The sequence below is a fragment of the Polyodon spathula genome, chromosome 3 (genome assembly GCF_017654505.1).
Source record: "Polyodon spathula isolate WHYD16114869_AA chromosome 3, ASM1765450v1, whole genome shotgun sequence".
NCBI classification, from domain to species: domain Eukaryota; kingdom Metazoa; phylum Chordata; class Actinopteri; order Acipenseriformes; family Polyodontidae; genus Polyodon; species Polyodon spathula.
In genome coordinates, this window is record NC_054536.1 from 30,639,320 (window position 1) to 30,764,588 (window position 125,269).

The 125,269-nt window shown below is 40.3% G+C and overlaps 1 protein-coding gene across 5 annotated transcripts; it reads left to right on the forward strand.

Moving 5' to 3' along the window:
- Nucleotides 1-32,923: 32,923 nt before the first annotated feature.
- LOC121312967 (histone-lysine N-methyltransferase SETD2-like) lies at nucleotides 32,924-116,652 on the forward strand. 5 transcript variants are annotated; one of them, XM_041245003.1, is made up of 24 exons: nucleotides 32,926-33,619; nucleotides 47,816-48,072; nucleotides 49,522-49,666; nucleotides 64,700-64,721; nucleotides 76,309-81,275; nucleotides 82,350-82,481; nucleotides 83,411-83,539; nucleotides 84,000-84,123; nucleotides 84,492-84,569; nucleotides 88,138-88,235; nucleotides 88,478-88,604; nucleotides 93,201-93,335; nucleotides 94,818-94,946; nucleotides 97,302-98,285; nucleotides 98,744-98,792; nucleotides 99,138-99,351; nucleotides 100,993-101,680; nucleotides 102,360-102,485; nucleotides 104,512-104,648; nucleotides 105,681-105,792; nucleotides 106,336-106,389; nucleotides 111,245-111,325; nucleotides 114,272-114,373; nucleotides 114,612-116,652. In XM_041245003.1, the coding sequence occupies exons 3-24, from the start codon at nucleotides 49,638-49,640 to the stop codon at nucleotides 114,771-114,773; spliced, it is 8,679 nt and encodes a 2,892-aa protein (XP_041100937.1). In that variant the 5' UTR covers nucleotides 32,926-33,619; nucleotides 47,816-48,072; nucleotides 49,522-49,637; the 3' UTR covers nucleotides 114,774-116,652. The 5 variants fall into 5 exon arrangements, with proteins under 5 accessions (XP_041100940.1, XP_041100937.1, XP_041100936.1 ...); XM_041245002.1 differs by lacking the exon at nucleotides 47,816-48,072; XM_041245001.1 differs by lacking the exons at nucleotides 47,816-48,072; nucleotides 49,522-49,666.
- Nucleotides 116,653-125,269: the final 8,617 nt, after the last annotated feature.

Below are 125,269 nucleotides of genomic sequence, written 5' to 3' on the forward strand. Positions count from 1 at the left end.
TGTTTCTAAGTCATGCACGCTCATTTTACCATAAAAAGTACACCAGAACTGGATCATGAATTCATTTAAGAGGAACTCTTTGTACATGAATCAAAGTTAATGTATTTTTTTTTTTACTTTCCCCAGAAAACATTATTTTTTTTATGAAGAAACAGAAATAAAATTGAAATGTTAAAAAAGTATTTCTTTATTACAGTAAAGAAACTACATTGCACTGAGACAGATATATGAAAATTCATTCAATCAGTCATTTTCATTTTTGAGAAGGAACATGGTATTCCAAAAAAAGGACGTCTCATTTGCTTATGTAATATCCATCAATATATCGCCATGTGTAGGGGTTTATCAGACCTTCTGGGTTAAGAGAGCAGTGCCCTTCAACAACTTCAAATAAATCTTATCGTATTAGTCAGCATTTTTCTTATCTGTTATTGATAGTTTATACTGTAGGCCAGGGCTACTCAACCCTGGTCCTGGAGGGTCCTACCTGGTTTTTGTTCTAACTATACACTAAATTGATTAATTGGGCCAATTAAGCTTCTAATAAGCACTTAATTGATACAATTAAGTAATTTAGGGTACAGTTGGAACAAAAACCAGGAGGGACAGCGGCCCTCCAGGACCAGGGCTGAGTAGCCGTGCTGTAGGCTGTAGATACTGTTTAAACAACTGGACTATGCAAATATAATGGGGAAAATTAAATACATTGTTCAAGAGTAACGATACATCTAGTGAGAGATTACAGACATTCTTGAGTGAAGTACAAGTAACGTGTAACAATGTGCCCCTCAGCCATTTACTGTATAGTCCTTCCCACTTGGAAACATGCACACTGGCCATAAAAGGGTTAACTGCAAGAGTGATAGAATGACACAAGTTAATTGTATCAATTTGTGTGACCTACTTAATGTCTAGAGTGATACTTTGTTGTTGTTGATAGGTCTAACAGTCCATAGGCATTCCTGATATTGATAGAATGCCACAGGTTAATGTGAAGTACTTAAAAATAGATGGTGATTAAGTAGATTCAAGAAAATGCACAGAGTCATTTTCTTCAATCAGTTGCCAGGTTTATTGAAATATGCAGGGAGTCTGGTCCCAGGTACAGGACAAGCAGAATACTCAAAATTACAATGTTTGCGTGACATTAAATACCCTTCTGTATAGATGGTCCACCTCCCCTTTCTCTTACACTTAACCAATGGTCAAGGTACAACACTTTATTCTGTTAATTTAGTGTGTGTGTGTGTGTGTGTGTGTGTCTATGTATGTGTGTGTGTGTGTGTAGTCTAATGTGACAACCTCTGAACTCAGTGCATTCTTCACACTCCTGGAGACAAAAGGTCCATACATCTGCCTTTTGCGACCCCCTTTGATCCCAGTGGCATTATCGCTTTTGATCTCTCTGAAGTCTAGAGCCTGTTCCCTTCTAGTCCACAGCATTGTTATCTCATTAGCTTGCAGTCATTGTTGGGCAGTTTGTAGACGCATCGTCTCTATCAGTGGTTAGCAGTACATGCAATTTGAACCAAACAGTCTGCTATCTGCAATATTAGTCTCTTTTCAGAAAAGAACACCAGTATAGCTCTGCCAGTCCACATGCGTAGCAAACCGCTAATCAATTCTCAATCCATGTTTTCCAACAAAATGTATCAGCCTGTGCCATCTAATAACTGTCTAGATCAGGGGTCTGCAATCCTTGTCCTGGGGGGCTGGTGTCCATCCTGGTTTTTGTTCCAGCTTCCAATAAGCACTTAATTGGTCCAATGAAATAATTTAGGGTACAGTTGGAACAAAGACCAGGAGGGACATCGGCCCTCCACGACCAGGATTGGAGACCCCTCCTAGCAGGTTCATTGCTCAATATCACCAGATTTATATTGTGCCCTTTTTAATTCAAACACAGAATGAATCCCCTCTAGTGTGTCTTGCTAATACTGCATTTGTTATGTGCTTCTCCAGGCAGAATGTATTTATTTTATGAAACAAGCAGTGTGTAGTGTAGTGACTACATCTTCCTTACAGTGAGTGTAAAACGAAAAGTTTTGTTCAAAGAATGTATAGCTAGAAACATGTTTCAGCTCGTTTTATCATCGTCAGACATCTGTGATGTAATTAAGAAATTGAGATGGTTTAACAATGTTATGTTACAGCTTTAAAGGCAGGTAGAGAGTAAGCCTGCACTGTAAAAAATGTCTGTAAATTCAACAGTAAAATTATGGTAAACAGTGAAGGTAAATTGCCTTCTCTTATAAAATGACAATTTACCTTATATTTAACAGAAAATTACCTTCATACTAAAAACAAGAAAAGATGTTTATTTTTACAGAACGTTTCCTTAAAAAAAACTAAAAACGGGTATCCCCTGAAGCTGTAAGTAGGGGGAGGGACAAGCCTCGAGGAGGAGAATGCGTGAAGACTTGACTGAAATGGTTGCTGTGAGGTGTGAAGCAGTAAAATAACCGAAAAGTGAGTCTGAAGAGCAGAGAGCGAGAGTGCGTGTGAAGAAAGAGGATAACAGTGAGTGAGGGAGTGAGACAAAGACCGTCAAGTGAGGAAACAGGAAACTTGTTATTTTGGTGTAAATGCCGGGCCCAAACGGATTAGCTGATTCTAGCAATTTGCTAACAATAAACTGGTCAAATTTGGAATCCCATCTGGTCTCCCATAGTCTTGTTTCACTAAAAGACGTAAAGACTGTTCTAATAGTAAATATTTCATTTTTAAGGGTTAGTTAATATAACTTGAATATTATTATTATATTTAGGGTTGCTGCTTTTCTGTGTTTTTCTCTGACGATAGTAACATTGGTTTAATGTACGTGTTTTGCTGCGTGCAGAACGAAGAATGAATGGAGGACACACTGTATTACAATCACTATTCAAAATTGTATTAACGTGAGACTAGTCACTTATTAAAATGTTAAAACGAGAGCGCAACATTTTAGAGCGCAACATTCTCGTTTTAGAGTTCTCCATTCTGCATTTAATGAGAAAGTAAAGACGCGGACAATTTACAAGCCATTTCGTTGTTTCACCCTGTAAATTAAAGTGATTTTACTATTGTTATTACAATATAGGGGAGACCTGGGTTGCTTGTCACAGTGCTCATAGCTATGAAACTACATGGCGCAGGCAGGTGATACTAACACTGAAATGTGTGTTCTATTGTCTGGAATTCAACCATCTTGCAATATGAGGTCAATTCCATCTAACATAAAGGTTAGCACATATTTCATTTTTTTTCATACCCAAAGTAAAAAATGCATATCTTGTATTTTTTGTTATAACTCTTAGTAGTATTGGAGTTTGTTTGAACTGGTGGCCATGTTAAATAGAACCAGATACTGGCTATCTTTTGGTGTAAAAACAAAACCAGTAGGTTCTCCCAGTAGTACTGAGAGAATTCAACTATCATGGAATGTCTGGTTGGGGCAGGTTGTCACATAGTTTTGGGGGTTGGTTGTCAGAAGAAGTCTTATATTTTTCTTTCTACTTTTTTTACACCAAAATGTGGGATATGTCACCATGTAATGCTTATTTAAATTATTTACTGTTTGTCCTCTGGTTCTGTGGAGGCGGTGGTATTATTTTGTAGCATGGGTCAACATTTCAAGTATGTACAGGTCTGTATTTTTTATGTTCACATAAAAAGTAAAAATACAACTTTTTTCTGTCATTGTACACAGTAGAAACGTTACGCTATTATAGTATGGGGCAGGTTGTCACAGGTGACCGGCGCATTTTCAACCATCTGAATATCATATTTGGAATAAAATGCTGGAATAAAAACATCAATTTGTACATGAAGAGTTATTCGTCAATCTAATGAGGAACAGAACCTTGAGATTGAGGAAAATAATAAAAGAGTAAAAAGTGTGACAACCAACCTCGGTCTCCCCTACGTTTTGTATGACGGTCTGGTGTGACTAGTAATCTGCGATCATAATATATCTGCTTACATGTGTTGAAATGCAGTTAACTGTTTAAAGGCACTTTTACGTTACTGTAATAAATTTATTGCTAGTTATTTTTGCCAATATAAAATGTAGATAAGGTGGCCTAAGGCAAACTGACACACTGCAGTCTCACATATATATATAGACAGTGTCGTGGAAACGGCCAGAACAAAACCTAACCGAACATCTACCGTTCAGCCCAAAATGAGTGTGTGTGTGCGTGCTGCTCTTACTCCGATTCTGATTCAACTTGTTGTGTTAATCATCTTGTGTCAGTGATGGCAGAGATTTCATGTTAACAAAAAAACAAAACAAACAAAAAAAAAAGCAGCGTTTTGCTTAAACAGCCCAAACATAGACAACCTGTCTAGCATCATTTTCTCCTGCAAACTTAAAAACATCCCGATTTTGAGGAGAAACCCCAGTTTGCAGCACTGCAGCTGATAGCCGACTGGCCAGACGGAAGGATCTCACGGGCCGAACCACAGCTTTACATGGAAAAAGGTGTATTGAGGTAAAAATTTGTATTTCTGCCCTCTTTCACCTGGTCTGGTTGGACTTGCAAATGTTATCATTCCACAGAGTGATCAAAACTACTGTAATGTATTATTTGGACAAGTGTATTTAAGTATTGATTCTAATGTATGATACATTACGTATAGCATCTTTCAATGTGTATTTAATAAAACAAAAAAATCTGTATATTCCATAGGTTATTGTATACATTTAGTTGTATTAAAAAGAAAGGCACATATTTATAAACTATGTACTGTAGGTTAGGCCTATGTTTCTAATGTTCTTTTTTTTAAAGTATTGATATTAGTGTGGATGATATTAACATGTTGTTCACAAATATCTTAATTAAAAGTGTTAATTTTTGGAAGCAACAGCCATACATGTCAACGGTCCCTATATGGTCGGGATAGTCCCAATTTCCTAGCAGATGTCCCGCGTCCCGATATTTATCCATAGAAAAAAATTCATTTATTCTGCACAGTAGAGTTAGTGAAGAACACACGCTGTGCTCTTCGTGCAGCTGACACATTTCTGATCACTAACTTATACAAAGGTAAGAACGCTTCCTTATGTCTATTTTTACTGTCATAAGAACGTAAGAAAGTTTACAAACGGGAGGAGGTATTTCGGCCCATCTTGCTCGTTTGGTTGTTAGTAGCTTATTGATCCCAGAACCTCATCAAACAGCTTCTTGAAGGATCCCAGGGTGTCAGTTTAATGATGGCCACGTGGTGTTGAGTTGGTGGGAAACGTATTATTCGATAATGAGTGTTTTTTGGTGTTCCTAAGTTATTACTTCATATCTGTTTTGTACAAGTAACATCCCTATAGTTCCAAATTAACATCTTAAATTTAACTGTATTAATATTGACTGTAACTTTAAAGTATAGGCGCAGTGCAAATAATTGCAGGTGCAAAATTCAGATTGCATTGCTGCCATGCAATTATTTCGCACTGCGTCCTATGTAAGCTTAAGAACAATGCAAATTACTCAACACACACAAATAATGATCCACAGTTATGATAATGAGGGTCATCAATCTATTTAGTGGCCGCACTTGCAGAATTAGAAGCACGGAGAGCAGTAGTAGCTGTATGCGTAAAATACAAACCAAGAAAAATGTCAGACGAAGGGCAGCAAAGTCCTCTTGGTGCATGGAAAAGAAAAGAAAAGTTTTCTGAGGAGCTGAGAGTCCCTATGGCTGTCACTCAGCATGAAACTGAGTTGTTTGGAAAAGCTTCAGCCAACATCAGTTATGCTAGTATCCTTAGGAAATTATATGTGTTGTCCTGCCCTTTTTAGCATGACATCCAAGCATTTGCCTAGCACTCTGGAAAAAGTGAATTGGGCTATCCTTCCAGACATTCCAACTGTGGTCTCAAAGGAACCAGAGGCTAAGTAGTGCAGAGAACACAGCACTCTCACATGTGCAGGGATAGCGGTCCCTAGATTGACGCTGGGGTCTAGCTCATCCCTCAATTCAGCTATGAGGTCAAGGATGAGACGATAACCCCACATATAGCTGCAGTGAATTTTGGGCTAAATCGAGCAGTTAGATGAATGCAGTCTCACAGATATAGACAGTGTCGTCGAAACGGCATGAATTTGAATGACATGTAAAAGAGGGCCAGTGTAAGTCTGCTCGACCTGTGAAACAAGGAATATTCTTGTCATTTTTAGTGGGTTGCACACAAGTGTAGCAAGAATAGTTGCAATGAAAGAGATGCTACAGTATAGGGTTAATCCGTGCCAATCCAGAAAGTAGCTTTATGTTTTATTCTGAAGATCTGAATGTTACTTTGTTAGCATTTTTACTTGCAGAAAATTCTGAATCCAGGCTGTCTCATAATTCAGCCATCACTTAACTGTGATTGTCAATTTTAGGTGTGAAATATTTTTAAGCAAGGGGGATCATTTTGATGTGTGGTGCACATGGTAAATGGGGTGTGGCCATCCAATTTAACAGAGAACATCCTAATTCATAGAATATATGATACTGCCTATGATGCCTGATCATATGGGACACTCTGTATAAACAGTATTTGTTCTTTTTTCTTTTTACAGGTTTTTCCTGTACAGCTGTATTATCATTTATGAGTCTCATCTATCTAAAAATGTGAAATTCCAGTCCCACTAAAAATGACATTATAAATTACATATGAGAAAGGACTGTGAATGTGTGATTTAATGAGTTAATACATTGTGTATAGGATCTTTTCAATGTGCAGTTTTAGCAGTCAGGACTGTTTTGAGCTGCTTTGAGCTTGTCTGGACAATTGTAACTGCTGGGTCGAACTGCTTTCCTCATTCCATTCAAATCATAGGGCCTTCAACTGTCAACCTCACCCACTTTTGTCTATATAAAATAGCGTAGGTAACAACGGCAAAGTTTTAAAGTCGTATTGTCACATGATTTGAATGGAATGAGGAAAGCAGTTCGACTCAGCAGTTACGATTGTCCAGACAAGCTCAAAGCAGCTCAAAACAGTCCTGACTGCTAAAACTGCACATTGAAAAGATCCTATACACAATGTATTAACTCATTAAATCACGCATTCACAGTGACTTTCCAGACAAGCTCAAAGCCAGCCAAACACCAATTTAAGATATTAACTTACTCTTTAATTGTTTCAGAGCTTACAGTATTGTAATGTATATTTAGGAAACAAAGAAACCAACCTCAATTATGAACCAAAATACAGAACAACAGATTTCAAAAAGGAAATCAACAGCAATAAGGTCGAGTCACACTCCCTTTTCAAGTGATGCATCAGCCCCTCCTGGGTTGTAATGATTAGTTTGAAAGCCTGTTGCATCACACTCAAACTGGTTTGTTTGTCACGCTTGCAGATAAGCAGTATTAGAAAGCAGCATTAGGGATTTGCAGGCTGGACTTTGTAGCTACTGCTGACAGCTGCTATCCTGGTTTCAAACCCTGTGCTGATACATTATATTAGGTGTACGGCCATTCACCAAAAAGGACCGTATTTGTGGAGCTTAATGTACCCACCCTACACACACCCACGTCATACATCATGTGAGAACTTATTTTATGTATGCTTTAGATGAGGTTTGATGTGGAGCATTCAAGTGGTACCATAAGCCTGTAGACGAGGTTTAACAATGTTACCCAAAATGAGAAAGTGTCATTTTTTTTGCACAGTTCCAGAAATACTGCAACATGACTATGACTACAGTTGTTACTGTTTAAGATAATTTCAACACCGCAATGTGGTGCTTACAGGTCAAGGCTACCAAATGACAATGTACTAAATGTTTTTTATTGGTTTTGAAAGGGCAAGTATTTATTTTCAGAAATGATGAAACTGTTTAGCATGTGGCAAAAATGGCAATTAGCAGCATTTTGCAGTATACTAACACAAAAGGTTTTCGCACAAGATATTCTTAATGGTCAAAGTATTTCACAAGTGATTACAATAGTTTACTTCGTTTCCAATTGAAATGTGCTGACCAGATCAGTCTCACACTGAAGGTTGTGCACTAGTAGCAGTAGATTGTGTGCCCATACTGCAGTGGGTACTGCATAGTGGATAAATTAAAATGTATGCTTCTCCATTTCTAAGCTTTTGTACATACAATTAAATCTAGTCTGCCTGTAGATGGTTTTCATTTGTAAGCCTATACATGCAGTACTAGCCTTTGAAATATTCTACAAACTAACTTTTTAATTCAGTGATACTCAGAGGTGATGTGTGGGGGTGGCAAGGGGGGGCACATGCCCCCCCTAGTTTTTCAGCAATTTTATTTCCATAGTGTCAACAGCAAGTTTAACATTTGTGTCAGGGTTCAAAACAGGTGGGTGCCTCAAAACATTCACAACATAGCGTAGGGGTACCTTTGACCCTTCATCTCACAAAGTTAATGAATCTGGCAGCGGTGCGGGGCACTCCGGCAGCAGAAATGCTGCTAGTGGCAACACGGGCAGCAGTGCAGGACAATAAAGCTGTGGCAATGCTGGTAGTGTCAATGTTGGCAGTGGAAATGCTGGCAGCGATGCAGGGCACTCCAGCTGCTGCAACGCTGTCAGCGGCTGTACTGCCAGGAGTGCGGCACACTCCAGCAGTGGTGGCAGCGCAGGGGGCTCCGGTAGATGCAACGCTGGTAGTGGCTGACAGCAGCGCCGGGTACTCCAGCAGGGGCAATGCTGGCAGCAGCAACCGTGGCGCAAGGCACTCCAGCCGTGGCAACCCTGGCAGTGAGAACGCTGGTAGCAGTGCAGCTAGAGACAGCTTCCCCTTCTTCGGCGCTGAAGACAGCTTCCCTGCTCACCTTTGGGAACGACTACCCCTCCCTTTCTTCATTACTTGGGCCGGCAGCTGTTCCTCATCCTCCTCTGGTAGGGGGCAGTTGAGCATGAAGTGGCCCCACCCCGCAGATGAGGCACCAGCTTGAGGCCTCGAGAGCACTAAGGTTGGTTTCCCAGCTGCCCTCCTCCTCTGGCACTCTGGCAAGCAGCCCTTCCTTAGCTCAGCTCCAGGACTGGCAGCTCATTTCCATTTTTCACAGGTGGCAACTTCACTTCACCCTGTAAGGGGCAGCACCTGGTATAGTGCCCAGGTTCTCCACAGGTGAGGCACCATGGAAGCACTTCCTTTAGGCTCTTTTTGGCAGGTGGTGGGGGTTAGATGTTTTCCTGGAAGAGCCATTCCTCCACCGTGCTCATCCGATAGTAGGCCTCCATCTAGAGGGGATCTTCATATGGGCACATGTCCCACAGGTGCCCAAACTCCCCACAAGCTCCGCACCATGGAGCCCCTTCCTTTAACCGCCACTGCCTCTCCTCCATGCTTTCCTTTTCCATTTATTTTTTTTTCTTCAAACTGCAGTCCTGCTCTGAGGATCTAGGGGCGCTAGCCTGCATGTTACTCTAAGTTTGACAGGGTAGTGTCATGGCCCAGAATGTTACTGGCAGGGAGAGAGACTCAGAACACAGAAGCTGCAGTTTAAGCACTTTTGTGCATGTTTAATTAACAGATTCAAGTGATGGCTGGAAACAAATTCCACACATTCGATGAATTGGCTGCTGAGTACTTACGGCAGGTCCTAAAAAGGATTTGACAAAGCTAATTCTGTAAGTCTTTGACAGATATGGCAACAGCAACTCTGTGAAAACTGCAGAAAGGCAGTGCCAGACAGGATCTAAGGTTGGATGCAAGCAATACTGGATGATTGGTCGATGCCCAGTGCTTCCATGGAAAAAGTTATTAAACATGGCATCCAACATGCAGTCACTTGCAAAATTCCTCTGTGAATATATAGTTCAAAATGCACCTGGAGTGTAGGAGCACACCCAACTCAAACACTCCTTGCTTGAGGCTTTTCCAATGGTGAAGTAGCAAAGTCCGTCACCTGTAGAAGTGTTGAAGAAGCCCAAGACTTGTACAGTACTCACGAGGAAGCGGACACAAGTATGCTTCTGCATGCCGTATGTGCCAATATGGCTTTTTGGTCTGTTGCAGTGTTACCAGGTCTGTGGTTTTCTTGCGGCATTGGGCTACTTCAAAAACACAGCCACGGGAAATATTAAGGAGTCGCGGGTCGATAATGTAATTAGATTAGTGGTATAACTTTAAAAGATTTAACTGTTTTCATGTTTGCAATATTGTTTGGGATACAACGCCAGCGTTAGTATTTCAATAAAGGTTAATCACACGGTTAAATTGGTTGCTGGTCTGGTATGAATGTTGATTTGTCCCTTCGGGGTTACCATACGCATTTGTTGATAGTGACATGTGGATGAGCTGTACTGGGGCTTGTAGTTTTTATCAAATTTATACCAGGTATCTTTTCTTACGAAAGCTTTTAATTTTTTTTTTGTTTTTTGTGCATAGATCTACATGTTAATAATAAGCTCGCTTTCAGTTAAAACAAATAATTGGGCTATTTTTTGGCTTTTTTTTACATGACTTTGGGCTATAAACTCCTGAGATTTATGTTGCAGTTTAAACCCAGGGTATCTGCTGTTAGGTAATGACCATTCTATGCAGAACCCAACTGACTTAGAATTTCAGAAGGTTTATAGTACAGTAAAGTATGAGTTCTATTTAATTGAATATCCAATTCAAGATGGTTCCAGACATTTTGGTGCAAAATAAACAGACAGATTATTATGGCAGACACAGCTGAACAGCAGTCATATTTTGTCACAATTTATCAGACTTTGTTTTTAATGCATGTACCATTAAATTGCTGCGTAGAAAAGAGGCCTTGGTTCCTTGGTATGCACAGTAACCATTGGTTACCATTCTCTGTGTAAAGAAGTGTCTCCTACCATCTGTCCCAAGTCTTTATCAGAAAACAAGCATTATTGACTCTCCAGCTGGTTTTAATGCATTGTAAGCTAACGTGATTTTTTTTCACTGAATTTCAGTTTAGATTGGTTCGCCTCACAGTAACACAGCAACACCCTACTGGTCAATGGCCAGCCAAAGCTATGGAGAGAGCAGTCAGGCTCAGCTCCTACCTTGCTGTGTAAAAGAGTGTCGCCGTGTATTAAAGAAGCACTGTAAATGAGGGTGGTTGTGACAGGGTTAATTGGAGTAGCTCTCCCTTTGTTAGGTGTGCCGGGCTTGCTCAGGTTTGTTATTAATAAACTACCAACAGTCAGCGCTGCAGGCAGGAGTGGGGTGTGGCAATAGGGAGCGGCAGGCAGAAGAATGTACAGTTATGTACAGATGTACAAAAACAGACATTTTTGGGTTACCATTTGTTAACATGGTCTAATGTCAGCTTCAAAATTACACACTACAGCTTACAACTGCAACTGAAATGTTTTACACAAAGTAATCTATCATCGTGTTCATCTTTAACCAGACACTATTGACTAACCAGCTTGTTCAGTTGTGTAATAGTCTGCTGTAGATACACAACTTCCTACCTGCACTTCACAGTTCCACGTTTTTTATAACTTAATCTGTAACTGCAAACTAGAAAGCAAACAGCACTAAAACAAAGCCTGCCTTTCATTTGCTTTTTATTTAGAATATCACAACCTTCCTACCTATGCCTACAGTGGATAGGCAAGATGAAGAGAGAGGCTAACTTCCTCTTACTTAGTTGAAAATAGCTTAAAACATAATCATAAAATAGAAAGCCTTCATTATAAATAGGGCCCTACCCATTTCACAGCCGTGAAAAACGCAACACGGACCGTGAAATTCATTCTGCACGGTAAAATCTGGTCTGTTTTGTGTTCTTTTACCCTGCAGTAAAATCCAATGAAGTTATATGTACCTGTAAACGATTTGTGCTACTCCGCACACTTTGGGTTCTTTTCAGCACGGGTGATTGACCAACACACACAGGATCTTGGTTTCAAATGTGTGATTGTGCTTTTTTTTTTTTTAAACACAAAATAAAACAAACAAAAACAAAACACAAGTCCCTGGCTATACACTTTTCAGGAACTTAACTAACACAGGACAGCTAAGCTGTTTATCTGTTGCAATAACACAAAACCACACAGGTTTACACATAACAATAACAAAGAGGCTTACACAGTACCTTTTTTTTGTTATATGCACGGATAACACACACCATCTACCTGCTCTCCTTAAATACTCTGCACCTGGTTCTAATTTACAATCGTGGCCAGGTGCAGGTGATAATTAACAATAGAAAACAATTACGCTGGCAGGGGAATTATCTTTTTCAGTGTAGTCTGGGTTTTGGTGCTGGCTAGTAGCGATAGTTCCCAGTTTGTGTTAGCTGTCTAACAGTGACAAAAGACACAATCAAACAAAACACAAAAGACTGCTGATAATTAATTACTTCCATTTCCTAAACAGGTTCTTTCGGAAACCACAACGAAGCAACAGAACTAGTTCACTTCCCCTAAATACCCTCAGTCACACCCTTTTTTGGTGGCGTGGCCAATCACTTATCCTCCAATCCGTGACCGACACATTGCCTACCACATTGAGGCGATGACTTCCTGGATGGTCAGCTTCCGACTAACCCTGGAATGAATTGCCAAGCCATCCAGTACGGGGCACACTGTTTCTGTTAAACAGCTCCCTCACTGGTCAGGATGGAGATTGTTGACTTGGATTAATTCGCTCTCTGTCACAATGGTCCAGTGGTTAAAGAAAAGGTTTAGAACAAGGATGTTTCTGGCTTTAAATCCCAGCTCAGCCACTTAACTTCCTTGTGCTCTGTCTTTAGGATGAGGTGTGAAACCAAGGTCATATTTTAAGTGATCATATGTCACAGGGTGGCTTGAGTGGTGACGTCAGACCTGGAAGAACACAGGACACAGACAGGACTGGTGAAAAATGTGCTGATGTTCAGTTTATTGTAAAATAAAAAGGTTGCTCTCAAACGGAAAAGACTGACACAAAACGTTGTGGTGGCCAAAACAAAGATAGACGAAACAACAAACAAGTACCATGCTGAACTCTTTCAGCACAAATAGCAATTGTTAATTATTTTTTTCCTAACTCTCTACCATTCTTTGTGCCCTGAACACTTGGTACATCTGCGTGTGAACTAATTGCTTCCATCCTAATACCCAGTTTAATCTGCACGTGGAGTGATTGTGTAATCCTGTGCCTAAATAAAAATATACATTTTAAATCACCTATGCTACATAACCCACACTCCGTGAACCAATACATACACACCACATACAACATATATCACAAAATACACACAGTGATTGCTGTTGTTTTGCTCAGTCTCTGTAAGTTGCCTTGGATAAAGGTGTCTGCTAAATAAATTAATATTATTATATACTGTTAATATAGTTGTTCATTATGAATATGTTTAATCAGGGAACTTGTTTTCATGTCTTCTACAATAAAATCCTTTTTACCTTTTACCCAACTCCCCAAGTTATGCTTAAAGTTAAACTGAGTATAATTAGCTTGCTGCTGACCATTTTACAAGATTGTAATACTGTACCTCTAGTTAGGTGTGTTAGTGCTATGGCTCTGGTGCCTCACAAACCTAGCGTAATGACTATCTTAGTATCATGCAGTCTAAGTTTGTGTTTGTTTGTTTTAAATAGTTCAGTTAGATTGGAGCAGTGTGTTTAACATGCACTTCGCTACTGCAATATATCAGTAGGTGACATATTTTGTATTATAGTTTACATTTCCTGCTCTACTTGGTTGTTCTTGTTTTTGTTTTTCTTTGCAATTTATCATTGTTTCTAGTATGTTGATAATGCACACTTTATGACTTCTTTTTTCAACGTTTATTCCTACACGTTCCTGTGTCGTTAAAATAATCCTATAGATGTGGAGACAGTAGCTAACATGTGGCCTTCTATCTGTTGATGGTGAAATCTCGGTGATCACGTTGTAGGGGAGATCACAAGTTGTCCATTCATACCTTGACTTTGTTTGTAGCCTAATCCATTGAAGAGTAATCGATGTGCGTATGTAAACAAGACACATATTTGCAAGCGAGAGCGCAGCATTATGCACAGAGGATCAAGGTTTCTTACCATTTTCTGATCGTTTTTCAATTTGTAAAATTTATAAAATCGAACAAAATGGTGAGCAGTGTTCCAAAGCATAAGAAGTCGATTCAGTCGTTTTGAAGTTTTGGAGGAGATGGATAATAGAGAAAGTGACGGCAAAAATGATCAACTTTCTGGATTGGAGAGCGCTGATTCAGTGTCTGTGAAGCAGCATTTGAAGATGGATTGGATCCTCTTTAGCATTTGTAAGTATAATGGATCCACACTACATTTATTATTATTATTATTATTATTATTATTATTATTATTATTATTATTAATTTTCAATATGCATTTTTACCTTAAATGTTATTAGAAAATGCAACCATTTGACTCTCAAGGGGCACATAGAAATAACTTTTTTTTTTAACAATTTTTATTGCATAGTAAAGAGCAACACCATGTCTCATCTGTGCTGTGCTGCTGTATACGGTCCCTGATCTTTACGATGCAATACAAGTTGCAAGAAGTAATTGTTGCTTCCCGGCCGTCTTTATTATTTTCTCATTGATGTTCATTGATTTAGATTATTGCATGAGAGTGTTTAGCAAACTGTTTTATATTTCCATGATTACAAGGAGTGATGTTACTCACCTAGAAACAGTGTAGGTTTCTTAGCCTTTCAAAATAAGTTGTCTGCCTGCCCCAACAATCACTCACTCAGTTCCTTTGTTTGCCACATGTCAATCAAAGTAAAGATGAAAGGAACTGGGGTGTTTTCAGTCTGGCAGCCTGATTTAGAACAGCCAAGGTGTCTGCAATCTCATTATTATTATTATTATTATTATTATTATTATTATTATTATTATTATTATTATTATTGTAGACATTTAGCAGACGCCTTTATCCAATAATCAACATATGTTCACCTGTCAGCAGTGCTTGAATGAGTGTAACCACTTTTTTTTGAAAAAAAAAAAAAATCTCCTCATTATTTTGCTTCTTGACATTTATATACTTTCAAACAAGTGAGTAACAAAAATACAGTCAGGTACTGAAAATTCAGAGCTACAAAAAAATCTCAGTAGCACAAACACACAGTTATGTGACAGCAATGTGCCTGGCTGTTGTGGCATATGAACTGAGAGTATTTGTTATGCATACTCATCATGGACACATTTTGGGCACCCCAGAGCTCTCCAAAAAGGCCACCTTTTGAATGAAATATTGGACAAATAAGTAAAAAAGAGGATTACAAAATCGAATTCATGTGGCAATGTATACCTCCCAACCATTTTCCACATGCTTACCTATTTGAGGTGCCCAATTAAAAGCGGCCACGTCACACTCCATGGCAGCGGGGCATGACCTGGCCATATGTCCTGGTTGGTGGCACCTAAAACAAATCAGGGGGACAGAGGGAACAGGGGTTAAGAATCTGTCCCGCTGCTGGTATGGGTTTCTGCCATTATGTTGAGGCGGTAAAGGATGGCCTGTTTAACCAGGTCGTAGTTGGCGGCATTGAGGTCACTCATAGCCTGGTAGGCTGCCTGAGCTCCCGCAATCAGGCAGGGTCCCAGCTGGCTCGCCCAGAACTCCCTCGGCCAAGCCGCAATGGTAGCCAGCCGTTCGAATGCCACCAAGTACGCCTCCGGGTAGTCCTCCGCCGACATCTTTATCGCCCAGGCCTTCGGTGCCGACATAACTGGTGTTGCGGTACGAGCTGGCACTGTGGACATTGCCAGCCTTACCCGCTCAGTGAGCCCAGTATAGCGCTCCTCCCTCCTTCTCTCCTCTACGACCCATCTGTGTCCCAGAGCCTCCAGCAGCTCCTCCAGTGTGTTGCGTTGCATCCCGTGTTCTGACACCACGTGTGGCAATTTGGCCAGTAATTTTGAACAGGTGTAGAAGAGATGTAGTGCAAACAAAATCACAAACAATCGTAATCCGGTAGGAAAGGGGTTTTAATTGTAATCCGGGTCTGGCGACCAAATAATAAATCCCGGCAATACACAACGATGTGTATTGCACGGAGAAAATAACAGGGGTCCCAAACAATAATCACGGAACGTATCTGCCCCACAATAATACGGCACACGGTCACCAGTCCTGGGTGTGTGTGGTCGTGCTCGCGGTCGGTGATAAACAATGTTATTTCATGACTGTATTGGTGCAGTGATGATCTGGATTGTGCTGGCCGAAGGAGACAGCTCCGGATACGTGTTAGCTGTCTGGTGGTTCAGTAAACACAGACAGTTACTAACAGACAATACAAACAAACACAACACTCACAAATATTCTTTTACGTTCTTTTTTTAGTTCTCCGGCAGTCACTACCACAGCTGTCTCAGTCCTTCCAGGTTAAAGCGCAAACCCAAGCGCAGGAAAAGATTAGCATTTCTCTAGCCCCTTTTATGCTACCCTGAATGATCCCTTGGTAAATGATTTCAGCTGTGTCTATAACGTGCAGTTGCTACCTCATTTACCTTCCGGGTCAATACGTTCCTGCAACAGAGTCTCGCTTCCACCCAGGCTGACCGACTTCCTGACCTCGGAAACGAACTGTCAGGACAGCCCTTCCAGATACTTTTCCTTTTGCTATTTAGCACTCTCACAGGTCGAGAGGGAGATTTACAACCAGAACTCATTGTATTTCTGTCACAGTCACACATGAGGTTAGGCAGCTTGCATGCAGTAGAAAGGGAGGTGCCAGAGAGCGAATTCCAGTTTATGTTTGAGCGGGCTTCTGATAGTGAACAGTATATTGTGTATGCAGAGAAACAGGAGGTGCGGCAGGTTATAGGTAATTCTATGGTGTTGCCCCCAGAACTGGCAGGACTTGAGTTCCCAGGGCTTAATTTTGCTCAGGTGCAACAAGTTAAGGAGTTGTTGGGGAAGCATGCTGAGGTTTTCGTCAAAGATGATAGTAAGTTAGGGTGTACCGATATAATTATACCCGGTACATTCCAGGGACAACATAGCAAATTCTATGACAATATAGCCATGGAGCATCGAGTGGATTGCACCAAAGTTATGAGCCAGAAGTGAAGGTACATCTTGTGTTGGAGATGGTGACTCCAGCTCTACAATTTCCAAAGCCGTTGGCTAGAAGGGTCCAAGGGAATGTGCATGACTGAATACTATGTGACTTGACATGGAGGCTGGTATGAGTGTAAGGGTGGATACGGTAGTTTCACTTCCACTATATTCCAAGGAGAGTTTAGCTTCATTACAGCTTGTGGATCCTGTAATAGGAAGGTTTCTGTTTTATAGGTTTGTGGGATGTATGCCGAGGTGGAACAGTGGTGCAAGCAGTGTGATAGGTGCACTCTGGCCAAGCCGACCCAACAGCACGTAAAACTTTTATGGGAAGTTTGTTAGCTGCTAAACCACTGGAGGTGTTATCCATGAACTTTACACTATTGGAACCGTCCAGTGAAGGTAGGGAGAACATTTTAGTTATCACTGATGTATTCTCCCAACTTTACCATTGCAGTACCAGTGAGGGATTAGAAGGTGGCAACCATGGCTAAAGGACTGGTTAAGGACTGGTTTTGCAGATATGCATGTCAGAATGGATTCATTCTGACCAGAGTCATAGTTTTGAGGGGGACCTCATTCGTTGTTTGTGCCAGATGTACAACTTACAGATGAGTCGGACGACCACCATCCTCAGGGCAATGATTCAACCTGACTTTGCATGACCTATTGAGCACGCTGCCAAGAGAAAAGAAAGGTAAAGGCAGAGAATTTATCAGAAGTTCTGTTCGCCTATAATACTACAGAGCACCAGTTGCCCTATTTTTTGATGTTTGGAAGAGTACCGCAGTTACCAGTGGATCTTCTCCTGGAAGGGAGAGTGAGGGAGACTGTCAGGACAACTGAGATTGGGCAACTGGGCATCAGAAAAGGCTTCACATGGTTTATTATGCAGCTAGGAAACAGTTAAATATTGAAATATTGAGGAGAGCCGGTGAAGGAGTGTGTTAATCATGGGACAGTTGATTTATGTGAAGAACCACAAAATACGAGGCTGAAATAAGATCCAGGATGTATGGGATCCGATGCCACACCAAGTTTTAGAACACCTGGACCTTGATAAAGCACTTTACAGGGTAGTTCCGGTAGATGGCTCTGTACCTCCGAGAAATGTACATCAAACAGAATTGAGGGTTTGTGGTCTGCAGGTGCAGTATGAGTTGCCCATGGAGATTGATTCAGAGGGGCCAGGAAATTGTCCAGGGAGCCCCATTACTTCGTCACACAGTGAGAGCGACGAAGAAAGTGGTTGAGTCTGTGTTCAAAATGACCTTCTGGTAGGAGGCTGGAGAACTGGATATCAGCCAAGTATGGAAGGACAGTCCCCCTTGTAGAGGATAGTGATTCATTATTGGAAGATCTGTCAACCACAGCTCAGGCTGCAGGTAGGACCTCCTTGACATTGGATCCTGATCTGTGTTCCCCAGAGACGTTGCCAGATAGTATTAGGGACGAGGCACCCGTGGAAGTGCAACGATCACAACGGGCAATGGATGGAAAGGATTCTAACCTTTTTAAGCAACCGAAGTCTACAGTGCATGAAGAGACCCGCGTCGATGCTACAGGGGACGAAAGTTTTGGGGCTGCGGTTTGCGATCATTTACAACCAGATTTTATAGCCTATGGTTATGCTGTGTCCGCCATGTTTGGTAATTTGGGAGTGGGATTAGTTTAGGAAGTCAGGTATCTGGCATAGCGACTTGAGGAAGGAGAGAAATATTAATGATTGGGACACTGATTTCCTGGGGAATGGGGGGGATGGGGAGTGTAGCAGGGACAGGTAATTAAAATCCCGTGCAGCCGGAATTGAGTTTTAGCTGGTTTATTGGGGACGAGTTTCCAAGTGACACCGCTTGGGTATAAATACTCATGGGAACTGAGATAGTGTAAGTGGTCAGTAGCAAGAGAAGCAAACCTGGTGGTGAGTAGTGGGGCGCAATCCTGAATTAATTGCAACTTATTCTACCTTTGTGCTTGCTGGATTTCGGGTTATGACCGTGCTTCAGTATTTACTTTGTTCTCTCCAAGTGTGTTGGTCGGTGCTGTTGCTGGGCTTTGCTGGGTGCTGGAATTGTACTAATTATCTGTGTATAGGTAAGCGTTCCACGTGCTTAGAATGCTGCTGAACTGTTGCAAAGGTTTTCTAAATGAATTTGTACTGATATTACTGTATAATACAAAATGCTTCTGTTTGTCTAGGAATGCCCTGCTGAATATGGTTTGTGATGCTGAGGTAGTGAAGGGAGTTTGAACAACATATCGAGTTTTTATTTGATTCTTTTTAAGCATGGTTTGTTTATGTTGGGATGTTTTGGTGGGGAAATTAACTACGGTTACAGGCATAAATTAAGAAATATAAATAACATTACTGTGGTTTGAACTGTATGCTAATTGCACTGAGGTTAATGGATGTGCCAAAGTATGCAATATGAGGTTCTTTCTGTTTGTTTTGTAGCTGCACTTTTCACTGTTTTTATTGTAGTTTTAGAATAGTATTGATGTGTTTGGTGTGTATAAAGATTAGATTTGTCACCTACTTATTATATATTAAATTATTGGTATTTTGATGGATCTACAAATTATTTTGTATAAATGTGCAGGCCCATCTGTGGTTCTGTGGCCTGGTGATTTTAAATCAGTAAAGTGGTATTCATGTCTGTACAACAGTGAATCGTGTTTCTGGCCCTTTTTCCTTTATGTAGGATCATTCTGCACGAACTAGGTCTTGGTGTGCTAAGCCTTTAGTGTGCTGGTGTTACCTAAGCGTACCTTACAATAACAACAATAACAGAAACGCAACAATCAGAGAGCGATCCTCTGGAGTTCAGTTTCATTTTCTTTTAGCGTTTGTACTTAGTTAGTCACCTGCTTCTGTTAACTTCAGGGCTATAAAGGTTTATACTTTGCTGTTTTTAACTACATGTTAATACTTTGCTACACCACCATGAAATTTAAGATTTAAATAACTGAAATTGTGAAATTTAAGATTTTTAAAATGTTATGACCATGAAATTTAAGAAAATATACTGTGACTTTGGTAGTTTCCTAATTATAAATGATATTTTCTAGCATGCAGTGCATATTGTGGCACCTTCCAGCTGAACTTTAGCATTTTATTATATTAATAATAAATCGTGCCTTTGCTTATAAAAGTTTACCATGCCATTTTGATTTTACCACGCATATATTATGCGTCACCTTGGTTGGTTATTTTTTACAATGCTTTACCATACTAACCTCTAATTTATCATTCTTACAGTATGCTTTACTATTTTACTTTGATCTGTGTACAGTGGTAAATGTTTTAAGAGCTGTCATTTCCCCTTGTAAAACTCCAAATAACAGCTAGTGTCTAGAGCAATGTAATTTGATTATATACAGGGCTTTTACCATATTTATCTTTCGTTATACTTGTACTTGACTACATCAAGCTATTCTCTGACCAGCTATATAACAAGAAACCTTTATAAAGGCTGACCTTTCCCCTGGTACTATCACCCCCAAAATATTTACTGTTATGGATTAACATGCATTCTTATCCAATTGTACTCATATGCTTTAATAGTGCCAATATGCCACACAGTGGCGAGTGTTCGTAATTACTTTTTGGGGATTACTAAATTCAAGTTTCTGATGTTGTGTGAAATGTACGATGGTGACCACAGTAATACAAGCACTTTTTTTTTAACAGACTGTCCTTCTGAGTTATTAAAATAATAGTGAAAATACTACATTTTGGTCTCTAGCCATAAGCAAATGTCCTCTTGTGACACCCCCTGTACTACAAAATGCATTCTATAGGCACATGGGTTAGCATGATAACAGCAACTCATTCATTGCTCATCAACAAAAGAAATCTCTCGAAGGAGAAGGCTGACAGCAGAATGGAAATATTTTGTATCGTTTGCAACTCTAATATCATTTGTAGGTTTATATTTGTCGCTCTTGGTGTGATCTTTCTGCCTGTGTACAGTTACATAGGAGTGAAGAGTTCCCTCTCCTTCAGCCTGGGGATAGATAAATTAGCCTAGTACCAGATGAAAAGGAAGTCAGGACATGCAGTTACCTGAACCAGTAGTACCGCCCCACCCAGAAGCCCAGAGGGACTGTGCAGTTAGTCAGAGTTGATGGGTCATAGTGAGTCATCTTTTAGTAATATGATATGTGAATATTTATTACTTAAAGGATGCAGTGTTTCAGAATAATGTACTATATATATATATATATATATATATATATATATATATATATATATATATATATATATATATACTGTGAAAGATTCTTCCACTTTTCACGTTCGTTGCCCCTTTAAGATAGACCCAGGACACAGAGATGGAATTGATTTAGCGCTGACGCTCACTTTTAATAAACATAAAACAAAACAGAAATAAACACCTAACTCCGTTTTGGAGCTCTAACTATACACCAGCCGATCCCTGACTAACACACATCATGGCTAAGCCGTTTACCTGACCCAGACACAAAAGACAAACTCACACGGGCTTCACTCAGCACTTCACTTTGTAACGACTGCTCACACACACAGTCGGGCTCTTCACTCAGCAGCAGCCTTGAGCAGACTGGCTGCCTCTCTTAAATACCCTGCACCTGGCTCCAATTTACAATTAGCACCAGGTGCAGGGGATTATCTAAACAATAAAACAATTAAACAATTAGCCCGTTCACCCAAAATAGTGCATTCCCACATGTTTTTAGCAGGGAAGGATTTTAACCCCCTCCCTGCTACCTTACACATCCTCCCCCTCAAGTGTGAAATACTGATCGGCCATATCAAGGCCACCCCCTCCCCTAAAACACAACCACCCACACTCAAGTCCCAAAATGTCAATTTCCGCCCTCTTCTACGGGCAGACTTGAGGGTGGGTCGGACCTTCCGGCACTTCCGGGAAGGGACCATGAACCGGCGACAAGGGACCCCACCAGAACGACCGGGGAACAAGAGGATGCAGCAGTGGACAGAGATCTTCCACTGGGGACCGGCGCAGCGATGTCCGATCACCCAGGGGGAGCGAAGCAGCGAACAGGGGGAGCATCAGCGACATCTGGCAGCAGCCCAGCGACGTCTGGGTGCTCAGGAAGAGCGGAGCAGGGAACCAGGGGAAAAGCTGTGGCCAATGTTGCAGACTCCTGGGCTCCAAGTCCAGTGCAGGAAGGTCTAGGAAGACCGGCAGGGTGTCCAGGAGCAAGGGGCAAGGGACCGCAACTGGCAGTGCTGGACTGGTTCGCTGGGGTGATGGAGGTGGGCACCTCACCTCCTCCTCTTTGTTCATTGCTTCGCCCTCTCTGGGCTCTGGGAGCGACGGCTCCTCCTCTCTGGGCTCCAGGAGTGGTGGCTTCTCCTCTCTGGGCTCTGGGAGCGGCGGCTCCTCCTCTCTGGGCTCTGGGAGCGGCGGCTCCTCCTCTCTAGGATCTGGGAGCGGCGGCTCCTCCTCTCTGGGCTCCGGGAGCGGCGGCTCCTCCTCTCTGGGCTCCGGGAGTGGCAGCTCCTCCTCTCTGGGCTCCGGGAGCGGTGGCTTCTCCTCTCTGGACTCCGGGAGTGGCGGCTCCTCCTCTCTGGGCTCTGGGAGCGGCGGCTCCTCCTCTCTGGGCTCTGGGAGCAGTGGCTCCTCCTCTCTGGGCTCTGGGAGCGGCGGCTCCCCCTCTCTGGGCTCTGGGAGCAGTGGCTCCTCCTCTCTGGGCTCTGGGAGCGGCGGGGAACATTGTCAGAGCAGAAGGAAGCAAGTTTTCTTCCAGGACAACCTTGTATTTGGCTTGATTCATGCGTCCTTCACAAAGACAAATCTGCCCGATTCCAGCCTTGCTGAAGCACCCCCAGATGAGTCCAATTTTCAGCTTTGCCGAACACCTGGTCATCTATTGGTTAGACGGAGACCTGGAGAGGCCTACAAACCACAGTGTCTCGCACCCACTGTGAAATGTGGTGGCGGATCGGTGATAATCTGGGGGTGCTTCAGCAAGGCTGGAATCGGGCAGCTTTGGCATGAATCAAGCCAAGTACAAGGTTGTCCTGGAAGAAAATTTGCTTCCTTCTGCTCTGACAATGTTCCCCAACTCTGAGGATTGGTTTTTCCAGCAGGACAATGCTCCATGCCACACAGCCAGGTCAATCAAGGTGTGGATAGAGGACCACCAGATCAAGACCCTGTCATGGCCAGCCCAATCTCCAGACCTGAACCCCATTGAAAACCTCTGGAATGTGATCAAGAGGAAGATGGATGGTCACTAGCCATCAAACAAAGCCGAGCTGCTTGAATTTCTGTGTGAAGGAGTTGCATAAAGTCACCCAACATCAATGTGAAAGACTGGTGGAGAGCATGCCAAGACACATGAAAGCTGTACTTGAAAATCAGGGTTATTCCACCAAATATTGATTTCTGAACTCTTCCTAAGTTAAAACATTAGTATTGTGTTGTTTAAAAATGAAAATGAACTTATTTTCTTTGCATTATTCGAGGTCTGACAACACTGCATCTTTTTTGTTATTTTGACCAGTTGTCATTTTCTGCAAATAAATGCTCTAAATGACAATATTTTAATTTGGAATTTGGGAAAAATGTTGTCAGTAGTAAACAAAAATGTTCATTTTACCCAAACACATACCTATAAATAGTAAAACCAGAGAAACTGATAATTTTGCAGTGGTCTCTTAATTTTTTCCAGAGCTATATATATATATATATATATATATATATATATATATATATATATATATATATATATATATATATATATATATATATATATATATATGAAAAATAACAACCTCTGATTGGTTAAAAAGCATCACATGACTCTTCGTACATATAGCATAAATGCACGGTTTGCATACTTATGAGCCTCTCGGCAGACCACACAATAAACAGTACAGCTAACTAAAAATAAGCACATAAAAAATCACTGTAATACTAAGAATAACCGTAGACTTACCTTTCTTTGTTTTAATGCAATGTGTTTACAATCAGCATGAAGTTTAACATCTACTCTCGTGTAATGGAAATCATGAAGATCTGGATACGTCCAGTGACTGCTGTGAATAGTGCAGCTGGCAACAAGGGAAAGACCTTGTGACAGCCTGGAGAGACAGCTGACAGGAGGAAAGAGACCCCATTGGGGCTGGCAAGGGTTAGCTACCCTTGTCGGCAGTATCCAGCTCTGTGTTTACAGGATGCTGGAGACACCCACCCAAGGCTTCTAAGAAATTAAAGAGAAAAATACCCCTAGAGGCTGCGAGAGCGGGGGCGGAAGATGACTCAACGCTGGACAACACGGTTAACAACTTAGGAACGGAAACGGATATGAGTATGGAGAGTACTTCACAAAAGACTAGTTCCAGATCTGCAGTTAGCAAAGACATGGAACTCCAGGTTTGTGTCTGTGGCTGGAGCAAGGCAACAACGGTCAGGGGTTTGAAGATTCATCAAGGGAGAATGAAATGCTTGAGGGAGAAGGGACAAGGGCCTCGCACTGATCAGTACTTCTTACGAAGTCAGTCAAATCAGTCGAATGAAATCCAGCGACAGGAAGCAAACCACAGTTCGCAGGATATCAGCACCCCTGTCATAGACGTGAGGAGGACTTGCATGGATACAGTTAGTGATGAACCTAATGATGCTTGCGAACCCGGTCAGACGAACCAGAGTAAGAGAGAAAAGAACCTCAACGGGTAAGAGCCTGGAGTTAAATGGCCAAGAGCTTGTGAAAAAACTACATGGGACACAGTAAATACAGATCTCTGCTTTGCATTGGAAAGGTTAAATGGAACAGTTGAAAAGAAGCTGGATAAATTTGGGGACATCATCTACGCATATGGAAGCGAGAGGTTTGGAGTTGAAAAAAGGAAGGAAAAAGTACAAACTATTCCTGGAAAGTCTAGACGGCAGCTGAGGAAGCAATGGAGAAGAGCAGAACAAAGTCAGAAGGAGGGACTCAATCTCTTACAAAGGGTCATAAAAGATAAGCTTGCAGCATTGCGCAGAGCTGAGCGCCTACGGAAACGCTACAAAAAGAAGGAGCGTGCGAGAGCTAACTTTTATAAAGATCCATTCAAATTTGTAAAGAAGTTATTCAACAGTGAGAAGAATGGCACACTAAAACCAATTCGAGCATACATGGATGACATGACAACCATGACTACAACAGTAGCCTGCACTAATCGGTTATTGGGCAAATTAACCAATAACATTGAATGGGATTAATGCAATTCAAGCCCACTAAATCAAGGAACATCTCTATAATTAAAGGCAAAGTAGTAGATAAAACATTCTTCATTAATGGTGAGGCAATACCAACAGTCTCTGAGAAGCCAGTGAAGAGTCTTGGGAGATGGTACGACGGGGATCTAAAGGACACAGTTTGTGTGGGAGAAGTTAGACAACAAGCAGTGGAAGGGTTGAAGAGCATAGACAGCTGTGCTCTACCAGGCAAACTAAAACTCTGGTGCTTTCAGTGACTGTGTACGAGGTTTCTTTGACAACAGTAGAGAAGCTGGAAGCTTTAATCAGTTGATACATCAGGAAATGGTTTGGAGTTCCACGCTGCCTCAGCAGAGTGGGACTTTATGGTAAAGGAATACTGCAGCTACCAGTCTCCGCTCTAACCGAGGAATTTATGTACTCCAAGGTCAGACTGGAAATGACATTAGTAGAGTCACGCGACAAATGCGTAAGGGAGGCAGCACCTGTGTTGAAAAATGGAAGAAAGTGGGCGGCAAAGAAATCTGTGGAAGATGCAAAGGCTGCCCTTCGATTTGGTGATATCATGGGGCAAGTTCAGCATGGAAGAGGGAGTCTTGGTCTCAGTTCAGCTCCTCCTACATGGCACAAGGCAGCCCCAGCTCAAAGGAGGAAGCTGGTAGTCAACGAGGTGCAAAAGCAGGAGGAGAGGATGAGGTGTATAAAGGCCATTTCCCAGGCCAAGCAGGGAGAATGGATGAGATGGGAGAGTGTGGAACAACGCAAGATTGGCTGGCAAGACCTATGGTCAATGGAACAGAGCAGGATCAGTTTCCTCATCAGGTCAACATATGATGTTCTCCCATCACCACAGAACCTAAACCTCTGGGTAGGAGAAGATCCCTCATGTCCTTTGTGTTCATCACCTGCAACATTAAGGCACATTTTGACAGGATGTAAGGTGGCTTTTAGCCAAGGTCAGTTTACTTGACGCCATGACCAGGTGCTGCGATGTTTGGCCTTAGCAATGGAAGACAAGCGTAACCTGACTAATAAGTTGCCACCTGTTCCATCAAAACATTACACACAAAAGACAACATTCCTCTGCCCAGGAGAGCAACCACCAAGAAAAGGTGTTCCAATCCTCGCCCAGGACAACTGGAAGCTGCTAGAGACTGGAAAATGCTGGCAGATGTTGGTCAACAGCTTATTTTCCACCTGAGATTGCCACCACTAACCTTCGACCAGATATTGTCTTGTGGTCTGGATCAGCACGCCTTGTTCACCTGGTAGAGTTAACAGTGCCATGGGAGGATGCTGTAGATGAGGCGTACGAGAGGAAGAAACTGCGGTATGCTCAACTAGCCACTGAAGCGGAACAGCGAGGATGGAGAGTCCGGGTTTACCCAGTGGAAGTGGGTTGTCGAGGATTTGTGGCACACTCTACAACCCGGTTTCTCAGAGACGTCGGATTCAGTGGCCAAGAGTTGCGTCACACAGTGAAGAACTTATCTGAAGCAGCAGAGAGAAGCAGCAACTGGCTGTGGTTGAGACGGAAAGATTCTGGATGGGGATCTCAAGCACAATAGAAAGAAAGAAACGCTAATGTACAGGTAAGTAAGCTGGGCTGAGTTGAGTGGGGGACAGAGGGGGGTGATGCTGGGATGCCAGAATCACCGTTGAGCCCTCTTGAGGTGTCGTGGGCTAGTCGACGAAACACTGAGGATGGAAGGTGCCCACTTGAAGACCCCAGAGATGTACCCTACTTAGCTCAATCCAGACGGTTGTCATGCTGATGCGTTGGGGAGGCCGCACTATGGTTGATCCCCGGAGCCAGCATCACAACTGTTGTGTGTGCTGATGCGCCAGGGAGGCAATAAGCTGATCCCTGGAGCCAGCATTACACTTCAGCCATTAACACCAGGCAGAAGGATATCTACATCATTATATGGAAGGAAATGCAAATGGATGGAGACACATATGGATCACATTAGTTTACTGTAAAGCTACGTCTTAGTTGATGCTTATCTTGGTGAGAGCCAAGTTCAAATCAGCATGAAGTTTACCATCTACTCTCGTGTAATGGAAAGCATAATCTTGTGGGTCTGTTTCTGTGAGCAAAGTTATTTTAAAATTGGAGTTTTAAAGAACGATTCCAGTTAGTTAGTGACCAAGCATTTAAAAATGCCAGTAATGTATTTTTGTGTTAGCTTTTCCAGGTCAGTGGCAGTAATGTGTGGAACTTGAACTTTTTGGCTTTGCCTCCTTTTCTGTATCGTTTTATTATCAAGTAGCTAAGGTTAACATTGCGGGCTACGTCAGCTTTGTTTACAGAATGATGGGACCAGCACAGAGGCTTCATTCATTTTAATTAATTACAATAAATGAAAACGCTGAAAACCTCCAGCCTCCAACCTCCAGCCTCCAACCCATCTACAGCTGTATGCTAATGCAACACAATGCATGCCCTGTCATGTGTTCCCTTACTTTACAAGATGCTGCGTTGAGTGCACATGAGCACAATACACAAAAACTCCCTAGTAAAGAATACATTTTATACACTCCAAAACTATATGATGGAGAGTTTAGACTTTTTTTTTTTTAACTTGGAGATATTCTCCAATTATGCATTTTCTTTATGCTTCTGTAGCTGAGTTTTTAAGGTCTGAAATTTTGGGTTTGCAATGGGATCTATAAACTATGCTTGCGCTTGCTTTCTGTAATTACGTAACCTTTCCATGGACCACAGATTGAGAACCACTGTCATAGTTGTTACAGAACACTTAAAGTAAATAAATATTTGAGTCTGGATTTTGCAACCCCACATTTACTGTATTCCCCTCGTCTTACAAAATGAACAGGAGGCAAGCGGCTGCAGCACTTAAATAGCCAATACAATAATGAAGGAGCAATAACATTATAACTGTGCTAGTGTCCACTTAGCCAAACAGGATGGAACAGAATGAAAGCATCAGAAGTCTATGTGTATGATTGCTCTGCAGACTCTGCGTGCAGCAGTTTGACTGTACATGTTTATTTGACTTTTTTTTTTTTTTTCACTGGAGCCAACTTCAACAAACTATGCTTGACTGAAAACACTGACTGTATCAGTTGAAAACGCCATGATACCTAGCCACCATTAGGATTCCAACAGTGGTATCCATAGTGCGGGAGAACATACACAGCGCTGTACAAAAACAACAAGAAAACAAAAGGATGTGCTACTGTGTGCTACTCCCGGACTCAGTCGTGAGGATTCTTCCCATTCACCTCCAGGTTTACAGAAGAAAGACCAAACAAAAGAAGAAAGCTGGCTTTTCAGCCTTTTAAAGGCATGTGGCCAGGGTTAATTGATATTCAATTAGTAAATTAAGACCTGACCACTTGCTGCACATCAAGGTTCAATTAGGCAGGGCGGGAAGTCTAACCTCCCAGCCCTGCCATGTCTAGCAAACTTTTCTTTACAAACCTACCAAACCATATTAATAATGAAATAAAAAATATATTATTTACAGGCGCAAGCCTCAGCCCTGCCACAAAGACAAACAGACCTGTTTTTGTTTTTTGTTTTACAGAAGTCAACCTAAATTGCATTCACAGGACATAGACAGTGTAAATACGGTTTAATTGAAGCCTGTTCATAAGGGCACTGGATCAATCAAACAATCGTTGAATAAAGGCCCGGATTTTTGTGAAGCAACCTACAATATTGCACTAAACCAATAGAAGCCACACCTGACAAACAAAGGGATGACATCAATGCAATAAAAGAAACAGTACTACAACAACATAAAGGATTGGGGGCATGGGACAGCAGTTAAATACACAGCCAGCAAGTTATATTCACAAACAAGCCCCACGGACAATAAAGCATTGACTGACAATGTAACCAGTGCACACACATACAGGGTGGGTCCTCATAATCGCACAGTACCTGAAAAGGTATTACTTGTATAAAAATCGAGTTTATCTGATCATACACTATTCTAGTTTCTCTTGTCGTGCGACTGCCTGACATCCTTTTGAAGAGTGTAGCTAGATCTGTCTCCTGACAGTTGCAACAGCTGAGGGGGTGGTGGGGGTGGGGGCTTAGGTCGGCTAGGGTATCTTTGGCTTACCACGCACCAGCGACCCCTGTGGTCTGGCCAGGTGCCTGCAGGCTTGCCTGTTACCTCTCCAGAGCTGCATTGTCCTCTGATACTGTAGCTCTGAGGTAGCTGCAGGGTGGGCCTGCAGTCTGAAAAAGAAACGGTCAGCTGATGGCACATGCTTCGGAGGACATCGTCTGTTCATCTTCACTGCTCCCGAGTCAGTGTCGGGTTGTAGCAGTGAGCTGAGCCTAAAAATAATTGGGCATTCCAAATTGGGAGAAAATTATTTAAAAAACAATTAGAAAGGCCAAGAAAGAAATAGAAATGAACATTGCTAAGGGGGCTAAAACTAATTCCAAAATGTTTTTCCAATATTACAACAGCAAGAGAACATTCAAAGAGGAGGTTAAATGTCTAAGAGATACAAATGGCAAAATCATAGATGAAGAAAAAAATTAGCAAATATATTAAATGATTACTTTCCACAAGTTTTTACAAAGAAGGATACAGACAACATGCCCCACATGTCAACCTGTTCCTATCCAGTTTTAAGTAACTTTAGCATAACCGAGGCAGAAGTGTTAAAGGGACTAGGAGCTCTTAAAATAAACATGGGATGTGGGAGAGGGAGTCGATGTGGAAGAGGGGATTGAGGGGCTCAATGTGGGTGAGGGGTTTGATGTGGTTGAGCGGTTCAATTTGGGAGAGGGGATCAATGTGGGAGACGGGATTCGATGTGGGAGAAGTGATCAATGTGGGAGAGGGGATCAGTGTTGGAGAGGGGATCGAGGGGATCGATGTGGGAGAGGGGTTCAATGTGAGAGAGGGGTTCGATGTAGGAGAGGGGATTGATGTGGGAGAGGGGTTCGATGTGGGACAGGGGTTCGATGTGGGAGGGGGGTTCGATGTTGGAGAGGGGATCAATGTTGGAGAGGGGATCGATGTGGGAGAGGGGTTCGATTGGAGAGGGGATTGATGTGGGACGGGTTCAATGTGGGAGAGGGGATCGATGTGGGAGATGAGATCAGTGTGGTTAAGGGGTTCGATGTGGGAGAGGGGATCGATGTGGGAGAGGGGTTCGATGGGAGAGGAGATTGATGTGGGACGGGGGATTGATGTGGGAGGGGGGTTCGATGTTGGAGAGGGGATCGATGTGGTTAAGGGGTTCGATGTGGGAGAGGGGATCAAGGGGTTTGATGTGGGAGAGGGGATCAAGGGGTTTGATGTGGGAGAGGGGATCGATGTGGGAGAGGAGATCAGTGTGGTTAAGGGGTTTGATGTGGGAGAGGGGATCAAGGGGTTTGATGTGGGAGAGGGGATCGATGTGGTCGAGGGGATTGATGTGGGAGAGGGGATCGACGTGGGAGAGGGGTTTGATGTGGGAGAGGGGATTGAGGGGATCTTTAATTGTGTTTAACGCTTACTAATGTACATACCACGTAGTAAACCAATAAACAACGTACATTACCAGATGGAAGCATACTTTGTCCATTGCTCTTATTTGAATTTGATCTTATTTTCTACTGACTTTACTGTACTTTATAATTGCTTTTATCATCAATGTGATATTCTGTAATATGATATTCTATAATGTGATATTTTGTAACAACTGTAAGTCAGCCTGGATAAGGGCTTGTGGTGACGTGAGACCAGGAAGGATAATGACAACAGTTTTGGTGAGGGAATGTGCTGTTGCCCGGTTTGATAAGAAATAAACAAAATAAAAGGTTTGAACAAAACACACAAACACTGGCACAAAACAAAACAGCATTATGGCAGACAAAACAGACAGACAAAACACGGCGAACACTCAGTGAGGTTCCCGAAATGAGCCTCAGATCTAACCACTAGACCATGCTGTCTCACAGCCCCTTTGTTCTAACCAGTGGACAACACTGCCCCCATGACTAGAAAGTGACTCACCCAAGTTTCACTACTTTCTGTGCCTTCCACAGCATCTTGGGCTCACTGTCAACAAAGATTGCACCTAACTTCCCATCTCTGCTAAGGAATAGGTACCTGAAAATACAGAAAAGAAAGAAATCCATTATTTTATCATTTACACTGAGGAAATCTCTCTGCCATTCACTTTCATTGGGATTCCAAATGACTGTCATCCTACCATAACATGATACTGTATCAGTATCCAACCGAATCCAATGGCTGATTAAATTCTATAGAGCAGAAACACACTTTTTTTTTTTTTTTTTAGCTAAAATTCAGGACCATAAAAAAGGAAAGGCCAAAACATTTGCGAATGTATCAAGTGTATCACACTTTTTCCACTCAGAAGATATTTATCTCTATAAGGCTTAAAAAACAACACAAACAAACTGGCCAAGGAAGTGACACTTTTCTCTGTCCTGTAATTAGCTGGATATATACACATGAACAGGCTTCCCTACAATGTGAAATAACCAACTAAAGCAAACAGTTATTTTAATTTCAAGTGAAATCCTCCCAATTAATATCTACACCATAGCAATATTCTGAAAAGGCAATGCCTTATTGTTTTATGTTGATCTGTTTGTGATTTCTAGACTGAACTGAAATTGTATTGAGAATCACGTTATTCCTGTCATATAAATAGGAAAAAACAATCAGTATTCACGTAACATTTATCACACCGATATCCATCCATGTACCTTTTATGATTGCTTCGTTTAACAAAGAATAAAGTTACTTATCTAAGTTTAATAGATACATGTCTGGCTTCACAGACCCAGAACGGTGATAATCTTTGACTGCCTAATGTTAATTTAGGCAAAGTAGTCCAAGACTAGTGCTAATCCAAGTCTGTGAAACCATCTGAAAACGATTAAACCTTTTGTGGGGTCGTGTATCGTTCCAGCTGTAGCAGGCGTTTTCAATGGAAACGTAGGCTTGCTTTAAAATGTATAGCCCTTATATTTGACTTTTGCATTCACTTCACATCGCGTGTTGCTGCATTGCAGTTTAATCGTGTTTTATCACACACCTACATCTTTAACCAACAGACTCAAGCAAACTAACCCAATTTACATGAGAGCCGTACTTTGGGATGTCTGTATCGAATAATTTATTTTTGCGTTTTATAGTTGTCCACCCCACCAAAGCTTGTATCAGACCAGAAACCTCGCTTTAAAAGACTAGATTCACAAAACTCTTAGCTGTCTATGCAAGCTAGCGACAATTACAATATTTCAAGACAGAGACAGTAGTTTTGTAGAAATCAGCGTAGCTAGTCCAAATAAAGACACCTTGTTTTTCCTTCATTTGGTGTATTTTTTCTCTAAAATTCTACTATAATTAGCATACTTCTGCTTCCTCCACTGGGAAACTAAAGCCAGCAATGTAACGTTAAATAAATAAATCATTACTGTGTAATACGTTTTGGCACCACAACAGTGCAGCAGTAGATCTGCTTATTTTACCTCTACAATAAAGCAAAGTTTAACCAATAATAAACCATGTTACAATAAATTATTTTGAATAGACAGAGTACCGTACCCTGCACTCAATACGAACTCAGCTACATCTATTCACAACACACAAGTGACAGTTGTGATTGCACTACTAAACGATGTCTTCAGTTCACAGACCGCAAAAGCTGTGTTAACTATTATACTGAATGTGGTGACAGCATGTGTGGTGGTATGTGTTTGAAATCTGGGCATTTTTCACCAGACAGCTTTTTAAAAGTAGTTTCCCTTCAAATCTGTTTCGCTGCAGTTTCGGCGATCATTCGTGTTACAGAAGATGTAGGATTGGTTGGATGGTAGGAAGTTACTGTAGTTTGTTTCAGTTTCCGTTGCGAAGGGAGAGCAAAGAGACCGAGAGAGAGAGAGAGAGTTTAAAAAAACAAAACAAAAAACAAAACTTCCTCAGCCCCAGAACATTTTTACGCAGCGAGTTTAATTTTTCGTTTTTCTTTTGTTTTAGAAAAAAACGACTGTTTATAGAATATATATAAACATGTTGTGAAATTAAATCTGAATAACATTGATTTCACGGAATAACAAGATCATCACAACAGCCCCCTTCCTCCCCCCTGTGTAATACTGCAAGACCTGGCAAAGACTGTACTGTAGTAAAATCGTCACGACATGAGGTGTATGGTGGCGGTCGAAGGAGGAGGAGCCGCTGTGGGTAAATTATATTAAATTGGGACTTTAAAAACAATACAACTAGGGAAAATATATATTTTTAACGAAACGTATTTTTAAACTCGGTGCTATATGGTTGCATTGACCCGGTCGTACTGATTCTGTGTGTTTCGCCTGTTTGATGAGTTTCGTTTCGAGAACACCCCGGTTTGGAAATAGGATTTGCTGGATGTTTTTGAGTCAAAAGATAGGGCAGTTTCTTGTCGGCGGTGAAGATGGGGGACTTTTATGACCCAGAGCATCCAACGGAGTGAGTATTTTTGTATTTATGTATGTAGTCTGTGCATGCATACTCAATAACACAAGACACTCAAAACAAAACAAAACAAATAACACACACCGTGAAAATAACACGAGTTTAAAAAAGATCCCAAGAGACTGATTTGTTGTGCATTTTACCGCGCATTTAAAATCATCCTCTAAAAGGGGACTTCGCTAACCGTGTTGTTTTGATGGAATAGTTGAGCTGTCTGGGTTACAGAAAGACGTACGGGTGAGTATTGAAGAGTACCTTTGGAATAAACACAGCAGGCACACTGCATTTCTACAGCGTGTAAAACTAAACGTCTCTCCAGCTCGTATTCCCACAATGTGATTGGTTTTTAGAATGTGTTCTTCATCCAAATTTTGCTTTCGGCGGGGAATGTAAGGAAACAGGAGAGCGGCATAGCAGCACTCGCTACAACAGGCCTAACTGCATTTGTAGGTAGGCCCGGATCCGCGTACTAAAGTAGAACTATCAGACCCCTGTGAATGACGTCCAGCGAGGGCCTGGCAACTTTAATAGTGTAGTTAGTTACTGCACTCCCAGTGTGGTGATATATTATATAATCATCTCGCAGAGAGACCGTGTGTGTGTGTGTGTGTGTGTGTGTGTGTATCTATGTGTGTGTGTGTATATATATATATATATATATATATATATATATATATATATATATATATATATATATTACACATACTGTTTACTGTTTACATTGAGCTGTTTATTTATATATTTTCAAATTACGATTCATTTAACAAAACTTAGAGATCCGTTACGGTCTAGCTAAAATGGTTGGTCTAGCTAATAATTTACTAGGCGGGGCAAAAAGTAAAAACTTGTTGGAATTTTAAAAGGTTAAAGGAAAAAGACATTTTATTTTTACATCATTTTATAATATATTTTATTAGGGTGTACAACAATGTGGGGTTACAGTATTAAGTTTGCTTGTAATATCAAGTGAGTGGTGACAAATGGCCTCTTTCAGTGTTCCAATAAAAACACTCCCACAAACACAATGAAACAAAGAACACATCAAAGTAATAGCCTGGGAAAAAGAGACAATGTTTTTGCCTAGGTGAACTACCTCACAAAAAAACGGTCTTAAGCAGAATTATCGGTTTAGAAACACAGCTCTAATGGCGATTTGTTTTTTTTGGTGGGATACACACAGGTCTCCTGCTGTACTGTTTTAGTTTAGTACTTTATCGTAGGTAGTGAGAGGACTGTGCAGTGGCAAAGAGTTCATAAGAAGATTCTTTTACACGGTTTTGATTGTATGAATTGCCAGGCTCGGTATTCCATGTAATGTTTTTCAAACAGGATAACTTCTAGCCACTACATTATTTTTTATTATGAAACAGATTTTCATCCCTGACCCCTTTTACGAAAGGCCAAAAATTTAAATGTCAGGAAAAAAAAAATTAAATACAATCTCGTTGATGATGCAGTGGGTCATTTACGTAACATTACATGGTTACTTAAGTCCTTACTTAACAAAAAAACAAAATTACGTTGAAAAACCTAGAGAAATAACGATAACGTTATCTGTGTCGGTCATCGCTAACATTGAAAGAAGTGGTGGCGTTTTTACCACCTTCATACACTGTCTCACCGTAGAGCTCATAAGTTCCACACCGCAGCCCTTCCTTTGCATGCATGGACACAGCACCTGCACGGCTGGTACTTTTTTTTTTTTTTTTCCAATCACACTGATGAAATCCCAGTAGTGGAGGCGCACATACATATGTTAAAAAAAAAAGCAACAACTTTGTACTATAATTTCACATGTGTCTAGGCCAGTGGTTACCAACTGGCCCATCCCGTCTTGTGATATTTAAGAAAAATAGAAGAGACTTTTTTTCTTTTTAGCCTCTCGCTGTATAACATGCATTTCAGGCAGGCTGTTTTTCTGGTTAAACTTTTTTTCTTGTGTTTTTCATTCTCATTCTGTTCCCAGGTGAATTTTTAAAATGTAATTCACTACTGCCCTATTACTTATTACAAGAATAACGAGAACAACACGAACCTGTGTTGATAACACACATTTAAAAAAAAAAAAAAAAAAAAAAAAAAAAAAAACTCAAAGGCCACAGTCATGAGTTTAACACCAACTTCATCCCCCAATAAGTTTAATTTAAACAATTATTTGCTGAGGTAGACATATTTAAAATTAGTTTGGGTATTTTACAGTTTTACTGTAAATGTTAATTGCAATCAACTATAGCAAGATTAAGTTGGGTTGAATTGAATGGGTGGGCCAGTGACATCACTAAATGGGGTGTGTTAATTAGAATGAGTGTCGTTGATAGGAGGGTTACAGTGTCTGTTTTGGTAAATATATGGATTCCCAGGAGTCTGCGGGCGGATTTTGATTGGTTTAATTTCACATCATCTCACGTGGCTCTTTCCGCGGCTTTCAGTTCGTTTCCCCTTCGTTACCGTGAGATTTAAAACCCTTTACTCCCGGCCCTGCCGTTCCTGCCAGTTTAATTTCCGTTTCCATCCATTCCTGTAAACAGAAATAGAAATGTATTTCCGTACCGTGGGAATCCCGCTGGGGGCCCCCCTCCCAATGTCACTCTCTAGTAGGGACCACCTTGGTGTAGGGATGTCACGGTATACCGGTTTTCTGGTAAACCGTGGTATAAACTGCCACGGTTTTGAAACCGCAACCATTTTCTGTATGATTAACGAGTTCACATGGTTTAAGGTGATACGGGTGTGTTTTTTTATTCACCGTTTCTCCATAGGTGAGCCACTGTGTTAATTAGAACTAACTAATGAACACAAACATCTCAAGTTCTGAAAACTGTCATGCATGAGATTATTCAAGTGGGCTATTAAATAAGTGACATCATATTTAATGTAAGCTGCCCTACTAAACAATGATCGCTAGCAAACGTGATTGTCAGTAAATGAAACAAATACTCGAAAATATCAGCAAGAACGAGGCACTAACTTTTCATCACTGCCTTCCTATTAATTTACCAATAAGTAACACTAGCTATTATATATTATAACCGTCAAGAGAAACGCAGTAAGCACACACCAAATGCAGAGAATCAAAAAGTCAATATTTACTGCTATATAACTAATCTAAGATTCTACAGGCATTGGTATTGCTTTTTTAATTTTAAACGGTATTGTAAAGATGTTGCCGTTTCCTTGAGTTGATAGTGTTGGTATTTTGGTTTTATGTATTCAAAAATTAATACAGTTTTATTCCTATTAAAATGAGTCCCCAGATGTAGTATAACTTTGCCCGTCATAACTATTGGCGTTTCATTTGTGTTCATTGCTGTTAACATGCAGTCTACAAAAACAAAACAGAAACAATTGCCGGTGCAGTCGTCTTCTCATCAAGTTTTGCACTCGGCGGAGAGATCGGTGGGCGGGCACTGCATCTCTTAAAACGCACTCTATTGGCTATTGCTTGGTAACACTTTGCTGTTTTTAGGGGTTTTCAACTTCTTTTTTTTAAAACTGTACCCCATCTGTCGGGAGGTTTCAACTAAAGTACCATTTACAATTTTCGCTGTTTGAATTGTACCACAGTTGCATAAAAGGCAGAATAATCTGGTTAACGCATTTCTTTTTTTCTCCCGTTTATTTAATTTATAATTTTACACAACAGTCTGGGACTGACAAATTGCTGAGACAGAAAACCAAACAGTAGGCTTCATTCTTAAAGCTTGGATGCAAAGAATTAAAAGGTAGTATTTAGGAATCTTTCACTTTCTATTGGGAAAAGTATTTATAATACAAAATAGTCTGCACTGTAAATGTTTATCACATTACTAATTACTTCCCACCTTAGCATAATTGTGTGTCATTTAAAATGTTTACAGTATCAAAAACATTAATCTCAAGATAAAATTGTAATTCATTAATAACTAAAAATGATCCAAAGGGACTCTGTATAACTCTGTGGCTTTGCACTTTCTGACTTTTGTGTTTTTCGTTTTTCTATTGCAAGAAACGTATCGAACACCGAACACATATTCAACCAGCCACAATTGCTGTGGCAATGTATCCTTGTGTTATGCTTAAAACTTAAGGAGGAACATAAGTCAATCCAGATATTATTTGAGATTTTTCTGTGTTGTGCCACAGCTGTGGACGGAACAGAGACGTAACACCAGAAATAGTGTTTAGAGAGAACAAGAAAGAACAGAGCAGCATGCTAGCAAACCTGTAAGTGAAGCCACCTGCTTAATAAACGTGGGTTTTGTTAGTTGTATCAAGTTGCCTAAATCATTATTAAAAGTAAGCAGCAATGAAACACGTAGAAGGAAGGAGATGTTCTTTCTTTGGTTGCTGGTTTGCTAAAGGCTAAAGAATGTGAAACGTACTTGCTTTGTCTGTTTCCCGATACATAAATAAGTGATTATTTTTAGTAAATAATAATAATAATAATGTGCTTTGGGGTACCACTGGACGGGTTTTAGGACGACCGTGAATTTTGCATTTTGCGAATGCGCCAGTGTTTCATTAATTTTGTCGTGTGATTACTTACAGTATTCATTTATTCATCACTGTGGTTTAACTGAACTTTTGGCAGAAACAAAATGTACTTTTTATACATCAAAACAGTATAAAAACGTCAATCTCCTCACATTGTTTCATTTTTCAGTTAGGTATTTCTTTTTTGAAAACCCAATTGTTTAACTCGGCACACTTATTTGGTATGTCGATCTTTAATCCGTGTAAACTATTAAAGTATTTAAAACTATAGATTTAAGGGATCATTGCTTAACTGTCTTGTTACTAACTTGTTCGCATTATAAGATTTAGTGTACAAATATTCAAACAATTTAATGTGGTCCATTTCAAAGAAAGGTAATGTGAGGAAACGGTTATACACTTGAGCTATTTTGTGTTTTGACGTTTTTATATTGTTTTGATGTCTAAAACGTAGATTGTTTATAATATAGAAAGTTTACATTCAAACCTCAGCAATGAATAAATTAATAGCGTATTGCATCTTTGAAGTAAGTATAAAGTAATTTTACAAAAAGGTATACAGGGTTGAATGGATGTGTGAACTGGATGAGGCAAAAGTATTAAATGTGGGCAAACCTGTAGAAATTCTAAATGAGCACAGGAGTGTATACACACTATTCGAGAACCCAGCCTTCAGCCCAGTTAACCAGAATGACAACTGCTAAAGATTTGTCAGTTCTCTCGCACAGTTCTACAGAGAGTTCCTTTACTGAAGCAGTGATATGCTACGTGAAGTATGCTGTCAACAGTGTTGTCCAGACAGACTTTATTGGGGCTTGGAATGTGGGGTCAGCAGATGCAGAAACACAGTCAATGTATCTGGGAATAAGCATTAATGTTTGTTTATTTATTTATTTATTGTTATACAATAATTTATACAATACATATTTTATGAAAATAAAGTGTAAGCATAATATTTTAGGGACCCCAACAGCTATTGTTGATTCCGACTCAGGAACTTTACATAAGGACTAGCAAGTTTATATCAGGACTAGCAAGTTTCAAAAGGATACTAGTGCAGTCGCCACCACTTAGAACAGACGTGTTTGTGCTAACATGATTTACCCACAGTAAGCGATGGACGATATAAACTCCCACGCAATAACCCAACATTCAGAATGCCCTCCAATGTCCTCCAGAGTAAAAAGGTGTATAAAGAAATCCGTTTTTAAATACCATTATATACAGCTATAACCATTACTGTACTATATTATTATTGTTTTGAGATTCATCTTTTATTAGGGAGCTGCTCTAAATCCCTTGTTTAGAAAGATACAGGGTATTATGCTTGTGACAGACTAGCCGTCTGCTGTGTGACAGGCAGTAGATCGAGACGGAGGTTGAAGTTGATGCATCCCGCAGGCGAACAGGATTTATTTACATATTGTAGTGCTGAACTGTGGGGTTTACAGGATATAATGAGACAGACAACAGTTTCAGTTCAAAGCAGTAGGAGACCACTGTCTATTTTTTTTAGCTTTTAGTGCACAATGGCTTCTTCTCTTCTCTCACAAACTCAACCTCTCAACTCTCTGTTCTCCTGCTGCCAGATCCAGCTTCTCTTTCAAACTGTCATCTCCATACACACCCAAGTCTCTTCCTCTTCCTCACACATTGGTCCAGCACTACCTGTCTCTGACTGCTTGTGTCAGACCTGCTCCCACCCCCCTCAGTGACGCACTCACTAACAGGCAGTCTTTCAGCTATAGTCACACAAGCACCAAAACACACAGAGAACACTAACAGATCTTAACGAGAATAACAGCTTACCAAAGCACGTTATTTAGAGTACTTCATCCCCTTTCCCAGTCCATAATCAGGTCCATCCTCACATTGTCCCCAGCTTTTTGAAGCAACTTTGCATTGCTGCTGACTGACAGAGTTCCAAGTATGATTTAGCAAGCGCACAGCATCTAACAGACATTTTATGTACACTTAATTTTCGTGCTGATGCTCATCGCTTTTCTCTTTCCAGCCATGCTTGCTTACTGTTGCAGTCAGTGTGTTTATTTAAATCTATGTGAATGGCACATGAGATCCAAACAGCTGAGTTTGCCCAAAATATACAGCGTGCTTAGCACAGTATAAACGATGCCTTTGTTAAAGGGAATGGCAAATAGCAAACACTATTTGCCTGATATAAACGGCTGCCCGAAATAACCCTGTACGGTGTAAGTGGTGGTCACTGCACCACTGTTTTGTTAGTTTCTAACCCAGTGATTGGCTGACGGTACTGAATCGTTTTCTAATTTATAGTGTTGAAAATGAAAAACTGGTTTTAATGGTTCTTTTTTTTGTGTGTGTGTTTTAATTTAGTCATTCCAACCGAGTTAGGAATATTTAATGCAGTGCGCTACTTTTATGTGGCGCAAAAAGGCTGGGACAGCCAGATTTCATTTTTGTTTTTTCTTGAACAGTGAACAGAAGCAGTAGAATGACAAATGTAATGGTTATTTAGTTAGTATTTGTTTCACAAAAGAAAGCTGTTTTAGTTAATGGTGGCTTTGAAGACAGTCCTTGATATTGTATCAAAGGGAGCTGTGATGTTAATTTATAAATACCCCCATAATAAGAGTACAAATAAAGGGGAAAAATACAGACTACTTACCTATCTTATAATTATATATAGGCTTGCTACTTCTCGGTATTAATCGGTAAAGCTCGTTAAACGTTGAATTCCCAAAATGTGAGTTTGACTGAAATAAATGTATATCTATCAGATGTTTGTAATATCCTACAAGGCATATTGAAAGATGGCAGCTATTGATGTGTTGCACTAGTTTTTAATATAGCATGTTTTAGATTCCTACAATTTCTAAAGTATCAAGTAGTGTTAAATAAAAAATACTCCGTAGTATTCTAACAGTGGAATTACATGAAAAAAATGTCCTTTTCTTTTCTTGTAAAACAACAGTTGTCTAACTTTTATATTGCATTTCGCAGCAGGATGTACTTTAAATAAATAGCCCTTTTTTAAATAATTATTTTTTGAGCAAACTAAACATAAATTATGTTTTGTCTCCAAGTCAGTCACGTGGCAATACAGAGTTCTATTTTTGCTAGTCCACAGTATTTGAGAGCAAGAACACCAGCATATCAACATGTTCTGGGGTTAGGCTTGCCCTCTTTCTTGAGACTATAGAGCCTGCTACTGAAAACAAACGCTCCCAGGGAGTTGATGTCGCTGATATTGCAAGATAAGCTCTTGCCAATTTGGACAGGTAAGGGAGTCTTTCCTGATTTGCCTTCATCATGCTAAAGGAATTTGTTCTCCATCAGAATCTTCACTGATACTATCTTCAAAAGAAAACATTTTGTCTCACTGTGGGCTTCGTTCTAGTTATCTTTCTTTTAACTTTACCACTGAACGGTGAATGCTAAACACTAAATATTGATAATAATATTTAGTGTTTAGAGTTCAGTGGTAGAGTTAAAAGAAAGATCAACTAGAATGGAACCAAAAGAAATATACATTATTATTCAATAAAGGGGCTTTATTGCAAAACTGCAAATAAACATTTGAGACATATGCATCTGCATAGTTATAAACCTTTCAGAGTAACGAGGCATATTAACACAAGTGGGGAGTCTGATAAATAAGAAATATATTTTATATTTGCACAATGTTAGCTGAACCAACACACCTTAATGTATTAATTACATGCTGGGTTTAAAATGAGTCTTTCTTTCATCTGGACATTTACTTATATTTAGTGATGCAGATTTTTTTAAATTTTTTAAGTGACCTGATAAACATAAGTTATAAAGTAAAATGTTTCATTTTGATAAAGTATTACTTAAGTTTCTGCTTCTGTTTCATTCATTAATGCAAAGGGGTGCTTTTATTTTTAGGTGTTTAAGCAGAAGTGTGCTTTTAAGTCATTGACTTTTTGCGTTTTTGCGTAAAGGGAAATATCCTGTTGGAGGAGGAAGAGATTTTTGTAACTGGGCACATAAAAAAAAAAAAATAACAGTCCTACTGTCTGTGCGTTCAATGTCTTTATATTTTCTTTTTCTAGATCTTTTAGCTCTGGGAAAATCTAGACACTAGTAATCCGCTTTTCCACATTTACACTCTCGCTTAAACTGTCAGTGTTTGGGGAAGGTGCTCACATCACTGCTGGCTTGTGCGTGCTCACTGTTTGTTAAAGAATCACCTGTACATTGGCTGTGTGAACAAGGCTTAAGCACGCTCTGTCTGCAGCGGGGGCGGGTTGATGGCAAAATTTGTGATTTTAATCGTTTCATTCGAATTACACTATGTAACACAATTTTTGTTCCTGGGTAGTAAGTGTTATTTCCTAATTGCTTATGCCTCAAAAGTATAGAAAATGGCTATTATTCCCCACAAACTTTGCTTTTGTGACCAGGACAGTGATATTTCAAAATATCACTATTTCCAATGGGGAAACGGGCAAATGTGTGTCTTCGTTCACATAAAGTCAGAAAAAAACAACATATGAATCCAAATTAACATGTATTTATACATGTATTTACAGTATAATCGTAAATCTCAAAACTACTCACTTCTAAATCTTTTGTAGTCATTTTTGTATTACTTTAGTAATATACCTTATACATTACTCTGCTATTAACTTGTAGAGCTTACTGATTCAGTTTTGTGCTTAATTTAAAAAAATTAAAAAATACAATAGCAAAACCAGGACTATGAAAAATGTCTGTTTTCTGACTGGGACAACAAATAAGGCTGAAACTGACATTTTTTCATTTTCAATTTTTTTGGTTTTTGCTCTGCTTGTTTCCTCAGAATATGAACTAATCGATGCGTAAAATGTTTACTTTCAAGTCAGGATACCTTGTCTAGTTTGTTTCCTACATGCGAAAGGACAGAGTCCAGCAGTTGTTCACGTTGACGTTTAACAAGCGAACCAGACTCGGTGCGATTGCCAAACGGACTGAAACCAGCTCTTTAGTCCACACGGACTTTGTTGTTTACAACAAATGTACTGTACTCTAAACTGACCAAGTGTGAACCATTCTTTCACCTTTGTTCTCAGGATCTTTGTTAGCAATAATGGACACTACTCTCAATTTTTTTGTTTTCTCAAAATAAATATTTATAAATAAAATAAGTTCATTCATTCCATTATCAGTAATAGGGGATAAAAAAAAAAAAACAGGCAGTAAAATTCAATCCCTTCCCTATCCAATGATATGTATTAACAAGCTGTACTGTAAATTATGGTGGCCCATCAAGTCAAAGAAACGAAGTGCGCTTTTCATCATGTTTACCTGATCACGGGCCCAGGAGCTGTTGCTCAGAACTGCGTAACAGAATTTTGGTAGTGGTTTGTGGACCACCTGGAGTTTACTCTCAAACAGCAGTTGTCTGCCATGTTGGTTCAGAGATGAAACTGAAGAAGCAATATTGATATATTTATTGAATGAACATAAGTTGAAAACAAGTTTTCAGCACCACACAGGTCCCTTCATCAGGAGTATTGTAGACTACATATCTGGATCATTAGACTGGAGGGTTCAAAGGCTCACAGAACAAACAAGGTTTGAAATACCTGTAAACATTACTATGGTAGAAATCGGGCCATTGGTGGAGCCTCCTGGAGTTTAAAAAATTGCACTCACAATTTTAACAATACAGATTTGCCTTAGCCAGCAGCTTCAAAAGTCATTGTATTTATTTGATCCCCTTTCCCTTGTCTTTTTATGGCATTTGCGAATTGCAATTATTCTGAGCTGTTCTGTTGATCAGTATTGAGCTAAAAAAAAACCTGTCTTTCCCCGTTTTGTCTGAGAAATTCTAACTGCTCACGACCTAACAGACTTCCTGATTCCATTCAGATCATTTGACAAAATGGTGGATCAGCCAAGCTGAAAGGCCTACTTGCCCTCTCCTATAAATAGTTTGGGTTAGCAAGAGTTGAAAGGTCACATGGTTTGAATGGAATCTGGGTTTGTTTAGCAGTAGACAATTAGAATTCTCAGAGACACGCTCAAAGCAAGTTCAAAGCCAAATAGATAGATAAAGAAACATGATCAATCAATGTTTTGGTGTGAGAAATGCTTAATTATTGCACACATCACAAAAAGTTAAAGGTGATCAAAAATAGTGACATTTTAAACTGTTTCTCCTTTAACAAACAATATGATTTCTTACATTTGTTGTAACTTTAAAATTTGTGCTACAAAATGTATACCACATGTGTGCTGGCAGCGTAGTAGAGATAGAAAGCTCAGCTGTTTGCCAAAGTTATTGAGTTAAATTGAGTCCTATGTAATTGCGAATTGATTTTAATAGTACTTGTGTTATCATTTTATAATGCATACTGACACCTCATAAAAGAATACACATGCCCCTAGGTAGCTTGAAAAACTGATCTGTGACGGTCAATTTAGAGATTTCTGTCAAAGCCCTGCAGATGGGTGGTTAAATATCTTACTCTTGGACAGGTCAGGAGGAAAATGGACTACCTTCACAGTCCTGAGTTGTCATGCTTCTCATTATAGTTGCGTGTTTTCCTCTCAAATACTGCTAGGAAAGATAACAATAGTGAACAAACACAATCTTGAAGTGCATTGATTTCTATTTTCATTTATTTTTGTGTAATACATTCTCACTACTGCTTTTTAACTTGTTGTTTAGCATGTGCTTTCACGAAAGGGGTTAGTATCTGTATGCTTAAACATGTGCATGTGTATGCTTTTTCCTGGATAGTGTCCAGCACCATAACAAAACTGTAAATCCTTTGCAACTGTAAATTTCAAGAACTGTGAAACTACACTGATGCACAAAAGAAATGCAACACTCTGGTCTAATAGATTTAATCAAATATTTTAAACATAGAAAAACAAACAATCACACAAGATGTGAAGAAAAATACAGATCAAAGAATCATGATAAATTTTCAGTATGAAACGTGACACACTGTCAAAATGAAAACATTACAAAGTTAGTATCGGGTATGACCTCCCCGAGCAGTAACACAATCTTGGCAGCGTTGACGTGTAGACCTGATCAGTGTCTGGATAGACTGCTGTGGGATGTTCCGCCACTCTTCCTGTGCAGCTGCAGCAGGCTAGCGAAGGTTGGCTGGTCATGGTTGTCTCCTGTGGATGGCACTGGCGATTTGGTCCCACAGATGTTCTATTGGACTCGGGTAAGGAGAAAAATCTGGCCGCTGCTAGACCTCGCCATTGTTTTCTTGAAGTCATGCAATTGTAATCCTAGCATTGTGGTCTTGCATTGTCCTGCTGGAAAGTCGACATTTCCGGATTGCAGGAACGGAAAAACTGTTTCCTCAAGGACTTTGTCAATGTATCACTGAGCAGTAAGGTTGCCCTCAATCTGCACCAAAGGCGTTCTTGTGTTAAAGGAGATTCCTACCTACATCATCACACTTCTACCAGTTGGCTTGAACAATGCAACAGTCAGCATAACGCTCACCACGATGCCTTTGCACACGTTGTCTTCTGTCAGATCTGCCAAGGGCAAAACGGCATTTATCAGTGAATAAAACACTCCACCACTCTCTCTCCCGCCACCTCAGATGTTCTGTTGCCCACAGAAGACAGCGATTTCGTCTCTCAGCTGTCAACATGTTACCCCTGAATGGCCTCAGAGCATGCAAATCAGTATTTCTGCTGGTGTGCAGGTTATTTCTTCCTGGAATTTCTTGTGCTGTAGCCACTGCAGTCTGAAAACGATTTTGCAGATGGATCAGTTGAATGTGACAGTCCTGGGCCAGTGTGGCGACTGTCTGCTTTCCAGGATGTGGCCTGTCCCTCACAGGCCAGTTTCCTGGTCTGCTGATTGTTGAAGCAGAACATCTCGTTCTCCAGACAAGTTCTCTTGCAGACAGGCTGCCTTCAATCCTGCTGAAAGCAACCCGGCAATGTTCATTACTCAAGTGGGGCATGGTCGTATCTTCCACTGTTCTCGCCTCAATTAAAATCATGTCTTTTTCGAGTGGCTGTTTATAATTCATCAACTCCTTTTGGCAATTTTAACACCACTCAAATACCAAACACTGAGTACCTGTTGTTTTTATGAAATTGCATAACTTGAGCTCAGTCTTTTGTTATCCCAAGGTACAATACTACTCAAACAGTCAACAAACCTGCTCACTATTTAAAATGTAAATAGCACTATTTGGCCAATGAGCTATTTATGTAAAACTTAGACTCTGTTGCAGTTTCATTGTGCATAATGTTTCTCAAATGTAAACGGCTAACATTATGTACATCCAGCTGTTCATTGTGATGCAGAGCACTTTCCATTGCTAGATGAAGTTTCTACTTGAGGTTTTTTTTTTTTTTTTTTCACACTAAAGCTGTGTTTGTACAGGTTTTGTAACAGCAGTTAGCAAACTACAGTTGTGCAGACCGAACAACTCATTCAACTCCAGCCATGGGGATTGAGACAGTTTGCCTAAATCCCCTTTTTAAAAAAACACAAAAAAAAACACAAAAAAACACAAAAAAAACCCCACCTTCAATGTAATCTATGTATTCAGGTGTGTGACTGAGTTTAGCAAAAAATACCCAGTCTGTGTGTGTGTGTGTGTGTGTGTGTGTGTGTGTGTGTGTGTGTGTGTATATATATATATATATATATATATATATATATATATATATATATATATTCATAATATCATGGGTAACATTAAAAATTTCAAAAGATTGAGTTTTTTTTTTATACCATTATGTTTTTATAATGGAAAAGTGACCTATGTTTGTGAATCACTCAGAAAACATTCATTTGTGTGTTGTTTTTTTTTTTTTTTTTCTTTTTTTTAAAAATTTAAATTATCAACGTGTTACTTTTTTGTTTTATGAATGAATATGAAATCACCTTGGTGCTCTTGGCTTGGATTTGTGTTTTGCCTTTTTGCTCCCCTAAAACTGCCTTGGTATGCCTGAATCTTCACACCCAATGAAGGCAACATTTCTCTGTTAACATCTACTACAAAGAGCACTGTATGCCTCCCCATCCATAGCGTTTTTTCCTCCCCACAACATCACACTTAGGGATGGGTCGGTATACCTGTTTTTCCATTTACCGTGGTTTAGGTACGTTACGGTATTCGTACCATTGCTTTTATTCTAAACTGCAATTAATGTAATTTGTTTATCACGGTTAACACATTTTTTCAACTGCAAACACGCTTCTTCTAAATCAAGCGATGGTATTTGTTAATTGTCTGATGAAGATTTTTTTTTTTGTGAACTGATACTGTATTTTGATAATGGTTTTACAAAACTGTCAACTACACAGAATACTAATTTAAATTGCTGTGTTCTGTTACCCAGAGCTTGCTGCGCTGGCTGCTCTTGGCTGCTGTCTTTCTGACATCACATGCAGCTTTTAGAGAAACGCCTTCTCCAAATCTTGCATAACAGCATACATTTCTGCGTGCTATATTTACGTTTGTCTGGATTATCAACAGTATGTTTGATGTAATTGATTAACATTAACTTTATTGCAAAATTATACATCACTTATCACAGATTTAGTTCAATATGTTTGTTTAAGTAATTATTTATTTAATATAGCGTTGACAAGACTGTTCACAGCTTCCTTGTATAATGATAAAATATCATTTGCCTCCGCTAACAAGGTAGCAGCAGTAGTTTTGGTGGTTATTTGCATTACGATTAGCAGGTCACTCGTAATCTTTGCATTGTCCCTTTTGTTCACAGCCGCTGCCAGCCTCCCTCAGTGACATTTCAAAGCTGCGCTGGGCTATGCAGAATCTGCGCATATTTCTGTGGGGGTGTTGAGTGACGTCTAGAGTGCATAGCCGCGATTCTGAGCAGCACTGTGCAGTACTGCGGAAATCTGTGCTTTTAACTACTCAAATAAAATTAGCAGACACCCATGACTGCAACAGGATAACCTGTTTATTGTCAACGTAGTTTTGTTTAAACAAGTTATAACAGTATTCCAATTTTCTTAGGTAAGTGAAGAAATCTTTTTTTACAAACTCCACATATGTAGAAATCATTGAAAGCTTACTTGTGCAATGTCGTGATGTGTAGCTATAAATCCGATAACACGTTTTAGTATTTTTTTTTTTTTTTTGCTATACATATTTTATTTATCCGGTTGAAAAAATAAACGACTCATCTCTGCTCTTAAATAATAACCTGTGGTACATGTTTGTGTTTTAAGCAAAAGACCGATCATTTCCCAATTCTATTTACCATCAGCCAAACAAAGTATTTATTTATTTGTTTATTTAATCCATTTAACAAACTACAACACCATGTAATTTTGATCTTAATACTGTTGTAGTATAACATTGAGAGTGTACGACTTTAGTTTTTTTTAGTTTTTTATTCAGATTCTTTATAAAAAAGAAACGTATCAAGTTATTTGGCATAGTAAAATATTAAATACCAAATGTTTAAATCATTCCATGAAAGGAAGTATGATTTGTTGGTTTTATTTTTGTGAATTACAGTAATTTAAGTGATTTACATTCATCTTTTTTCTTTTGAGCCTGTATTTTATAACTTGCATGATGTACTGTATACCGTGATATTAAGGTTCCCACAGTATTTTTTTTTAACGGTTATCATACCGTCCCATCCCTAATCACACTGTCTCCACCATACCAGTCATACTGCACAATGCTCTCCTGATTTGTAGTACTCTCCCCTCCTCTGCCACACTCAGTCATCCATCAGCAACACTGAGGTTGAAGCTTGACTCGTCTGTGAAGACCACCCGTTTTCTGTACCACCCAGCATCAGTGCTGTATTCCACTGCAACCTCTCAAGCTTAAGTTCATTAGTTTGAAATCCAACGCTCCCTCAAGCAGACCAGACAAAGTTACTGTTTCATTTCATGTTTTTCTTTTTTCCCCCCCATGTCACTGCTCTTCCTTGCTGGCCTACCTACTTACCTCTTTTTTTATTGTAATAATTGTCCCCCCCCCGCTTTCTTTTTCTAGGTTCATACCCTAAAATTAAAATGAATTAATGTTTGTGTGGCCTATTTCATGAAAATGTTTGTTACATTGGATAAGTTATCAGTACTAGACTTTTTTGATGGAGAAAATTAGGATTGACCCATCGCCATCAACACGAAAACCTTGAGTTTGTTGTCATCAGTATACAAACATGCTATTTTCATGGAAAGATCTTGCTGCTCTGTGTATTATTTTAGATTGACCAGATACTATAGCAGCAAGTGTTTCATGATCGACTCACTTGCTGTGACCCCTATGTATAGACTTCTTTGCTCTGTTCTGGCATGTACACTGCAGGAATGTTATTGCAGACCAGTGCAGTTGACGCAGTGTACTGTTGCACCTTTTTATTTAAAAGTTGTGTTTAGCAGAGAAACCCAATGGCGAGTAAATGTGGAATTAACTGGAGCAGTGTTTCTTTAATCCTGTCAGGTGTGACATCACCTTGAAGCGCTTGCTGCTCTGAGTTCATTCCTGCCAGGCCAGAGGCTGCAAACCAGCACTGGCTATCGATTTGCAGAGACCCCGTAACGTGAGACCACCAGTAAATGGATACATTCGTGGAAACACAGATCAGGTACCAGCCATTGTTTACTCACACAAAAAGGGTACTCGGGTGTTGCACCACCCCCCCCCCCCCCCCCCCCCCCCCCCCCCCCCCCCCCTTTTTTTTTTTTTTTTTTTTGTTGCTTGCATTCATGTGAAATTGTAACACAAAAGCCTAAGCTATTTTTTTTGTTGAATTCCACCTGGCTGTATTGCCATTGCTGCAAAAAAGTTTGATGCACACATTTGAAAACAAAAATAAACAGATATGATTGAGCTGGCTCCTCCTGTGAGCTCCCAATGGCTGTTTGCATACACACAGCTCACTGGTGCTAAGGATGGATTCTTTATGTTCTCCATGATGCATTTTGCTGCATCCTGCCCCTGCTTGTTTGACCTGCCAAGTTTGCCTGCATTCCCCAAGCATAGCATGAAGCCCAGCATACACTAAGAAATATGTTTCCAGACAAAATGTTTCCTTGTGTGTGCTGGATGTTTCTTTATTTCCAGAAACCAGGAAACATGCTTCACGGAGTAGGCTAGGGTTATACTTTTTGCCTTTAGCCAATCAGGAGAGACTCCGAGGAACAGTCATTGATCATGTGACTCTGCAAGCTGGTGACTTCTACAGAAGATGACAATTTGGAATCCCGCTACAATCAATCGTTTTATTGATATGCACGCTGACACACTGTAGTGTCATTTCGGGTTATTCATCATCCTACAAGCCTCTGCATCCATACAAACAAAATTGTGATGACTAAGCATAGCTTATTTTAAGAAGCATGTTTCTAGAAAGCTGATTCTTCAAAAAATGTCAGGAAATGTCACCGGGAGAACTTTTTCAAGCAGCACGTGATCATTCCTGCTGCATGCTCCAAAAATGAAGAAAAGCCACCTTGCACTAAAACTTTGTAAAAGAAGGGGAAATCACAGGAACAGAGTCGTGTGGACAAGAGAGCGGATCGTAAATTGCGAGGAGAAAGGAGCGTACCACAATCTTTTAAAGCATCTATGCTTAATTATTGCAATTGAATTCATATAGATACACTTTTGAGGAGCGGGTGAGGCTTGTAGGACCATGAAAAACCTTAAATGACACTACAATTCATCAGCGTACATATCAATAAAATGATTGAGTGTAGCAGGGATTCCAAATCATGTCTTCGTCTGTAGAAGGCTTCGTCTTACATAGTCCCATGATCAACACTCATGCTCACAGTCTCCTGATTTGGCTAAAGGCAAAATGTTTCTTGAAAATATTTCTCAAAGTAGAACCCTGGCCTACTCTGGGAAACATGGAAACTTCCAGCCTACACGAGGAAAGACTGGAAACATGTTTCCTCGTAATTGCTGGGCTTACTTGGAATAGTAAATTAGCCTAATCAACACCAATGATCCTTACCTGTAGAGAGCTTGATATGAATAATTGTTTCGTGCAGCACTTACATGGTAAACCAGCAGGCAGAACAGTGGGTGTATTCACTTGAACTATCCTGAATATTTTATTAGGGCTGCAACGAAGGGTGCATTTTGACTTTCGAAGGTTCGGAACATGTATTGCTGAAGGAAGGTTCGAAACTTTGATGGCACTAATTTGTATAATTTACTGGTGATGTCCCCATAGCTAGTAGTATTTGATTGAAAATCCTGTTTTGCAGATAATCCATATCAGTGGGGGAAAAAAAATTCACATGTAGTTTAAAAATATGTTGTATAGAACAGTAATCATGTTTTTATAATTTAAGTAACAAACGTTTACATGTAATTGATGCTGCTTGCAATATAGTAAGCTTGCATTGCAGCAGCACAAACTGCAGAGGACTTAGGCAAAACAAAACTTTAATTCCCCGTTCCAAGCAGGTTATCGGTCAGTCACATTTTATTACTACTAAAAATAATAATAATATGAGCATACGCTAATCAAGTGACCCTGGAGATTGGTTGTGCCTCCATGATACATCAACAGTCGCTTGCACAGTTCTGGGCATTTAACATTTCTTTCAGTACAGCTTGCACTAAACAACGCTTTGCTGTCGAGATGCCGAATGAAGAAATTAAATGTTTGCCTCCTGGATAACATGAGCTGGAGGGAGGAGGGGTAGACGGGGCTCAGTTTTCAAAGATTAAATGATTAGTGTTTGCGTATATTTCATATGTTTTCATACTTCTTCTACTATAGCACTTCTTACACTGTCTTGTACACTAGGTGTTCAGTACATATTTTACTGAAGCACTACAACCGCTGTAGGTACCGCCCCAGTGCTTTGAATACTATACCCTGCTCTATACACGGCAGCGGAATCAGAGTTGCTTCGTATAACGATTTGGTAGTGGATTTTAATACGACAACTGTTCACGTAATGTGCGTTATACAAATCAAAAGATTAAATTTTGCACATGACGTTGCCAACACCATACAATGCAGATGTTTGTTGCATGATCTGATTAATGTCACGTGAATGCATTGCTGTTTTCATACAGCTCAAATTCTGATTTGTATAAAGCTAAATTCTTAAAAAAAAAAAAAAAAAAGTAAACCTGCTTCACATCGGAACAGTTCATAGCTTGTCTGTGTTGTGTGTGCATGTTTCCCTGGTTTCTGGAAGCAAGTGATGTATAATATAATAGAGCAAACTATAATAACTTTGCCCAATAGGAAGCGAGTGTGTCTTTCCGAAGAGATTCCCAAAAACTGTACATCCAAACAGTTGTAATTAAAAGTTAATAATTAGGTCCGCAGTTTGATATTTTGTCTTAAACCAGCAGTTTTTCAGTCCCAAACTGGTGTGACATAAATGCAATATTAAAGAAACGGGGAGGGGGGAGGGGGGGGTGGTGTTGTGTTAATATGATTATTCTGCCTTTTATTGCAACTGGAACCATTCACTAGAGCGAAAATTGCAAAAGGTTACTTCAGCTAATGCCTCCAGACAGAATGGATACTGTTTAAAAAAAATAATTTGAAAACCACTGAGCAATAGGATTGTGGTATGGGTATGTAAACACGGTTTACGGTATTTGCTTCACTGCCCTTAACAGTTGTAACACCAGGAAATGAGACCAGAAATATATGCAAATATCACACATCCTCTGACTTTCACGTCCTCTTATTATCCATACATATACCATTTATTTACAGTTACAATAATACTATAATATTAATATGGCTGCAAAAGACATTGGATGTTTTTCTGGTGGAAAATAAGGAAGGGAATTTATTTTAAAGACTTTGTTTTTGTACAGTAGTTCAAAGCAGCATTACAGTTAAAATGTAAGGCTATAGTTAATGCATACCCCAAAATTTACGCAATGTATGGAAAAGAAACTGTTTTAAACTGATTTAAAGCCAGTTCTGTCTCTGGCTATGATTGAAGGTGAAGTATATTCCGTAATAAGATCTTTCAACATATGTTGTATAAAAGCTGTGTATTAAATTCTATTCTGAACTCTAGCCATTTGTATTTTCTTGGCTCATAGCAAGAAATGTAGGAAGTAGTGCCAAAGCTCTCTTTGTAGCCCTTTTAAAAATTCTGGTTTTAAATCATGCTTGGTTATAACTTAGACCAGCATGGTGTGAAATGAGTCGGTTTAAGCCTAGGGTAGTCTGATTTGAAACAAGCTTTTAAAATTTAAGGGTCTGGATGAAAATGTTAACTGAATTATTGAAGGTTCAAAGGTTTATTAGCTAGCCAGAAATTTGAAGATTGTTTTAAACCTTTGAAGGTTTGTCAGACACCATTCACGCACTTTTTTTTTTTTTCCTGTTAACAAATTGTTTGACAATATGTGAATACTATGTCACACATTTATATGTCACTCACATGCAAAATTTTATTTCTTTAATAGTATAATGCATATTAAACAAAAGTTGTATTAAAATCCAACCAAATCATAGCAATGAGTGGGGGTGGGGGTATTTACCTTGTAGAGATCCGAAACCTGAATAAGATATACTATGAATAAGAGTACCAGCGCTCCTTCCTAGGGATCCGGCAACATAAGTCGGATGACATTGTGCTCTCCCCCCAGGCTACATATCTATGGCTGGAATAATTCTAGTTTTTGGCTTTCACTAAAATACTAGGCGTTTTATATTTATGTAATTGTGTTAATTACTGTATTTTGTTAAAACAGAGGTCTGTCTGCAATCTCTTTCACAGTATCGTTTTGGTGACAGCTTTAGGATCATCATTACGGAAACTGTTAGTACCAGTCTAACAAGCAGACTTCCCTCAGTCTCGTGTGTGGTACTGACTGAGTGACTTGTACAGGTGGGCATCCTTGTACATTGCCACCCACGGTGACTGCGAACTGGTGCACATGTATTGGTACTTTTGTCACCGACCCGGTACTGTACTGACCTGGTGCTAAATACATCGACCTGGTTCCTATCTGGTGCTAAAGTCACCGAACCGGTACCGACCCGGGTTCTACCCACGGGTCTTGACCCACCCGGTTGATTTTATTTATAAGCAGATTGGGGAAGCAACCTATAGATTGCATTGCTTGCTTCTTTCATCATGTCTGGGTTTTATCCCTGTGCGACATGTAAGGCCAGTCTGCCTGTGGAGGACAAGCATGGCAGATCCTCTTCCTGCCTGGGGCAAGAGCACGCCAAGGAGGCACTAGAAAAATCACAGCTTCTGTGAGTTTTGTGCCCCTTTATCCAAGCGCACGCTTGAAAAACGGCTATCCCGCAGCTCTGAGTGGTCTGTCCCTTTCTCCTGCTCAACACTCTTCCCCATCACCCTCTCAACCCATGGTTCTATGCCAAAGAAGAGAGCACTACGCACCAGAGAAAGTAGCCCACACAGGAAACTGCCCTGTCTTTCTCCTTGAGCTTTGCCTTTCCTTCCCCTCCCCTGCAGCAGAGGAAGAAGAGTTGCCGTTCCAGGCGATTTGGCCGACTCAGAGCAGATGGAGAAGCTGTGGGCAGTGGTTTCCCAGCAAGGAATTATTACTGCGAAAACGTTCAGCGCCTTCTGCCCCACATCTCCCCTTGGAGCCCCAGGGGGCTGTAAGCACAAATTGGCCACAGGAGGACACTGTCCATCACAGGCTCCTGAGGAAGTGGGCAAACAGTTTCTGTCCTAAGGATGTGTAATCTGGTAGCGCTTCCCCTGCAGTTAAGCTCTCCCTGTTAGCAGAGCTTCTACTGCTGATCAGAGCACGACTGCAATATTGCAAGTGCCCTGCCCTACAGAAGGTAAAACAAGGCAGTTGATGGTGAGCCTACTGCCTCTGACCCCCCACCCCCTGCCATTTCACCCAGACTTTATTTTTGATATCCAGTCGTCCTGGGATCTTCTGGAAACGGCTCCTGCTGTTTCTGTGTTGATGGACACACTATATAGGGTGCATGCTGTGGATAAGCTGGGCCAGGCCCAATTTCTCCCTTAGTCCAGGTGCCTAATTTAGCGCTCCAGTCCAAGAGCGCTACCTGCCCCAACAAGCAGTGTTGGGTATAAGTTAAGGTCATGAAGTGCAGGCAAGGCACTGTGGCCTTTGTTGGTTGTGAGAATTCAGGGGCACCAAGGCAGTTCTAGGGGGCAAAAAAGGCAAAATATAAAACCAACCCAAGGGCACCAAGGTGATTTCATACTCATTCATAAAACACCAATAAATAAATACAGAGAGCCTATTGTGGTGATGAAATGTTAATTTAAACAAACACACATCAATGTTTTCTGAGTGATGCACACACTGTTACAAAAATAAAAAATATAGGTTACTTTTCCATTGTAAAAATAAAATGGTATAAAAAAAAATCCAATTTTTAAAAACAAACTTTCATAACTAAAAAATAAAGGGTTAATTTGGCAAAAAATAAGTTTTTTTTTTTTTTTTTATTGAACTCGGCAGGCCTGTTAAGAGCTAAATGTAGCGCTTGTCTATCCTGTAGTTAAACCTGTTTTTTTTTTTTTTTTTTTTAAACCCTCTGTGCCAATAATTTATGGTAAGCAAGTTCAACTGGATTTCATATAACATGTCACTGGTGAAGCAAATGTTTAATCGATGCATTTTTAAATGCTAAAAATAGTATTCGTTCAGAAATTGAAATTTTCAGGGAGAACTGGATATTGCACGGCACTGGTTCTAATTCATGGAAATCATGTAATCCATGCTCACCGTGAAAAAATGCAGACTTTTACAAGCACAAATAAGAGATGTCAGTGAAGGGAAAGTTTAAAAAAAAAAAAAAAAAAAAAAGATATTTAGGCAAACTGGCTGAAAATTTACCCATGGCTGGAGTTTAATAACGATAGTGGTCAGATTAGTTGTTCAGTCAGCAGTGTGTCTGCGCAACTGTACTTTGATAATCCCTGTAACCTGTACAAACAACCAGGCTTTGGGGGGGGGGGGGGGGGGGGGACTCAAAAATAGAAACTTCATCTGGCAATGGAGAGTGCTCTGCATCGCAGTGAACAGCTGGATGTACATAATGTTAGATGTTTTACATTTGAGAGACTTTATAGAGCCGTGAGAAAGTATTTGCCCCCTGTCTGATTTTTCTGCATTTTTGCACATTTTTCACATTGAATTTGGTCCGATCCTTTTGTGGGCTGTAGTAGTATATAGAGGGAGTCTGACCGAAAAAATGACAGCAAAGTTTGGTGCTGATTTCATTTGTTTGGTGTGCAAGGTAATCAAACATGCAATCATCAGGTGTGAAAAAGTTATTGCCCCCATAGTTAACTCAACCCAGTTAAAGGGATAGTTAGGGTCAGCTGTTTGAATACTTTGGTTAACAATCAGGCCTGATTTGGGCCAGCCCTGCCCAATATAAATCTGGCTAACCATAGCCGTTACCATCAGAGTGAAGTTGTCAGCACACAAGGTCTAGAGGCAGATCATGCCACGATCAAAAGAAATTCCTGAAGACATCTGGAAAAAAGTTGTTGATGCCTATCAGTCTGGAAAGGGTTACAAAGCCATTTCTAAGGCTCTTGGGCTCGACCAAACAACAGTCCGAGCCATATTGTCCAAATGGAGAACGTTTGGGACAGTAGTGAATCTTCCCAGGAGTGGATGTCCTGCCAAAATCTCGCCACGAGCAAGGCGTAAAATCATCCAGGAAGTCACAAAGAACCCTAAAACAACATCCAGGGATATGCAGGCCTCTCTCACCTCGGCTAAGGTCAGCGTTCATGACTCCAACATCAGAGAGACACTAGGCAAAAGTGGGATTCATGGCAGAGTAAAGGCGGAAACCACTGCTTACTAAGAAAAACATGAATGCTCATCTCAGTTTTGCCAAAAAGCACCTAGATGATCCTCAAGAGTTCTGGAACAATGTTCTATGGATAGATGAGTCAAAAGTGGAAATTTTTGGCCAACGTGGGCCCTGTTATGTCTGGTGAAAACGAAACACTGCATTCCACAGTAACAACCTCATACCAACGGTCAAGCATGGTGGTGGTAGTGTCATGATTTTTGGGAATGCTTTGCTGCATCAGGACCTGGACGACTTGCCATTATTGAAGGAACCATGAATTCTGCAGGAGAATGTAAGGCCATCCATCTGTGAGCGGAAGCTGAAGCGCAGCTGGGTCGTGCAGCAAAACAATGATCCGAAACACACAAGCAATTCTACATGAGAATGGTTGAAGAGCAAGAAATTTAAACTTTTGGAATGGCCTAGTCAAAGTCCAGACCTAAACCCCATTGAGATGTTGTGGCAGGACCTGAAACAAGCAGTTTATGCTCAAACCCACAAATGTCACTGAGTTGAAGCAGTTCTGCATGAAGGAGTGGGCCAAAATTCCTCCATGGCGCTGTAAGAGGCTGATCAATAACTACAGGAATCATTTGGTTGCAGTTATTGATGGTAAAGGTAGTGTAACCAGTTATTGAGTCTAAGGGGGCGATTTACTCTTTCACACGGGGGGCATTGGGTGTTGCATATTCTTTAATAAATAAATGAAGTATCAAAAGTGTTATGTTTTCACTCAGGGTCCCTTTTATCTAATGTTAGATTTTGGTTGATCTGATAGCGTTCAGTGTCAGATATTTAAAAATGCAGAAAATCAGACAGCGGGGCAAATACCTTTTCACGGCCCTGTATATAGTTACACAGTTCCTGAAATTTACAGTTGCAAAGGATTTCCAATTTTGTTATGGTACATTGCTGGACACTCGATTCAGGGGGGATAAAAAGATATGCTTTTTTTAACGCATACACATTCTAACCCATTTCGCGAAAGCACATGTCTCTCAGAGTGCAGATAGGGTCGTGGTTTTTATGGAACAGATATAGGAACCCATAAATGCTGTATTGCTTTGACCGTGACCATTGAACTCTCCTAAATGCAAAACTAGCTTGTAACTCCTTAGAAAGTGCAGATAGGGTCATGGTTATGGAACACATAAGAACTTGTATATGCTTTATCAAAAAACGTCTTTGACTGTGACGTTTGACCTCTCCTTAGGTTCAAATGCAAAAGTGGCTTATAACTGCTTACAGAGTGCAGGTAGGGTGATGGTTACTATGGAACACAGATAAGAACAAGAATGCCATGGAAGTTGTCAAGTTGCTTTCAACTTCTAGTTGTTATTATTGTCTGGGACGAATTGTTGTGCACCCATTTCTTACCTGAACATTAGGTAAATCCTAGAACACTTCGTGCCTCTGTAGACCGCTCTTCCTCCTGTCTTTTAAAAGTTTTTGAGTTAGCATGGTGCTCGCAGATGGAAAAATCAGTGATACTATCAGTGAACACTTGTGATTGAAAATTCCTGGAGGTGCGGTCATATTGAGCTCAGTCTAATAGCGTCCTTCCCTCTGTTTGTTCTTCATTAACCAAGAGAGGCATTGCAGCAAGTGGCTTGGGCACTGAGGCAATTGCCACCGGTGTCATCAGTTATTTCGCACCCTGAGCCAGTGCGTTTGCCGCATGGCTAGGCAATTGTAATAGCATTGTGGGCACATTTGCTGAGGTCCCTTTCTGAGGGTTACAGGCCCTCCTCCACAACAGCTGGATGAGCTGCGTCTGGTTAATAAGAACCTGCTCTGCCAAAGTGTCAAAGCTCAACGGGCAGGCTGTAGGGAGGAACCTGGCTGCGTTGATAGCTGCGCGTAGGCAGCTTTGTCTTTTACAGGCACGTATGATGGACCCCCTCAAGTTAAAGGAAGGGTTTTAGTACAGGTACTTCTAGTGCCCAAGCAGTATGGTGGCATCAGACCGATCCTCGACATCAGACAGATCAACCTGTACCTGAGCCGAAGGAGGTTCAAAATGTTGACGATGCAACAGCTGTTTCAGTCAATCAGGCCTGACGACTACTTCACCACGGTGGACCTCAAAGACACCAATTTCCACATCCCATAAAACCAGCGCACAGGAAGTAGCTGCGGTTTGCCATTCAGGAAAAGGCGTACGAGTTCCATGTCTTACCATTTGGCCTCTCCCTAGCTCCCAGTGCTGTCTTGAAGTGCATGAAAGCAATCCTGTCTCCACTGAGACTCAAAGGCAACAGAGTTCTCAATTATGTGGTCGACTGGCTCATTTGGGCCCAGTCTCCAGCAGAGGCCCACACTGAGCTTGTCATTGACCATCTTCAATGGTTGGGCCTTACGATGATTCCTGCAGAGCCAACTGATGCCTTCTGAGACCGCCTTCTATCTAGGAGCGTGCTTGGAATCCAGGGCTATGCTGTCCACTCTGTTGGATGGCAGAGTGCAGAAATAGCCTCCTATTTGGAGCTGTTCTCAACAGACCGCTTATGGTAGTGACATTCCAGAAACTTCTGGACTTGATGGTAGCAGCGTCCCAGACCCTTCCTTTGGGTCTTCTGTACATGTGCCCTCTGAAGGTCTAGTTCAACAGCAGGGTTTTTCAGCCCACATTGAACCGAAACTTCCTATTGACAGAGTCTTATCGCTGTCTAAAGGCACACTCCTGATGGGAACATCCAGTCCATCTACACCTCGGCATAGAGAGAAAAAAAAAGAGAGGTTGTCACCACGAACACTGTGGAATGGCAGGATGCGCAAGGTGCGGTGAACCCCTCTTGGCTGGGTCTCCACATCAGTATTTTAGAGCTGCAGGCAGGGAATCTTTTGCAGGAGCTTCAAGAGAGACATGTGCTTGTCCGTACAAACAACACAACAGTGGTAGCTTACATTAACCACCAGGGCGGCCTCAGGTCGCCCAGTTACATCGTGTGGCCCTCAAGCTTTTTGTCTGGGAACACGAGAATCTCCTCTCACTACGGGCAGTATGACCTGCTGGCTATAGATATCTAGGCCGAGGCAGCTGTATATGCCTTCCTACCACTTGCCCTCCTCCTGCTATGTCTAGAGAAAATCGGGCAGGACCGGACCAAGGTGCTCCTAATAGCGTCTTTATTGGCCCAGGACACTGGTTTTCAACTCTGATGCAGCTCCTGAGCGGTCAGCCGTGGAGACTGAGCATGTGCCGTGACCTGCTCAGTCAGGCACTGGGGACCTTCCAGCATCCAACTCATCGAGCCTGCAGTGCTTGGTCTGACCCCTTGAACGACTGTATTTGAGTTATCTGGGGCTTTTCTAATAGGGTCATTGACACCCTCCAGAATGCCAGAGCATTTTCCACTTGTTCCCAGTACGGGTACAAGTGGGGTGTTTTTCAAGGTCGCTGCGTCCTTGATAGCAGCAGGCTTGAAGGAAAATAACGGTGAGATCTGTGCGTGCAGTATATTTGTGGCCTGAGGGACGGGACTTGACTGCGTCACTGGCTCAGAGAGCAGCTTTGGTATATCTTCAGGTTTTGGGTCTCTACAAGGTAGATACCCGTATGATAATGGTTACATTTCTATTTCAGGGAACAAGGGTTATGATAATAACCAAACGTTGTATTCTTTTCTGACAGTGCTGTGCTTCAGTACTTCAGAGCTTTGTTTAAACCCATCCAAGCATACAAACAGGCTCTCTGGTCTTAAGCATGGATTTGGAGGTCATGGATTTGATGTCCAGTGAGCAGTCTGTGGAGTATGAGGTGCTTGATGTTGAAAAAGACAAGATAGTTGTGGCTGCTGGTTTGGTCCTCGACCAACAGCAGTATCAGAGAATCGGGTGCTGATTTGCACGACAAGAAATTTGTGTTTTGAGAGTAGATACTGGCAGGCTTACAAACAGGAATGATAGAATGATGAAACTGGCGCAAATTTTAATGTTCAAATTTATTTATTTATTTAAGCACAAAATATATATATGTGTGTGTGTGTGTGTGTGTGTGTGTGTGTGTGTGTGTGTATATATATATATATATATATATATATGTATATATATATATATATATATATATATATATATATATATATATATAAATATATTTAAAAGGGAAAAGGGAATCTTAGCAGATTGATTTGACTCCCAGTTGATGTCACAGCAGGCATCTGCCATCTGTTATAAGCCATCTAGAGCTGAAAGCCGACTGTCTGTCAATACTGAATGGTTTTCTAATGTGTTATACCTTCAGAGTTTAAAAAAGTTAAACTGCCCAGTGATCAGGGGAGCTGTGATGATTCTACTAAAGCTAATTATGAACACCAAATAACTTTTTTATTTAACTCACTTTTTTATTTTACATACAGTAGTGGTGTTTGATTAGCTTGGCCGCTGTTGTTTGCTGAAAGTTTACTGCTAGGAAGTATGAACCAGCACTGCCTCCTCCTACCCACCTTGCTTTGCTCCTATTGATCTGGCTAACATGTATTAATTCACTGCTGATCTTTTGCTTGGTAACCCTGGAATAAGCAACACGGGGCAATGAATTTCCAGGCCCCACATGCAGTAAAATGCCACCTGTCATTGTACTGTATGGTCCGTGGAGAACAGTATGTGCTAATACTGGGGAAACTTTTCCATTCACCCATGCATAATAGAAAGTTATTCTTATGTCAATAGTGGCTGAATCTCTGTAATTCTGAAACTTAATCCAAATCAAAGTTTTTCAGCTACCAAGAGTTTTTTAATGCGGAGTTCAGTACTTGGGGTACTTGTAGTACTGTTGCCTATATGCGATGCTAAATCCCAGTGCTCATACTTTTAATAAAATATTATTTGAGGCTTTAACTCAATCCAGGCAATACTAATAAAGAGTTTTTACCCAGTAAAGGTTTTAACCACTATTCAAACCAGCCCTGGTGTCCTGCCATTTCTGCACAGCCGCAGGAAACCCAGCTGGCAGGGGAGAGTGTAGAAATGCAAAACTAAACTCGCCGAAATAATTGGCATAGGCAAAACCAGATTTGCCCAGCATCAATGTTGAAGCATTGGGCAAAACTAGACTTGCACTATTGGACGTGGGCGAGTTCCAAAAAAAAAGTGTTAACTTCGGGATTCACTCAGAAGCCCATGTGAAACTAGATTGGCCCGGGCAAAACTAGTCTTGCCAGTCCACCAGGTTTCACCCTTATAAATACAGTACGGTATACTCTGATTTGTAATCGAAACCAGTAAAATCAATGTTTTTAGCTTGAGCAAAACAACTTTTGATGTCATTAGTGTGTAAAACTGTCCCTCCTTCCCTACTTGTATCTTGCATTGATTTGTTCTGAATACTTTAAACCCACCCCAGCTACTGAGTGGCAGCAAATTCCTACATTTCTACTGGAGGATTATAACGCTCTTGCAAAATTTAAAACAAGAGCATTGTTCTTGCTTGCAAGATTTAAAGCTGTATTACAGTTCGATAGGAAATATTTACACATTTGTGGATTTCAAAACAGAATTGCAAATTGTGGTGAAATTGAAAAAAAAAAAAAAAAAAAAAACGATTTACATCTCTCAAATAGCTAGAAATAAGCACAGAAAATTAAATTAATAAAAATCCAAAAACAGAAGCCCGAAGTCTAATAGGAAAATATCTAAACAAGCCATTTTTGTGTGGTATAGATTAGGATCAATACTTCAAACAAATTGCTTTTCTAAACAGGGTCCAATCCCAACTGTTTCGCAGTCTACTTCAAGGACATGAATGGGCTTGTCAGCTGTGTTATTTGGCCACAGATGTATCCTCTGTTCGCAACACCGGCACAGGGTCCACTTTGAGTGGGAAAGCAGTAACAGCTGCTGCTGTTGTCATGGGTTGGTTTAGGGTGGCCTCACTTCAGAGTCAGAGTTTCCAAAAATAGACCACACTTCTATTTTTCACAGACAGTTGGCTGTCTGTACAGGCCTTGATACTTGTAGTAAGCAGAGTGTGATGGCTTTTGATACAAACAAGTATCTATGCCATATTCTGTATCCTACTTTTATACCCAGTTCACATCCCATTAATAAATACAAAATATTAGGAGCTCCTGAGTGGTAAAAGTAGTCCGCCCAGAGTGCAGGATGTGCCCTATAGCTTGGAGATTGTTGGTTCGAATCCAAGCTATTCCGTTACCGACCGTGGGCGGGAGTTCCCATGGGGGTGGCGCACAATTTGCCTAGCGCTGCCCGGGCAGAGTAGGGGTAGGGGTTAGGTTGACTGGGGAATCCTGGATCAGCATTCACCAGCGACTCCTGCGGCTGTCCGGGTGCCTGCAGGCCGGCCTCTTTGCAATTCAGAAGTGTGTGGTCTTCTAATGCAGTAAATTCTGGATTTGGCTGCAAGACGGGTTTGCAGAGTGGGGCAGGGAAGCAGACGGCACTCGTTTTCGGAGGATGTGTTCAGAGTTAGTTTGGGGGTTTCAGCGGTGAATAATAATTGTACAGAAAATTGGAAAATTAATACAAATTATTGTTATATGCATGCACACACACACACACACACACACACACACACACACACACACAAATACAAAATATTCCTGATATAAACCTACAGATAACCCAGGTTACCCCTCCAGTAACATATTCCCTGCCTGCAAAGCACCTAGCATATTTTCATGGGGTAGGTTTCTATTTTGTTTGAAATACTGGCATTGAACCAGTTGATATACTAGGGATAAGAAGTGGTGCTTTTTCTTTCAGAGAAAGCAACACCTCTAATCCCAGCTACACAGTGCTGTAATATTGTTAGTGTGCACCTCCTGGCTCTCAGTAGCTTGGTTATAGTTGCAAACAACTAATTGGAGGGGGCAGTTTGGTTATTAATTGGGAAGTCTTCCATAGGCTGAACCTACTTATAATAGGAACTAGTGTTAGTTTCAAGGTGCACAATCAGCACAGTGCATTTTTTTCACTAATAGGGATGCAGGCAGTTATGATTTTTTTTTTTTTTTTTCTTTTTTTGGGGGGGGGGGGGGGTGGCGGGGGGTTAACATCTGTGAAACCGATTTGAAAGTTTAAAACCGAAAAAACTGTCTGGATTTAGTTTTTTCTTTTCCATTACAAAATGAAAATAAAATTACTAAATCAAAAAATGTGCTTCTTCCTTGATCTACGTTTCAGTGGTGTAACAACAAACAAAATAAATGTTCCTGGATGCTGCGTCTCTTAACTCCTGCAATGATGAACGTACTTGCTTGTACAATTTTCAGGAGTTCCAGACATGAAAAGTTAGTCAAAGGTGCAAACTGTGCAACAGCCTTTGGTTTTTAGAAATTACAATAATTAAGGTCATGAAAAATAAGGTGTTTTATACTACGACTGTGGGTGTTCCAAAACTTATTGATTAGTATAATCATATTTCAATGGAGAGTTTTGTAGCAGTTTCGTAAAGCTTTGAATTCAGGGATCGCCACAGCAGCAATGGTTAATCCCACATGGTATAAACAGAAAACACGATGGTTCTTCGTGGGTAACGCTAGTCAACTTTTGAGTAGAGACATAAACACTCACTTGTTTATTTTTACATTAATCACTTCATGTAACCTCTCCAATGCTTTTATTTACACAGCATTACAATTGGAATCATGGATTTAAAAAAAAGCAAAACAAAAAAAAACTAATGATTGCAGCTGGCTGCAGTAGATTTTTCTCTAATGCTGTTTTTAACTTGCATGTAGTTAGTTACAGTGTTCTTGTTTTTGATGGACGCCTATACAGATCTGTAGGTTTTGATACTGCTTTGCTGGACCTCCTGATTCAGGTGTTGGATTCAATTTAATGTGTTTTTTTTTTTTCTTGCATGCTTTCCTTGGATACCCACAGGGAAGAGGGAAATGATTTGTCGGTAAGTCAACTGAAAAAGTCTTTACACCTGAATATTCATACCTAATGTGTGTGTGTGTCCTGTCATTTTGAAGTTTAGCTTCTCAGAATTGCATTGCACTATTTTTTGAAATGGTGAAACATAGGAATCTGTCCATTTCCAGGCTGGAAACAATCCAGCTACATGTGCATGGACCATATTTCCACGTTTGTGCTCCACAGAAAAACATGTGCAAACTCGTAGAGCAGAGGTCAAATACAAAATGCATGAACAACTGTTATGTAGAAATCATCACTGTGAAACTTACAGGTCACCCCATTCAAACCAGCTATATGGCTTTATCATATTTTAAATGAAATCTGACAATGGTAAGATGTCCTGAATTCAAAAATTGATTATACATCAAGTCACCTTTTCTGTTATGCTGTACAGTGGTAGCCATGGCCAGCTATAAACATTTCACTGCACAGCTTGAGTTTACATATTATCAAGCTTCTTGTTCTTCGTTGGCACTCGGCGTCTCAGTAGTCAATTGTGAGTTTACTGCAATCGGATGGTAGCAATTGAAAACTAAGTTAATGTTTTGTATGGCTCATTTTGACTAACCTCAAGTTACTTGTAAGCAAATATTATCAAACTGTCAAATTACATGTACATAAATATGTATATTAACCATTAGCTGGCATTATGAACCGTTTGCACTAAATAGCATTATGTTAATACTTTGTATTACTTGGAATTGTCTTCACATCACTTTCATTGAATGGATTGGGTAGAACCTCTTCGTTTTTATAGTCATTTTGCTGACTTGGATATTTTATTCATATTGCTGCTAGAATTAGCGATTTACTGTTCTCCTCGTATGCCTAAATGTAAATACAGTCTGCACTCGCATCCGATTGCTAAACGAGCGTGATGCATATCTGATTATTTCATTTTGGCCTGTTCCAACCCCTGTCTGTTTTTTTCAGGGAACACAGATACATTGTCAAAAATACATAGCTGAAGTGACTGATTTAAAATAAGTAGGCTCCCATTTAGGTGTGCTGTAGTTGGTTCTGTTGGTACAGTACTGTATTTTCAACAGAAGTGTTAATTCAAAACAGTACGATTCTGAAAATACTACTGGCCAAAAGACGACTTGGGCATGTGGACTGTAATACAGTACAAACTTTTAAATCCAGTATATATTGTAGCAGTATGTAAAATTCCTCATTTTAATGACCCAACAGCAAAATTAAATCAAAATGTTACTCATGCACTGAACTGCGTAAAACGTAAAAGGCAATGCAATTTAGCAAAATGTTAAACTTAAAACCGTATCCTAAGTCAGTATTCAAAATTCCAGACTATAGCACTCGATAAGGCCCTAATGTCACAGTTTACTTGCAAATGAAAATGCACAAAAGCAACTAAAGACAGTACTGTTATGATTTTAATAAAACGAAATATTAAAAAACATAAAACAATTATCAAAAACTAAATTTCTGTCAAATTTGGACACGTTCATGCTTAAAAAAAACAAAAAAAAAAAACGGACTTAACTAGACTCGTTTTTTTTCTTGTTTTGGACTATTGTCTGAACGCTGCTGTGAGTTTAGTTTGACTTGTTTTTTTGCTCTGTGATTGTTGTGGTGGTGTTAATTTTTTCTGCTGACATCTTTCTAAGTAGTTTGGGAACCAGAATCTGACGCAAAATACCTGGTTCCAGTGACAGATTCCAAAAATCTCCTCAAATGCACATTGTTAGTTTTATCAGCTGTAGGCAGAACAGATTGCACTTACATCAACTAGATGTGGTCACCAATCAGGAAACGCAGATGGAGAACGCAGCCCAAAATACATCGTAAAAAAAACATAAACAGTTTTATTCCCAGGTTTAACAGTTCATTTTGGAACTCCAAAGAAGCGGGTTGCTTAACCAGTTTATGGGTCCTTCAGAAACAGCTGCGCAAATGTCGCCTTGCTTGCTTTTTAGTCTGGGATTAAGGCTTGGTGGTCATGGGTTCTGTGATTTTCGTAGAGAACATTGAACTTTACCAACACAACTTGAAATTCCACCTTAACGAAAAGAAAAAAATTGTTTTTTTCACGGTTTAGCTAATGATGTTGAACTAGCTTGGTTGCCTTACTATGCAGTGTAGTCAGTTTTATTTAAAAATATATGCAGGTGCAACTGTACTGCCCGATTTTTTTTTTTTTGTCAGCCTATATCTGCATTTTTTAATGCCTGTCGGGTCTTTGACTCAAACCAAGCGAAGTATCTCAGCATAGCTGAGAAATGTTTTTGAGGCCATTCTACTGTTTTGAAGACAACTGTGTAGCACAGCGTGAATACCGTGCTTACTACGAGATTGTCAGTGAAATGAAATTCAGTGTTTACCAGTTCTGGAAAAACATGGACACGAGATTCCCCACTCTTGCTGTAATCATTTTCCTCTTACAAAATTGTACTTTGGGATGACCGGCGCTCCAGAAAGGCATCATACGTATCAGAATTATATGTAAAAAACCAACCAAACAAACAGTAAAATAAGTGCAAACTAAACCACAGCAGAAACAACAGGTGCACATAAAGAGTCTACAGTGTTTGTTTGCTGTCCTGTAGAAACCAACAAATATTATGTAAAACGAACATTTTTGTTTATAGTTGTAGACCCTGTAAAGCTTACCAATTTTTACAGGATAAAAACTTGAACCTTATGTTGTGAAAACCATAATAAATAAATATTTCAATTAATTTTCCCTTTTTCCTACTTCTATAAGACAGGCTAATTGTATGTTTATGTAGGTAATGTATGTTGTATTAAAAAAATAAACAGTTGAATTTTCACACGTTTTCCCCCTTCCGTGATTTTGAACAAATTTACAGTGACTGCTCCGTGATTTTTAGTACAAATTTTGGTGACAAAATTCCAGCCTTACTTATCAGTTATTGAAATAGGAATCACTGTTCAAACAAAAAATGTCACTCTAAAAGATTGAGGTTGGGTTGTCAGAAATATAGAGGAATTTACCACAGAATGGTCATGCATTAAGAGAAGTGGAGTGTCTCAGTCTCACATCAGCTGTGATACTGCCAGACAGACTTCTTTGTGAAACATGGTGGGCGTCATGACTATCAGTCACATAGGTACAAAGAAACACCAGCAATACACAAAATCTGACACTCCTCATTACTGTAAGTTTGTGCAAATGGGTTTTGAGGTTTAACGCGCTTGAAATAATGATTTCATTATTGGATACTACACAGCATTTTGTGTTTTGATAGTTGCAGAGTAGTAAAAATGTAAATACAAAACTGTTAAATCTTTCTTGAGGTGTTGTTGTTGTGATAGTTATTTTTATAAAGTTTTGACGTTGAATATTTCAGACGAGGTTTGATAGCACTTGCTCGTCATTACTAATGTTTAAATCCAGAATAAGTAGAATTCCAAATAAAAAAAAAAAAAAGAAATCAGTGTTGAAATATTTTCATAGGGGTTGTTAATTTCTAAATGCCATGTGTTTACAATTACCAACATCAAAAATGAGGTCATTGGCTTGCTAGACCCTAAGAACCTTTTAATTTCTAGGTATAAGCAGCTCCTGACCTTAAAAAAAAATTCCGCTAATGTACAGTGGCTCTCAAAAATATTCACCCCACCCTTGGACTTCCACATTTTATTCTGTTACAACATGGAATCAAAATGGATTTAATTAGGAGTTTTTGCCACTGATCAACACAAAATAAGTCCATTATGTCAAAGTGAAAAATACAATCTACAAATTGTTCTAAATTAATTACAAATACAAAACAGAAAATAATTGATTGCATAAGTATTCACCCCCTTGAGTCAATATTTGGTAGAGGCACCTTTGTCAGCAATTACAGCCTTGAGTCTATTTGGATAAGTCTCTACCAGCTTTGTACATCTGGACACTGCAATTTTTGCCCGTTCTTCTTTGCAAAATTGCTCAAGCTCTGTCAAGTTGGATGGGGACCTTTTGGTGAACAGCAATATTCAGCTCTTTCCACATATTCTCAATTGGATTGAGGTCCGGGCTTTGGCTGGGCCACTCCAGGACATTGACCTTTTTTGTTTTTAACCCCCCCAGTGTGGCTTTGGCTGTATGTTTGGGATCATTGTCCTGCTGGAAAATGAATCTTCTCCCAAGTCCCAGGTCTCTTGCAGACTTCAGCAGGTTTTCCCCACAGGATTTCTCTGTACTTTTGCTGCATCCCTAACCCTAACCCTTCCAGGCCCTGACGCAGAGAAGCATCCCCATAGTACGATTCTGTCACCACGATGCTTCACGGTAGGGATGGTGTTCTCAGGATGATGTGCGGTGTTAGGCTTGCGCCACACATAGTGCTTAGCGTTGAGGCCAAAAAGCTCTATTTTGATCTCATCAGACCATAGAATCTTCCCACAAGTCTCCCACATGCCTTCTTGCAAACTCTAGCCGAGATTTGATGCGAGTTTTTTTCAACAATGGCTTTCTTTTTGCCACTCTCTCATAAAAGCCGGTTTTGTGAAGCACCCAGGCTATTGTTGCCGTATGCACAGTGTCTCTCAGCTCAGCTGTGGAAGACTGTAACTCCTTTAGAGTTGCCATAGGCCTCTTGGTGGCCTCCCTGACTAGTGCCCTTCTCACCCGGATACTCAGTTTTTGAGGACGGCCTGTTCTAGACACATTCACAGTTGTGCCATATTCTCTCCATTTCTTAATAGTGGACTTTACTGTGCTCCGGGGGATATTCAGTGCCTTGGTAATGTTCTTATATCCTACCCCTGATTGGTGCTTTTGAAGAACCTTATTCTGGATTTACTTTGAATGTTCCTTAGTCTTCATTTTGTAGTTTTTGTTAGGAAATGTACTAACCAACCGTGGGAACTCCCAGAGACAGGTGTATTTAACCTGAAATCATATGAAACACCTTAATTGCAGACAGGTGGACTCCATTCAACTAATTATGTGACTTCTAAAGACAATTGGTTGCACCAGAGCTTATTTAGGTGTGTCATAGCAAAGGGGGTGAATACTTATGCAATCAATTATTTTCTGTTTTATATTTGGAATTAATTTAGAACACTTTGTAGATTTTATTTTTCACTTTGACATTATGGGCTTTCTTGTATTGATCAGTGGCAAAAACATCTAATTAAATACATTTTGATTCCGTGTTGTAACACAATAAAATGTGGACAAGTCCAGGGGGGTGAATACTTTTGAGAGCCACTGTATGCTACTATATTTTCGCTACTATTTTCTACTTTGATAAGTTGGCATCTCTGGCACTGTTTTTTGGCAGAAATACTTTACAGTCAGTATATATCGTGATCAAGAAACAAGCCAGAACAGTATAATCACACAATGAACAAAATACAATGATATTAATAATGACAATACATAGCAAATGTCTAGATGGGACAAAAATAAAATAAATAAGAATAACAAATAAAACACAAACATAGCAGATAAAAATAGATAACAGAAACTTTATATCTAGATTAGGTTAGAAAAGCTGATCTATAAAAATGAGTCTCTTAATCTTTTTTTAAATGCTGACCGAAGCAGCATCTCTTATAGAGGAAGGCAAAGAGTTCCACAGCTTGGGAGCATTAAAACAAAACATACTTTCTCCTCTTCTTTGCAGTTTTACCATTGGGAGGCACAAAATCCAGCGTTAGCCGACCTTAAAGTGTGCACAGGTTTATATGGGGACAGAATCTCCTTATGTTAAGATTTTAAAATCAATTCTAAATTGTTCTGGAAGCCAGTGCAATGAGGCTAAGACAGGAGTTACATGATCACGTTTTTTTTTCGTTCAGAACCCTCACTGCTGTATTCTGAACAAGCTGTAAACGTGTTGAGGCGTGATGAGAAAGCCCAGCAAGTTAAAGCATTGCAATAATCAAGTCTTACTAAAATGAAAGCATGAATTAGTTTGTCAGCATCAGCCAAAGAAAGAAAATACCTAATTTTAGCAATGTTAAGTAGGTGATAAAAAGACACTTTTATAATTTTTCGAATGTGCCTCAAAACTCGAACCAGAATCAAGTATAACCCCCAAGTTTCTAACATCAGATTTTATATTGAGGTCAGGTTGCCCAAATCGGTTTTATAGGGAGTTTGCAAGCTCTAGTTTTTGCTGAGAACCTAACTTTTGATGTCAGCAAGACACTGTAGTAAGACTGAAATAGCAGCAGTGTCACCAGATTTTACAGAAATATGAAGTTGCATATCATCGGCATAATAGTGAGAGTTTATACTATGTTTATGATTTCCCCCAGTGGCAGCATATACGAAGAAAATAATATTGGACCAAGAACAGAGCCCTGGGGGTCACAAGAAGTAATATTGGATAACCCTGATACAGAAACAAAATACTGTGTTAGTTAGATATGACTTAAACCAGTTGAGAACAGTTCCTGTCAGGCAAACCTAGCTGTTATGACGATCAATCAAAATAGCATGATCCACAGTATCAAATGCAGCATGGAGGTCTAAAAGAACTAGAATGGATATGGAGTTAGTTAGCACTCATCAGTAAGTCATTCACCACTCTGACAAGGGCAGGCTTTGTACTACGAGCAGATCGAAACTCTGACTGAAATCTTTCAAGGACATTGCTGTTGTCCAGATATGTTAAGTTGTACTTTTTTTTATGTTAAGCTCTACTTTTTCAAGAACTTTAGCTAAGAAAAGCAAATTAGAAAAGAGTCTAAAATTCTTCAAGTCAGTAGAATCTATGTTAGATTTTTGAAGTAAAGGCTTAACCAAATCTCTCTTGAAGGCAGCAGGAACTATTCCTGTTGACAAAGATCTGTTTATTATAATAAGAATATCATTATACAAAATACTAAATACATGTTTAAGGAATTGAGTAGGAATTGGATCCAATGAACAGGTTGAGGATTTCATCTGCATTACATTCAGAGTTATCACAGAGAATGAGTCCAAAACAGAGCCAGTCAGTCTAAGGGGCACATTTAAATAAGAACCATCTTGAGGAATTAGATCCCTAATAATAATAACCTTGCAGGAGAGTATAGGGAAGTGCAGGAGGTGATGGAGTTATTAATCTGTCAGTTGTTCGAGTATTCTGGGATTATTTTTATTAACGTCAATGAGATTTGAGAAGTAGCAATGCCTGGCTTTCCTCAAAGCTACATTGTATTTTAAGAGATGTTTTTTCCAATTATCATAGTAAAATAGGCAATTTAGTCCAATGACCAAATCTAAGGTTGTGTGTAGGTCCTGTAACATGCTGAATATAATCAAGAGAATCTAAAAGCTTTAAAAATTCCACAGTCTTAGGATCATATTCAATGTCAATGTGAATATTAATCTCCTAGCAAAACAAGTATCATGTTTTGCAGATAACGTAGACAGGAAATCAGCAAATTCTGATAAAAAATGGTTATGTTTTGGTGGGCGGTAAGTAATTACAATAAGAACAGGTAAATGACCATTTAACCGTAAAGATAGAGATTGAAATTGAGTGCTTGTCAACACTTTTGTTTACAGTTGTAATCAGTACCAAAAATAGTGGCAAGTCCACCCCTCCGCCCAACAGGGCATGCTTTCAGAATAAAAAAATAATTATTAGGAGATGCATCAATCAGAGGAATATTTTCATCAACCCAGAGCCAGGTTTCAGTTAAAAATAAAGTCAAGGTTGTGGTCTATAACAAAGTCATTAATTAAAGAAGCTTTACTTGAGAGTTGTTTAAGGCTTCAATTCAAATGCTGAGCATTTCATCCCCTTTGCCTAAACAGGCAGTAAACCAGAAATTTGTTAGTGCACGAGTTGGGGATTAAACAGCAGTAAAATCAAACTTGTCCGTTTTTTTTCAGGGAACACAAAGATACAATGTCAAAAATGCATAGCTGAAAGGACTGTTTTAAAGTAAGTAAGCTTCCATTTAGAGGTACTGTGGTTGGTTTTGTTGATACAGTACTATATTTTCAACAGAAGTATTAATTCAGAACGATATGATTCTGAAAATATCACTTGCCAAAAGACAACTGGACATGTGGACTGTAATACAGTACATTTAAATCAGGTTCGTATTGTAGCAGTATGTAAAATTCTCCATAAACAACCCAACAACAAAATTAAATCAAAATTTTGCCCATCCCCAGAACTGCTTAAAACATAACCACAATGCAATTTAGCGAAAGATTAAAAACGTCTCCAGAATTAACTGTATCCAAAGTCTGTATTCAAAATTGCAGAATATAGTGCACGAAAAGGCCCTGTTGTCACAGTTCACTTGCAAATGAAAATGCACAAAAACAACTAAAGATCACAGATTTTTTTTTAAAATGCATCACAGTATTTAAAACTGTTTCATGATTAACTTTTCCATAACCATGTCTTGTCTCGTTCGCTTTGTTTTTGGAGAAAGCGCTGTGTAATTGCAGTGCACAATAAAGACAAACTGATTTGCCATACCAGAAAAAAAATAAAACATGTAAAGATAAAAAAAAACAATGCCAAAACCTTTTCTCTGATAAGTATTACATACGCATGAAAAATTAGGGGCAACCATATCCATCACATTTACAAAAAAGCTAACTTAAAAGAAATAAAAACAAAATAAAATAATTGAAAGACCGTCGTTTTTAAAATATTACATTACATGTAGGTTATCCTTTTCATTGAAAAGTGAACAAGTAAACCTAATCTAACTTAAAGCCTTGGTTCAACATACTGCTGGTTCATTTTTCTATCTGGGGAGTGGATGAAAGTCGGACTTGTACAAAAACATCCAGACAGGGCACTAAAACAGTGTGAAAAGTCTTAAGCGATACCAAATAATTACTTGGTCGATTTTTGTAGTCTATATATGTTAATGATAATTTTCATATTTCTTTTTTAATCAAACATGCACACAGAACAAGACAAACATGCCTGGATGGTCACAAAAACAATGAAGCATCTTTACAAACTATACCACTGAATGTAAATTTGAAAACTCATGATAATTCTTCTTCATATTTAGAATATACAGTAATCTCGTGTCAGTTTCCAGTATGATTCACATTATTTTAGTGCCCTTTTGGCCAGTTTTATCTTGCTCTGGTTTTCACCCACTCCCTTCTATCTGAGCTTCATGTAAAGCCTGCTCTTTCATTCCATTCAGTGATGCTAATTTTTTTCTTTGTGAGAAGGAATGTACGATATATCCTATGATACAGGTACAGCTATGGCTAAATGTTTTGCAGCACCTTTAGAATTTTAGAATTGAGACATAATTTAAAAATAAAAAGTGTGTGAACATAAATTAGATCTTTTATTTAACATCCTGTAATCAAAGAAACTACAAAATGATATTCCAAGTCTACCAGAAGCCATAATAGTAATATTTGCAGTGCATGCCATTGTGTTTTAACACTTGTTTAATCCTCTCGGGCGTGGACTCGGTGAGGTTCTGGAGGGTCGAGTTATCTTTTAGATTCCTCCATGTAGCCATTACGTTTGATTCCAGTTAGTTTCGGTTGCATGGTTGACTTTTCCTGACTTCCTGGCCTGTCAGACCCCAAACATTCTCAATCAGATTGAGATCCAGTATAATGTCCAAAATCTTCGGGGCACAGACTACCATTAGGCTTTCTGGTGCTTACATTTCACAACAGTTTAGCACCAATTTTCAAAACTATGTTTTCTTAGAAATTCCAGTCCCTCAAAATGAAGAAGTAGAAAGTTTACAAATCATTTGGAAACCAGATGAAAATTAATAGCTTCATCTCCCTGTGCTGCATAGGTAGCCTGCCTATAAATAGTCAGGCACTTTCTTACATGAAAAGAAAGTGAAATTATGTATTTATTTATTTATTTTTATAACTGGAGGGTCTTTTTTTAATAATGTACAGTACTGTCCATCAAATAAAATTCACTGCAGCCAGAGTTCTTGTGTTCGCATTACTTTACCCATTGTCTGATAGAAATTATTGTATTTCACCTTTGGTTCCACAAATGTGTTCCTACTTTTGCAGTTGCAGTACACATGCTGAGGCAGACCAACAAATTACAAAAATGCCATAACATTGCCATAAAAGGGCAGTGTTTATTGTTTCAACCTATCCACACCAAGCATTCCCGTGAGAGAGCATTTACTTTCCAAATGTCTCATAGTAGCTGGTTATGCTGTGATGTTTCTGCTTAACAATGTCTGATTTTAAAACATTTGAAAAATGTTCTCTGTAGCACCCAGCACCACATTTAAAATAACCCTGAGTAAAGAATATTTTAGTTGTTAACATACAGTACCAGTCAAAAGTTTGAGTACGCTTGCTGGAAACTAGGTTTTTTCATAATTAACAATGTTTTATGTCGTATACGTTTCTGTAAATACTTGAAAATGAAAACACATGTTACAGTATACAAAACAAAACATAAGGAGTATCAAAGCAATGTTCAAGAAAATTTGAAAATTGTCTCTAAATCTTAGATTCCTCAAAGTAGCCACCCTTTGCCTTAATAACTGCCTCACAAACACGAGGCATTCGGTTAACAAGTTTCAACAGGAAGTCACCCGACATGTCTTCCCAGCTCTTCTGCAGCAATTCCCAGAGAAGTGGGGCACTTGTGGGATTGAGGTCTGGAGACTGGGCAGGCCAGGTCATTAGATTGAGTTGTCCTTCACTTTCCTTCTTCGCTAGATAGTTCTTGCACAACTTTGAGGTGTGTTTCAGGTCATTATCTTGCTGAAGAATGAGGGACTGCCCAACTAGCCGTAATCCTGATGGAATGGCATGCCTCTGAAGTATGCTGTGATAGCCATGCTGGTTGAGCTTGCCATGGACTTGGTAAAGATCACCAACTCTGTCACCAGCAATGCAACCTCAGACCATGACACTGCTTCCTCCATGCTTGACAGTGGGAACTACACATGCAGAACTCATGCGCTCACCCTCTCTACGTCTTACATATACTCGGCGGTTGGACCCAAATATTTCCAATTTTGACTCATCGGTCCATAAGATCGACTTCCACTTCTCAAACGTCCAGTTTCTGTGTTTTTTGGCCCAAGCAAGTCTCTTCCTCTTATTCTGCACTCTTAACAATGGTTTCTTTGCAGCAATTCTTCCAGTTAGGCCAGCTTACGCAATTTCCTCTGAACAGTTGATGTTGAAACATCTGTACTTCTAGTAGCATTTAGCTGAGCTTGTATTTCAGGGGCAGTTAATCGCTGGTTTCGCAGACTTTTGACTCGAATGAACTTGTTCACTGATTCTGAGGTCACCCTTGGCCTGCCGGGCCTTGTTCGGTCCTCATGAGTGCCAGTTTTTTCAAATTGTTCGATGGTCTTGGCCACAGCAGTTACAGACACTTGCAAAGTTCTTGCAATTTCTCAAAGATTGACCTTTATTTGTTAAAGTAATTACAGATTTTTTTTTCTTTGCTAAACTGAGCGTATTGTGCCATTTTTGCTCCCTTACATTCAGGAATGACAGTACAAGTCCTACCCTAACGTGTATGGATTACAAAGTTTGTAACATGGCTCCCAGTAAAACCTAGAATGTAATAGGAGTCATATTTCTTACCCTTTATAAGGTTACTTTGACACTACTGTTTTTTCTTTAACTTTTTTTATTCATTTTGTCTTCTCAGGCTAAGGACAAAAATCTGTCCAAATCGTCCCTGCTTAAAGTTCCAAAAGGGGTGTCCTCAAGCCGCTTCCTGCCCAAGGGCACCAAGACTACGGTAAATCTGGAGGAACAGGGCAGGCAGAAGGTCTCATTCAGCTTCAGCTTACCCAGGAAGAACCTTCAGACCCGATTCTTGCCACCAATCAGCCCTGAGAAGTTGCAGAGCGACTCTCAGATTGCCACTGTGACCACAACGTCGGCTCCCCCACAGGAAAAAACTGGACAACTCCAAGACAGTAAGAGTGAACCATTTGAGCCACCTCCTGTGGAAGAGCAGCTCTCCCCACCCAAACTCAAGCTGGACATGGGGAAGATGCACTTCGAAAAGCAGCTTCTTAGTGTCACATCCAAGCTTGAGACCACACCTCCCACTTCTCACACCACATTGGAAGAGCCTTCACAGCCAGAACCTGAACCCAAATCTGTATCTGAACCCCAAAATGACGTACAGAACCGTGCCTCTGAAGAACCCATGATGGAAGATGGTCCCGAGGATCCGAGCCCCTGCAAAGAGAAAGCTGCTGATACTTCTCGTGTTGGAAAAGAAGGTGACGAGCAGAACAATGTGAAGAATGTACCCACCCAATATTCAGGGAATCTGGAGACCAAGAAGAAGGTATCACAGTCTGAGTGTGCCCATCTTGGTTCAGAGTCTGATGGTGATTCAGTAAAGACTACTTCCAGCCACAAATCAGGTGACCCCAAAAACGTAGTGTGTGCAGAGAAGAGCAAAGATGTTAAGAGGAATTTGACAGCCTCCAAAGCAGAAGAGTCTGGGAAGTCGTCGTCATCATCGTCTTCCTCTCGCACCAAGTCCGAGAAGGATGATAGACTTTCTAGTCATTTGAAGTCCGACCGAGACTCAAGGCACACACCCTCACGTTCTTCTAGATCCGAGAGTTACAGGCGGAGGAGCAGGTCACGTTCTAGATCCAGAGGGTTAAGAACAAGCTCATCCTTCTCTAGATCTGATAGATCGTCAAGAACTGATAGGTCTTCGAGGAATGATAGGTTACATTACACCGATTCAGATAGGAAGTACCATAGGAGCTCCCCCCACAGGGAGAGGAGTAGGTCCTCCCGTCCCCAGTCAGACAGGAGGTCTAAAGACAGTTCAGACTCTGAGGACGATCACAAGAGGACTCCTTCCAAGGCCAGTGATTCTAGAAGAGTCTCAACTCGTTCCTCTTTGCACAGGGAGTCAAAAACCTCTTCCTCCTCTTCCCACTCCAAATCAGAAAAAGATTCCAAAACAGAACCTTCTCACTCATCAGAGTCAGAAAAAAGGACAAGATGTCACTCAAAATCTGAGCGGGATTCGGAGACGTTGAGAAGGAAATCTCCCGACATTGAGCTTGATCGAAGGAGGTCCAGCACACATTCTAAATTAGACAGCATTGTAAACTCTCATTCCAAATTAAGTACGCTACCCAAGACCTCAGAGAAAAAATTTAGAAGGACTACTTCAAGTTCGGACTCTGAGGAGGAGCTCAAAGGGAGGTCTCGGTCTCAGGTCTCAGAAAAGTCGTCTTTTGCTTCAAGGTCTGATGAATTACAGACTGCTATTTCCAGAAAGACTAACAAAAAGACAGATAAGGACGAACCAAAACGTTCCCCTTCCAAACCCAGGGAGTCTTCAGGTTCCCAAAAATCAACACTAGCAACACTGACTCATGAAACAGAGAGACAATCGCAGAGAAAACCAAACTCCAAATGCTCTGAGTCTAAGGCTGTTCCTAAAGATCCTTATTCAAAGAGTGGAAGTGGGGATAGAAAAGAAACACTTTGCCTTGTGAACAATACAATTAAAGATTCCTCCAGGAAGGAATTTCATGAAATTGACAGCCATCTATGCAACCAACCAGCTACCCCAAATCTAAATGACATTGAAAACATAACTGTGCCTGAACCAGACCGTATACAGGCATCAGTGATCCTAGACTGTTACAAAATGGAACTTTCTAATTGGACAAGGTCCAGTAACACTGAAAAAAATACAACCTATACAAACTGTTCTTCTCTATCAAAATTGCAAGAAAGTGACACATTAACAGATCACATTAAAAGCCAGCTTTTAACAAGTGCAATATGCCAGTCCAGCCTAGTTTCTGCTGACATCAAGGCTGCGTCTGCATACTGTGATTCTGATATGGTTGTGAATGCGATAGATAATAATAGAGCTCCTGAAACTTTGTCTGACAAGCAGCAGGAAGGAAGCAATTGCACAGAAAATGATAAAATCCAATCAATGTATGTGTCCAGTGATCCCCACATGAATATAGATTTAATACAGTATACTTGCTCCTCTGAGCCTTCTGAGAAAACAGCGACAACTGAAATTGTATGTAAAATGCAGATGTCCCCTACAGCAACACGTACGGAACCCAAAGCTGTAATGCTTGAGAGTGCTACTGGTGAATCCATGAAAGTCAAAGGAGATTCCATTAAATGGAAAGAAGCAGCAGCAGCTGATGCGTGCCTGGCTAGCTCCATTAAAGAGCAACTCGGAGAAAATAAAGACTCCATAGAAAAAAAATGTACCTCAATGGAGCATAGTAGCTCTGAGGTAAAACATACCATATTAAACAAAGGAAAAAGCACTGCTGAAGGTTCCCAGAAGGAGCTTGATTTGTGTATAGACAAGCTGCCTGCAGAGCAGCAGGCTAACTTAGAAAAATATGAAATCATTCCTTCGCTGCAACCCGCTTGCACCAGAAAAGAGCTTTTACTGAAAGAAGAAAAGGACTCAAACCAAAAACACAAGGTAAAAGAACCCAACTCAAATACAGTAGAACTTTCTCTTAAAGAAGATCCTATGTCATTTCGAGAAGAACACCTTCTGAAAAAAGATCCCAGCTCAAATGCAGAGATTTCCCTAAAAGGGGAACAAATCTTATATTTTAAAGAGCACCCTCTAACTAATGCAGACACAGTAGCACCTAAAGAACCGAGTTCAAATAGAGATAATTTTCAGACTGAGTCAAACTTGGATGTAGTAGAACAGGCTCTTAAAGATGATGTTGGATTAGACCAAGATAACTCTTCTGAACTACCCAGTACAGATACAGTAGAATGCTGTCTTTATGAAGCGCCTAGCTCTGTGCAGTTGTTTCTAAAGGGTGAACCCAATTCCAAACCAGTTGGATGCTCCGTAAAAGGACAGCCTATCTCAAGTGGTGAATTTTGCTTGGAAAAGCAGCCAACCTCCAATGGAGAAGAAAGCTTTGCAAGAACAGATAAAGTTACCAACCAAGTGGACAGTTCTGTGTGGCAGCCAGAAGAGCTATCGGTTAGGCATGTTAAGCCAGAGCTGCAATCTCCCAGTGAGGCAAGGCATAACAGCAATACTGAAGAACAATTTTTTGTTGTTTCGAAGTTTGTAGAAGATGTCAAGGAGTCTTGCTGTACCTCAGTAGGCACAGGAAAAGATGAGGGTTCATGGCAGAGCAAGCCGGACAGCAGTTGTGTTTCCTCTAAGGTGAGTGGAGCAGACCACATGGGAGGAAGAGTGGACGACAGCAAGGAGGAGGAAGATCAAGATAGCGAGGAGAGCGATACAGAGGAGTCCGACTCTGACTCTGATGACAGTGGCATACCCAAGAACCGTCTACAATCTGTGGTGATTGTGCCCAAAAACTCCAGCCACACCCAGGATATCAGAGGCTTGTTGACCCCCTCTTCCAGCCGCAGCACCACACCGGATCGGAGGTCCAAAGACTGGGCTCAGCCTGGAGCCAGGGATGTTTGCGGCCACACCTCGTCTGATGAAGAAAACATTAGAGATAAATCCAGGAAGAGGTGCAGGAGCCGGGAGAGAAGACTGCAAGCTACTAGTCCTCGGCCAACAGAGAGTGGCAGGCAAAGCTTTACATCTGCTGCAGAGAGGTTCCATGATGGTGGACAACCTCAAAGCACTGCCTACCAGTCACAGAGCAATATGGTAGACAGCACCAGCCATTCTGCTGGCATCCCCTGTCCTGAACCTCGCTTGGAACATGAATCGCAGGCCCAGGAAAAAACAAAGCAAACACTGGCATTGATGTACATTCAAACTGAACCTAGTCATTTCAATTCCTGGGAGGCAACCCTGTCTGGAGGCCACAGATACTATGAAAAACCAGACAGTCGACAGGGAAAGGGGTGGTCTTCAAGGCAGGAGTACTATCAGTCCGGGGATTTCTCCAAAGTGGATGGCTTCCCCAGTAGTGATGATGGTTACACCCTGGGCTGGGATTTCTCACAGCCTGAAATGCCCAGCAGCACTTACCAGCAACCAGACAGCAGCTATGGGGTCTACTCTGGCTACACTCAACAGCAGCAGCAGATTCCTCTGCAAGGGAATTGCACAGCGGGACAGCTTTACAGACAGGGTAACACCTACTGGGATCCCCGATCAGAGGGTTACGGGACACTTTGTGCTAGTGGCACCTCACAGTACCAGGAACCTGTGAGCCAGGTGCACCCTGACTCACTCACCAATGATTATGAGGATGAAGAGAGATCCAGCCAGCTAGCAAGTGCAAGCAGTACAGGAGATCCCCACCAGCAAAAGGCACAAGCACCTCCTTCCTTTGTCCAGGCTAATGAGATCAGCAGCAATTCCAAGGGGGCCATCGGCAGCACTTCAGAAAGGGAGAAGGTGCGCAAGGAGAGCCACAAGCCATCCAAAGGGAAAGGGCCCTTGAAAAAGAGGCGTCCTGAACTGGAGTCGGACTCTGAAAACGAGGCAGACCCAGGGCCCCCCAAGAAGGATCATGTGGATGAAGGGAAAGTCTTAGCGGTCCCTTCTCCTTGCCAATCGGAGAATGGGCACCCCCTCTGCAGCCTGCAGGACTTGCAGGACCAGCAAGCCTGGAAGGAGGGATCCAAAACTGGGAAGATGCCACCTTACTTCAACCTCATTGAAGAGAACCTCTACTTAACTGAAAGGTAAGACTTATTTTTTTAGCCTTCTGGATAGGCAATGAGACCAAACAGAACAAATCATGAAAAGAGGTGCTGTTTGGGGTTTTTTAATCTAGGTGTTGAAGCATATTTATTCACATCAGGCAGCATGAGCGTCAGAGACTGAAAAGTTGTTTTGCAAGTTGCAATTATCAGAGGTTATCAAAGTATTTTTAGATGTTTTATTAGAATTAAAGAGCATACAGTGCACAGTGGTGCATATTGTTTTATTCCTGCTGTAGTGTCATTTTTAAAACAATGAACCGTGATTAGATAAATTTATTTTAATGTTCCAGAGCATTACTCAGCTCCAGCATTGGTCCCCAAGTGAATCGACAGGGTCACATTCATACCTGTTCTGAACCTTCATGGAAGATTCGTTGGTGACGTCAAAACTTTCAGGTGCGTCCCTGTTGCAGCCGTAGAGATGATTCTAATACAGACTAGAGCGCAGACTGGTCCAAGTAGTGCCTACAGTGCCCGTGTAGGTGTTGCTTTTGACAAGTCACCAGAAAATCATCTAAACAGTTCTCTACTGCTGCAAATAGTCAGTTGGGGGCCAGTGTAGATGCTGGTTAGTTCTCTAGGTTTTGAATTTAAAATTTTACATCATATTTTTATGTGGCTTTACTAACTTATATAGATAGTTACAGTCTACTAGTAAATTAGATTTCCTTGCACGGATATTCCAAGAGGCAGCAACAAAGTGTTTCTTGTAAAAATTGTCTGGTGTGTGTATGCTTTTATTCTCATGCTAATGCACAGTCGGTTGTGTTTGTAATTATACTATTACTTTAGAGGTAATATAAATAAAATATATTGGCCTATTAGTTATCAGAGAAATTACTCGGTACGGATTGAATGTATCTGTGAAGATGGGGAAAAATATAACCGCAAAAAAAAAAAAAATACTGTGCATCTTGGTTTTGGAAGAGGCAGAAACCAACCCTTCATGTGGATATGTAGTTAGCTTATGCACACTGCAGTAAAACAAATAAGTGTGTGTCCTGTTCAGCGAGAGAGAGTGTTATATCCCCCTTGTTGTGAATCCCTCCACAGGAAGAAGAGCAAGTCTCACCGTGATATCAAACGCATGCAGTGCGAATGCAGCTTGCTGTCCAAGGAGGAGAAGGCCCAGGGGAGAGGGGCCTGCGGAGAGGACTGCCTGAACCGACTGCTCATGATCGAATGGTAAGTACAGTGCAGGGGAGCCAGATAAGGGTATCTGGAGCTGGGAACTGGTCTTGCAATAGTAGAGTGACTGGAGAATTCTAATGTTAATTTTGTTGTAAAAATTATCTTTGAAACCTGCAAAATAGTATTGGAAGTTCTGTGGTTGTGCTTTGAGAACTAGCTTGCTATTAATGTCCACCTAAGCAGGAAGGGACTCTGCTTTACATCTCTCTTGACATAGATAATTGCAGAGGTCACATGGGAGAGCAGAGTATTGCAGTGTAGTGATACAATGATTTTTTAATAGTACGGTGTATTGCGATTACAAATATTCACGATAATCCTATCTGAGACATTTATTAAAAGGGCCGATAATTGTAGAAAACAATAGTCAAGTGTCTCTGCATGCCTAAAGCAGAACAGGAGTAGCTATTTTTTTCCAAATAAGAGGCTAATAAAAACAATTTTTATGTTTTGTATTTTATATTATTCAGTTGCAATAGTCTGATAAATCTACTGCTGGCCACCAGTTTCTAATGTCTCCTTGCTGTTGCATTTTGTGATATAGAAAAACATAATGTTGGTGATTTCCTCAGTCTCATGGTATGTATTTTCATTCTGTCTAGTACATTGCTGTTTAACGCTTGGTAGCTTCCTTCTGTTGCAGACAATTTACCACAGAGAAATAATAAAAAAAAAAATTCAGTTAAAAAGTTACCGCTACTATTGTGAATCATTGTATCGTGAAATACTGAGCTCACACGTATTGTATCGCAGAAAGTTACTGTCGTTTCATCCCTACTGTCATGTGACCTTTGCAATAAACATCCGGGAGCTGTTGGAAACAGTAGCAGTCCAAATGTGGTCACAGATCAAGTCAAATGGAATTGATTTAACTTTATAGGCTGTAGGGTGTCCCTATTTGACTCCCTGTTTTTTCTCTGTAGTTCCTCCCGGTGCCCCAATGGACCATATTGTTCAAATCGACGTTTCCAGCTCAAGCAGCATGCAGATTTCGAGGTCATTTTGACAGAGAGTAAAGGCTGGGGGCTGCGGGCAGCCAAGGACTTGGCCCAGTGAGTACTTTTATTTTTATTTTTTCTGAAAAATATTTCTCCTGTGTTTTATGTCTCTCCTTTTGATTTGGATATACGTTAACCCCCATTGCCTGCAGTTGCAGGTGTAGTGATCTTCACTGCACCTCCCAGTACCGTGCAAAAGTATTGGCTTCAGCACCCTCACAGTGATGTAACTTGCTTCTTTTATTGTAATAGGCAAAGTGCTGGTGTTTAGACCTTGGTGTGATCAGCTCAGTAGTAAGTGTGCTGGGCTCCCATTGCCATAATGGTCCTAATGATGCATCTGACTTTGGCTGTCCACCTTTGAGTAGCCAAAAATAATTGGTAGCATTTAATTTTGGTGTTATGGAATAACAATTAAGTATTTGGTTTATACCCATCAGTTTTCCTCTGTATTACTGATACGATACACTGGCCCGTGACTGTTTATAATGTTAATGTGGTGCCTGTGTTGCAGGAACACCTTTGTACTTGAGTACTGTGGAGAGGTCCTGGATCACAAGGAGTTCAAGGCCCGAGTGAAGGAGTATGCACGCAACAAGAACGTTCACTACTACTTCATGGCCTTGAAGAACAATGAGGTGAGAAGTGCTGGCATACAACTTTACAGGGTTGCTGTACAGAAGCAAGGCACTACAAATAACACAGCAGAACTGGGCTAAAACCGCTTTTATGCTAGCTGAAGGGGTCTTGCAACTTATTTATATTGCCAAAAACATATGAAATGTAGGGGGAATGGGCTCAACTTCTAAAGATTAAAACTATTATAGAAGGTCAGAGTAATAATATAAAATGTAGATTTTTTGGTTTGTTTGTTTACTCTCTAATTTATAGATGTGGTCAATACCACTAAAAGAAAAGCTCCCAAACCAGCCATAAGGGGTTGAAATCCATAAGCTGAAAAAAGTTGCTAAGAATTGTTAAACTGTGATGTGTTTTGTTTTCTTAGATCATTGATGCTACTCAAAAGGGAAACTGCTCACGGTTCATGAACCACAGCTGTGAACCAAACTGTGAAACTCAGAAGGTGAGCTAGGAGTGAAACTCTGCATGGATAAACAATATCAAAACATGGTAGCATAAGAGCATACTTCCATAGTTCATAATTCCCAGTCCCGGCTGGCTTTGAACCACAAATTAACCAAAACTTACTTACTACTATCATCTGGGCTTTATTGATCACGCAGGTCTCGGAGGAATTGTCTGGACTTTACTGTCTTTTTGACTCTTCAGTGTATTTAACCGTGCTGGCTGATCAGGTTTATCTTTTTCTAAACACAGCTGCATAGTTTGGGTTGTAGTTTTGATGATTTTATTAATCACTTTAAGAAGAAAATCATTGATTTTATAAGAAATCTGATATCTAGTGGTACTTTTCAATTCATCTAATAACATTGACAAAACTCCCACCTTAGGTCCTGCTACATCAAAGTAAACCTTTGAATCGTTTTTCTTGATTAAACAGCTAGATATAACTGACCTAGATGAAGAGAAATCCACTACATGTGCTTAGACCTTGTTTCTGCCAAACTGTTAAAAGAAGTATTCTCTAGGATTAATAGAACCGTTTTTAAGTATTATCAATAGTTCCCTATCAAGTACGAATTGTAACCATTACCTAATGGGTATTTATTTCCTAAACACCCAGAACCTGAATAATCTATCAAAGCTGCTTGTCCAAACCTGTGACGCAGTCATTCCTGCCCCCGACGGCATATAAGGACTGCACACACAGATCTCGTCATCGTTTTTCCTTTCAGATGGATGGAGTACTTGTTACCTTTACCTGGTTATTGCTAATTGTGTAACACTATTAAGGCAATAATTTTGCACACAGCCTATTGCTTGTTGCATCCTCCAGCGGCCTTATGCCTCGCGTGGAGCCGGTGGCCTCTGTCGCCCCTTCCCAGGGATCAAGTAACTTGACTCTGCTGACTTGTGCTCTCCTCACAGGCTGCTGTAGCTCTAGCTGGAGTTAAAAATAAATAAATGCGCTGAGAGAGATACGCGCTTCGGTTGACATTGCTTGCAGTCTGTTCCACAGTATCTCGTTGCCGCCTTGGTGCCAGTTGCCTACTTGCAGCACCATTGCAAAGGTTGTCAGGGCTCTAACAATCAGGCTTCCAAGAGTACTATATGCATACTTACTGTGTGGTTTAGCCAGAAGCTTGTGCAGGTGGGCATCCCTGTATACTGCTTCCTGCGGTAACATGAACGTGCCCAGGAGAAAAGCCCACGTAGGAAGCCATCTTCATGGTCTTGCTCATTCTCCTCTGTCTCTTCCTTCTCCAAGAGAGTCACTGATATCAAAAATCAGTGGACTGTGAGCAGTTGGTGAAACTGGGAACGGTGCTTGCACAGCTTTTGCGTGAGCATGTGGCTCCCCCTGCCCCCCAGTCCCTTTGGGGTTCAAAGGGGCTACAAGATGATGTTCTGTTCATGGCCGCCTCTAAGGAGATAGGTTTTCCCTTTTCTATTTATTTATTTATTTATTTTTTAGTTGTCTCCAATTTTTTTTAACCCTGGTTATCTGCCCAATTTAGTGTGCCCAAGCATTATCTATATCCTCGGCTCACTGCTCGCACCCCCCCAGCCGACTCGGGGAACAGAGGCATGCTCCTGCCGATCCGTCATTTTTTGCACTGCGGATCCACAGTGAGGCCACCACACCTATAGTGCCGGAGGACAACACAGATCAGAGCTTTCGGGAATGCAATTGGCTCGCCCATTTAATGGGCAACTAAACCAATGAATGAGATTGCAGTGGCAGAACTTTTTTTCCCCACAAACTACAATCACCTTAGGAGACCTGGATTTTTTTTTTTTCTGCAGTTGTTAGCTAAAGGGACTTTATTCCAATATTGTTATTACTGAATAAATTCAATCATAGTTTGAATATGAAATTTAGTGACAATCCTAAAACTTTTCAGATGTGTTTTTTGAATGTTAATGTAAAATGGGGATCCTAATGGTTACGTGCAAGGTAGCCTTTGTCATTCCAGTCGTTCTGCATTATTGCCTATATTGTCATTCATTCCCATTAGGCAATTTGTTATATTTCGTACTTGATAGGGAATGTTAGGTTATTATCATAACTCTGGTTCCCTGAAATAGAAATGTAACCATTAACCTTCAAGGTCGCTGTGTTCATGATTGCAGCAGGCTTGAAGGAAAAATGATGAGATCTGTGTGTGCAGTCCTTGCATGTCCTTGGGAGCAGGCTCTGATGAGCAGCATTGATATGTTATTTAGGAGATGAATATTCATTTGGTAGTGGTTACGTTTCTGTCTCAGGGAACCAGGGTTATGATAATGACCTAACGTTCCTTTAATCTGTTATTGTTCCCGATTGTTACCCCTTTTTATCCAACATTTTTGAGAGTAATAGCTAACCAATTTAATAAATTTCTTTCAGTACATTATATATATACACACACACACAGTGCTATAACACAACCTGTTGTAGTGTGGAATCTGTTATAACACGGTAAGGTTTTGGCTCCAATTTTCCCCATAATGCAATTTGACTCAAACATTGGTTGAATATTTCCAGATATTATAGCTTGGCAGACAGTAAAAAACGAAAATCTTTCACTGTTTAAAATGAAACTCGATGCACAGGACAGAGTAAGAATAGTTGAAATTCAGGCAGCAGTTTTTAAAAAAGTGAGTTGAAGGCTGAAATGAGAAATGTAGGTGTCATTTTTTTATCCAGATCTTTCATTCAACTACACATTAGAAATGTAACCTAAAGTGTGTGTGTTTTTTTTTTTTAAATTTAAGAAATATTGCTAAATTAAAATGTTCTTTCGCTGCAAGATGCTGAGAGACTGATGCATGCTTTTATAACCTCTAAGGTGCTGCCTGAGTTTTAACTTGAAAGTATGAACATCACCGCAATACTGGCTTCCTGCCCGGTTTATTATTATTCCTGCTTTTAACTTGTAAAGCTATAAATGGCCTTGCTCCATCTTATTTAACCCCATCACTCCAATCACAGGATGCCAGGTTTCTTACTATTCCCAAGATTTAAAAAAGAACAGGTAGTAGAGTTTTCAGCTGTAAGACCCGTAAACTATGGAATGAACTGTCAAGATCTGTAAGTCACGCACCAGCTGTTGCTGCTTTTAAAACTGGACTAAAAACACATATATTTTCACTATCTCACTTTTTTATTGTTCTTGTTTTTATTTTATTCACTTGTATTGCTTATTGCTACTTTTTAATATTTTGTCAATGTTTTTATTTATGTAAAGAGCTTTGGGCGGTTATCATGAAAGGCACTATATAAATAATAAAGATTGATTTGAGATTTTAGTGTATCAGGGTCAAGGGTACACAAAGAAAATCAAACAGAATCTTGTATAAACACCATGATTGCGTGACCACCTTCCATAATTAATAATTGCCCTGACATGTTTTTGCAGTTTGCTATGACCTTAGGGGTACTCTAAACCTTTGCATCACACTTGCATAGCCCCTGCATTTTTCTAATAACTAGTTGTACATGTTCAACAAAGAGGTTTTAATCTATATTTTGACCCCTGATTCTAAGCCTCCACAGCAGATCTGTGTGTTGTGTGTTTTTTCTGCAGTGGACTGTGAATGGACAGCTGCGAGTTGGGTTCTTCACTACTAAGTTGGTTCCTGCAGGAACAGAGCTCACTTTCGACTACCAGTTCCAGAGATATGGGTTAGTAAATTTCCCAGAGCACGCTGACACTCCATTCAAATAGTGCTTTCTTGTGAACAATGGCTCCTGACTCGAGCATTATAAAAGAGCACTGTATCTGCTCAAATGTATCATAAATGTATGTGTAAATGTAGTCTCTTGTTAAAATATTTTTAATAATGTTTATTATAAACACCGTTCTCAGCTCCCCTACACTTTCTACGAAAATTTATTTTGTTTACCCCTTTTATCTTCCTACACAGAAAAGAGGCGCAAAAGTGTTTCTGCGGGGCACCCAGCTGTCGCGGTTTTCTGGGCGGGGAAAACCGGGTCAGCGTCCGGGCTGCAGGAGGCAAGATGAAGAAGGAGCGGCCCCGTAAGAAAGACTCTGTGAGTTCTGTCAGCCTCGATTTTTGAAATTATGTGTAAAGGATGTCACATGGCTGTTGTAGTGTTGGTATGGATGTTGTGTACCCTTGTGGAAGTCGGGAGATCCGGGTCTGTGTCATAATCTGCTCTGTACCCTACGGGTAGTGCACTTTCTCAGTGCTGCTCATAGTAATGATGGTCTGAGTGCATTTCTCAAAGTGGAACATATTTAATGAACTATCAACTGGCTTGAGAGGGTAGTGTGTAGTCATTATGATGGGGTGTTAAGTCTAAATGAAGACAGCCCTGGTTTCCAGTCCCTGAACAGCCAGGAAGAACCCTGGGAGGGGAAGAACCACTCAACTTTGTATCTCCGTTCCACTGCAGCTATAAAACTAGGTACTGCCACTCACTGTAAGCAGGAAGAGGAATCTGATTGGCTATCGTGGAGGGGATCTCATTGCAGTTTGATTCGTTTATGCAAAAGTTCTTTTATATAGATAAATTGGCTGTGTTTTGTCTATTGTTTTACGCTCAATGATAAAATAATCGTTTTCAGCTTTCTAGTTGTCACCAGTGACCCTTTTTGATATTTGGGGATATTAGTGGTTTAGAGGTGGTTATGTTTTAAATATAGCAATTTTGTCTCCTGTTTTTCTGTGGCACCTTTACCAAGTGTACTAGTTAGGCTAAATGTTTCATGATATGCCGCCCTTGATAGAGTCTTGCGCAGGTCCGATTTTTGCAACCTGTTTCCGACCACGACCCACTACTACCACAGGACCCGACCCGAAACCGCAACCTGCTGTAATACAGTCTTCTTACCAGCGACCTGACCCGCTTTAGTAAGACCTGCAACTCAACCCAAACCCACAAGTGTTTGTCTTTTACCTACTGCCTGCGTCAACTGACTCATAAGAACATAAGAAAGTTTACAAACGAGAGGAGGCCATTCGGCCCATCTCGCTCGTTTGGTTGTTAGTAGCGTATTGATCCCAAAATCTCATCAAGCAGCTTCTTGAAGGATCCCAGGGTGTCAGCTTCAACAACATTACTGGGGAGTTGATTCCAGACCCTCACAATTCTCTGTGTAAAAAAAGTGCCTCCTATTTTCTGTTCTGAATGCCCCTTTGTCTAATCTCCATTTGTGACCCCTGGTTCTTGTTTCTTTTTTCAGGCTGAAAAAGTCCCTTGGGTTGACACTGTCAATACCTTTTAGAATTTTGAATGCTTGAATTAGGTCGCCACGTAGTCTTCTTTGTTCAAGACTGAACAGATTCAATTCTTTTAGCCTGTCTAAATATGACATGCCTTTTAAGCCCGGAATAGAGCAGCAATATCTTTTTTATAGCAAGGTGACCAGAACTGCACACAGTATTCAAGATGAGGTCTTACTAGTGCATTGTACAGTTTTAACATTACTTCCCTTGATTTAAATTCGACACTTTTCACAATGTATCAGAGCATCTTGTTAGCCTTTTTTATAGCTTCCCCACATTGTCTAGATGAAGACATTTCTGAGTCAACAAAAACTCCTAGGTCTTTTTCATAGATTCCTTCTCCAATTTCAGTATCTCCCATATGATATTTATAATGTACATTTTTATTTCCTGCGTGCAGTACCTTACACTTTTGTGACACTGTTTGCCACTCCTCCTACTTTTGTGTCGTCTGCAAATGTAACAAGTTTGCTTACTATACCAGAATCTAAATCATTAATGTAGATTAGGAATAGCAGAGGACCTAATACTGATCCCTGTGGTACACCACTGGTTACCACACTCCATTCTGAAGTTTTTCCTCTAATCGGTACTTTCTGTTTTCTACATGTTAACCACTCCCTAATCCATGTACATGTGTTTCCTTGAATCCCAACTGCGTTCAGTTTGAGAATTAATCTTTTGTGCGGGACTTTGTCAAAAGCTTTCTGGAAATCTAAATAAACCATGTCATATGCTTAGCAATTATCCATTATAGATGTTGCATCCTCAAAAAAATCAAGCAAGTTAGTTAGTACTACTGGGAGGATCTCATCCGTCCCAGGGGATTTGTTTATTTTAAGAGCTCCTAGTCCCTTTAACACTTCTGCCTCAGTTATGCTAAAGTTATTTAAAACTGGATGGGAACTGGATGACATGTGGGGCATGTTGTCAGTATGTTCCTTTGTAAAAACTTTAAAAGTTTCACTGAAAAGTAATCATTTAATATATTTGCTATTTTTTCCTTCATCTACGATTTTGCCATTTGTATCTCTTAAACATTTAATCTCCTCTTTGAATGTTCTCTTGGTGTTGTAATATTGGAAAAACATTTTGGAATTGGTTTTAGCTCCCTTAGCAATGTTCATTTCTATTTCTCTCTTGGCCTTTCTAACTTCCTTTTTGACTTGCGTTTTCAGTTGCGTGTACTCTTTCTGCGTACTTTCTTTTTGGTCCTTTTTTAACGCTCTGTAAAGTGCCTTTTTTCGCTGAATATTTTTTTAATTGATCTATTAAACCATTTTGGCAATTTAGTTTTACATTTAGATTTGTCTACTTTAGGAATGTAATTGTTTTGCGCCTCTAGTACTACATTTTTGAAGAACAACCATCCTTCTTCTGTGGGTGTTTTCTCTGTTTTACTCCAATCTACTTCTGTTAGTCTCTGTTTCATACCTTCATAGTTTGCTTTTCTAAAATTGTAAACCTTAGCTTTAGTCATTACTTTTGGGGTTTTAAAAAACACTTCAAATGAGACCATGTTGTGGTCTGAGTTTGCCAGTGGTTCTCTGACCTCTGTTTTAGTTATTCTATCTTCGTTATTTGAAAAGACTAAATCCAGGCATGCCTCCTCTCTAGTCGGTGCCTTGACAAATTGTGTTAGGAAGCAGTCATTTGTCATTTCCACCATTTCTATTTCATCCTTCGCGCTACCCATCGGGTTTTCCCATTTTATTTGGGGGAAGTTGCAATCCCCCATTAGTATGGTTTCTCCTTTGCTACACGCATTTCCAATGTCATTGTATAAGATTATTGTGCTCACCGTCTGAATTTGGTAGTCTATAGCATGCTCCTATTATTATGCCCTTTTGAATTTTTGTCCGTTATTCTGACCCTTATTGATTCGGTTTTATTTTCTTTGTCCAAGTTTAACACCTGGGCTTCAAGACTGTTGCTTATGTATAGTGCTACCCCTCCTCCTCTTCTGTCCTGCCTGTCTTTCCTATACAATGTATACCCACAAATATTATATTCATCCCCATCACTCTCAGACAACCAAGTTTCTGTAACACCTATCACATCATAGTTACTTGTTAGTGCAGTAGCTTCAAGTTCTAGAATTTTGTTTCCTCACTTTCACACACAGAAATCTCTACCATTCTCCACAGATTGAGTTTACACAACTGGACATATTTTAACATATTAACTATCGCTACTTACTTTACTATAAAATACCTGTCTTCATTTCGTGCCACCAGTTGAAAGGGAGCTACACCTGTGCTTTTGCAGAGGTGATGTACCAGTTCTGTGGCTGTTTTCAAAAACATAATGACAGGTTTTACAAGCAACAAATCCAGTCACATGATCATTATTTTCATTCGCTATGATTCGTGAAGAATTCCACACTTCTGATTTACCTCTCAAACTGTTATCCACTACATGATAGAAACCCTGCACTAAAGCAGAAGGCGATTAAGGATGAGTTGGCTGACCAAGCAGTGTTGTTCTTGCTTATTTGAAACGTCGCAAGATCTTTTGTTTAACCTTGTTCACATGCATTTAATATTACCAAGCAGACGTGATGAAAAGATCTTGTGACGTTAATCAGCCAGCTCATCCCTAATCGCCTTCTGCTTTAGTGCAGGAAATACTGGTACATTTACCTTCTAGTACATTATTTTGGAAGGGGTTACAGACGAGTACGCTGAAAGGAAAAAAAAAAACGTTTTTTTAATGATTTTCAAATTCGGACCCAATTATTATTTTTTTTTTTTGACCCACACCTGAACCACATAAAGCAAAAAAGATCACATTCAGACTTGTACCCAACCGCCTTTTGCTGGTCACCCACAGGCCCTGCGGGTACTCAGCCTGATGCAGGACTCTAACCCTTGATGTATTGTCTAGCTATAGCCTGTGTTGACTGTGATTCCGCTGTACTTGAACATAAAATATATTCCTCTAGTAAGTTTCTTCTGTAGAATTTATTTAAGGAATTGGCATGTTTGGAAATGCCAATATCAATGCATTGCTACCCCTATGCTTCAATGTGTTGTCAGTCATTCCTGTTAATTTTTGGAGCCAACCTTCCCCACCACCCCACCCCCCCTTTCTTTTGGAGGGAGAATGAATGACACGAGGTAGCGACTCTCACTGTGTGCTGTGCGTTTTGAGCTTCTCTGTGCAAAAGGGATTATTTTCACTGTTATACTTTATTTCAGACAAAGGTAAATAAATAATTATAGTAGTCCACAGAAACATTTTGAGAGCACAACTAATGTAATTAATTAGTGTCATGTGAGCCATGCTTTGTTCACTGTTCAGTTATTGAGGAGAGAAGTCTCTGAGTATTTGTATAGTGATAGATAATATTGAGATAAATAATTGTATTGTTTTAACACTTTGCTGTCCCCTGCAGGTGGACGAAGAGCTAGAAGCCTTACTGGAGAATGGAGATGGGCTGTCAGATGAGAAACAGGTGCTGTCTCTGTGCCGGCTCATGGTGAGAGTGGAGACGATGGAGCAGAAACTCACCTGCCTTAAACTCATACAGGTGAGTTAGCCAGCACTGCAGTGAGGGCACTACAAGAACTTGTGACTGATGGGAAAGGTGTATAACTTTTTATACAAGTGTTGAGAGCTCTAGTATCGAATAGCTTTTTTTCATATTCGATGCTGTTGCTATTGTGAATTTTATTTTTTACTGGATGCCATTTTTTTGATGTACCTTGCAAATTAATTCTTTAAATTCAAATGTCAATTATAGGTTCAAACATACTTTATTTTTCCATAATTATATGCTCAGTGAATGTTTGTAGAGCACAGTGGTTATTTACTCCTGAGGATAACCGACTAACCCACAAGCCCCAAAGGAATTGATTACATTGCTCATTATACGTACTGATGTATCCTAACAGTATATATATATATATATATATATATATATATATATATATATATATATATATATATATATATATATATATATATATATATATATATATATATATACACACACACAGTGCCTATAGAAAGTCTACACCCCCTTGAACTTTTTTCACATTTTGTTGTGTCAGTGCCTCAGAGTTATCTACACGCCATACTCCACACTTAAGGGGGAAAAAAGTTTTTATTGAGAAAAAATGTGTATATTAAAAATACAGAACTGAAAGATCATAATTGGAGATGTCTCCACCCCCCTGAGTTAATAATTGGTAGAAGCACCTTTTGGCATCAATTACAGCTGTGAGTCTGTTGGGATAGGTCTTTGCACACCTAGATTTGGCAATATTTGACCAAAACTGTTACAACACTTTACAAAACTGTTCAAACGCTATCAAGTTCCTTGGGGAGCATTGATGGATAGCAATCAAGTCATACCACTAATTTGATTGGATTTAGGTCAGGGCTTTGACTGGGCCACTCAAGGACATTTACCTTTTTGTTCCTTAGCCACTCCAGTGTAGCTTTGGCTGTGTGCTTTCGGTCATTGTCATATTGAAAGGTGAACTTCCGTTCCATGGTTGAGTCTATGCTTTGAAATGCACTGCCCAGCAGAGGGAACCTACAAGAACATGCTGAATGTATCCTGAAATCATGTGAATCACTACATTTAACACAGGTGGAGGCCACTTAACTTGGTGTGTGATTTTGAAGGCGATTGGTTACACCTGAGCTAACTTAGGATTGCTATTACAATGGGGTTGGACACTTATCCAACCAAGCTATTTCAGTTTTTATTTTTTATTAATTTTCTACAAATTTCTAGAATATTTTTTTCACTTGGAAGTTGTGGGGTAGGATGTGTAGAAAAAAAAAAAAAAAAAGAAAATCTATTTTAATGCATTTTAATCCAGGTTATAAGGCAACAAAAGGTGAACATTTTGAAAGGTGTGTAGACTTTCTATAGGCACTGTATATATATGAGAGGGTTTTTTGTATATTATTTTTTTTATATATATATATATATATTTTTTTTTTTTTATGTATATACATGTATGTATGTACATTTGGTGTAAATCTAATCTCCCTACAGAACACCCAGAACCCGACCTGTCTGAAGCTGTTCCTGGATCACCACGGGCTTTCCCTGCTCTGGATTTTCATGGTGGAGCTGGGAGAGGGGAAAGGCAACTCCAGCAACAACATGAAACTGCAGATGGAGGTGAGGCAGATGGAAGGGAGGTGGGGGCTGAGAGCTAAACATCTGTATAGAAATACTGAAAACACACACACATTTACACATTCAAATATACCAATGTTAGTGCTGGGACAACTATTTGATCAAATATTTTTTTTACATGTATTCAGATACAAAATTCAGATGTTCGTATTTGCTAGAAATTACAAAAATACCTTGACTTATTTACTGCCTCGACAAAAGTTGCACTACAGTGTCAAACATGGCAAATGACAAATAGCTCTGTGATATGCAAGATTAATATATAAAAAAAGAATCAACACAGTAGCTCTTGAGCCTTTGTTTAAATTTTAGACAGCAAAAAGTAAACAAACCAGATTATGCACGTGCAAGCATAGTGCTCTCAATGGAAAAAAGCGTTGTGCTCCTTTAGCGCAAATGAGAATCTCATGACAAAGGCAAGCATGTCATTCTGAAATGCCTTACTTAAACAGTGCCCAGCTTGCTGTAAATGTGTAGTGATTTTTATATAGATTGTATATATTATATATTTTTGGTTGCGACTTTATGTGGAATGTAATAAACGAAAACCAAAACGGTGAGTCTTTTTCCCCTGCATTTTATAATGCCTTTTCCACGTTTTGTTTTGAAGTGTTTAAAATTCAGTTTCAGTTTTTGCTTGGTTTCATTCAGCTACAATAAGGCACAAGTAAACCTCAGTTATTGCTTTATGAAAACGTGAGTCACTGTTTACTGTGAAGAAATGGCAAGGAATTTATATATATATATATATATATATATATATATATATATATATATATATATATATATATATATATATATATATATATATATAATATAATTACAAACCAATAAAAAGCATACCATCTCAATCTGCGTTTTTCAGCCATAACATCTGCATATTGCATCACGTAGTTGTATTGCTTTGCTGGTACACAAGATACAGGTATCGTAATTGCAGTTGCCGCAAGTTTTGTGAAAGCAGGAAGGAGGTCGGAATAGTTGTCTTATAACCATGATTTTTGAGCATGCGTTTTACTTGTCAAGATTCTTGGCTGTGACAACAGGTAAGATTCTCCGATACAGATTACTGAGTCATTCTAATACCAGGGATGTGCTTAGTGCTACATGGGATACTGAGACCTCCGCCTACACAATGTATACATTACTCCTTTTGATACAGCTAGACGTTACTGAAACGTCTAGCTGTAAGAGACACACGGACCACGCCCCCCTGCCCCTGCTGCTATGCAGCCTCTCCCTGCGTTCTGTGCCATATAATGTATTAACTTTTTTGAAAACAAATGAACATTTAAATTGAGCAACTATCCGAACTCAAATTCTGTGTTCGTCCCAGCATTAACTAATGTTCAGGTATGCACTGCCATCTGATGGCTTCAATAGTTCTTCTACAACAAAGGTGCGCAACCAAACTTTTCTCACGAGCCGCGTATCCAGAGAACTAGTTTAACCTAACGTGTATAGCGGGCCGTACATTGCTAAAGAATAATCCAAGTTTAACCCTTAATTTTATTTTGTACTGCATGATACACATCACAAACAAAAATATACAAAACAATTAAAAACAAAGCATTAATATTGTACTGTTGTACCATCTATACACGCATTGCACAATAATACAAAGTCAGTGTACTTGCCGAAACGGTTTTATTTAGCAGACGAGTTGTTCAGTTGTAGCAGGCAGCAATGTAGCAAATGTCACAGGGTAGTGACGTCAGCTCCCGAACAACAAGCCTCCTATGTTAGGTATGGGTTATTTCAGTGCAGCGGGTTGGTGCATTTATGAAAGGAGAGGAGACAAGCTGATGAGAAATTACCCTCCGCAGTACAAATTAAAATGGTGTGCTGCTTTTTATGCGAAAAATTTGAAAAAGCAAGTCAACACAGTTTAAAAAAATATTTACGATATATTCATAAGTGAAATGGAATTAATACACTGGGCCACTGTCAGACGATAAACGGGCCGCAGGTTGTGTGTCGTTGTTCTACAACATAACTTAAGAAAAACCTGATTATCGGTGATAATCTCTTTTAGTCCATTCCAATCCATTGCTGAATTAAATAGATTAAAACAATTGCCTTTTAGTTTGGAGCAAAGCTCTGTAGGGTTCAGTTGAATTTAATAGCTGGTTGTCACAAGATCCTTGGCTTTAATGGCCTGCTAGTACCACACAAGGACCACTGCCCTATCTATTGCATACTTTGCCTTTTCTTTTGTTCTTTTATACATTGTTGCTCATTCCACTCTTAAGTCATGTATTGTGTCCCAACACATGTTTTTAGTTTCTTGTGTTTTTTTTTTATTTATTGAAAAAAGCATCCTAATCTTTTGTGTAGATAATAAAGAGCCTGGAGGTGCTGCCAATATCCACTAAGAACATGCTAGAGGAGAGTAAAGTCCTGCACTTCATCCAGCGCTGGGCCCAGACCAAGACTCTGCTGCCCCAGGTGAGCGAGCTGGACGGCTACTCCAGCGAGAACACGTCGCGCGCGCAGACCCCCCTCAACACCCCTGATGGTGCGGGCTGCAGCAAGCCTGCCCAAGAGCTGGACACAGAGACGCCCAAACGGGCTGTCTACCGGCGCCTTAAGATTATCAGTGAGAACAGTATGGACAGCGCACTTTCTGACGCCAGCAAGGCCTCAGATGTGGAGCTGGAGGCCAAGGAGGGCAAGGAAGAGGAGGAGGAAGAGGATGAAGCAGACTCCTCGCAGGCAGACCTAGCTGAGAGCCAGCCCTGTGAAAGCCAGTCCTCCGAGAGCAGAGAGTCCCAGGACAACAGTGTACAGCCTCCTGACAACACAGGCGAGTCTCGGGCTGAGCCACAGACCGAGCCCCGGGCTGAAGGAGACTCTCAGACCACATGTGTGGAAACCAGTGCCAAGAGTGAAGACATTGGGGTCAAAGACACAGGGGACTTTAGGATTGGGAGGGGTGAGGAGCTGGCTCCATGTGAAAAGGCCAGGGATAGTGATAAATCCAGGGCTGAGAGTGGGGTCCCACAAGAGGGGGAGGAGAAGGAGGAAGAGCAGACTAGTGTCCAGCCAGGCAAGACTGAAGGAGGGGACCCCCACACAGAGTCCGAAGTTCCCCAGTCCAGGAGTCTGTGCCTTCAGGCAGAGCTGAAGCAGCAGCCCCAGGATGAAGATCCCGAGGTCGGACCGAAGCTGGAGGAGTCAATGGCTGTGGAGACACCCTCTCAGGACGAGGAGGAGGGGGTGTCTGACGTGGAGAGCGAGCGCAGCCAGGAGCCCACCCACAAGATCACAGACATCAGCGAGATGGCCTCCAAGCTGCTGGACAACTGGAAGGATTTGAAGGTAATAATGTTAGGGAATCATTTTTAAAACTCCCATTGCATAACAGTTTGAGCCATTCTGGATTTTCCTGTGAGCCTTAATTATAACCTATTCATCAGATGCATGCTTTGTGTAATTAAACCCTGGCATGTGTAATTCAGCTGGCATTAAAAGCTAGAATGGCACAAGCTGCTATGCCATGGGAGTCTTAAGTGATACCCCAAACCTGTCTTAGGGTTTTTATCATTGGTTTGTGTGTCTGCTTGCTGCTTTTGAGGTTTGTTAGATGTTTTTAGTTTTTTTTCCTGTGTGGCTTAAGTGTCTGTTTAACAGTAAGAGAGTTGTAGGAGAATTTATGGGAATTGATGGGTTTTAATCATACCTTTCTCAAACAACTAATTATCGATTTAGTTTATCTGTGTGAATATTATATGTTAAATATGACCGATTTTTAATGTGTTCCTTTGGTTTGTGTTCAGGAGGTGTACAGGATTCCCAAGAAGAGCCAAGTGGAGAAGGAACCACAGGGTAAGACCTCTTCAAACTAGGATTTTTAAAAATGTTAATTGAAGACATTTAGTTTAGTTTCATGTTGATCTATTTCTTTTTTGCCTTTTTTTGTCAGTAAAGTTCCAGTAGAGTTTAACCTTTTCACTGCTACATTGTTTTTAGTCTGTGGACATGTATAAATTCTTTGTCACATTTCTATATGACTTTGTTTACACACCATTCAGTCTGATATTTACATAAGCCTTTGATTTATGCTACCATGGAAGATTTATTTTTGTTCACACCAATTTCTAACTTTTTTTTTTTATATATAGCTTTTCTAGTTTGGCCCTTTTTAACCTGTTTTGTTTGTCATTCTTGCAGAACGAGGTCGGGACAGTCAGAGTCTGCGGGACCACCATCTGACTCCACGCACCCCCTCGGGGAGTCTGGAGAGGGACAGGGACAGGGACAGAGACAGGGACAGGGACAGAGAGTCAGAGAGGACACCCCACAGCAAGGATCGGAAGAGGCGCCGTTCTTCTCTTTCCCCCCCACATTCTATCTATGAGAGGAGCAACAGGAGAGGAGACGACCGGTGAGGAGGCTGGAGTAACTTTGTAGTATATTCACTTGGTAGTAGATTCTCATCTGTACGATCAGAAACACAGTACAGTGCCACTTCTAATGTAGCAATGCAGTCAACAACGCAAAAACATTACTTTTAGAAAGAGCCTTTCACTCTTAGCAAATTAAGTTTGAATTTGTTGGTATGAAGTCTATAATAAAATACTGTATTACTTCAATTTGGCGCCACCCTTGTATTAAAGACGGCCTCGTATTGACGCCGCAGTCATATATCAGCTTTGTAATAGAGGCCGCCCTCGAATAAACGCCTCTATCAATAAAGAAACATTAAGGGATTTTTTTCTCCCCCTACTAAAAAAACACACACACAGTAAACAAATAAACGCTCAACACTAACTATGTACATGTAATGCCACCGATGAGACGGGAGCCTCAATCTAGCACATAAATTACAAACTAATGCACACACACATAGTAAGCACATTTTATTTTATGGTTGTACAGTTCTGAAAGAAAATGCAAGATAAACTACGTACAGAACAGCGGTCCTTCTGAAGTTCTTATAGGTGGTTTTGTTGTTTTGTTTTTAGTTAAATTGTAATTCCCGTACTCAATCCTAAAACAGTGTGCTTACTATCTATGAGAAGATTTAGTTTCGGTTTATTTTGCAGAGCAATTACAAACAACCAAGTTACAGTAAGAAAAAAAAATAACCAAGTAGGATATATTGTAGTTTTTACAGAAATCAATCTGATATTCTGAGTTAATTTTTGGTGCAGAAAAACATCTACATCACACTGTTGGATTTAACTGCCACACCAGCGTTGTCCCGCCCCTTAACAACCAATACACACTCCTGATTCGTTGGTAAAATAGTACTCCCCTGACCTTCCAACTCCTACCTAATAGGCTCTCAGTAACTGTCACTGATAAATGTACTGTAGTCAAAGTAGGTTAGCCACACTTGCTGCTACATACAGATAGGCTACCATATTACAGAAAATAAGCAGCTGCGATACTTCTAAAATGTCATAAATCATGTAATAAAATATTGCAGTGTTTGAAAATCTTGGTGTTATTTATAAAGGCCGCCCTCTTAAGCGCTGCAGTCATTTTTATCAATTTAAAATAAACAATGCGGTGCCAAATTCAAGTAATACAGTACTCAAGGTTTTGGAAGAGACCGTGCCTCTGAATGTAGCAACACTTGAGTAACTTATAGGAGCCACTTCTATAAAGTGGTGAGTATGGAATGGGTTACTTAGCCGTGTTGTCGTTGCTGAATCATTGGGATCCTTAAAGACCCGAGTTGACCGTTTTTGAGATAAACCAGCTGCTAGCAACTGAATGAGCAGCGATAGGCTGAATGGTCGTTCTTTTGTTTGTAAATTCTCTTATGTTCCTAAACTGTTCCAACAATTAAGGGACATTCAGAGATGTGTGTTTAATGTCCCCAAATATTGTATTGATCTTGTTTGAAAGAGTCTGGGAATAAATGAGGTACACCCACATGCTATGTGGTCAATACGGACATTGATACAGGCCTGGTATCGATTATGCATATTGAAAATCAGTGTTTTGAGATGTTCTTGTATACACATGCCTACCTTGAACGTCTCTCATGCATGCTGACCCTGTCCTCTTCCCTTAGGTATGATGTCCAGAGCAACAGCAGTAAGAAGGGCAGGACCAAGGAGCGCAACAAGCTGTCGACAGAGGAGCGGCGCAAACTGTTTGAGCAGGAGGTGGCTCAGCGCGAGGCTCACAAACAGCAACAGCTGCAGCACACCCTGGGGGTCGGCTCACCCATGCCCTACGATCCCCTGGGCACCTACGCCAGCAGCACCCACCAGAGCTTCTACCCGCCGGGCTACCCCATTCAGACTTACGTGGACCCCAGCAACCCCAATGCAGGCAAGGTCCTGCTGCCCACCCCTCCTGTGGAGCCCATGTGCGGCACACTGGCTTACGAACAGATGACACCCCAGCCCCTTCTCCCAGACCCCGGCCTCCCCTCACCCACACAGCAGCCCGTTGCAGCCATACAGCATGTTCCCACAACCATCGAAGTACCCAGCACTCCGCAGTACATGCAGCAGAGCGTGCCCCAGGACCCTGCCCTTTCTGTCCTCTCAGGGCCCACACCAACAGGGCAGCAGCAGGTTCAGGGGCAGAGTTACACCTTGTGGGACCACAGTGCTCAGCAGCCCTTGGCAGTGCAGCCACAGCCCTACCAGCCGGCACAGCCACAGACTGCCGTCTACTACCAGAGTCAGCCCTGCCAGGCAGTATACAGCAACGCCACGCCCTATGCACAGACTAGCACTACCGTGGTACAGGTGAGGGACAGCCTGTGTTGATTTATTAGTCAATATTTTTGTATATGAGGTAGACTCAATCATTCATTGAAACTCACACTAGTCCTGCACCTGAGTTTTTTAAACTCAGGAGTTTAATAGTAAGTACACTGTTCCTGCCTTATTGCTGCACAAACAACTGATATTTAGTAAATCTACAGACTACAAGGTGTGATTTATTCATGCTTTGATGATATATAAATGTGATCAGAGCAGATTTACCAGGTGCTGTGACTGTTCAGACTCGTGGCACCTAGTCATTTCAGTAATGTACCTAAACAAGAGAATTTATAAAACCCAGGACTGGGTGCAAGGCTATTGTGAGATATTTAAGCCTGGCACACTCAAGTGCAGTGTCTAGGAGGCGCCTTCTCCTCCGGGGTTATACGGACCAGTTTGTGTTGTGTTGTAACACTGATGAAGCCATAGGCCAAAATTTTGATTTATTTGTTATTTGGTTATTACCTAATTTACACATAACTTTAAACACTGTTGGACATAAGGGTTAATTCCCTGGCTTATCCAAGGCTCAGAATCCCTAACAAACTGCTGGGAGGTTTGGTTATTTTTTTATTTAAAAATAAATAAATAGTAGGCTTTTTCCTGGTTCGGATGTTTTGCTTTTGATGATAATGATTCTTTCCCTGCTGTACCTCCTCAGGGCTATGCACAGCCAGTCACCCCGTACATCCAGGGCCAGCAGTTGTATTCAGCTCACCAGCAGGGGGTGGTGTTGCAGCAGGCAGGAACAGTAACAACAATCTTAACGGCACAGACGGTGCAACAGGTAGGCACAGCCCCTGACTCAGCCACCCTAGTGTGCACTGCTGAGGGCACTACTGTTGGCTCCTGCAACAGAATGCCTATAGAAAGTCTACACCCCCTTGAACTTTTTTTTCACATTTTGTTGTGTCAGTGCCTCGGTTTCATGCATTTAAATGAGGATTTTTTCCACTTATCTACACACCATACTCCATACTTAAGGGGGGAAAAAGGTTTTATTGAGGAAAAAAAAAGAAATGTATTAAATACAAAACTGAAAGATCATAATTGGATAAGTCTCCACCCCCCTGAGTTAATACTTGGTGGAAGCACCTTTGGCAGCAATTACAGCTGTGAGTCTGTTGGGATAGGTCTCTGCCAACTTTGCCCACCTAGATTTGGCAATATTTGACCATTCTTCTTTACAAAACTGTTCAAGCTCTGTCAACTTCCTTGGGGAGCGTTAATGGACAGCAATCTTCAAGTCATAACACTTGAGTGGGTTCTGACTGGGCCACTCAAGGACAGTTACCTTTTTGTTCTTTAGCCACTCCAGTGTAGCTTTGGCTATGTGCTTTGGGTCGTGGTCGTTGTCATTATGAAAGGTTAACTTCCATCCCAGTTTCAGCTTTCTTGTAGAGGGCAATAGGTTTTCCTCAAGGACTTCTCTGTACTTTGCTCCATTCATTTTCCCTTCTATTCCTGACAAGTGCCCCAGTCCCTGCCGATGAGAAACATCCCTGTAACATGATACTGACTCCACCATGTTTCACAGTAGGGATGGTGTTCTTTGGGTGATGCACTGTGTTGGGTTTGCGCCAAACATAACGCTTTGTATTTAGGCCAAAAAATTCAAATTTAGTTTCGTCAGACCACAAAACTTGTTTCCACATGGCTACAGAACCTCCTGAGTGGTTTGTTGCGTACTTCAAACAGGATTCAAGGAGGGCTCTCGTGAGTAATGGCTTCCTTCTTGCCACCCTACCATACAGGCCAGATTTGTGGAGTGCTTGGGATATTGTTGTCATATGCACACTTTGACCAGTCTTGGCCATAAAAGCCTGTACCTCTTGCAAAGTTGCCAATGGCCTTTTGGTAGCCTCTCTGATCAGTCTCCTTCTTGCTCGGTCATCGAGTTTGGGATAAGCAGGGTCTTGGTGGTGCCATACACCTTCCACTTCTTAATAATCGTCTTGACCATGCTTCAAGGGATATTCATGGCCTTAGATATTTTTTATACCCATCCCCTGATCTGTTCCTTTCAACAACTTTATCCCAGAGTTCTTTTGAAAGCGCCTTGGTGCTCATGGTTGAGTCTTTGCTTTGAAATGCGCTACCCAGCAGAGGGAACCTACAGGAACTGTTGAATTTATCCTGAAATCGTGTGAATCACTACAATTTAACACAGATGGAAGCTACTTGGTGTGTGATTTTGAAGGTGATTTGGTTACACCTGAGCTAATTTAAGATTGCTATTACAAGGGGTTGGACCCTTATCCAACCAAGCTATTTCAGTTTTTATTTAATAAAATTTGTACAAATTTCTATAATATTTTTTCACCTGGAAGTTGTGGGGTAGTATGTGTAGCTAAATGAAAAAAAAAAAGTGTTTTAATGCATTTTAATTCCAGGCTATAAGGCAACAAAAGGTGAAAAATATGAAAGGGGGTGTAGACTTTCTATAGGCACTGTACATATACAGTACAGTGCGCCCTCTATTTCTCTGTCTAACTTCCACATGTAAAAAGAAAAAATCTGAAATATTAAAAAAAGGGAAAGGCCCTTGTAAAAAATAGGACTTTCAGAATTTACTGTCAACATAGTGTAACGGTGATTTAACCAAATTTGTGATTTATCGAATGGTGAAATATCCAGAGAGCACTGTATAGATGTGATCTATAATAAATTGTGCCTAGTAAATTCTTGCCTTTTGGATTTTCGGTTATAATTAATATAATTGTGTGTGTATTTTGTGTTGCTTTTTTTTTTTTTTTTTGCAAAATGGCTGTAATTCAGTCTTCATTCAATTTGTCTGCTTCATTCTGTGTTAGGAGTTGTTGGTGCCAAACAGTTTGATGGACCTGCCCCCTCCCTCACCCCCGAAACCCAAAACCATTGTCCTTCCTCCCAACTGGAAAGCAGCACGGGACCCTGAGGGCAAGATCTACTACTACCACGTAATCACCAGGTAGGGGCTACTAAACTACTGCCTCTCTGAGAAACACCGTTTTGTTTCAATTATAGGGTGGGTAAGGGCAGGATTTAACTACAATCATAACTAAACTCGCTGTGCATTGGATTTCGATAGTGCATTCTGCCATTCAGAGGTTAACACAGCATACAGTGCATTTCCAGGCAGCAGAGTTGCAAAACCCTGAACGTGTCACTTAATCTATTTAAGTTGAAAGGCTCTTTTGCTTTGACTTGGAGTATGGGGTAGGATCTGCTTCTGTCTAGGCTGTTAGCAGGTGCATGGGTGCTGAGGCTCGATGAGGATAGATCGGAGCTTAACTGTCTAGGTCACATATTGATTTACTGTGCTGCTGTCCGCAGCCCTAAAACTAAATAGTGTTGTCAAATTTGAGGAATTGTTATGACAAGATTGAGCAGTTTTAGTAATCTGATCAATACTGAAAAATGGTGGTGGTGGTTACATAGATGATCTATCATGACTGTTCAAGGAGTGCTGCAGTTTGGGTTACCTGTTCTGTTTACCTGTAGATAACAAGTATAATGTATGGAAAACAAAGTACAGTAAAACCTTTAAAATTTTAGTTTTCAGCAAAAAAAAAAAAAAAAAAATGTTCATGCCAAAGGAAGCAAATGACTGCAAGCTGCGTTGATGCATTTTATTTCAAATAAATGTAAAAACAAGCGCTGTGTTAAGCCAGATTTTCCTGGATGTTTTACTGTGTTAAACAGTGTGTGCTGGAAAGCCTTGTCAGAATATAGGTCAGGTAAGGGCGCAGTGAAGGCCTTACCTGACAATTTCCCGTCTCTCGGAATTGTCAGCTTTGTGATTTTAATATTATGTTAAGTGGGATGTAATTATGTAAAAAAAGAAAAGCATCAGTATTGAGGCAGATAACCATAAGAATGAGAGTATCACGTAGACACACACACACACACACAGCTTGTATTGTTGCTTTGTTGTTTATTAGATGTTGTTGAGCTGGTCTTTTCAGTCAGATGTTTTAATGGTTTCTTTCTCTTTCACTAGACAAACGCAGTGGGACCCCCCCTGCTGGGATGGAGGCAGTGATGATGCCAGTGTCGACCATGAAGCCGAAATGGACCTGGGGACACCCACATACGATGAGAACCCCACCAAGGTAACCCCACAGCGCAACTACCTGTGTTTTGCCACTGTGTGGTGGGTGTGTGTGTGTGTCCAGCATCTGGGGAGAAAAAAACCTCAAATTGCATGTTTTCTCGTTTTGCTGTGTATTCCATTGACAATTTGTGGTTTTTTGCAGCTGTCAATATGTGAATGTATGTATGTATTTATTTATATTTATTTTTGCATAGCTTTGTGATGGTTTTCTTTTGCAGTTCATCATTAGCTTTGTGTCTGTTGTCGAGACAATTGCACATTACTTATTTATACATTTAACACAGGTATACAGCATTCAGTCTGCTAAGTCTGAGCGGCCTGTACAAGTCATGGAATGATTTGCAATGTTCTTTTACTGTGGCATTAGCATGGTTTGTGGTGTACTGTTTTTGTTGCGCAGTAGTCCTATATATATAATATATATATATATATATGTATATATATATATATATATATATATATATATATATATATATATATATATATATATATATAATATGTATGTTTTTATTGTGGTTTAACACTTCTAAACATTTTTCAGGATCTGTCAATGTCTCAGGATGGGAGCTTAGAGGGGACTCCTAATGCTTACCAGGTATGGGCCCTCACTGTTTGATTTCTAGCGGATACCATGTGCCCTGCCACCTCTACGATGGAATAGTCCTAGTTACACCCTAGTTGCATTCAACAGTTGAAGCTGACCGTTTTTAGCTGTTTGCATTGCAAAAGAAGAAAACATTTTAGCATTTTATTTTGCACAATGGACATTGTCTGACGCAGGGTTTTCATTTATTGGCTTGTTGTTTTCTGCTGTTGCCTTTCCTAGTAGTGCAGTGGTGAAATCCTGAGATCAGTTAGACTTTTCTTGCAGATATAAATAAGGTGCAAACAGTGATCATAGGAACATTCGGTGTTTGAAATGCTTGGAGTTTCCCAAAGTTAGTGTGAACGGTTTTTAGATTTGAGAAGTTCAGGCTTTTCTGCTTCTAATGGTTTATGGAGGGTCTGGCATTGTGACTTTAAGGATGGTTTCATGGTCTACTGGGTCTGGCCTCTAATACACTGTCTTAGGTAGGTTGTAGAAAGCTGTGGACGAGCATGGTTTGTGCACTGCTGCTACAGATAAGCTTCAAGACTAGTTCTTAGACACTATTTTTTGTTGTTCAACCGGATTAATAGTACTCCATATAACTTAACACTGCATATTGTAAGAGAGATGAATAAATATATATTCCCTTCAGTCACTGTATAATTGTACCATGTTAAGTTTAATTTATGCATCTATTTTATTTATTTATATATATTATATATATATATATATATATATATATATATATATATATATATATATATATATATATATATATATATATATATTTTTATTTTGTGTTTTTCTTTTTTCATTTTGACAGGGCAATAGGGATGGGTCGCTATACTGGTTTTTCAGTTTACCGTGGTTTAGGTACATTACGGTATTAATACCATTAATTTTATTGTAAACTGTAATTATCGTAATTGGGTTAAACAACGGTTAATGCATTTTTCAACAGCAAACACGCTTCCTCTAAATCAAGCGCCGGTACTTGCAGCCTTAACAAAGTGTCTGAGGAAGATCTTTTTGTGAACAGATACTGTATTTTGATAATGGTTTTGAAGGAAACGGTCAACGACACAGAACACACGTTTCAATTGCTGAGTTCTGTTACCCAGAGCTTGCTGCGCCGGTTGCTCTGACGTCGCACACAGCTTTGAGAGAAACTTCTTCTCCAAACCTTGCAACGTGCTGTATCAGTTTAATGTAATCGATTAACATTAATTATTGTAAAGTTATACATCACTTATCATTGATTTAGTGTATTATGTTTGTTTAAATAATGTATTTTAATATAGTGTTAACAAGGCTGTTCACGGCTTCATTGTATAATGATAAAATGTTGTTCGCCTCTGCTAACAAAAATGTAATTTAAGTTCATGACCACTGGGGATATTTTTTGTATGATCTTAAATTCAAAATGATGCTATTTCAAATAAATCATTATGTTTTGCCTAAGTGTACTCAAGAAAATTGAGAGCCGAATTTTCAAAAAAACAAAAACAAATGAAGGTTCTTGAGAGCCGGACATACCCAAACATATTTCTCTAATTTGCCAATGGTCCTTTACAAATGCTGAGTACATTCGAATAACTATGTACAAATGCTTCCCTGTTTAATGGGATAGCGGAGTTTTTGTTAATCAAAAAAATTATAATTTTGACCAATGAAAATGCAAGTCTCTTTGCTATTCCGGACGGTAATCCTCCCCCCTGCATCCAGACCTCAATTTGATCAATAAAAAACCGTGACTGTAACCCATGTAGCAATCAAAGGAAAGGCAAGTATTTGAAGCAGGAATCTACAAAACCCTGTTGGATGCATTTGAGACGCATCAATTTATAACCATGTAGTTTTCCATGTTTACCAATTTCTGCCATCAAGAACAGTGCTATTTCAAGTACATCTGACTTTTAATGTTTAACAATGAATTAGCTCATAGCTTGGGTGCAAAATGTCTTATGACCATGTCATTAATGTTAAAAATGGAATGTTGTCCTTATCTAAATAAATAAATACATACGTTTCCGACGGTACAAGTTATTAAATGTTCAATTTGTATCCCAAAAGTCGTTCTGCTTCCACAGGAGTGACGGTCTCGGGTCAGGTTCTGCTTTCAGTGGGTCTGTCAAAGCCACTGCAGGGTCTTCTGTCCGTTTCTGCACATCACAGGTGTCGGTGACAGTCTTTTTAAAAGCCTGATGCCTGCAAAAAAACTAAAATCTTGTTAGCCGTGCTCCCATCTTTGCATTCTCATCTCCATCATCAGTGGGGAAACTCCAAAGAGATTAAGCTGGTTCTAGCATAGAGCCATACATCTCTGCCACATGCACCTTTCACTCAAAAAGGTGCTTGTACAAGGGATGAAGGGTTTTTGGGTCACACATGACACCATATTGGTTTCTAACAGAACAAACAGCACGACCCTCATGCACACCATGCTGAGGTCCTGGTTGAGTGCTCAGTTTGAGGTTATCACTAACAGCACATCACCTCCACACACATACAACGCAGACTGAGCTGTTGAAAGTGCTGCCTGCTTTCCACCCTGACCTTCCTGCCCCAGAGGCCATTGGTCTGCTTCCTGAGCAAACACGCAAGTCAGTTGGGAGTATTGACCGCACAGGCTTTTAACATCCGCCGTACTTCAAGTACTATATCTAACCCTAGGGCTGCCCAAGTTGTATCTCTTAGTGGTGGTGGGGTTGTAATTTGAACTCTCAAACCTCTGCTGGAACTGTCCTTTTTTTTTTTTTTTTTTTTTTGTCAGTAAGTGCGCAGAGTGAAGGTTGAATCATTTGTCTGTTTTAATTTCTGCTTTCAGTGTTCAACACCATCTGCTCTTTGTTAGACCGAGAGCTGACAGGCAGAGGAGCAGACAGCCTGGCACTTTGATCTCTCCATGATTGGCACTCCATATACCTCCTATTTTTGCTTTCTAAAAGCTGGCATTATGGCTTTTGAGCTCAGAACAAACCAAATGGATTTCAGAAATGTATGCAAGCAATTAAACATGTCTTTCTTTTATTTAGAAAATGTAGGGCCTGTTTTACAAAGTGTGTGTGATACTGTAAAGATTAGCACCACTCCAGAAAGGAAATCCACAAGCTGTGAAATAGTATAGTTGCACTAGTGGCAGTTGTGACCAGTGTTTTTAAGAAGTTTTAGTAGTGATCATACTAAAGTAGTTTGGTAAAAAAATGATCTGTATTGATGAAATGTTGTATTCAGTACAGATCTAAAATATGCAGGTTGGATAGCACCAGGAACTGAAGCCTTCTGTCTGTCCGCCTTGTTAGTGCTAGTGACCTGAACGGCCTTTTAAAGCAGAACTATGTGAACCCTAAACCTTGGAGCTCTGCTCCGATGACCGTCATGAGACAGACGCTGTTTTTGAAGAATGAGAGGTTAGACTCGTGGATTAGAGACTGATCTTGGAACAGCTCTCCTTAGATCCAGGGAAGGGAGTAGAGCTGTGGAGAATAGGCTTATTATAAACATGTTGTTTCTCCCTTTCAATTGGTTGCAGCACCCGAAACAAGTGGGAGTCAGCCGTGGCTCGCACTGTACTTTATTGTTTTCATTTATCTCATTTAAGTTGTGTTTAACTGTCTAGGTTTTGTTTTTTGTCTCTATTTTCCTGCTTCTGTGTGTGTGTGTGCGTGTGTCTGTGTCTCTCTGTGTATGGTGGCACATGAACATATTTAAGCCTGTGCTGTGTTATAGTCATGTTCCATCTCCTTGTGCCACTAGTTCTGTGCAATGTCGTATTGGGTCAGAGCAGACCATACAAACTTGTAATAAACTTGTGTTGCTGTGTCTGTGAGGGCTGTCATGTATCCATGGAGGAATCCCTACTAACACAAGTTGCTGTCAGTGTCATAACTGCTGGGGATTTGGCAAAGGGGACATTCTCTGGCATCTCAAGCATTGTATTTATTTATTTCATTAAAATTCACTCCAACAAGTTGGAAACAGATAATGTAGTAATACAAATAATAATAATATGGTACACAAATGAAACCTTGGAGTCAAATATTAAAAACAGGATCCAGGTTTAAATTGCCATGTTGGTAAGGAATACAAAAGTTCAACACAACCCTATTTAACTTTAGTTTGTAAGTGGGTCACTCGGTGACCATTGTAATCAAGGTCATGGTAACCTAATGTTGTTGTTTTTTTTTTAATTAAAGATGTGGCCTATAGATATAGACTATTTTATTGAGGAACTCAGTTAAGAAACTTTGCATGGATGTTTGGTATTCCACCAGTAGTGGCTGGTGGTCAAAAAAATGGGGAGGCAGAAAACAAGTAGAGGTCTTGGGGTCCCCTTAAGCCACCAGCAGCAGAAGAATCTTATTATTATTCATATATACACACACACACACACACACACACACACATGCATGCATGCGTGCATCCATATATGCACACACACACACATAGTGTTCTGATTGCTTCTAAACACAAACTTTGAACAATCAGTATCTTCATTTATAACGAAGACACCAGTAGCTTCTTGAATATAGTCTGCATTTTTGAGGGTTGCAATTTAAATCTGGGAGTTAAACGTGATGCATCAAGGTTTTTCTTTTTGCTATCTGCTCCTGTGGGGATAAAACTTAGGGAATGTTTGTTTGTTTGTTTGGCTACATAAAAACTAAAGAAACTTCTTGGCTGAGTTGCAGTGAAAGTTTCCTTTTATTTCTGATCAAATGAAGTTCCTATCTCTTCAGATCTTGGAACAGAATGATCCGCAGCGTGTGGTGCACTGGTCCCGTCCTCCCCGGTCCCCCATCCCCCTGCACTGAAGAGCAGTTTTTGTGATTCATTTTCTTTTTTGTTTTTCTTCTTGTAGTTCTCCACAAAGGCTAAAACAGCGGAGGCAGACACCTCAAGCGAGTTAGCCAAGAAGAGTAAGGAGGTGTTTCGGAAAGAGGTAAGGCATGCACCAGTCACCGACACTATTCCTTTTGAATTAGTAGTGCACATACATTTCACTGATCATCTTCAGCAGTTGATAACTGCATATAATGCTTGTGTGCTGATAGCAGTCAGATATGCTTGTCTGTATGCACAGCAAACATAGGTCACCGCTATCGCCTAGCTATGTCTTGAATAGCACAGGACAGCACTCTACACCCCAGTCTGGGGGCAATATGAGATGCTTTTTTTTTTTTTTTTTTTTTTTTGTGTGTGTGTATTTACACTGTAGACACACATGCATGTCTCATTGTGTCTCTCCATAAGTCTGATGGATGCCAGATTGGACCAATCTCCCATATTCTTATTGATTCTTTGTTTTACTTTCGTGGTACAGTTACCATCATCTGGACTCGCTCATTCTCAGGCTACAGTTATTATTAACACCGTAACAATCCATTTCAAGTCATTCACTACCAAGTACTTAGCAACACAAGCAAATAACTGAACTCTTTTAAATGAATTAACAACTTACTGCAGACAGATACACAGCTTTTCAAAGATGGAAATGACTCCTATTGCATAGCAGTTCACCCATTCCAGGTTTTACTACGAGCTTGGTTAGCCACAGTGTGAAGCTCAGATCTCTCTTATTGAACTCATAGTAAAACCAGTAATGGACCAAATTGCTATACAATGGGATTTTTATTTTTATCTCTGCTTTATATATTCATGCAAATCACAACATAGGAATTTTGTTCACGCCCTAAACACCAGTGTTTAATAAAGTGTTCATTACATTTTATAAAAGTAAGTTGCTGAATAAAACAGCAAGATCTGGATCAATGTGGGAACACTATTGTATGTATGCTGGCTGTTTTTAAATTTCTTGAAGTTTTACTTTACCAGTTCCGTTTTGTAATATATAATTATTGAATATAGTCTTATAAAAACAACAAAATAAATAAATTAAGCCTATGGCAAAACAATGGAAAGATTGAAAAACAACCAAATCTGAAATATGTACAATATTTTATATGAATACATCAGTGCAATATAGCAGTGGAAATGTCAGATTCATACTGGTTTGCGGAAAGAAAATATACAAAATATATTTATGAACTATTTATGTTTTTAGTTGTTTTAAAACCTTTCTGCATATTTTTTACGTTCTATTGCACTGATTTTCCTGGAAAACGGCAGAACGGATTTTCAACCTTTTTTTGAAACTCTACCCCTTCTGTCTGAAGTTTTCAGCACAAGCACTCCTTTTACAATTTTAACTTGACTGAATGGTACCACAGTTGCAATAAAAGGCAGAATAATCTGATGAAGACATTTATTTTCTCTTTTCCCCAGTTTATTTAATATTTCATTTGTCACAAAGGTTTGGGACTGACAAACTGCTGGTTTAGGACAGAATACCAAACAGGCTTATATATATATATATATATATATATATATATATATATATATATATATATATATATATATATATATATATATATAATGTCTTTGGATGCACAGAATCAAAATACAGTATTTGGGAATCTCTTTGAAAACACTTGTATTCGAAATAGTCTGCACTGTTAACGTTTATCACGTTACCATTTACTTTTAATCGCAGCATTTTAAAATGTTTACAACATCAAAAACATTAACCCGAAGATAAAACCTATAATAACTAGCATTGGTAAACAACTTTTTTTTTTTTTATTGAAGCCAGCATAAACATTATGCAAAAGGATTCGGTATAACTTTGTCGCTTTGCACTTTCTGTGCTCTTGTGTTTTCTTCCTTCGTTTTTCTTTTGCAAGAAATGTATCCATTTCAAACCCCCCAAAAAAATTGCTATTGCTTTTACTAAAATGCAGCCGTGCCTAATAAATAAAACAAAAAAATGTAAAGTGACTATTGTGATTTGTTATTTATATTTACTGTTTATACTTCTAAAAAATGTAGAAAGAGTGCTTCACTGCTTAGTATTCAGTTATATGACCAATTGAAAATAGCAGTTAATGAGCAGCACAGAGTGCTCTCCATAGGCAGAATCACCAGACCCCTGCCTCCCCCACCCATAGAAAGTACAGACATGATAGATTCTGTATTTTTTTTTTCTGTATTTGTGTACAGTACAGTGGTTTAGAGATAATATATATTAAAAAAAAAAAAAAAAAAAAAGTAATTTTTTTTTTGTTTTATTTGCATTTCTTTGTACTCCCTATGACCCTTAGAAGTATCCCCAGGATTAGGCATACCTCCAGTTGAACTTTAAAAGAAATTGTCCAGTAAACATCCATGTGTGATGGCATCCGTTTACCAAGCAGAGCTCGGCAGGACAAAAATACTGAGAACTAAAAGCCTGTTTTGACTACAGTCTACTTTTGGGTGGAGAGGAGATCCACCCAAAAATGTAGATTTGTTCTCAGTCAGTGAAAGCACGTGTTGGGCCCAGCCATTACGGAATGATTAGCCAAGAGACAGTGAAGTCATGTCGGCTAAATGACATTGCTGAAATCTTGGCTCCACTGGAGGCCTATTGGCTCAGAGAGATACAGAACTGTATGAGTCTGTGTGTGAGCCTGAAGGCAGTGTTATAATGCAAGGCAGTATTTATTTTTTATTTTTTTTGCAAGCATATAGATCAAGGGCGTCATTCAGAAGTGAGAATTATTGAGCAAAAGAGTAAATGTATCTTAGTTCTGAAAATAAAGGGTGGGTTTCTCCATAGATCTGTTTCAATTGAATCCACAGTGATCTAGAAACACTGCTTTCAACAGCATCTAGGCTTAACATCTCCATGCAGATCCGACTGAACCCAGCACAGATTCTGAGCTCTGCGGTAACAATCCATAGAAGTAAAAATCAGGTTGTGTCCCAACATAAAGAATGTGACAAAGCACTGTTGAAGGACTAATCGCTTTGCCACTTTGACACTCTCCCATCTCTCCCCCCCTCCTAGATGTCACAGTTTATTGTGCAGTGCCTAAACCCCTACAGAAAGCCGGACTGCAAACTGGGCCGGATAAGCAACACAGAGGATTTCAAGCACCTTGCACGGAAGGTGAGGATCTCAGCCAGTAGAGGTGCAATCGGCATTGTGTGAGACAGGCTATAATCAATGCATTGAGAACTGTTGTGGAGTTTTGAAGTGCTGTTTTTCTTATTGATGGTATTGATACTTCACTCTGATTTGAGTGGCTAAGAAAACACTGTACCTTCCTGTTAAGTTTCTCCAGCAAGGCAGTTTCAGACTATATAGATGCTTCTAGAACGTTCTGAGTGTGTTTGTGTGTTCACAGCTGACCCACGGGGTGATGAACAAGGAGCTGAAGTCCTGCAAGAACCCAGAGGACCTGGAGTGCAATGAAAATGTGAAGCACAAAACCAAGGAGTACATCAAGAAGTACATGCAGAAATTCGGTGCCGTGTACCGACCCAAAGAGGACCCAGACATGGACTAGCACCTGCTGTCTGTGCTCATAGACTCAAGACAAACGAGAGAGCACAGGGTTCCATACTGGGCTAGGAGGTACCCCCCGGACTGCAATACATCATTGTCTCCTTTGCAGGACACAAAGGAAATTCTCCTGGGGAAGCGACTTCAGATGAGGAAGAGAGAAAGAGGGATTCATGACAGCCCCCTTCTAGACTTGAACAAGGAGCTATCGCTCCCAGTAGAGCTGAATTACAGGAGTTCAAGAAGCCTTTTTATTAACTGAGCCAGTCCCTGATGAGAGAAGATTCTCCCTCTAGGGCAACCACTTCATTTATGAATGAATTGTCAACCATCAGCAGCGTTCTTCTGTTGCTATGACTTGACATAGGGTTACTTATATCCTGTACTTGCACATGACATTCATAGATGTGTGTGTTTGTATATGCAGGTTTGTAAGTCACATGCCATAGCTAACAGATTGTCAATGCAGGATTGAAAGCTATTCTGTTGGCCTGAATTCATCAATTACTTATTAGTCATGAGTTTATTGTGATAATCATTTACTCATTCATTTTTCTCAAGGGTCGGGCTAAGTATCTTGTAAGTAGGAAAGACATTTGTCATTTTTCTTATAGAAGTGGTTGAAATGAAGTGATGAGTGAATCTGATGACTGCTACCATGAAATACACACACAGAACCAACACCAAAATAATGTGATTTAACTAGGCAGTCGAACATGTATTTTAACCTTAGTAAGGAGGCCTGATAGTTGAAATGTTGACTGACTTGCATCTGCTTCTTTTCCAGTGTGTGCCCTTTAAGCATTATGTGACCGCTCTTGAGACTGGTCTGCTGCTGTGTGCTTTTACACAGTCAGCCACACAATGTAGATGACATCACAATCTTGAAAATTGCTTTAAATGGTGACCTGTATTTTCAAGCGATCCAGTCAAAAATACATCCTAAATACTGCTTTACAAAGGCATCACACACACACACGATTGAGTTTATAGTAGCTTTAATTCCCTCCACAGCTGTAGATAATTGACCTTGTCTTTCCTTAAGTGCACCTAACGGTTGCATTGTTAATTATCTAGCAGATAATGACCCTTGCATGGGACATTAACTCTTGTATTATTATTCTGGCTCATTGTGGCACAAGTTAGTGTGCGTCTTACCAGACTGCTGTATTTTGACAATATGTTAAGTCGAGGGCATCCTGAAATTGCATTGTTCTTCATGTGCATTATAACCTTGTACACACACACACACACACACACATAAAAATACTTCAAATGCGTGATGTAGGGGAGAGTGGACTTGTTTTCAAACTAACTACAAAATAAAGGTGCATTTCTGCAGAGGCCAGTCCTATCTGCTTCTATGTCTGTCTGTCTCCCTCTCTGTGTGACTGGCATGGGAATCCCAGACCTCCAGGGCTTTAACTGCATTAAACTATAGTTTCACAATACATGTATTATGATGTTTTAACATATGTGAATATATTGATAAATATTTGGATTTTTTTCTGTTTTTTTTTTTTTTTTTGTTTGTTTTGGTTTTTTTTTTTTCCCTAATAACGAGAATGTGTTTAAAAATCCTTTGTAAAAGAATGGTGTTTCAGATTTTAAAATGTAAATAGAAAAGAAAATGAAGTCTTCTCAACACTGCTGTGTGTTGCTGCCAGGTTAGTCTGATGATCCCGCCCTCTCCACCCCATCCATCTCGAAAGGTTACCGTGTTTTATAACCACAGCTTTCTGTTATTTAGGTTTTGTTCCAGTTTTTACTGAAAAGAAAAACAGATTTCTATGTACAAAGGAGACTCCTCTTCCATGTAAGTATGGTGTGAGGATATTGTGTAAAATCTTTTAAAAGAAAATAAACATTTTTTAAAAATTAAACATGTATTGACTTTTTCTGTTGGTGGCAACCTATTTCAGGCTGCTCCTAAAGGACCCCTTTCACGTAACACCCAGAAACTATGGCTGTGACCTCTCAAATGCTACTAGCGAACCTACAATGCACATTCTGTTTAGTCTTTGTTAGCACATCAAACTGTTGCAGGCTATAGCTAACTGTCTTGTTTCTGCAAATCACTTTGACCTCAAGGGCTTTCAATATTATAAATGGAGTGTAGAAGATAACTTTTAATTTAGCTGCCAGAGCAAAGCTGGTATTTTTTTTTTTTTTCAATTCCTTTTTAAAATCAATTCCCAATTTCAATACAAATTCCCTTTCCCTTTTAATCAAATCAATTACAATTCCCTTTACAACAGTCTGTATTAAGCAAACACATGTACAACTTGTCAACAATACATTTACAAATGTATCAAATCAATTCAAACTGCTGTTACACTACTTCTCTCAAAAGTTTTAGAATACCCCCATTTTTCCAGTTTTTATTGAAATTTAAGCAGTTCAAGTCTAGTGAATAACCTGAAATGGTACAAAGGTAAACGGTAAACTGCCAGAGATTTTAAAAAAAAAGTTTAGGTTACCAAAAACTGAAAAATAATGTACATTTCAGAGTTATATAAAAAGGCCTTTTTCAGGGAACAAGAAATGGGTTAACAACTTACAGCTGTTCTGCAGCAATGGAAGTAAATTAAGCCTTGAAAGTTGATTCTAACAATTCCTACAGGTGTCCCAACTTTTGCTGATTACTTACAAACCCTCTGTCTGTATAAAAGCAGTGTTGGAACAGACTGTGTTACTATACCCTCTTAAGCATTATTTGGACAGTATTGTCCTGCAGGAAGTAGTATATTGCTATCATAATGGCGAGAAAAAGGCAATTAACAAAGGAAGACAGACAGACCATTATAACCCTTAAAAGTGTAGGTCTTTCCTTTAAAGAAATTACAAAGAAAGCCAAGGTGTCAGTGAGTACAGTTTCCTACACCATCAAAAGGCACTTGGAAACTGACAGGAAGAGGTCTGGCAGACCCAAAGCTACAACAGAATCAGAAGACAAGTTTCTGTGAGTCAACAGCTTGCGTGATAGGCGGCTCACAGGACAACAGCTTCAAGCACAGCTTAACACTGGTCGAAGTAAACAAGTCTCAGTTTCAACTGTGAAGAGAAGACTTCGAGCTGCAGGTTTGACAGGTCGAGTGGCAGTAAGAAGGCCATTGCTAAGATGGCAAAATAAGAAAAAGAGGCTTGCCTGGGCCATGAAGCACCGCCAGTGGACTACTGAAGACTGGAAGAAGGTCTTATGTACCGATGAATCAAAATTTGAAATCTTCGGTTTATCATGCAGGGTTTTTGTAGGCCTTCAAGTAGGCGAAAGGATGGTTCCTCGATGTGTGACACCAACTGTCAAACATGGAGGAGGAAGCGTAATGGTCTGGGGCTCTCTTGCTGGATCCAGAGTCTGCAACTTGCACAGAGTGAGTGGCACCCTGAACCAAAACGGCTACCACAGCATTTTGCAGCACCATGCAGTACCCTCTGGTATATGTCTAGTTGGTCAGGGGTTCATTCTACAGCAAGATAATGACCCAAAACATACCTACAGGCTATGTCAGAACTACCTTAGAAGAAGAGAACAAGACAGTAGGCTTCAAATCTTGGAATGGCCAGCACAGTCTCCAGACTTAAACCCCATTGAGCTGGTTTGGGATGAACTGGACAGAAGGGTGAAAGCAAAGCAACCTACAAGGAACACATTTGTGGGAACTTCTGCAACAGATTTGGGAAGAACTTTCCGAACAATATTTGATTTCCATTGTAGAAAGAATGCCTCGAGTGTGTTCGGCTGTTATATCTGCAACAGGTGACTACTTTGAGTCAAAACTTTAGATTAAATTTTGTTAAACAAAATGATTCCATGATTTCTTTTTATCTCCAATTGTTTATTTGTTTATATGTCTTAATTTCAGAGTACATTGAGACATTAAACTGTGTAAATTTCAATAAAAACTGGAAAAGTGGAGGTGTTCTACAACTTTTGACCGGTAATATACATCATGACTTGCTCAGTCTGTCATGTTCCATCTTTCTGGATGGAAGATCCCTGTGATGTTAAAACCTCAACAGATGTTGATGAAGCAGGTATCACTGGGTACTTGCAGGCCAGTTTGTCTAGTGTAGGGTACTCCAGTGAGAGCAGACGACGCACCCCGGAAAATTGCTCACGCAGGAAGCCATCTTTACGGTCTTTCTCATACTCTACCTCTCCATCTCCACCACCGAGGAACAAGAAGAAGAGACATCATTCCAAGCTATCTGCAGACTCGGAGCAGATGGAGAAGTTCTGGGCAGCAGTTTCCCACCAAGGACTGGTGCATGAACGTTCGGCGCCACCTGCGCCTTTGGTGTCCCAGGGAGCTATGAGTGCAGATTGGCAGCAGGGTGATGTGCTCTCTGTCACCACCTTTGAGGAGGTGGGCTAACAGAGCTTCTGCCATTAATCAAGAGGGCCACTGCAGTCTTACAAGTGCCCTGGCCTGTAAAAAGTGAGACAAGACAGTCCATCTTTGATGAGCCTACCACCTCTCCAGTCGTTGTGTCGCATCCCCACCCCCCGTGCACCTGGACTTTCTTTTTGTGATCCAGTTGTCCTGGGATCTCCCGACTACAGCTCCTTCTACTTTCCGGTCTATGGACACCCTATATAAGATGCATGATGCGCGGAAGCTGGGCCTGGCCCAATTTCCGTCAGTGGAGGCTTCAATTGCCACGTTGGTAGGGGCCTTGCAACTTCATGGGCTTTATTCCAGGGTGCATCTGTCAGGGGCGTATGCAATTCAGTGGTGTGGCCTACTCAACATTCCTTCACTAGTTTCTACAGACTGAATGTCATGGATCCTCAGAACACTGGTTTGGAACTAGTGTTAAGGGAGGCTTCCCAGTTGACCCTTACAACACAGGCATAGAGGTGAAACTCTCCCTCAATTTTTTCACCCTAGCTACTTAGCTTTGTAGCAGTCCGGTTGTTGCACAATCTTGCCCTTGCGTCGGCTTTGGTACACTCACTCATTCGGTAATGGTTACATTTCGTACTTGAAAGAGAACGTTGGTTTATTATCTTAACCCTGGTTCCGTGAAATAGAAATGTAACCATTAACTTTCAAGGTCGCTGCATCCATTATTGTAGCAGGCTTGAGATCTGTGATCTCATTCCTTTTGTTCCCTTGGGGGTTGGCCATGAATGCATCACAGGCTAAAAGACCAGCTTTGGCATACAATATTCAGGATTCAGGTCTTAAGGAGAAATACACTAATTCGGTAATGGTTACATTTCTATTTCAGTGAACCAGGGTTATGATACTAACCTAATGATATCCTTACTGACAAGGCCTTACTATGGCAAGGTGTGGCAAAGTGGTTTGCAGTGTGCAGGTGTAGAGGTGATGCAGAGCTCAAGATAATGGCAAACAACAAAGTACTGGTGAAATGGTGAGTTATTTATAATCCAAAGTCTAATGACAACAGTAAATAAAAGGAGGGCTGCCAATACACAATGATGTGTACTGCACAGTTCAATAAACACAGGGTTCAGTCCCGAAATAAGACACAGAACACAAACACAAGTCCACAGTGAGTGCTAATGTGCAAGTGGTGAATATATAATTAATCAGTGAACAATGGTGCAGTGTTGTTTGGTTTGTGTTGACCTTTAAAGACAGCTCTGGATCATGTTAGCCGTCAAATAATAACAAACAGTACAATTAGACTCACAAAACACTCATGGTTATATTTTGCTCGTCCTTTAGCATTCTCTTAAAAATAAACAAAGGAACAGATCACCTAGTCACGTCCCCTATTTGTACCTTCAGTCACGCCCCCTTGGTTAGCGAGTGCAGCCGTTTCTCCTCCAATCTGCGGTTGCCACATCGCTTTCCCTCTGGAGCGATGACTTAATGTACCGCAGCTGTGCCCTCTTTGTAGATTCCCGACTTCCACCTAACCCTGGGAATTAATTGTCAGGCCATCCAGTCCAGGGCACTCTGTTCCCTTTACACAGCGCCCTCACAGATCGGGAGGGAGATTTCTCACCAGTAATCATTCTGTCTCTGTCACAAAAAACCATTTGAATTAATTAGCAAACCGTATTTAATTTAAACACACACACACACACACACGTACGTGGTGCAGAGCTGGACAAACTAAACCTTGACGCTGATGTGGAGAGAGTGTCTGCTGCTGAAGCTCTGCTGTGAAATGGCTATTCCACTGCAATGGCTTTGGTCTCCTATCTAAACTCCAAGTCAAATTTCCTTGCAAGAGAAACATTATCATAAACAGTAGCTCAATTACTTTATTTGACCACATGGTGGCGTCATATGCCAACTAAAAAAAAATAAAAAATAAAAAAACACATTTGAATCACTGGTAAACAGTAACATTTTAAAGGGATTTTTTTTTGTCAGAATGTCCCCTTTGTTTATCCACTCAGCTCTTACGGTAGCTGCTCTCCTTGCAGCAGTCCTCTTCGTCAGCTCAATTAGTAGCCTTTCCTCTGACCTATGACTCTGTGAAAGACACACTCTTCCTCGCTCCCTAATTACAGCTCCTATGCTGTCCTGGTCACACACCTACCACCTCACCCCCTGACTGATCCTCTCTAAGTTCCTGAGTGAGTGCCGGCTGCTACCTTCAATTAGCAAATGACTGCCATTTTTATTTATTAGTAGGTGCTTGGTATAGGTTCAGCTATAGGCAAGGGGTTTTTGAAGTGCAGATGGCTACATATGACAGATTTCCATTAGAATAAAGTAGTCTGTAAAAATCTCATCTCGTTCCTACAACAAAGTGGGGCTGCTACCAGTTCCATCTACACTCTAGAATCCCATCTGCAGCCAGAGCAAGGTAAAAGAAATAAAAAAATGTATGTTGAAGAAAAAAGCTCAGTGAAAGTCATACAGTCAACTGGGAGTGCATTTCAGTTAAACAGTTAGGATGAGTGTCTGGTTTGTTCCTAGAGAGGTTTTGCATCATTTGTAATTATCCACAGGCATAGCCTGCCTGAGCAAGTTAGTCCTCTATTTCATTCTCTGGTAGCATTGTAAATATTTATGTAAGAACCCGTAGACTTTTAAAATGTTTTTTTTATTGTTTCATTTGGCAGCTAGCACAAAGTTTGTTAAACCCAAGTTGCCATTCAAAAAAAAAGAAAAAAGGAAAAATGCACACATTAAAAGAACATGTTTTTTCAAGATGTAATCGTCTGTTTGTGTGCTAAAGTCGGGCCGCCTGTTGACAGAGAAGGGTCTGCTTCAGGAAGAACAGACAGCATGGGATTTACACTGAAAGAAATCTTGAAAATGTTTTGCATTTCTGGTACAGCTTCCGTTTATCTTTCTAAAAGAGTACTGCAAAAATATCCATGCATTTGTGATTCATCAATCATTCTAAAGTTTTTATATTCATATCTATAATTCGTCAACACAGCCTGATGTTTCACTCCTATGCTGACGACACCCAGCTCTACTTAAAACTCGACTTCATAGCACTTCTGCCATGGTCCGGCTCTCTGCTTGCATTCAAGACATCAAGGCCTGGATGCCTGCCAATTTACTTCAATTGAACACTAACAAATCTGAACTCCTCCTAGTAGGATCTAAAACTCAACTTAAGAATCTAAATATAGCTGCCCTGAACCTTGGAAACTGTCTGCTGCTGCCTTCCCCCACAGTATGAAACCTTGGTGTACTTCTTGCTGTTCTTCTTGACAGCAACCTCTCCTTTGATGCCCACATCTCCTTCATGGTCAAATCTTCCTTCTACTATCTTTGTAACACCTCCAAAGTCTGTCCCTACCTTCCCCTCCCAGATGCAGATATACTTTGTCATCCATTTGTCTCCTCTCGGCTCAACTACTGCAACTCTCTATATCATGGCCTCTCGGCACACACCATAAACTGACTGCAGCTAGTCCAGAATGCCGCTGCTAGGATCCTTACCAGATGTAAAAAACATGATCACATCACCCCCCATCTTGCCCATCTGCACTGGCTACCTGTAGAGTTCAAGATTATTTTCAAAATTCTCCTGCTCACCTACAATGCCCTTCATCACACATGTCCCAAGTACCTCCTCAACCTGCTGACCTGCTATGTCCCTGCCCACAAGCTCAAGTCCTCCAACTCTGGCCTGCTTGTTAACCCCAAGCAAAAGTGCACCACAGTTGGAGGACGCTCGTTTAACTTCATGGCTCCGACTCTTTGGAATTCAAGTGGGTTTTAACAGCAGTAACATCTCAATTGTTCTTTCCTATCAAATTACTTCCCTTTCAAGTATGAAATGTTACCATTACTGAAAGGGATATATCTCTTATAGTCCGAATTACCTGATCAGTTATATCTAAGCTGCTCCTTTAAGAGCCCTGTCTGCGTCAGGCATCATCTCCACCTCCAGGAGATCTCAACGATTGTCGCACAGGGATCAGCGCCATTTTTTCTTTCCGGCTGCCTGAGGAAGGAATGAGCTCTGACTCCTTCGTCAAAATTACAGAGATAAGTTGATATTCCACTTTTTCTCTTTCATTTAAATTCTGAAATAATGTTGCTTTTGATATTGAGCGTATAATTGTATCTTAGCCTAGGTTGTAATTAAGTCCCACTGAGTCATTGTGTGCTGTGTGAAGTAGATGGCTCTCCCTGCCCCATCCCCGGGATTCAGTGCCTTTCTGTGGCTAAATTCATGCTCTCTCCCTTGCTGCTCGAGTCGATATCATTATTCTTGCTTGCACCTTTTCATATATAGGATTAACAAGTTTTTATTATTTTCTGTTTTCTTTTAGAAACCCAGTGCATGCGTCTCCCTGTACTAGGTTCTCCTCTGTACACAGACAGTATCTATGCTAGCTGTTTGGTTTTTCAAGTCAGCTTTTTGCACCACAGAGACACTGCCAGTGTTGAGGGCTTTTTAGCTACAGTGTGCTGTTGAATTGGCAGGAGCCTTTTCGACCAGAATTTATGCAGAGTGTCTTTTTGCAGCTGATGTGTTTTAACGTCACTGAGAACGAAGGCTACTAGATTTTTTTTAGTTAACAGGTGATCTGCAGCCCCTGTCCGTTTAACAGTGCATGCTTGCAGTTGCCAGTGGCCATTTCAGGTCTTCACCTGCACGCCACATCTCATGGTACAGAACCAGTACCAGTGACCTGGTTCGGTACAAAGCACGTTGATTGACGCCAAGGTCAGTACCAGAGTAGGTACCAGTCACCTGGTTCGGTACAGAGGTAGGTACCAATCATCTGGTTCATACCAGAATTGGTACCAGTGTATCCGGTTCAGTACCAGAACCAGTATCAACGGCTCGGTTCGGCACCAAGACTGTTGCCAGTGTTTTATTCTTGTGCAATCTGTGCGTGCAACAGTTCTCAGCACCCCAGTCAGCATTGCTGTTTGTTTTTTGTGTGCATATATCGCACCTGCTGAACTGTTATTTCAACTTTGCATCATGCCTGGGTTTCACCCTTGTGCAGCTGGCAAGAAAAAACATTCCGGCAGAAGATAAGCACGACAGGTGCATCTACTGCCTGAGAAGGGAACATGCAGATGGAGCAATTAAAGACTGCAGCTGCTGCCCATCTCGTGCTTGTTTTTTTTTCAGAGGACACTAGAAAGCAGGCCGGCACAGCTTCTAGACTAGCCCTATTTGTCCCATGCAGTGTGAACCAGAGAGTCTCTCTTCCCTGTTATACCTCGAGCTAGGAAGTGACCTAGGTGTAGGAGCAAGAACAAGAGTCCGTGGTCCTCTAGATCCTCCTCTTTGTCCTCTAGCTCAGAGAGCTCTCCCTCTCCTCCTCTCAGGAAGAGGTTATTGACACCACCTTAGCAGACATGCTGATAGCACTGACCTGGTTGTGGAGCAAATGGAGCTTTACAAAGCTATGGCCCAGCAGCAGTCCCTTTAGACAGAGTTGCTTCGAAGCCCCCTCGTTGTCTCAGTCCCCATGGTTCAGGTACTACTGGCTGACCCAGAGCCAGCGCAGGAGAACACCCTGTCCCTTGCTGCACCTGAGGACCTGGACACCCAAGAATTTGTTTTCCCGTCTGAAGACTCGGAATCTGATGTTTTGGCTCCAGTGGTAAGCCTTTCCATTGTAGGTGCCTTGGCCCACAGAAGATGAGCTGGAGACGCTCTATATTTGATAGGGTTCCTGCTGCTGTTATCCAATGCCCTGTCCCCCAGATTTTTTGAACGAGGTGCAATTGTCCTGGACGCATCCGCTGACTGCCTTGGTAATTAGACAGTTTTCATAAGGTGTGTGACACAGATAAGCTGGGATAAGCTGGCCAGTTTCCACCAATTGAGGCTTCCTTTGCCACTCTGGTGTAGATGCCCAATCTAGCCTTGCTGCAAAGGGATGTTTAATATCCCAATAAGTAATGCTGTGTCATTGAGATGATGCTGAAGAAGGCCTATGTGGCCTCAGAATTTTGCATGCATCTTGGTAGCTAAAGTAGCATGCTGGCGGCTTACCAGTCCATGCTGTTACAGTCTCTGTCCTCTAACCATAGGCCCTCGTCCCTCCAGTTGTATGAGCTGAGCCTGGTCAACAAC

Coding starts and splice junctions, on each gene's coding strand:
- LOC121312967 (XM_041245001.1), top strand. CDS start 33,585: ATGGGGGACTTTTATGACCCAGAGCATCCAACGGA. Junction 84,570..88,137: donor CAAACTGTGAAACTCAGAAG/GTGAGCTAGGAG, acceptor TTTTTTCTGCAG/TGGACTGTGAATGGACAGCT. Junction 106,390..111,244: donor GGACTCCTAATGCTTACCAG/GTATGGGCCCTC, acceptor TTCTTCTTGTAG/TTCTCCACAAAGGCTAAAAC.